Source organism: Pyrgilauda ruficollis, unplaced genomic scaffold, assembly GCF_017590135.1.
Source record: "Pyrgilauda ruficollis isolate IOZ18807 unplaced genomic scaffold, ASM1759013v1 scaffold3, whole genome shotgun sequence".
NCBI lineage: Eukaryota > Metazoa > Chordata > Aves > Passeriformes > Passeridae > Pyrgilauda > Pyrgilauda ruficollis.
In genome coordinates, this window is record NW_024524377.1 from 20,276,998 (window position 1) to 20,397,582 (window position 120,585).

The 120,585-nt window shown below is 39.4% G+C and overlaps 3 protein-coding genes across 17 annotated transcripts in view; 2 read left to right on the top strand and 1 right to left on the bottom strand.

The window, feature by feature from the left end:
• HNRNPA3 (heterogeneous nuclear ribonucleoprotein A3) overlaps positions 1–16,657 on the top strand; it is a 17,031-nt gene extending 374 nt beyond the window's left edge. For 2 of the 11 annotated variants that reach the window (XM_041473455.1, XM_041473462.1), the window contains exons 2-13: positions 3,385–3,496; positions 3,994–4,017; positions 7,769–7,891; positions 7,982–8,128; positions 8,211–8,421; positions 8,655–8,744; positions 8,805–8,912; positions 9,055–9,135; positions 9,823–9,969; positions 10,804–10,929; positions 11,013–11,084; positions 11,171–13,569. In XM_041473455.1, the coding sequence (XP_041329389.1) occupies positions 3,431–3,496; positions 3,994–4,017; positions 7,769–7,891; positions 7,982–8,128; positions 8,211–8,421; positions 8,655–8,744; positions 8,805–8,912; positions 9,055–9,135; positions 9,823–9,969; positions 10,804–10,929; positions 11,013–11,065 (1,176 nt within the window). In that variant the 5' untranslated portion in view covers positions 3,385–3,430 and the 3' untranslated portion in view covers positions 11,066–11,084; positions 11,171–13,569. Of the gene's footprint in view, positions 1–3,384; positions 3,497–3,993; positions 4,018–7,768; positions 7,892–7,981; positions 8,129–8,210; positions 8,422–8,654; positions 8,745–8,804; positions 8,913–9,054; positions 9,136–9,822; positions 9,970–10,803; positions 10,930–11,012; positions 11,085–11,170; positions 13,570–14,121 lie in introns of those variants that run through there. The other 9 variants (XM_041473457.1, XM_041473458.1, XR_005955617.1 and 6 more) reach the window with 8 other exon arrangements.
• Positions 16,658–17,756: 1,099 nt separating this feature from the next.
• On the bottom strand, positions 17,757–41,684 carry NFE2L2 (nuclear factor, erythroid 2 like 2). 5 transcript variants are annotated; one of them, XM_041473451.1, is made up of 6 exons: positions 40,756–40,985; positions 29,150–29,263; positions 22,835–23,104; positions 22,583–22,678; positions 22,050–22,229; positions 17,757–20,159 (listed from the first exon to the last, which is right to left on the bottom strand). In XM_041473451.1, the coding sequence occupies exons 2-6, from the start codon at positions 29,159–29,161 to the stop codon at positions 18,954–18,956; spliced, it is 1,764 nt and encodes a 587-aa protein (XP_041329385.1). In that variant the 5' UTR covers positions 29,162–29,263; positions 40,756–40,985; the 3' UTR covers positions 17,757–18,953. The 5 variants fall into 5 exon arrangements, with proteins under 5 accessions (XP_041329385.1, XP_041329383.1, XP_041329387.1 ...); XM_041473449.1 differs by lacking the exon at positions 29,150–29,263 and adding an exon at positions 30,743–30,937; XM_041473453.1 differs by lacking the exon at positions 29,150–29,263 and adding an exon at positions 39,886–40,037.
• Positions 41,685–68,196: 26,512 nt separating this feature from the next.
• AGPS (alkylglycerone phosphate synthase) lies at positions 68,197–118,389 on the top strand. Its single transcript, XM_041473454.1, has 20 exons — positions 68,197–68,426; positions 79,290–79,379; positions 83,090–83,180; positions 87,435–87,555; positions 87,638–87,712; positions 89,369–89,440; positions 90,983–91,062; positions 92,652–92,732; positions 93,810–93,935; positions 95,955–96,063; positions 96,397–96,524; positions 99,220–99,271; positions 100,517–100,593; positions 101,398–101,510; positions 103,042–103,111; positions 103,842–103,903; positions 105,668–105,757; positions 106,148–106,247; positions 107,940–107,997; positions 115,074–118,389. Exons 1-20 carry the CDS (start codon positions 68,233–68,235, stop codon positions 115,193–115,195), a joined length of 1,911 nt encoding a protein of 636 aa, XP_041329388.1. The 5' UTR covers positions 68,197–68,232; the 3' UTR covers positions 115,196–118,389.
• The last annotated feature ends 2,196 nt before the right edge of the window (positions 118,390–120,585 follow it).

Below are 120,585 nucleotides of genomic sequence, written 5' to 3' on the forward strand. Positions count from 1 at the left end.
AGCGAGGCGGCTCCTGCCGCGCGGAGCTGGAGCGGCTTGAATTCCGCCCGAGCCTGCGGGCGGGAAAGCGCGGCGGGAAGGGGGTGGTTGGCGGCAACATGTTATGGAGCCCCTTGCAGTTCCCGCGGCCGCCGCCTCGTTGTGGCGTTCCTGCCGCGCTCCAGACCCGCTTTCGCCTGCGACACGCCGCGTTTCTCCGCAATGGCGGCGCGGGCAGGAAGAGAAAGGGAGCGGGAGAGGCGGCGCTTCCGCCGCGCGGCCCCGCGGGCTGCGGCCGCCATTTCGCAGCGCTCCGGCGCGTGGGTGAGGGGGGCCCGGCCCTCGGCCCGGGGCAGGGCTGTGGGCGGCAGAGCCTTCACAGCAATCCTGGGGACACCGAAACACATGGGTGCGAGTTCGGGCAGCAGTAGGGCAAGGCGAGCCCTACACGTGCCTGCGTCATTGTTCTGCCCTCCCTGTGTTCCTTTTCCCCCTTCCCTCCCCGGCCCAAACCCCTCCAGCGTAAGCTACCCGGAGTAGTGCGGCAGGGATTATCTTTAACACACTTTCTACACACTCAGTTTTCTCGAAACAGGTTTTAGAAGCATTAAAATCGTTTACTGCAGTACGCTGCATCTCACAGGAATGCCGCAACACGTAGCACCTCCCTAGTATCTGTTACTACTGCCCAGAGGGAGTTAAAACGTGCCGGGAGCCTTTGCTGCCCGGGGAGGTGGGGGAAGGAAAACTATAGAATTCTGTTCCTTTTCTCCACTCCCACAATTACACATGCAGAAGACCCAGGACGTTCGGTGGCATTCTGCCATGATCCTGGTGAGCAGCATGAAGTAGTCTGCGCAAACCTAGAGAAATCATCCTTGCCCTTCCTGGAGGGAAATAGTCATCGTATTCTGCCCTTGCTGTTCTTTCCTCAAAACCTAAGGTCCTTTGCTCAAGTGTTTCAGAGTATGCAAACAAAAATAGTGGATTTTTTTGTTTGGTTGGGGTTTTTTGTTTCTTGTTTTTGGTGTGCGTGGTATTTTTTATCTTTGCTCCTTTCACTGAACGCTGAAACCTTAAAAATTAAGATTTGAGAAACAACACCTCACACTAATTTCTGTTCCTACGTTAAAAACAGAAGAAACTGGATCCCTTAACCAAAGCAGCTAAAACGAACTTTTTCATACAAGCAATTGTTTTAGCTGCTTCGGGTTTAATAACTGAGAGGGGTGATGTGTTCAAAGGATTGGAAAGTGCTTCAGTGAAGCTTGGGAATCTATCACATCAGGTATTAAGCCAATGCCTTGCGTTTTTCCTCAGGGACATGTTCCTATTGATGTTGGGAATGCACTACCAACGCACTTAAAACTGGGAATGAGTTTTTTCCTGCTTTAACTTTTAGGCTTGGTAAAACACCCTTTTGTATGCACTTTAAGTCCAACTTCAATTGCTTATAGAAGAGACCAGTGCATTTCCGTAGTATTCTCTGATTGGATGGGTGAACTTCCATCATCATAATGTCTGGTTTGTCTCTGTTAGCTTCTTTTCTCCTGTAAGAGATAGAGCAGCGTTGTGAGTAATGAGACATGTCCTAGTGGCTTCTTTATCATTATAATTTAAAGCTTTCCTTGGAGACTGCTTTAAATTCTCTAGTTAAGTTGCAGTGTATGATTGCTCAATGCTGGTTTAACTAGCGTTTAATAGTGAAGGTATTCTGAGTATTTTGTTGATGATAAGAGTTTAAAAATTTAGTGCTGTCAGCCTTAACAACGTTCAGTAAGGCAAAATAGGAATAGGACTGAGCAGGTCTGTGTTGCACACGATGGTGTGCATTAGCGAGAAGACAACTCCTTTTTAACCCTTAAGGCCTTCAGAGGCCATTGGGGCAGAGACCATGCCCAGGAGCTTTATGTTGGCCAGTGTGGAGCCTTGCTGGGAAAAGCAGCTTCAGAAAGGGATTAATACTTTCTACTACTTTGAAACGGTATTGGCATAAGCTTATTCCTTTACTCTCTAACAATTCCTAAAGCTTTATTTTGCCATACAGTTAGTTTGTAGAAAGCCGTTGAAGTGTTAATGTTGTTTCATACCTCCCCTACATGACTTAAAAAAACTAAGAGGTCCGTTGAAGTACTTAATATCCTTATACCTCTTAGGTCAAACTGATGTTCATTAAAAGTATTTCAAGACCAGGTTTAACGTTGTGTGGTGAGGAACTGAAGATAATACAAACACTCAGATGTTACTTAATAAAACCTTGAAAATTGTTTCTGCATTAAATCGCGATACTCACGATTTCACAGTTGAGTTTAATTTGAAGCTGAATTTTAACATGAAGTTATGCTTAAGAATTTCCACTCAGAATAACAGCATAAAATGGTCATTAGTAGAGACCTGCCTGCCTTTCCATATGCAGGAACAAAATTTGCAGGAAGAAAACTTCAAAAAAACCCACAACCCAAACAAACAAACCCATCACAGAAGTACACCTAATCTTGTAAATATCTCTGCTTTTAAATGCAGCACAAGTGTAGTGTTACTGAAGTATGTTATGTAGTTAACAGTATTGCATTTTGGCTACTGTAATAAAGCTTCAAGAAACATCCAAAGTAGTAATGAATATTGGCCAGAGATAAACTAATACATTAATACTAGCACTAAGTGAATGATACTAGAAAAAAGGCCGAAGAGAACATGAGTTTTTTGCTTGAATGTGTAGTTACAGGTTCATTCACTGAGTTATCTTTTAAAAGATTTCCTATTTGTAATGGGACATACATTACATAGTACAGGGCAGTAACCAAATACGTAATAGGGAAGCAAAAGTAATGCAGATGCCTAGTGCTATAGACTCCTGAGGATCAGCAGTTCTTGATGGTGCAAGTTAAAATCAGTAAGGGCTTCTTGCATTACTCCTAGTGAAAAGTATTTTTTTAATGCAGGAACTATATAAGACATCCTCTAGTGTTGCACACCGCTGAATAGCTGACTACAAGAGGTAGTCATCAGAAAGTTCTAATAAGCAGTGTTTGCAAAATGTTACATGTTTTGGGGGTTAAAAATCCAGAGAAGCAGAATTCACATAGTGAGGTTGGGTGTTGAAGTGCTGTGTATCAGTTGTACTCAAAATAGTTTTGCAAAGTTATAGATAAACGTTTCCTACACATTTTAACGTTAGTTTGTATAGTGAGCTTGACTGGGGTAGTAGATGCTTCTTCTGTATCTCTTTCAGTTGCTAGCTGAGTAGCCTGAGGCTTTTTAACATACCCTTTTAAATGCTTCTGAGATTTTTTTCCTACTTTAACCTGTTTTTTCCTGCAAAGTTACACCTGTGCATTGCAGCCAGAGAAGGCCCTGTGTCACAGGAGCTGGGGTAAATACTGACTTATCCAACCTGTTTTCTAGGTTTCCTAGATCTAAAAGAAAGGCCGAGTTAGAGTACCCTTCCAAAATGGCTGCTATTAAGGAAGAGAGAGAGGTGGAAGACTACAAGAGGAAAGGAAGACGATCCTCACAGGTGAGAGGATGGGTTTTTTTATTAAAAATAAAGTAGTTTTAAGGGGAAAAGATGAAAAAAAAACCCCAAGTTAACCATTTCTGTCTGATATATTAATATCTTTTTTTTTTTCTACCTTCTTCATCCCCGTATTAGTAGAGTAACTTTAAATTGCAGTTTATTACTTACAGTTTTAAGGGGTGGGGTGTTAAGCATAATGGGGAAATTTTGCTTGTCTAGCTTTCTGTTGTAACAGAATTGATTAAATATATGTTTCTGATTAAGGCAAGGTGGAAATATTAAATTCATGTATCTTCAGAGTATCAGCAGGAACTTGATTACTTCTACCTTCAAAAGTCCTGTTTTTAGTGGGAATGAAGACAGGTTCCTATTTTCTTTTTTTTTTTTTCTTTTTTTTTCTTTTTTTTTTTTTTTTTAAGTAAAAATGGTTGCCTGATAGTCACTGCAAATGAAAGCGAGCTGTCTAAGTAAAAATAACTGTTTTCTTTTGCTTCTAGCAGAAATACCGTAGACTGAATAAGGTGCGTAGTATAGAGAAGATGTTGGGGCTGTTTTTGGGAGGATGGGAGCTAGTTACTTTTGGGGCAGGGTGTGGAAGTGGGAGGGGGGGAAGTTCTTAATACCCTTCAGAAAATAATTTTAAGGTCAGCAAAAAGGGTATTAAACATGCTTATATAGCTTATAATGGAGGCATTTTATCGTCGTTTATTTGAATTTGTTTGCTTTCTAACATTACTTTTTCAGGTTGCCTGAATATTTTAGCTAGTTCAAACCAACTTTTTTCTGGAATGATACACTACTGCAATGTGGGAGGGCCTATACATTTGAATTATGAACAAACCTTGTCCCAGTTGCATGCGTCTGGTAGCGTATGGTTATGTTGTATTGAAGTACAATGTGTAAAGTCCTTTCGGAAGGAATGTTGAAACTCTCTCACTCATTTGGACTTTGAATTGAGTGTAACGGGGTCGATCCGCTGCATACTAAATAAGCTCTTGTTCACAAAAGTAGCTGGCCCTGCAATGATCTTAAAAACTGTTGAGTTTCTAGAGAATAAATTTCTCAGGGATCATTGCTGAGGCCCCAGTGGCCTGTAAGCTTTCCTGTTTCAGAAGAGAGTCTAGGATTGTACTGCCTGGGGACAGGGTGGTCTGAGGTTCAGCCACAGCTGAGTGTAGCTTTGGTGACAGGCATTTTGTGGCCACTTGCTGCTGCTCAGAGGTAGAATGCATGGGAGAGCTCCACCCGAAAACTGCCTTTAGAGAGAAATACTGCAACTCCAAAAGGCTGATCATTCAAAGCCCCTGCCTAAGGAAATTTCACTTGGTGGCAACCTCAGGATAGAAGCAGTACGTATCTGCAGCAGCATTGTCTCAAAAGGTGACAGGATTTCTGCAAAGAGGAGGATTTTTGCAGGAATCCCAGGGGGGTTCTAGCTGCCCTCTCCCCCCCGCGCCTTAGGCGAGAGGTACAGTTACACTGCGCCGAGTGTTGGGGGTTTCGGTAGGGCCTGGGAGGCCGCGGTGCGGTTCTGCTGGCGGCGGGGGCGAGCAGAGGGGCCCGCGGCTCCCGCGCAGGGGCCTCGCCCTGGGCTCCTGCGGGCCGGGCCCCGCCCATGGCGCCACTGCGGCGCCGGCCGCGCGCCCCGCCCTCGGCTCCATATTGGCGGCGCGGCCGCCGCGGCTGAGCACAAAATGGAGGCGGCCGGGCCCGCGCAGCCCTTGGGCTTCAGAGGGGGAAGGCCAAAGTCAGGGCAGAAGGAAAGTTTTCCGCCTCCGCAGAGCCGTGTAATGTGTCTGGAAGCCACTCTGACAGCTTAGGGGGAGAAACTGTGTGTTGCCGACTAAAGGCAGGCTGGACGGTCTTGTAGCTGCTCTCCACACTCCTGCCAGAGGAGTGCTGCAAAATGGCGTGCGCTCCTGCCATGTCAGCTGAGCAGGAGGCAGCCTGGTTCTCATAGAGCAGGGTGCAAGTTACTCTGAGGGAGAGATGTGTTCTGCAGGATTTTCTGTGCAGGAAAGACTGCTGATAGAAATAACTTGCAGCAGAACAACTGAGAAACAGTCTTGTGTGCTAGAGGACAGCACTCTGAAAACCCCAGTGAGAAGAAACTGCCTAAAAAACTGATTACCTAACTCTCTCAAGAAAATACTGCCTTTCATTTTTTGCATATAATTCCTATAACATGTATGTCTCTTAAGGATAATTCTTATCCAGTAGAACAGAGAAGCTGTATCAGCAGGTGTTTTTCCTGAGAGAACAGCAGTTTTCATGCATATAATAACAATAAGCAGGAAAGAACTTCACTCTTCCTTACCTGAAAAATTCTGTGGTTATTCTTTTGAAGTAAAAGCACTTTGAGTTGTTAGCTGGAAACTCTCATAGCCTTGAATAATATCAGAGAACTGTAAATAGTCTGTACAGTTTTTCCTTACGTACGTGTGTGATTTTGAAGGAGTCTAATCTTCACAGCTTCTCATAATAAATGTCTTTCAATACATGTAGAAGAGTTTGAAAACACTTAGTGTTCCCAGATTTAACATAACCCAACTAAAACTTGTCAGTAGATTTTAAAAATTAGAATTAGCAGCAGATAACACTTGACCTAAAGCAGTTTCTATATGCAGTAGGTGTGTAATTCTATAAATTTTAAAGTTTCAATGTAGTGAAAAGGGAGTTGTTTTTTTAACGCTTTTGTAGTCTGGACTACTTGGAAGACACTAGAAGCTTTACTTTGTAGTCATGGGACCATTGACTGTTACTGATTTATATGATCGTCCTGAGGTAACAAAGCCTTAAATAGTAGGCTGTTATCAAAAATGCTGGGGTTCTTTCTAACAAAATTTAGCAGATGTAAAGGCAGGGATTTAATTCCCAGACAACTTTTCATAATCTTAGTTACTGTTTGCTGTAGTACAACCTAAGTATTATAAGCCAATGGTTTGCTAAAGCACTATATAATATTAAAACTCTCATTCAAAGGGACTTAAACCTTCCTGGCCAGCCCTAGCAGTGTGGCAGAGGTTATAGCACTCCAGATTTGAAGCAGAATGTTTGCAGGTGGAATTCTGTGGCTGTTTTTATGTAGTTCATATCAGGATAATGCTGCATCTAGTCTGGTTTAATGGACTGGAGCAGAAACAGTGAAGCCTGTTGAACATCGGTGCTGCAGAACTGAAGTCATACACAGCATAGCTGGCCAGCACCTTGTGGAGTGTTTTACATCCACAGAAGTACCCACTTGCTAAATGAGATTCTAATCTGGTTGCTTTTAAACAGAGAAGTCCGGTAAGACTTCTCTGACGGTGGCCGTTGTGAAACAATTTTTTGTGAACTCCTCATCACATGTACGGGGAAATTCCGTGTCTAGTACAAAAGTGCAGCACTGAAACAGAGCGGAAGCATAGTGGTACTCTTAAGCCCATTTCAGTCATTTGACAGAAAACTGGAATCTGCAAAATTGCACCTTTTAAAATGTGGCTGGTCATACATAGGCAGTGTTACCAAGAGCTGTTAAACTTGCTTGTTCTGTGATGTTAAGTTACCAATCTTACTCCAGTAGTGGTACCCACTACTGGTCATTGATAAGTTGTTATGGCATTTTTTTGTCTATAAGACATAGGTCCATGTTGTCTCACATTTGAGAGGTATTTCCCATAAGACTAAAATCCACATATATATTTACACTATCTTGCTTGCATGTATTCCAGTAGTAGAATTATCGAAGTACACAACTTATATTTGAAGGAATTTAGTATTGATATGTTTCATAAAAATGAATAAAGGTAACCTTTCAAAATGGACATCCCCAAAGAGTAGACACTCAGCCTGAGCAGAAACCTTTTTTCCTTGTATACTGCATCTTTAAATTTTTTGTAGTTCTGCATATTTATGCTTCATAAAGTATTAGAACTTCCCTTTATCTAGCAGCGCTTCATCCCCAGTCCCTACAGTGCGTACTGTGACTCAGAGATAGGCACAGAATGAATGCACTTTTGGGTGGTGGGGAGCAACTAAGTTACCTCGTATATTGAAATCCCTTTACTGTTTGCATTTTAGCAGTCTTTAAGTTGTTAGTGTTTTAATTAAAATCACACCTCATTAAGTGTTTACTATTTTGCTGTCTAAACCCATTAGAAGTCATTCTTTTTATGTAAATGTATTTTACCTATTTGTAGTTATAATGTGCACAGATAATTTCTAGTAATTCACTGAAATTTTAATTCGGTAATTAGTATTCAAAATATGTTTCTTACTTTTTTCATTTTGTAGGGCCATGAGCCAAAGGAGCCAGAGCAGTTGAGAAAGCTGTTCATTGGAGGTCTGAGCTTTGAAACAACAGATGATAGCTTGAGAGAGCATTTTGAGAAATGGGGCACACTCACGGATTGTGTGGTAAAGTCTCTGTTACTAGTTTGTGCTTTTGAAAGGGTTAGATACTTAAAGTAGCACAGAAATACAGAGCGCCTGCTTGTGTGTTTGCAGGTGATGAGAGACCCACAAACAAAACGTTCCAGAGGCTTTGGCTTTGTGACTTACTCCTGTGTCGAGGAGGTGGATGCTGCCATGAGCGCTCGACCACATAAGGTTGATGGACGCGTGGTTGAACCAAAGAGAGCAGTTTCCAGGGAGGTGAGTTAGTGTTCCAGTTAACCACATATTCTGATCTTTACCTACTACTTTAAGCACTGAATGTAATTTTTGGCAATTGCAGGATTCTGTAAAGCCTGGGGCACACCTCACAGTGAAGAAAATATTTGTTGGTGGAATTAAAGAAGATACAGAAGAATATAATTTAAGGGAGTACTTCGAAAAATATGGGAAAATTGAAACCATAGAGGTCATGGAAGACAGGCAGAGTGGAAAGAAGAGAGGCTTCGCTTTTGTTACTTTTGATGATCATGATACAGTTGATAAAATTGTTGGTATGTAAGCTCTTCAGTGAGAAATGACTCGGGATAAAATGTTAAGGTTTCAGAAAAGCAGTGTGTGGAATGAGATGATTGCATAATCAGCTACTTTGCTATTGTAAAGGATGGGGTTCATTTCGTGTTACTTTTCAGCGTGTGCATATGCCTTATAGTAACTTTCTGTGAGAGTTTTACAGCATATTGCAGTGATGTGATTTCTGACTTCCCTTTTTCACTATTTTCTGTAGTTCAGAAATACCATACTATAAATGGACACAACTGTGAAGTGAAAAAAGCGCTCTCAAAACAAGAGATGCAGACTGCTAGCTCTCAGAGAGGTGAGTTGTAGTTGTGCATAGCTATTTTGTGTAACAGGTTTTCAATTAATGTAATTCAAGTGAAATATTTTGTAGGTCGTGGGGGTGGCTCAGGCAACTTCATGGGCCGTGGAAACTTTGGAGGCGGTGGAGGGAATTTTGGCCGAGGAGGAAACTTTGGTGGGAGAGGTAAATGCCTGGAATATTATTATACAATGTGATTTACATTTTGGTTTTGGATTTGGTTTTTTTTTATTATTTCCTGTGTCAATTGGCTTAAACACTTAACATGTTTGTTCAGGAAAACATTCTCATTTGTTTTGTGTTCTAGGAGGCTATGGGGGTGGTGGTGGCGGTGGTGGGAGCAGAGGAAGCTTTGGGGGTGGTGACGGATACAATGGATTTGGTGATGGTAAGTGTATTGTTCACTTCCTTTTCCCCCATTGTTAGAACCAGCTGTAAGTCTTGCCTTCACCTTAGAAGCAAAGACTATTTTGGTGATAATGTGATCATAGCAATAATGAAAATGAAATGTGTATATTGTAGAACTGTGAAGAGTTAGCTTTTTCTTTGTTCTCTTCACACAATGATGGGTGGAAAAAATACTTGTCTGTATTTACGCTTTAAAAAAAATATCGTAAGGGCGTGAGGGAGCTGCTTGTTACTGAGAGCTAAGTGAAGATTCTTATGTCAGTTGAGATGACTAAAACTGAATAAAGCAGTGAACAATGATTTTCAGTAAACTCTTAAGACTTTGTGGTTCAATGGTATCCTTTTCGTGATGCAGTATCCAAAATGCATCTGAACAGAAATACAGCAATTACCAAAGGGCTAAAAAATTTAATTACCAGAATGTAAAAAGGGATGAGGGAAATACCATGTAATTAATTACTTAGGTCCTGATTTTATCAGCATGGGTTTTTTTCTCAATCAAATAGTTCAGATAAATCATGCAACCACAATGAATATAAAAAAGGAAAAGTGCTGTGGGACATTTTTATAGTGCAAGTGTGTTGGTTTGGGTTTTTTTGTTAAATGGATTTTTCCTTACTAGTATTTAGCTTTGGTGTGTTAAGTTTGACTTTTCTTTGATTCAAAGGTGGCAACTATGGAGGTGGTCCTGGCTATGGCAGCAGAGGAGGATATGGTGGTGGTGGAGGACCAGGATATGGAAACCCAGGTGGTGGATATGGAGGTGGTGGAGGAGGATATGATGGCTACAATGAAGGAGGAAATTTTGGTGGTGGTAAGATTCCAGCTTTAATTCGACATCCATGGTTCTTGGGTTTCATTTCACAATGCCTGAAATACGGTAATTCATAAAAGGAGTTGTATGTCTAGGTTTTGACATAGAAGGCCATGTTGGGTAAGGGAAGTTCTTTTTCATGGGAATCAGCTTTGATAAATTCAAACTTTGTTTTGCCAGGGACGTATTTTTCAAAAAGCTTTGGCTGTAAATGTGTGTGTGAAGGCAGAGTACAGGAATTTCAGTGGTTTTGAGCATTTCAAGTATGTTGTTCTTGGATACCAGTTCACAACACGTAGATCACATCCTCCTTTGTGAGAACTACAAACACAAATTTTTTTTAAGCTTTTTATTGTTAGCCCCAAATTTGAGGAGTTAAGCTGCAAAAACTACTGTATATCTTACTATAGTTTCTTATCTATGTATGCAGCATGTCCATTACAGTTCTGTCACTTTTTTTGGTGCAAATAAATTGTAACTTACGTTAGGGTCATCCATGCAGAGTTGTGCAGTAGAAGAATATTGGTGAAACTCATGGTTTTCCGATTTTGGGGGCCTTAATTTGGCCTATTGGGTTAACATCAAATTGCCTACTCAAATGTGCTTATAATGTGGTGTGTTTCACCTTCAATAAAATACCAGTTTCTAATTGTAAAAATACCAAGGGTCTTCTGTTACTTGTGCATTTGCATAGAGGTAGCATCAAAATACATGAATTTAATTTTAAATTGTTCTCAACTATTACAGTTTATTGTTACGTTGGATATTGGAATTTGGCGTGTTTTGTGTCCTAAATGTTAAACAAACAATGGTTTTATAAATTACTTGTTTTAGGTAATTATGGTGGAAGTGGAAACTACAATGATTTTGGCAATTACAGTGGACAACAGCAGTCTAACTATGGTCCCATGAAAGGTGGTGGCAGCTTTGGTGGCAGAAGTTCAGGCAGTCCCTATGGTGGTAAGTATGATTTTGTACAGATGATATTTTTGAGATAAAATCCGTTGTTGTTCATGTACTTCAGTATATACACTGTTTTTTAGGTGGTTATGGATCTGGAAGTGGAAGTGGGGGCTATGGTGGTAGAAGATTCTAAAAATGCTACCAGAAAAAGGGTAGGTGTAATGCATATTTATAATGATGATTAATAATGTGCAACTGTTCACTGAGAGTAATAATTTTCTTATCCTGTATTCAACAGGCTACAGTTCTTAGCAGGAGAGAGAGCGAGGAGTTGTCAGGAAAGCTGCAGGTTACTTTGAGACAGTCGTCCCAAATGAATTAGAGGAACTGTAAAATCTGCCACAGAAGGAACGATGATCCATAGTCAGAAAAGTTACTGCAGCTTAAACAGGAAACCCTTCTTGATCAGGACTGTCATAGCCACAGTTTGCAAAAAGTGCAGCTATTGATTCATGCAATGTAGTGTCGATTAGATGTACATTCCTGAGGTCTTTCTCTGTTGTAGCTTTGTCTTTCTTTTTTCTTTTTATTTTCCCATTACATCAGGTATATTGCCCTGTAAATTGTGGTAGTGGTACCAGGAATAAACAAATCAATGAATTTTTAACTTTTCAATATTTGTGTAGTTCAGTTTTTCCACATTTAGTACAGAGAACTCTATAACAGAACTGAAATGTAGTTTAGGGTGTTTCCTTGTTAGTTAATAGAGAAGATAAATTGCATTTCTCAATTACTATTTTGTATTAATTTAAAGTTAACAATAGAAACACCTATTGATTTGCAGTCTTAAGGGGTCTAGTCTCAGTGTATATACGTAACTGTCATTGACATGAGTTACATAGGCATACAGAGGGAAAACATCTGTATGTTGCATTATAGTTTGTTTAGATGTATAACTAGGATTTGAGTTACTCAAATTAGTGTTTGTGAATCATAGAACTAAGCTTTATCTTAATGAAAACTTCAAATTACTTTTTGGTTTGTGCATATTTTTTTAATTTGTAGTTCTGTATTAGTACTAGCGCTTCAAGAAAATAAGGCATGATAAATATTTTAACAAGACCAACTTTAGACACATGAAAGCTGTCTCCCGTCTCATTTGAGATGCATAAGGGATAACTGAAGTTGTTTAAGTCTTGGGTGGAGAGAAAAAGAAATTTGCTTTTTACCTTTATATTTATTGTAATTCCCGAGAAGTTAAGGTGGGGGGAATCAAGTGCCTGTTTCCTTGGGATATACAATGATTCTGTTTCAATAAAACTATACTTTGGGGAGGGTGGCTTGGAATTTTCATCCCCTTTCTCCCCATTTCCTTCTCCCTTGCACCAGACTGCACTGTTTCAATTAAATGAGGTGTCATAGTGAGAGTAATAGGTATGTTCCTCAATTTAATGGGTATATACTTTCTTGCATGCACCCTAGGCAATTTTCTGGACACATCTGACTGGGAGCCAAGGGTAGCACAGGTGTAATCACTGACAGTCCCAGGTAATGTTCTCCAGAAGCCCATTCCTCATGGGCTCTTTAAATGGCAGAGTCCTTGAGCTGTTTCCCTGTGCTCGGCTGAGAGCTCAAAGATAAAACACGATCTAGTTGTGTTCTGCCCACCAGAAGTATTCCCACAACGCAGAGGGGTACAGTCCCGAGTTCTCACAGGTAGAATGATAGTGTGCTACAACTGGATTTGGTGCAGTGGAGTAGAAAATCTGACCAGTACATGTGGCTAGAAATTGTACTTGACATTCTCACTTCTGACCTCCAAATTAAGGCACTGCAGTCTGTGCTGTCCTCATCTGATGTGAATTCTCTTGACTATTGCCAGGCCAGTGCTTGCTGTCAATTCAGACTCAGAAGAGTAGGGACCCAGTCAATAAAAGAAATACTCAGACACTTGGCAATATGTATTGGAATTACTCACACCTGTTTCACTTCTGGGTCAATGTGCAGTATAAGGTAAATGCAATTCCAGTGTAGGAATGAATCTGCAAAGATGTATGAAATGGCTTAAGGCATAATCAGTCATATTAATGAATTATAATTTTTAAGAAGTGGTAGAAAAATAAGTGTGTTGTTTGAAAAAAATTAAACATATGTTATTTAAACGCTGTTATTGGAGTGTATTTAGACTGCAGTACGCTAAAACAAGGAACCAGTGTCAAAATGGTAGCCTCCAAAATGGATTTCAAAGTCTGCTTATTCTTGTCTGTGGAGTTCTGAAAGATCTCAAAAGTTAAAGCAAGAATTGGTTTAGTGAACGCTTCTGTTGTTGTACGTGTTCATTTGGGCTTGGGGTGGGGGGGAGGCTGTACTTCAATAAAGGCATTTTTTAAACAACCCATTTGGAGTTTGAAAACATGGGAAACTAAACCACAACTCACTAGGGAGTGAGACACCCGACTTCTGACTTGCTTTGTACTTTACTATGCTAGAAGATGTGTAGACTTGCACCTGGGGCCTGCATCTGATTGCAGGGACAACGAGGATGGGGTTGATGTCCCTTCTGACAATTGATCTGGTATTTCTAAATTTTTTTAGAATGTATTGACAGTGTTCTTTTTAACAGGGCCTCTTGTAGCTGTACTGTGACTACAATGTTAACTTTGAAAAATAGTGTCATAATAAACTTTATGAACAAGATCTGTATGCAACCTTTTAAGAGATGGATGTAAGTGACCGCTTTGTAGGTGGGTGGGGTAGCGTAGCTGTTGTTTGTGACGTGGAAAAGTGTAAGCCATGAGGACAGTGATCCGCCAGCTTTACAGAACCTAGGATGTACTTCTTTGATCCATACATTGCTAAGGAGACTCGTAAGACAGGACTTCAGCAGCCTATTGAGTATGGAGAAGTCAGCCTAATTAAAGAATGACAAGGCAGCAGGAGCAACAGCTTCAACTTCCAGAAAAGTGAAGGAATAAGATACTGTGCTGATAGTGAGCAGCTTTCCCAAGGCTAGTTAAATCTGCTTATCACAGCTGAAATATCGAAGAAAGTCTAGCAAGAGTTCTTCACCTTTTGGAACCTCCTTGAGTGATAGCTACTTGAGTTGACTCAAAATCAATAGGTCTAGCATTTAGACCTGAAAGGAAGGGCAATGAGCATAGGTAAGGTTTGCCTTTAAAATTTTTCATGAATTATAAAGAGTGGTGGGAGGTTTTTAAACAAGGTAAGAGTAATTTCTTTAATTTTCAGGTTGAATGAGAAGCTGCTGCTTGACAAAATGGGGCATGTCTTGCACATCCTCTTCAAATGAAGGTTTCTGACTGGGTAAGATTTGTAGTGTATAGTAAAATGTGTTTAACCCCTATTTCCTTCTAGGCTTTCCTATGACAGTTTCTTAAAATCAAGGGAAGCCACAAGTACTAAGCAGCAAATATTCCAGCATTTGTCATTCAGTGTTTCCTGTTCTGGATGTGCGCTGCTTGCTGGCACATTTTCCTATTCAAGAATCTTCTGTTCCTGGCAGATGCAAAATTGCTTCGTGTCTGAGGTCAACAAGACAAGTTGATGTTTTGAAACAATGTGTTTTGGTTACTGGGGGGTGTGCTGGGGTGGGGGGAAATGGTTCTGTGCCTTGTCATGGAAAGAGGTGCTGCAGAGAAGCCCAGGAAGGCAGTGACACTGAAGTGGTTCTTACAGTTCTCAGCAGCTGTGACTTGCTGCTGCTGCTGCTGCTTGCACCTCTACTGGGAGGGAGCTTGGTATTGGTGCAATTTGGGATTTCCCTCCTAGGTAGTAGATCTTGGCTCACCAGGGGGTGTTGTATTTACCTGTACAAATCAAGGAGCTCCCTTTCAGATTCTGGGTGCTTTCAGGCAGGGTAATTGAGGGTAATACTGTCATGATACCCAGCTGAAATCACAATGGCATTTGTACAGGCAAATGGAATGGTAATAAAAACTTATCATGCAATCTTGATTTTACACAGACTGGAACACATATTAAGTCTTGGAACATGTATTACTTCCTTTTCTGCATCTTTGATTGTTACAGGTCCTTTTATGAAGTACTTCAGCATCTGTTTAAACTTCCCAATACATTTCTGAGCCTGTGCATTCTTACAAAGTCAATTTCTATTTTAGTGTTGGTTATACTTCGTTGCTCTGAAAGTAGTCAAATGGAACCTACCTTATCAGAGGCACATTCACAAACTGTTTCAAGTACTTAGACTTTCTACCTGCTGCCTGTAGACTCCCAGAAAGTAATTCCTAACTTCGTAACACACAGTTAACTAATTTGGAAGTAACATACAGAGACCTTCATAAAATCAGAAGCTACTGAATTGCAAATCTCATGGTAACTGCATGTACTTTTTAAAAAACATTGAGACGAGTTGGTGCTTAGCCAAGGTTGAGCCTAAAAATGAAACTGCAGTACAGTCACGTTGCCTTAGTGTCATGTGCCAGCTTGTTGCTGAGGTGATGAGCTTGCCTTTTTAAGCCTGAAGTGTGCTCTACTTGGCAGAGCTCCTGCAGGCATCTGTGCAGCAGCAGGTAATGGGGAACAGCATTGCCCCCTCAGGTACAGGCAAATGCTCTTGCACCTGCAGTGGTCTTTTTTTAACAGTAGAATTGTGAAAATGTTTTAACAAAGTTAAGTTTTTTACAAAAACTTTGTAGTTTGTCTTGGTACTACACCTGTGCATAGAGTAAAGCTTTTACCTTTCCTTAACATGAGAGGATTCCACGTTGCTGCAGACTTCTTGTGTGCTCTGGGTGGGTCTTTTTGCACCACATACAGAAATAAATAATCACTGTTAGAATTATTTTCACAGTTTGATTTATAACACTCGTTAAGATTAATGTGCTTAAATTCAGTTATTTATAGCTAAATCTGTTCAGAAATAACTTTGACCAAAATAAACACTTTATTAAGGGAGTGCTAGGTCAATTTTATCTCTGTCCAAGAGGCACTTTTAAGAGTTAAGAACTTTATTTCATGGCTATGTTTTTGTTTACTGGCTTCTGTTGAAAATAGCAACTTTAAATGGAGATGGGGATATAAAGATGCAAAACTAACAAAGCATTGGTCCCTAAGCTACAGTTGTACAGAAATGTACTTGATAACAAAAATGATACTTCCAGGTAGAGAGGGAGTTTCCCCAAAAGCAGCCCAGATTGATGGAGGTAACTGCTATTACTGAAAACCAAAATTAAACACAGCATCTAAACTTTTATATCTTTTCAATACTTAAGGTTCCTAATCTTTTCAAGCATGGATTGTGTGATGTACTGACGTGCTGTCTTTGGTTTCTTGTTTAAGACATTAACGTGGTTTTCATGTACTGTCTACACTGAGGTGGAATATTCATAAATCAGTCTGTGGTCTCTGACAAGTGTGTGTATCTTAAAATTGTGTGGAGCATGTAAGATCTTGAGTATCACTGAAATTCACATATCTGATGGATGATTCTTTTTCTGCTGTGGGTGCTACAGGTTGACATCTCTCTCTATTAGCTTTTCCTGAACTAAAGCAATCCAAGTATCTCCACAGAAGAAAAAATGGCCTTCATGTAGAAGATAATATCGCAAGATTGGAAACAGAATAAAATGGTATAACTCGCAAAGACTTCAAGAGCAATGGTGCTAATGTGCTGACATCTTGAAACTTGTGGTTAAACAAGTTACAATAGCGTGGAAATTTAAAATTTCAGTATAGTCCATAATGGATTAAAATTTGTTAAAATATTTGAATTTTGTATCAGAATAAAGTGTATATTGTCAAATGACTTACAATCTAAAATGTGTTGGCATCACCTTTTTTTAGTGCTGTGAAGAACACTTAAGTGGTCTAGAATTATTGCAACACATTTTCTTACAGGATCATCTTTCCAACTTGGGACTGCAAGCCAAAAACCCTTGGTTCAGGCTAGCTTTTCAGCTTTATTCATAATGGTTTTAAAATGGGCTGTTTTGATCAAGAAACAAATGGTCTCCACATAGCAGCTTGTCAGTGTATGAGGTCAGCGGTGTGAGGCTTCTGACTTGGCAGTGTCACTAGTCACTCAGATTTGGGAGCGTACTCTGTACCTCAGTAATAACAGTAACGGAAGGAAGGTTATAGTTTGCAATCTGATGTGTTTATATATAAATGAGTAACGTGGATTTTTTTTCCTCAGTCATATTGGGGGGTTCGATGCGAGAGCATCATGCAGTGTGCTGATGTGAAGAACACTGGTTTAAACTGGATGCAGTTTGTCACAACCCAAGTTACTTTAGACTGATTCTTCACCTGATGAAATGCAAACAAGGCTGCTGCTTTAACTACTGGTTTTTTGTTGTTGCACTTTTGTTTTGGTAATGGGAGAAGTATCTTTGTATTATGATTTAGACAAATGGATGGTACAAATACAGCAGTCCCTGCAAAGGCTGTAAGGATAGTGTTTGCCTTTGGCTTTCACGTTAGTGAAATTAAGGAACAAATTAAGGAACAAATGAAATTAAGGAAGTGCAGGGCAGGAGTTTACTGAGATATCTGTTTTATAGCCAATTTGTAATTAAAAGTACTTATAGTGCAACTGTAGAGAGAATTTTCTCTGACAGACATTTGATAGCATAGTTAATGGCAAGGGGAACTCAGGAGCATTTTAGGTGCTCTGTGCTTTGCCATCAGCCCCTGCCTGTGTTTAAGAGTTACTGTGTATCAGTGTTGACTGTTGGGGCCATGGCTGGGTGTGCTTCTCGATGCCTGTGCTCTAAAATTGCCATTTTCAAACATGGATTAGTCCTCTTGCTTGAAGTGGCAGCTGAGTCTTGCATTCCCCCACTGCCCACCCATGATATGGACCATCAGTGGCAAGAAAAAAATCACTTCAGATCAAGCATGCCTTTTAGAACTTGTACAGGGATGAAAACAGTTTTTAATTTTCAGATCAACATGTCTTACAAATTACGCATTTTCTGTATTGAAAAAATACAAAACAATCAAGTGTGATGAGTTCTTTTGAGTAGTAAACAAAACCATGCTATTTATTTGCCCATTTTTTACTCTTTTATAAATCATAATTTAAACTCCACAAAGCTTTTCAATTCACTGAGCAGAGATTCCAAACAGGGCAGGTGGATGGCTGCTAGTATGCAGTTTTCCATAAGCACCAAAGTAACAGCAGGGAGAGGTGATGCTCATTGACTGAAGTCAGAGGCACAGTAGTGTATTTCTAGGAGAATTGCTCAAAAGCCTATAGAAATTTTAGCTGGAAAAAGACATAATGCTGGCAACGCTTTAACAGATTTTGAGTGCCTTTGGAGAAAAGATCTCATGAATTTACATAGTGTTCACAGAGGAAAACAAAAATATGAGCTTAGCAGACTTGAAACTTTGTGTTACATGGCCTTTCCAAAGGTTATTAAAATGAAGCTGAATGAAGTATTGGTAATGCTGACACTGCTATTGTGATTGATAATTATGCTAGGAAGACTTAGCCTTGGAAAACTAGCAAGGATTTCTCTCCTTTAAGGAAATAAATGTGTATGAAGTAGAGTTTAAAAAGTTTAATGAGCTGATAAAGCAAAATCAAACACTGAGTGTCAACTTTTATACTAAATTAATATATTAAATATAAAGCAAATATAAATGTGTAAGAAAAATGGGGAACACTATTGCATATTTATAAAAAATATAAGAAGCCATCCTGGTTGTCTTGCAAGAAATTATATTCAGAAGGCTAAAATCATTTATATATATATATTTATATATCAAATCTATGAATATAACAATAGATAGGAACAGTATATAAATATGGCATATTTAAATATTTACATATATATGGAAACTAGTCAAAGTGGTGCTATAAGAAGGAAATGTCTGTTATAAAGTCAGATTAAAAAATTTGTATATGCCCAACTGCATTGTGATTAAATTTCAACTTGCATCTTCCATAAACTAATTAACGACTTTAAAATTATCATTGCATAGACTTACTTGACAAATATTACTTAATTCTGCATTCCACCTCACAGTAAAAACTATCATGATAATGATGCAAAACTAGTAACTCAGAGAACAGGAGCCAGCTGTACTGCCCTTCAAAGTTTAGTCCCTGACTGCCTGCTCTTAGGAACAAGAAAGACATTGCCATCTCTGGTTTGCTGCAGTGAATATTCACTAGGAGAGTAAGGCTTTCCGTCTTCATCACGTAGCATGCTGAAGACCTCGAGGTACAAGGTGGTGAATTGCTTTTTCATTTGATGAAGGCTCCTGTCATGCTCTCCTTTTTCCTTAAGCAATTTCTCTTTCTCATCTTTTAGGTTACTCAAATCATGCTCCAGTTCTACTATATTTTCCAGTTTTCTTTTGCGGCAATTTTGAGCAGCCACTTTGTTCTTGCCTCTCCTGCGTATATCTCGAATAAGTGTAAGCTGGGCTTCGTTGAACTGCTCCTTAGACATCATTTCACTAAAGTCCGCAACAGGGAGATTGATGATTTTTTCAACAGGAAAAGGGATCTGCAGAGCTCTCGCTCTTTGCTCATCTCTCGTGAGATGAGCATCGAGGCGGCCTGGAGGTTTGTCTTTTGTGAAGGGAGCTTTGGGCTGGCCAGGAGCAGGAGGGGGTTCTTTCTTTGGTGTGGCTGTACGTGGCAAACTTGGTGTTTGAGTGCTTGGCCCTAAGGAAGAAAACACTTGATCCTGGAGGTGCAAAGAGTACACACCAGCACTGCTCTGCATACTTCCAGGAGTACTATCCGTGTCTTCCATTTCAGAATCGCTGCAACCCAAAGTCTTATCTGCACAGGCAGATGATTCCACAGAGTGTTCCGGCGATGCTACGCTGGAACTTGCATTCAGTGAAATACCAGAGTCAGAATCATTACATTCTGCTCTGGTCCCTGAGTGGTTGCCATTAAAAGCTTTACACAGTGCAAAGTCAGAAAGATCAATAGGTTCACTTAGAATCTCTGCCAGGGATTGACTGATAGTGTTCGTTGCTGCTGCATCACCGTTCACCTTTGTATCAATAAATGTGGTGTAGAAATCCTCACAGAAATCAGGGTTTGAAGGGGATGTGTCATTTAAAGAGTTCACACTCAGCTGGCTGGTGTCTTCTGGTGGCAAAATGCCCGAGAAGGGGCCCTCCATACCATCCAGGAAATCTGGACTGCAGTTAACGTCTTTTTTCAGCATGGGTAACGAGCTGCAGTAACTGTAGCTATTGTCCATCTCTGCTGGCTTGGTTTCAGGGCTCGTGATTGTGCTCACCTCAGCCAGGTTATCATTTTCAATGTTCAGGCACTAGATGGGGAATGCAAGGGAGAAGTTGAGCAACACATCTCCAATTGATAAAATCCTTTTCTACAACCCAAAAGCATTAAATAGCAATCAACATGGACATAAAGGGGTTTTGTAACACTTGTAGTCTAGATAACTACAGCACCCTTGTGCTATGAAGAGGCAGTCAAGGAAGATGAGAGATACCAAAGCAAGAGCACAACACAACTTGCTGTGGACAAAGCATTTTCAAGTAAGAGAGCAGAGCCCCTCAGGCTCAGAGCAGGATGCTGAAGACACCCATTGCAGGGTGTTCTGGAAACTGCATGGCGCCCTCCTGTTCTGGTAATTGCGAGTGGGGATCCTGGAGCTGACAGGTCTCAACTTCTCACGAGCACAACTGCTAGGAATGGCATGAGTACAGAAATGTAAAATTCCTGAATGAGACTTAATGAGCTTGTACACCAAACAATGACTTCTAGCATTATTACTTTCATTTCACAGTTCCTCAAAACCAAGATTCTTCTAGGATTTACTGAATGAAGGAGCTTTCAGCACAGAGCAATGCAATTCTTGGTGAAGTAAGAAGAGTGCTAACATAGAGCTGGGCAAGCACACATTAGTTCAGCTGGCTAACACCACTGTGAGCGTCAGACTGCTCCACTGATGGACTTTCACTGGCTACAAGAACAACTTTCTAATGAGTTGGCAGTTGCCTAACTGCAGCTGAAATAAGTAGGCCTGCTGTCCCCCAGGAATTACTGAACTAGAGCTTGTTCATGGCTTAAGCTAAGATTTTCAATGTGAGAGCTCTATTTTTCCATTTCTCTAAACATAATTTGTAAAAGGCAGTGCCCTCATTTTAATTATCTTTTTTTTCAAGAAAATTATTCAATTACTATTCAGAATTACTGCAATATATTATTTTGATTTGGTTTCTTAATGTATTTTCACCATCACTGCTGCCTCTTCACAGCCAATTGCCCTTGTTACTTAGGTGGGGCCTTTAAGCCTAACACAGTAATCAGGTTAGAAAACTAGAAAAAGATAAAGGGAAGAGGGAGAGTGCCAGGAAAAATTCAGCAAATTTTCACTTTAGTTTTTTGAAATATGATTCAGATTTATGGACACTCCACCAAGCAATCATCTCTTGTATTAATAGCATAAAGTTGAGCAGCAGCATGCTGGAAAGCATGATGACATTCTACAGTAATATATTTGAAAATAAATTTATTCAATTTTATAATCAAATATAAGGAAAATAGAACCATAAATATAGGATAAAAATCCCTACATATTCTCTGTATTAGCAATGTGACTCTTTTGTTCCTTTGAAATATCCAGTTCATGTACATTTCACAAGTTGTTCTTACTGAATATATATGAACAGCATTCATACCCGACTCTTTTGTGTACCTAAATATATATTTTACTATCAGTTTTAAAAAACCTTTTCCTTAGGTAAAAGTTGAATGCAAAAGTAATCATATTCACACAACTGGACACTGTCAAAAAGCCCCCCAACATTTACAGTAACAGTTGTGAGAACAATTCCTGTTGTAGATCCCTGACTCAGAAGTGTCCATTTTTGAGCAGCTGAATTTTAGCCATGGTCACGCTGTATCAAGTTGCACACAGAGTCAAACAGTGACTTGCTAAACATGAGGAAGTTCAGAGTGAGAAGTGTTTCACCAAGGCTTATCCATAAACAACTCATTTCATGCTTTCTACATGTTTTTCAATATACTCTTTTTGAAAAAAATTAAAGCATATTATTGAGTTATAAACACTCTACAGGTGTAGAAACCAAGTTATAATCACCATCTGTTCAGATGCTACTGTACTGCCTTCCCCAAAGTACTACAGTCCTCCAAAAATATCATGCTTTGTTTTTCAGGTGCTTGTTATACTAACCTGTAACTCTGAAAGGGACAATAATTCTTCCCAAACTTGCTCTATGTTCTGCATATTCTCTGCATCAGTGGGTTGTACTAGATCAGGGGATTCAGGTGGCTGAGTTTGATCAGAGGAAACAAAGGCTGGGTTGCTATTGACCTGAGCAGGAACCAGTGACTGAAATGCAGCTGAAGAAGCCTGAAGGGTTTAAACAAAAAATTAAAAAGCCGAACAAAACAATGACAACTAAAAAAACCTCAAAAAAACCCTAATGTGCATTTTCCAAAGCAAAAACATAGTTTTTGGAGTTCTACCATTTCTGCAGAACAAACAGGTGTTTCTTAAGGAAAGCATTTTTTAAAAAAAATATAATGGAATAATATAAAAATAGGCTCAAGCCTACTCACTGCTTTATGCCAGCAGGAGCCAGCTTGAGGAGAAAACTCAGATCACAAATTAGTCTTATGCTGAAGACAAATCTTAGTCAGAGAAGACATGAGACTGACCCTGTGGAAAACCACCCATGAAACCACTGAACTGTGCATTTTTACCTCATGCTCATCTATAAACGGGAATGCTTCTGCCAAGAGCTGCATGCAGTCATCAAAGGACAAGGCCTCTGCGTCTGGTTTTGAAGGCTCTGTGGTCTAAATAGGAAAGTTATGAAAAAAGGTTACTGCACCTGAGTAACAGAAGATCTTCCATTACAGCAACACATGCAAATTCATTTTAGGCAGCTACTGGCATTATGCCTTCCTGTGAATGGAAAAAGGGTTAAACACACTCAAACCACTGGAGTTTACCTGTGAGAAAGCAGCAGGTGGCTCAGTATTTTCTGACTGAATGCACTGAGCTGGCTGCACAGGAATGAATTCACCTGTCTCTTCGTCTAACTCCAGCTGAGCCAGTAAGGCTTCCTCCTGCTCTTTTTGGAGCTGCTCTTGTCTTTCCTTTTCCAGTTTCTTCTGCTTCTCGAGTTCATACTCCTTCTGACGCTGCCTAGAATCAAAAACTTCACGTCTTGCCCCAAGGTCTATATCTTGCCTCCAAAGGATGTCAATCAAGTTCATGTCCTGCAACAGAAATGCTTTTTTTAAGCAAGTTCCTCCCAGGCAGAACTGGTTTAGAACAACAGCAAAGCTTTAAATCTCCGTGTCAAATGGGTAGACTCATGTAACTGAAGCTTATTCTCTTAATCCTACAAAATTACCAAAATAAAACATGGCTCTATGTGACCTTTCTGAAGTGTGTGATCTGGTGGTTTGGTTTCTGTGACCCACACAGAGGCTCACAGAAACCAAGAATTTATTACAACTGGTAAGGTAATACAGGAACTAGCCAGAGGATAAATATATTCTTTTTTAACTTGTCTCACAGAAAACATGAAGATACAGAATGAATTTGCCACAAAGAAAGTAATTTTAGGAGAAAAGAGAGAAATTGAGAAGTTTGACCATGTAAATTTTTTTTCACATGTTCTTGTAAAACTGCAAAAACTGACTGAAAACATGACGGAGGCTTCCTGAAGTAACTATAAGAGCCATACTGCAAAATGTATTTTGGAATAGTAATGTTCCATTTTGGTATTACTCTTAAAGATCAGCAGAACAGAGCTTCAGAGCTGCAAGAGAATATGGTTTCAAAGATGCCAAGTGCCGTAACATCACTAGCACTAAAGACAATTTTTAAGACTATTAGCAAGCAATTGTAATTTAAAGCTTAGTGTGTGTTATGTTCTAAATGTGGCTGGTTTGGAGCAGCTGAGTACAAACAGTGGTTGCACGGTCTCAAAAACTGTTAATGAGTTGGCCCCTGGCTCATCAGAGTCCAAATGGAATTCTGCTATTTAGGAAAGAGCAATTGCTTAATACTATTTGCTATGGCTACATTTACTTTTAATTTATTGCATCATTTTTACTGGGGGGGCTCTGGGGGGAAGGGCAAGGGGGTTAGTGGATTCTTTTGTTTTAGTTTCTTACTGTTCAAAGTGTCAATATCCTTAGGGCTGAAGTCTAGAGTTTTCTATGAAGAAAACACTCAAACTAACACTCAAAATGTATCAATTTGTATGCCTGCTGATACAGAATTTTAATACTTGCTCACTGCATTTCTCAGATGGGTAAATGCCAACCATTTAGCTGGTGCCTGGAAGTTTTGGATTTTACATCACATTTCATTATGCTTAAAATTACCCTTTAGGGCAGCATGTGAAAATAATGTTCAGTGCTGGGCATCCTCATCAGATTAACACTGTACAAGTAATACACCAAACACTGCATTTCATTTAAACAGAACCTTCCTGATTCACTCAGCAGCTCTGCACCCAAGATAGAATTTTTTGTCGTCAGATCAAATTAAAATATTCCCTTCTCTCTGAAGGTTATTTTCAAATAGAGAAGCAAAGTAACCTGAATGCCAGCTGATGCTGCCATTCAAAATGATCATGTCTGTACAACAGCTATGGCAAAAAGCTTTAGGCCAAGTCCACATCTGAACAAACCAATTCAGCGTTCTCATTCCACATGGCATGAACGACTTCTACTAATAACTAAAAAAATTTATTTTTACTGAAATTGGGTAATTACGTAAAATATCTTTGTGTAACACAATGCGGACACTTCCAAATCTAAAGCATATTTAATATACCTTGCTGGGAGAGACCAAACTCGGCTGTAATGGCCAGCAACGAAGAAAGTGAAATTATTACAATGGCTGCCCAAGACAATGTTTGGTCTTTCCAGATTGGCAGGGTAAAATGAACTAATTAAGTTCTGCAGTAATTGGAGATACTGCAATATGGTATAGCTTCATTAAGGGCCAGTAGTTTACCAGCTGCTCAGTGTCTCCTTCTGCAGCAGATCCAAAAGTGTTTCCTAGTCTCTGAGCATTTGCAATATGTTCTGGATAAAACTGCAGGATCTGGATTTTAGGGCTCACTTCTGAATTATTCATTTACAAAGCACCATTAAAAATGTGACTCAAAAGATTTTTTTTTTTGTGCATGTGTGTGTATAATGCACAAAAATACCAGAAATGGTGCTCTGTTTCAGGTTAAATAATGAAAAACACAAGTTTTTCTTTCTGTAGCTACAGAAGACAAAACACATTTTCCTTAAGAAGAAAATCCACGTAGCCTTAGTACAAAAACATAAGACCCAGCTATTACCTTTTCCAGCCATTTAAATGGCAACATTATCAAAGCAAGCAGCTTTGGGTGCTGCATCCTTTGTGGGATGAGATGTTTCCAAAGACACCAGCTGACCAAAGAAAATGCTGTGGCTGTACACCACTGCCTCTTTGTGTGTGCAGCAGTCAGTTCAGGATTCTTTTTTGAATGAATATGCTTGCATACTTATCAACATTGCCAGGATCTTGAGCTGTTGTTTGACAAATATGATAGCACTGATTGGCTCCTGTCACTATTTTTCAAGTGACCATATTTAGGTCAGTGTCTTATCTCTAGCAGAGAGCTGAGCTTTGCCAAACAGTGTCACGCTCTACCCTGGAGGGCACTGCTTGTCAGGAGCATTTTAAATTTTATTTAGTTGTGCTAGTGATGCTTAAAACCAAAAGAATGGGTTGTTTTGTTTTTGTTACCACCATGTAACTGGTAAAGAGCCCTCCTATTTTCAGTTTGAAAAGTTGTACATAAATACAGCAATATTAGTCTTAACTTTGAATAACAATTCAACTAATTACTCAACATAAATGGGCTATACAGAGGAAGTATTCTTCTGGTTAATATGCTGATATGTAGTATCTAACAGCACACTGATTTAAATATTAACCTGCCACTTAACATTTATCTATAATTTCAACCAATGCTTTTAGTAATACTTCCCTTTTCAAGAAAAAAAAAGTATTCTGGTCATTAGTCCAAAGCCTAAGGTTAAAGTTAAGGGAGTCAACACTGACAAGTGATTCACTAAGGAATGAATCACAACCACAAGCACGCGGTAATGGCAAAGAACTCTTAAAAAAACCCTTGCAGTCTAAAGCAAACATTTTGCAATTTTGTTCCTTTAGCCTCCCCACAGTCTTCCTCTTTATTTCCCTGCCCTGTTGAACATCAGCACACACATACACAGAGGTACCCACACAGGCAGGCGGTCTACCTTAGGTTCACCACTGAAGCAATTTTCGCCCTCTACTGTGAAAGTATCCCAGAAGTAACTGTGTACTCATTAAAACTAAGGCTATTAAAACCTGCTCTCCTCTCCTGCGCAAGAGCGACCTGCTGGTTTTTAGATGCCTCAACCTGACGTGCTGGTCTCAGAAAGACTCATTTGGAGGGACAAGTGAGCACAGACTGGCCTCTAACTGGAACACGTGCACCTAGAGTCCTGTGAAAGATTCATCTGACCCAGAGCTGGCTGCTGCCCTTCAGAGCCAGGCTGACCACTTCCCTGAATATCAGACACATTTACTGCAAAGGCACAGCCTCATGTGACAGCCTCCACAAGCGCCCACTTGTTCTTTCCTCTGTTGTGCAACTTCTTGGATTGCATCAGAGGAAACGAAGGGCTTGGCAGAGCCAAGGGCTGTGCAGGAAGAGCCAGCCTGTGCCCAGCAGGGATTGCAGCCGCGCTGCTTCCCCCTTGCCTGGAGCTCAGCTCTTCCCCTCTGAACACCAACACCTTGGCCAAGGGCAAATGCATTGTGAGACTCAACTTGTGGATTACCATCATCCAACGTCTCTGACTTTGGAGAAGATGGTATGGGTTTAAGACTTTTCCCAAGCAGACAAACAGTGATTTGATTTTGGTTGATTTTGGTTTGATTTTCTTCACAATTCTGAAGACAGAGAAACAACTTCTCTCAACAGAAGACATGTTTGCTTTCCCATGATCCATGTAAGCAGGAGGTGCCTTGTACTGATGGTTTGATTTTTCTGTTCATTTAGTGATATGCTCTTCCAACCACATTGATAGCTTAGTTTGGACATATAAAGGCACTTTTAATAAGACAAACATAAATGTTAAACAATTCACATTAAGCCACCATCTGGCCCTCAATGGAAATTTTCATGTTTTAGATTTACATATCAGCATTTGCCATCTGGGCAGAGTCTGTTATACATTTTATGAGAAAATCTCTGACTACATTGTAAAGTTTGACAATTAACTCTTATTGCTCCTAAGGAAATGTTTGTAGAAGGGTAAACAAAGGAAAGAGACCCGGTTTTCATGTTACTTTCATGGACTGACTTCCATGCTTTAAACAAAATGCTAATCTTTTGTTTCATCCCTGTCTGGTTTATCTGACTGGTTTTGGTGTTGTTTGGAATATGAGCCATTTACAGGTAGCCTTGCTAGAATGGAAACATCCAGCAGCCCAAGTGTAAGCAGAGAAAAAATCTCAGCACCTTCAACCCGTTGTAAGCTATCCCCTGGATACAGAGCACATTGTGAGGTTTGTGCATTTACTTCTCAAGTCATGCCTTTTGCACCATAAACTGAGATATCACGAGCAGAGTCTCCCACCAGACAAGGATTTGTTTTTCTTTGCCATGATCTGTTAGCACCTAACCCCACGAAGACAGATGATTTCCCACGCCAGCAGGAGTCAACAGAAGAGCAACAGAATCACTGGCTATTGCATCCAGCAGGGAGCTCAGCACCACACAAGGAGCAGGGAAGCATTCCTACAGCTTACCCACGGAAACAGACAGGGCAAAGTATCCCTCACTTCTTATCTTATCACTTAGGTTTTCCAGAAAGTGAAGGGAGTGCAGAAAAAAGCACCTTACATTACTGCTTTAACAAAAAAAAAAAAAAAAAACAAAAAAACGTGTTGGAAGTGATTAAATCTCAAGGACCTGAGACACTTGAAGGCAGGAATGGAGAGGAGGCCATCAAGTAATAAGGCAAGTACAAGAGGAGCTTGTACTGGCAGCATCTTATCACTGAAGAAAAGCTCAGTGGAAGCAACAGCTGAAGGTTTAAACCTCATTATTCTCTGGAGAAACTGATTTTGTTCAAGTCATTTTTAAGAATTATTTATAAAGAATTTAATGTTTTCAGAGAATCTCTGGCATCTCCATAACTACTGTTTTGTTTTCTAAATATTTTTCAAGGTAAGTTTTTTAAATACAGCTTACAATTACAGAAGAAAATTCTGGACACATAAGCCTTATGTTTAAGAGAGCACAGAAAGCAGACAAAGTTAGCCCAAACCCCTAACTTTTTAAAAACAATCGAGAAGAATGGGGGAAAGGGAATGACAGAAGCTACTCACACTGGTGGGCAGAGGGTTACAACAGCAAATTCAGATGTCTGAATTCAGGGTTTGGAAGTGTGTTAGAACAGACAGTTGTCAAACAAAGCCACATGACAGCAACCTGAGATTTCTGAATACACAGAGTTAAATCCCTGACTGCCCTGCAGAGCTGTCTGCTACCCCATATTTTTCACCAAGACCTTTTGAGAAATCTGGAAGGAAACAACGTGCTTGGATGGATGGAAGGGGATGCCTTTTTTTTGTCTTTCATACCTCTGCCACCTAAAACTGGTGTGACTGTACTGACACTAAACCAGTATGTTTTGACACTACACCAGCCTGCTTCTCTTCCTTTATGCCCATTTTCTCTTCCTGGTCCTAAAGTCTTTGGATGCCTGAGCCACAAAACACTCTTAAAGCCCTGGCAGACTAACCTACCTATGAAAGGACTCAAAAAGGGTTGAAAAGCCCTAGCTTTAAATAAGTGATATTGCAAGAGAATTTTCACTCCATGCATATTGGGACACTCTTCTGCCCCAACAGAGCCAGCTAAGATCAGTCCCTAAAATGTTAAGTCTTTGTATGCAAATTTCTATTCTCCTCTATTTTCCTCATATTCCAGACTGTACCTCCCATTGTATTACAGCAAGCTATCTTAATAAATGTCAAGTTGTCAGGATCTACACTTATAAATTAGATTAATTGAAAATTTCTTGGCTGGATTGTCCGGCATTCTTAAGAAAACTTCACTACAAGCCTCGTCTAAGGGCATTACTCTGACAAAGACTGGGAGAAGTTCTGCCTGGCTGGAAGTACAATTCTGGATATTACTCACCCATTCTCCCAACCCTCACTCCAGAAACAACTCCTCTGAGAGGTGGATTATTTATGTATTTTACCTGAAATGTCATCTTCCAGGAATGGTATCAACAAAGGCTAAGTCTGTAAGTTATGCACAGCTCTCAACATGATGGTTTTCTTCAAGGCGTTCCATGGCAAGTAAGCTTTCCAAACTGCCAGGGAAAAAATACACCTTGTATATACCTTGTAAAAAACAAGGTATATATGTATTTTCACCTTGTGTAGTGAAAAGACAAGTTTCTTTAAGCCTCAAGAATGTAAAATGAGCAAGAATATAACTGCAATAAAAAATAGTTGTTGAAGGCTGTTTATGGTCATTAATGTACTAACTTTATTTCAATTCCAAAACCTACAAAATCTTAATGCTAACAGTAAAGCAAGACCAAAGTAGGTAAAGGAAACCACGTACATCAGAAACACAGCAAAGAAGAGGAAAAGGAAGGACACACAGCAGCTTACTTCTTCACTCTGGCAAGCCTTCTGTTTTTCTGCAAAATCGTTCAATCCCCACCTCCCTGACACTCCTTAAAATACTGGACATGTGCAAGTGCCTCACAGCACTCCCAGCCTGGGGCACAGCAGCAGGAGCAACACTCTCCTCTCTGGCTCAGTCTCATCATCAATAGTCAGAAACAGGTATCTGTGTCCTTTTCCCACCACATCTGGTCTGCTTTGAGGTGACCATTTACAGCACAACAGATCAGGGGATTCTTGCTCAGTGCTGCAGATCTTTCTGCAGAAGACTGTTCCATGATTTATCTCAGAGAGTCCAGAAGCAGCTGTGCTTTTCTAAATTGTATAATCAATATTTGAGATGGTGGGTTTAAAATAGTCGTTTAGTAGGAGTTTAATATAAAGTGTTGGTTTCCAGAGGCTGAATGGGGTCTGGACTGATCCCACCTCAACGTACCTAAAAGATAAAAATTGAAATCCCAAATCCATGGTCTCATTTGCATGGCTTACAGCAAGCAAAATCTTTAGTTTGACATTGGTACATATTTTCTTTGTCCAGTAACTGATTTTTCCAAAGTTATCCTCTAGTACTGAGGACCAGATCTATCATGCATTGTTATCTGCTCAAAATTCACTTATTTCTGATTTAGTCATAAGGAAAAGACAGAGTAAGGTTTAACATGGTGAACTGATTACAATGAATTTTTCTTGAATAAACTGAATTACGCCCGTATTTACAAGTGGTTGCTCAGAACAAGCTAAAAATGGCCATGGTTGTCATCCCACTTCTTCAAACTTAGTCCTAAAACTCTTGACATCCCAGAGTGGTTTCTGAAGCATTTGTATCTGAAGCAGTGAGCCACACATGTTTTCAGAGCTTTGCTGTTTTAGTTAAATGGGTTCTGCTTTTCTCCTTTCAGTCTTAATTATATCATGTTAATCCAATTTTCACTTTTCCACAGTATATTTGGCTAGTAGTGTTGCAGTCCCTTACACTCCAATTCTGAATCCCTCTTTCTTTTAGCAAAGTTATTGACTTGCTATTTCTTTGTCTTGCATCAGCAGCATTACAAAATCAAGTCAATAAGCACAAAAAGTTAATATGTATTCAAGTTACAATCTATTACACAAGCTGCATAATGAACTTGGGAGGCTGGCAAAAATACGAGATTGTTTACCAAGAGTGGGTTAGTCTGTCTGTTTGATTTTGCTTGATACATCAACAAAATTCTGTTGTGCTGCCCCAACAAGTAAAGTGAGTGATTCTGCTGTGGCTGACTTTCCAGCTGCTGTCTAATCACCATGTACTGCACCGCATAACTCCATTTTGAAAGGTATTCACGCAGCAGCCATCTCAGATAGACCAGCTCTTCCTGAAACAAAATACGGCTTTAATGCCTTTATTTGTGTTTGGAGGGTTTGTTTCTTCCCAAGTTAAAACAGCATCATAATGAAACAGCCATTTCTTGAATTTTGTCATTTATACAACAACAACAACAACTTAAATGTAAACAAATAATATGAGAAAATTATTACTGATCTTTTAACCACAGGAATACAAAAGCCTTTGCATCCCACTTTAATTTAGCAAGTAACTGTTTTTCAAATACTGTAGTTCAATATAGAAAATATCATCTTTAAGCTATTCTGCTATACCCAGCCAAACATGTACTCTGCAGACACTGCCACAGGATACTCACTAGTTTATACATAGGAGGATTTGTTTATAATAATGGCTCAGTCATCTAGGAAACATGATCCAGTCAAATTATAGAACATACTTTCATCCAATCAAACAAATCAGGAAGCAAAATGAACATACGAACAGAGAAAAGAACCTAAAAACCTGCAAGTAAAATTATGTTGTATAAATCTTGGGTTATAACATATTAGCTACTATTTCCATTTCACCCCTTTTGGGAAAGCATGTTTCAAACCAAATATGACAACTGTGTGTTTGTTTGAGGGTCCATATATTCTCCAGGATTATATCTTTCTTGTACTACACATTTTAACTGCATTGTCATCTTAGTTTAAAATCCCCATTTCCAGCTGTCGTTTTGCTGATGGCTGGGCAAGTGACAGGGACAGCACCAGTTGGGTCATTACAGCTGCAGCACGGCCTGGCTGTGGACACTGCACACTCTAACACTACTGGAGGCATGTCTTGTCAGCTTCAGCCCACTCATCTCACCAGCAGCTTACTTTGTTACTGTTGTTTGTGAACCAAACTACAGTGGCAATCAATTGGAATGCCTGGGTGAGTTAGAAAGCAGTGAGGTTCACCCCAATGTCCTGCCAGCACATAGCCAGCAGCCCTCTTTCAGAAACACAGACAGCTACTGTGGCTGCATCAAGGAAATTCCACACAAACACCTCATCAGCCAGGAGTACTATCTTAAGACTAAAAGCTTAAGAATAGGGTTATATTGCAGGGAAGAGTGTTTGCTTCAGATGCCAGATGTGCCTACATCTGCCAGAGTACATAGGTACACAGTTCCCACTGAAGTCCATGGGGCACAGGTGTTAAATAATAAATTGCAGTCAGTCCTGCAATTAACATGCCCTTTTCACATACATAATCCATACTGACAGTGCTGGGAACTCAGTCAGTGCACAGCTCTCACTAAAAAAGCAGGGTGGGGGTTTTTTTTAGTGTACAACCTCTAATACACTTCTTATTTAGTTTCTGCAAGGGCAAAAGAAACCAAACCCAGAAAAGAGGCCGAAAATACATTGCTATTCAACAGCTCACCACTGGGCAGTACAGAATCATAACAGATTTGAGAAAGGGATACGCAGAGGAGCACATTTTAGCTGTGCTGGCAATATTTTTCCGAAAGAGTAATTCATGGTTAAATGGCACTGTGAACTTAATTTGACACTGCAAACAGCCTTCATTAGTGACATACCTCAGTCAAGAATAATACCATTCTACTGTGCACTATTGACCAAGAACACTCTGCCTAAATTTACACAAAGCATCATAGAAATCATTATTTAATTTGCATGAAAGGAGTTGGTACGGCTTTTCTCTAGCCACACCAAGATACTTCAGTTATCCTTCCCTAGAATGAAGCAATGGTAGATTTGACTCATTTTCTTAAGCACTTGTAATCCACTTATTTATCTGCAAAAAGCAAGCCTCTAGAACTCGTCAGCCCCCACAAAGGCTTCAGCAATCTCTTTCACATGAAGGTCCTGCAAACTTAAACAACTAAATCAGAAAGCTCAGTAAGAGCTAACAAGTCAGGTATCTACATGTCAATTTATCATTTCTCTCCACAATGACAGCTTCTGCTTAAAGAAGGCAAACCCACTGAGGAAGTGAACAATAACTGGGTAGAAAACAAAAGTTTTGTCTGCGTGGTGCATTCCAACCCTCACTTTTCAATTTATAAATCCTGAAAGCAAAAGGATCTAATTCATCTTCCAAGGCATAAACCAGAGCAGGTAAATGTTTTTATACCTCTTGCCAAAGTAATGCTCAATATCTTCAAAAAAGCAACAAAACTGCAAAACTCAACCATAAGTAATGTCCTCCTATGCAAATCAAGAGCCTCCACCGCCCACCACTTTCCTTGGGGCTTTTTCCAGGTCTGTCCCCTTGGAGTATACAGGAGAACTCATAGCCCATTTTATCAAAAACTCTCATCCCAAGCTTCATTTTGAATTTAGGATAATTCTGTGGAACTGACCTTAGTGACAGTTTCAGAAAAACCTGAAGCACTCCATTAACAGTTTTATTATTTAAGTGGCTTCCATTCTTCACTTTGCTGACAAAAATACACTTTGAGAGATGAAAGATGTCTAGAGATGTATGCACTAGCTGTCAGCTAGCAAAGATTCCCAAGAGCGGTCAGCACAGACTGGACTCCTGAAGTGGTCGATGATAAAGGATTACAAATCAAGCCAGTAAACATTCCATGGCACTACAACACTTCACTGAGTCACAACAATTAATGCTAGTTGAAGAACTAATCTGATAACATTCTAGTTCAAATACTAAAACCAAAATAGAAAGCACAGCATCACTGTGCTGTAATTCTCTGTTACAACCTGTCATAGCTGTTACACAGCTATAAGGCACATTAATACACTGTGCATTTCCACAGCAAATAATTAAATTTGAATATTTTGGAAGACTAGCTGTCAGAAATAATTTAGATTCAAATATAAATTCTTGTTTTCATATTATGCTATTTTACTAGCACCATTTTTGCTAGTACTTTTATTTTCATCCTTTGGCATCTTAAATCCTACTTGTTTCAAAGATTTACTCAGGTTTGTTTGATTTCTTTTATAAATATCAGTGGGACAATCGTCCAGAAATTCCTCAGATTACACAGATCTCAAGACCCATCTACAGTAGAAACAAAGCCAAGTGTGAATATAATTCTGTGTCATAAACCAGAAAACATGTTCATGCATCTCATGTCAAGTAATTCACAGCAGATTGCATCTTGATACAGTACACTTGTATCAAGAACATGATTATTATCTGCACTGGTGCAGACATGCCAGTGACTCCTCCTGTGATAGTGGTGAAGTCAAGCATTAGTGCCACAAAATGGGGTGGAATGCCCCCACTGACAGGTCTTGGGTGACCTCTGCTGCTACACTCTCCATGTTCTTCTGCCAGCCATGAAGCATCCAAAAATCTTGCCCTTCTGAGCTGAGCTGCACCAGCCTTCAGAGCCACCCACTCATCCCTGCCATCCTCTCTTGTCCATTGTTCTGCTACCCAGCTGATTGTGGAACATGTCATCTGGTCACATAACTGCAATCCAACTGGAAATACCCTGATTTAGAACAAAATTCAGTCTTCTTACCCAACAGCACGTAACTCAAGCAAACAGCTCCTGAAAGCAGAAAGAAGAAATGATGACGTGCCCCCACCCAGGTGGCTGGCTGCAGAGCAGACTTTAAAACTGGCCCTCTCACACCGGGGGGGGAGCAGGCAGCATTCCCAGCGGCAGACCTGCACCAACCACATGCTGCCTGGGAATTCTGAATGGGGATCTCCCTATGGGGAGCCCAAGCAGCAGAGGAAGTTTTCCACTCTAATTACAGAAATAAGTAGGAAGATACTCATTTTACCACAAGGTTTCAAACAAACAAAAGCCCCCATAATCTTTTTATCATAGCTCTTTACAGCAAAACAGTGGTGATGACCTGAGCAGGAAGCAAATCAAAGTTACAGCAACTTTTCACATAATTCAGCTGTTGAAAAGTCAGTGCTTTAACATTTTGTAGGTATTAATTTTCAAACACAGCAAATAGACACACCCTTAATCATAAAACAAACCTCCTCTTACAGGCACACTATCAACCAAGCTCCTTCTGAGTCAATTTTCCAAGTATGCAAACTTTGTTTCGCAAGCTGTCTCCAGGAGTGGAATTTTTGTTATACTTACAAGAGACAGCATGTAAAATCAATACAGCAAACAGCAATAAAACTTTGAAACTGCAAGACAGAAGTGGGGGCATGGAGGGAAAAGGTGATATCTTCACATTTCATAGCAATACAGAAGATACTTCCTTAAAAGGTTTAACGAGATGGTTTCAAACTGATCTTACATAACTTTGTTGCTGCAACTTCAATCTTAATGGAACTTTCTTTCCCTTTCTATTCTCTTTTTTAACTAGATTGCTAATAATAATACTGCAGAAGTTAGGCTAAAAGTCTAACTGCAAGACATGTACAAGGTTGAGTGGTTTCAACTCCCTCAGTACTGCAACAGCATCCACAGCTAAGACAGACCTTCTGAAATGGTTTAGTTTACATTTAAAGACAGAAAACATTAATAATCATTTACAGTACCTTCCAAACAACTTTGCTAAACAAACACTGTTTTATATTCCTTCTTCCCAGTATAAAAACTGCAGCTAATCAGGCCAAAATCACAAATGTGAACTGACATAATAAAAAACTTCAACTGTATCTGTAGCGCATAAATTTCGGCCACATAAATATTATTTCTAAGCTATACCCATTCTACTAGAGCTGTGCCAATTAGTACTTGTGCTAGGGTTTAGTAATACACTATTGAGCAGCAGTTACACTCTGCTGGTAGGAAAATGCTAACTTAACTTTGAGTTAACAACACTCTTATTATTTCCTAATAGCTTTCCAGGATCTCCAGAACAACATCTCAAAAATCTAACTATTTCAAAGTGAATATTAAAGTGAATATTAACATATAAGTTAAGAGGCAAATACAAAGCCAACGTATTGACATGTAACATTGAAAAATCAATGTGTCACTGAAAGAAAACAGAGAAAATATTTCACCAATAATCAAAACGGCAAAAGACAGAAAACAGAGGATCCTTCATAAGATTAAGACAAATGCTCCTCTCCAAAGCAGTCAAATAATTAAACAATTTTATCTGTACTTGATGTTGTTACAGATTGCTTGGTTACCCAAATGAATGTTTAATTTAAATGTATGGTGCCAAATTAATACTTAATTTAAATGTATGGTTCTGAGAGACTTTGCTTCCATTTGAAATGGCTACTGTTGGCATACACATGTCAAAGTAAAACTAAAGGAATATTAAAACAAGATAATATAATACATTTTTCAATTTCCTATTTTAAAGAATAGTAAAGAAAAATTATATGTATCTAGAAATCACAGATACAGAAAAATAGGTGTTGCTCTGATTGTTTCACCACTGTGCTTCACAGAGCAGTATCATAGCTCTTTTACTTTAGAAAAGCTTAAGTGCTATAAGATAATTAAATTCTTGCTACTGCCAATTAATACATGACTGTCACTAGCTCTGCTTTTCCCTTACAGAAAGCAGCTACTGGGTAGGAAAGCTAAAAGTACACAATGCCTATCTTGAATTGAATGCATTTTCCAGTATCTGTTCCAGATAAGCCTTCCACCGTTTTCAGCAGTTTTATGCACTACAGATAGCATTGCTGCCTTCAGTTCTCAGCGCTGGTTTAATTGTTTACCTTAATGAAACAAATATGCCATAAAAGAATTGCAGTTGAGCAACCCTGAGCGGCATTGTGGTTCACTGTATATCAGTCATCCTTGGATAACACAAATTCAAAGTCATGACTTCCAGCTCCTCCTCCATGACTTCTCATTGGCCATATTGAAAGACTTGCAGAGGTAGCAAATGAAGTGTTTTCAAAACCAATTAAATCAGTTTATTGCTGAGAAAGGACTAAGCCAACCAAGGTGTCATATTCTTTCCCCTTCACCTAAAGCGGCATTCTGTGGCACGAAGTCCAACTTTGGTATAATATACTGGATCAGAAAACTGAACAGACTTCAAACCCTTTCAAGTTTTCTAGGAATGTGCTACATTAAAATAATAGGTTACTTAGGGTTGGAATGAGATGGAGGCCAAAGCAAACTTTAACCAGGTGATTAACCCAGAGACTTTGCAGGACTTCTTGCTGGCTGCAACTCAATCAGCAGGGGATTAATATTTAATTCATGCCAATGGGTTATTGCCTGAACTTGTACTGCACTGGCTTCAGCCAAGACAATCATTGGAAATACATCACACTTGCACAAATTGGCCTAAATTTAGTGAATGGTTTAGTAATTTTAAAGCTTATCTTTATAATTGCATAGAGAAAAAAAGAAAGGAGGAGCGTTCAAGATACAAAAATCAAACTAATTTTTTCTTCACAATGAGTCACACACCCAGTGTTACAGATGTGGGTACATGTGGCATCATTTGCTAGCATCTTCATGTGGATTTTCCCTATTTTCTCTTTCTCCCTCAAGTTCACCCTTTTCTGAGGCTGCAATTGACTCTTATCATTCTCCTTATAAAGTCTGCTGCATTCCAAAAACTTCCAGTGACAAACTCCAACAGCTTTCACTGTTTTGAATTTTCTTAATTTTACAGAAGGAGCAAATACAACAAAATTTTACAACCATGTTTGAAAAACTCTGGAAAGGAATAGCATGAATTGATTTTACTCAGAACAAATACTTCATTGGGTCCTTCTGCTTCTAGTGTTCCTCAATATCACCTTACAAAGCCCAGCATACTGCACAAAGGCATCTGACATTTTTTTAACAAAATAAGTATGTTCAAGATGCTATTGCTACATTCATTTCAGTCAGGATCACAGAAGTAGCAGTACCAATCAAACAGGTATTTTTCTGCTTTGCAAATTTAAGAGGTAAAGAAAGCAAAAGAAATCAAACCAGTATTCAGGTGCACAATAGATACAATAATAATTTTCAACCATTTCCTTGTCTTTCAGGGTTATACATAACCTACAGCATTCCTATTCAGGATGAGTAACATCTCTATTTTTTCAATTAAAAAAGAAAATAATAAAGTAAGAGACAGAAAGCCAAAATTCATTCTTGCCCATGAACATTAGTGGGAAGTGAACACAAACCTTCCTAACCGCCCACACAGTCCTATAAAAACATCTCAACTTCTTTAAAGCACACAAGAACAGCCAGCTGCCTTCTGCTTACAATCGATGTTCTTTTTTATTCCAGTTTGGTCTCTTTCAAACATTTCCCAATAAACTTTTATAGCCAATCTCTTCTCCAACTTTGCGTGCTAAAAATTAATTTCTTCAAGTCAGATAGTCAAGTTTTCTGAGACAATGAACTTGCACTTCCCCCAGTTTCCAATACAACTCTAATTTCTTGGCACATTTTAAAGATGTGCTACAGAACAAGATTCATATGATGGATATTTACTACACTAATAACAATATCCAATTAGCTGTTTTCCTGAATGGATTGACAAGATCAACTCCTGCTAGGCTACATTCATTTCAGCCAAACATGCTACACTGCATTATATCTAACACTGGCTTAACTGAAAGATACTCTTTCGTGAGTTTTGAAGGACAGAAAGCTCTACCAATACAGCTCAATAGCAAGGTGAGCACAGAACTACTGGAAATGTCAAAATAAATGCATTTTTACTTAAGGAAGTGCTTGTGATACTCTCTCACATACTTCCTCCAAACTTGTCCTACATTTTAGTAGATAACAATATATTCAGAAATATGTACATTTCTGAATTTCATCCACTGAGATACATGAACAGATGTATCTACAGATACATTGATCAGATATTCCTATTCAATAACATCATTAAATCTCATTACCAAGAAACTAAAAAAAAACAAAAACAAACCCAACCCAACAACCCAAAAAGCAAAGACTTGCTGCCAGCCCTGAGTGGAGTACCTGTTCAACCTTCCCACAGAATCTACCCTCATGTGGAAATGAGAGGCTATTACAGAATAAAAATAAACCCACTCACTTGACGATTCAATGCAGCAGGTCAAGAAAAAGAAACGTACGTGTAACTCCTCATTATAGCCCTCTATACTGAAGAGATCACTCTAATTGAGCTGGAGACTCTTCAGGACAGCTCTCTAGGTAGAAAAACCCTAACAGACACACTTGCATGCACATCAATTATTTGTTCACTTGGCTTTGCCAGTTGTTGCAATTAGTCTTACTTCCAATCTAGTGCAACCCAAATTTCATGGTGCTGGAAAGGGAATCCTTTTTACCTTCTTGTTGTGAGACTCAAAATTTAATAACTAAGTGGCTTGTTTTTACAAGGTTACAGAAAACCATTTCAAAAACTTCACATTTACTGAAGAGAAAAGCTACTATGTCCTGCCTTCTCAAGTGTGATTTGAAATATCCAGACCACTTGTTCCATTGCAATCTTTTTTCTTGGATGGTTTGAGGTCCGTGTAGGCAACATTCCATTTCACCTCTGTGCACAGAAGGGCATCCTCTTTCCACGCAGAAGGGTACAACAAGGGAATACTTTTTACAGGAATATTGCAGGAAATAGTTCTGCTAACTCACCCAGAAGTACATAGCTGAAAGTGGAAGTTTTATATTCTGGTCAAGGAGTTTGATCAATCCCTACACACTCACCTTCACTGCTATGACTGCTGCTGCCAGGCACATAGACACTAAGAACAACCTCCCCATCTGCTGGCTTGCAAAATCTGAGGGGCTAAATGTAGACTGCATCCCCTCTTGTTCATTTTGAGTGAACATTTTATGGTACAGGGTATGTGAACTTTTCATTTAATGAATGTATGTCAAAGATGACGATAAGTTGCTATCTAAAAAACACACTGCCTTTTCAGGCTAGGTGTGCAAGAGAAGCAATCAGCAGCTGCCGAGCTCAGATAGGAAAAGTGCAACAGGTGGCTTAGTAAAGAGGGTTTGACAAAGCAGGCAAATAAGTAACAAAAGTGAGGTTTCTGGAAGAGAAGTCGCAGTGGATTGGGGAAGAAGGTACAGAATCATGTACGCAGGAATCAGTCTGTTAAGAGTACCTCAGGAATGAGGCTGAAAGTGCCTGGGTAATACAGGCAAAACCAAATTCACAGGATGCCTCCGTAGCACAGGCCAAGACAGTGATTTCTGTTGTAGTATTTGCCAACAATCTGAGGAGGCAAGGTGGAGGTCACGGCTGCGCTACCCAGGGCTAGAAAAACAGACGGGCCACGCAGTGTCACAAGCAGCCCAAGACTCAAAAGGAACTATTCAATGAACAGAAAAAGATACATCCAATACTGCTGAAGTCATAGCACCTGTAGGAAGTATCCATTTATATATCCTAAAGCATGGACAACAATAGAAGAAACTCTACTGCATAGCATATGCATACCAACACACACTAGAAGAGCATCAGAACACTTGAGTCTTAATTTTGCAGTAAGAATTAAAGCAGCTCCAGAACAATTTTTAAGTATTACTTCTTTAAACGTAGCATTTTGTTGATAAGGATATGCCTCTATTCAACTGCCCAAGAAAAGCACAATTATATAAATTTATAATGGAGTTCAATTATGTTTTCAGTTATTCACGCAGCTCTTGTGCAACTAGTTCACAACGCAACAGGACTGAACTCCCCCAGGCTTCGAGAGAAGAGGCTCCAGCGCACATGAGTACAAACCACAAACACCTCTGAGCCTCCAGGACACTGGCCCTGGCAGAGGCCACTCCGGCTCTGCCCGCTGCGTGCCCAAAGCCCTGCCGGGGTTTCCAGCAGGCGGAGGTGCCGGAGCAGCCCGGCTCGGGCTGCGAGTGCCAGGCTGATCCGGACCCCAAGGGGAGCCCGGAGCCGCGCCGGGACAGCGCGTAGCTGAGCAACAGCCCAGGAGCGGGCCCGGGCCGCAGCAGCGGGAAGCGGCGTAACTCACCCGAGTGCGAAGCGGCAGCGCTCGGGCCCGCCGGGGGCAGCGACTCGAGGCTGTACCCGGCCCGGGCAGCCCCTCCGCCGCCGGCACCTCCCGAGCCGCTCCCTCGGGGGCGGGGGCGGCTCCGGCCCCTGGCCCTGCCCAGCCCTGCCCAGCCTTGCCGAGGCTGCGGGCGGCCCTCGCTGACCCCGGCCCGGCCCGGCCCCCGCGGGCAGCGCGGCCCCGCCCCTACCGTGACTCAGCACGTTCCGGGGGGCGGGCCCGCGCCACGTGCTCCGCGGGCTCGTGACCGGCGCCCCGCCCCTCGCCCTCAGCGGCCGGGCCTGCCCGGGGCCGCGGCACCGCTCTCACCTGCGCGGCGGCCGCCGCCTCCATCTCCATGGCGCGGGGCCGGGTCAGCGACGGCCGGCACGGCGCGGCGGCTGCTGGCCCGGCACCGCCCGGCGCTTCCCTCAGCGCTGTTCTCTCAGCGCTGTTTGGGGACGGGGCCGCGCCGGGACGGCGGCCGCCCCCGCGCTCCGCCCCGGCCCGGCCGCGCAGCCACTCAGCGCCCGCGGGACCCGCGGAGGCGGCGGCTTTCCGGGCAGCGGCGGCGGCCGTGCCGGGCATCTCGTCCGTGCTCACCGCTCCCGCGGCCCAGTGCCCGAGCCCTGCGGCCCCGCGCCCCCTGCTCTGGGTGTCGTCGGTGAGTGGAGGAGCGGCCCTGCTCCGGGCGAGCCCGGTGAGCTCGGCGCTGGAGCAGGAGCACTGCCGGCAACCGGGCGGGCAGCGCGGAGGGACGGCAGAGCCCCGGGAACAGCCCTTGTGCGCCGGCTGCCGCTGCCGGGCAGGGGATCCCGAAGGAGCCATCGAACCAGCCGGTGGGGAGATTCGGGGCTGGCGCGCACCAAGTGTTTGGAATTGGTAGCTCCGGTGAGGTTGCCCTCGGAGCGGCAATGGTACTAGTCCTGATACCATTTTATCAACCTCTTCCGGCTATTTAATATGCAACACACACATCACAGCCCCCAACACATCTACTTCTTAGGAATCACAAAGCATGTGCCAGAGCGTGCCTAAAAGCAAGGGGGGATGCTTCAGAGCAGGCAGGCCACAGGCTGCCATCCTCACCAGATTATTTCAGTGTCTTATCTTAAAGCACCTGTCGTTCTATGGTAAATTACATTACTCAGACAGCAAACTGAACTCCCCTTGAAAGTCAAACAGTTCATCAATTCAGTGCACTGAACACCACTTTGAAAAGGGTCTGCTGTGTAGCCTGGCTGACAGTATATGACAGTATCTACCTTTCACATGATCCTTTGATCTCTCCTTGAGCCCATTTCTGAGGCTACCTGCAGTAACTAATTGAACCAAATAGTGTGGAATTAGAACACTTCATACTAAACCTGATAAATCTCCCTATTCCCTTGAGGGTGCTCAGTTTCTGTGCTTTGCAGCCGGAGCGCTGCATTGAGTTTCTCTCAGACCCTGCTTTGGGTATGCACAGCTGCTGGGTTGTTGGGGCCATTTAAACAGAGCTAGGGTGAAGATCTCATTTTCAGGTTTGCCCTTCAAGGTACAAGACTGTGACTTTACAACTTAAAAAATAGCACAAGTGTATAAATTCAATACATTTCTAGTAATTTAAAAGTTCTTTGCGCCTTCATGTTGCAGTTGGGTGTCTACCCAAAGATAGTCCTTGCTGTAATTATATGAAATTGATATATCCCTTAGAAGGAAGAAGAACCTGCAATTAAAGTAGATTTCTTATATGCATATTTGATAACTGTACAAGATGTAGTGGAAGCACTTCCCTTACAATGGAAGTTTAGTTAAAGCACATCCATGGAGCCACTAAACACATTGTGGAAGTCTAAGCAGGAGATGTGCTGAATAAATTAGGTATATTGAAGCAGCTCTAACAATGCTATGGTTTTGATTCCATGGAGGTAGAATGCAAGGTGATAATGAATCACTTGTAATGGAAAACAAACAGCAAAATTTAAAGTATATTCCTGCATTTTATTTTTGTAGTGCCACTTTATTCTGAAGTCTGAAAGTGAACTCAAGTGAATCTAACAAGAAGGGCCCTTGTTGAAGGTTCTGGAGAAACTGAAGCAGGCTGTTGCAAGTTAAAAAACCTTTTGAATGCAGCTGCTGCCAGATCCTTGCAAATTATGGTTTTTTTTTAAGTACCAGCTTTTGACTTTTTCAGTATTATAAAAGAAACAGTAAGCAGACCATGCTAGCACAAAAGGAGTAATACACAATGTCAGTTCATGAAAAAAAATGCTGTGAAGCTATAAAAGTGTCTTTTCTATATGCTTTATTTAATAGAAAACAAAATAAAGTGTGAATCTTAGGCATTGGCATAGGCTGAATCATAGTGCAGAAATAGTGTTCAGAGCCAAGCAGCTTGCTTGGAGCCTGGGGTGAAAAAAAATGGCAAGGACACTTTCTGGTCAGGCAGATAAAAGAGCATTGACCATATATTTCATTTCTGTTCCTCACTTAATTTCTTTTCTCCTTTCCTTATCTTCACACCTTGTGCTCAGGCAGACCAGCACTTCATTTCTAATGAGAAGGCAGTCATCCAAAAACCATCTTAATGAAAATGCTGCATTGCACTGGATTATTCCTGCTGTACACTGCTGAGGAATGAGGTGTATGGCTTTGGGAGCTTCTGAAACAGAGTACCTGCAGTGCTTTTGTGATATTGCCATTTTGTGTCATCAGACAATCTGGAATACCTGGAAACACAGATTTATTTGTGAGTTGCCCTTTACAGATTTTTATATAGTGAAGTTTTGAAGAAAATGTTTTCAATTAACATTACAGCTTTTTAATCCTGAAGTTTATTTGGGATATAGTAATATCCCCTTATAGTATACATGGAGGAATCTGGCCCTACCTGTAGTGCTCTAGTCTCTGCTTGCTAAGTATAAACTCTTCACCACAGAAGAAAAATCCAAATGCTTTTTCCATTTGCTATATTCATGTTTGTATACATTAATTTACCTTATAAAAAGTGCATAACTTATTCTAGATGTATTGGCACTCACTATTGCAGTATTACATTTTATATGCAAATGAGATTAATATAATTTCTGGCAAATTTAAAGTAGCTGAAGTAGTATATTCAAGATAATTCAAGGTGGTACTTTACAAAGAGGATAGAGAACTTTCTATGGCACATACTTTAAATGTTATGTGTTGCCTATGTTGATATTAGATATTTTCATTAGACTTTTAATTCTTGCATTATTTTTCTAAATAATGCAATAATTATTTTGCATAATATTTTTCTAAATATTACAATTTTTCTCAATTGTAATATTTAGAAAAATATTTATTTTATTATCAGAATTTATTATTATATATTTTCATGTTCTTTTAAAATACTTTATGTGCATATAATTTTATATTATTTTATATACAATATTTGGGAAACTTGATAGTGCCACCTACTGCTGAAAAACAAACTTTTTTAAAACTTGCTAGTTTGGGTACCTTCAGATTAAAGGGCAATGTAAGAAAATACCTGTTGAAATAACAACTTTCAAACTTCTGAAAAATGTTGGGAACAAGCCCCAACTTGCCAAGTCAGCTTCAGTCACTGAATTTCTGACCTTTCAACCAGTGACTATTTTGACCGAAACTGTAATGAGAAGTGATTCTGAGGATCTGGGATTTTGAGGTTTTTTTGATGTTACATTTTTAATAAAGAATTTTAGTTTAAAATCAGTCCCTGTGATATCCCTAGAAAAGCACTGATGAAAGGAAACAGTGAAGCAACATGTATTTTTCACTCAGTGGTAGGAAGACATCCTCTGTTTTACAGAGGTCTCTGCATGGAATGTAAACCAAACAGCCAGAATTACCATGACATGTGACACAAGTTCTGTTCCCTTCTTACATCACAGAGTCATGAGATGGACCAGAGATCCCTGCTTGCTAATTGGCTTAAGATGGCACGTTTTCCATGGCTGGAATTCATCCTCCCTAACCCCTACCATCTGAAAGCTAGATGAGGTTAATGTACAGTGTGAAGTACAGTACTGGTTCTTTCGTGTCTTCATGGAGAAGACCCTGTCTCTAGGACTAGTGAAATAGTTACCATGTGCCCACAACCTTTGCCCACATCCCAGACATTAAGTATTGGTTATGATTTCGTTCCCAGGAACTGTGGAAATACAGGAAGTGGTAAGACTTTGTACATGAATATGACTAAGTAAAATATACACCCTTAATCATCCTGAGGAAAGTTCAGCTTTAAATTTGACTCAGGAGGGTCAGGAGCAGTTGATCTTCCGCTGGTACTTGTCTCATCCTGTAGAGTAAGCTGGCATTGATATGATCTGAATGTGTGATTGTCAGAGTTGCTGTCTTGTTACAGCTTGATGACTTAACCTTAGAAATCCACTTTCTTTCAATTTGAAAAATTCTTGAGAACAATGGATTAAAAGAGATAAAAGATAACACAGGGATGTTATAGATATTGCTGAGCAGTGCTTGCACAGTGCCAGGGCCTTCTCTGTTTCTGGGCTGTCCCAACAGGGAGCTGACTGGGGGTTCACAAGGAGCTGGGAGGGGACACAGCTGAGACAGCTGACCCCCACTGGCCACAGGGATATTCCAGACCATATGATGTTGTGCTCAGCATAAAGCTGGGAGAAGAAGGAAGGAAAGGGTGATGTTTGGACTGGGGGTGTTTCTCTTCCCAAGTCACCAATACCTGCAGTGAAGCCCTGCTTTCCTGGAGGTGGCTGAATGCCTGCCTGTTGATAGAAAGTGAATAAATTCCTTCTTCTGCTTTGTTTGTGTGCATGGCTTTTGCTTTCCCTATTAAACTGTCTTTATCTCAGCCCACAGATTTTCCCACTTTTTTCTAATTATCTCCCCCATCCCATTGGGATAAGTGAGCATGTGGCTATGTGGGGCTGAGCTGCCCACTGGGGTTAAACCTTGACAGTCCTGTTTTGGTGACCAACTTGGGGCTCAAATGCTTTGAGTTAATGACAGGTTTGGTCAGAGTTTGCTAGACTGAATTTATAGCTTTTAGTGCAATTTACCTATTCATTGGCAGGTGCTGTGCTTGCCATAGGTCTTGCTTGCCCTGCTGCACATTAGTCTAGAGCTTGTTAGTGGCTTCTTTTCACTCTGGCTGTTTGCTGTAGGGCTTATCATCCTACCCAGCTGTGCCTGGTAGCATTTTGATAACAGCCCTGGCGATGTGCCTAGGCTGGCCCATGGCCTGGGTGTTGCTGCTGGCCCAGACAGGCTGCAGCTCCAGTGTCAGCTTGAATTGAAGAGACCTGACCTGTGGATAAGTCCCTGCAGGAGCAGGACAACCTGAAATGTCTGTGGTTGTGGATAAGACCATGTTGGAGCAGAAGTGTCTGTGGGCATGGATAGGTCCATAGCACAGCAGGTACACCCCTGGAGAGACCATGGCCCTTGGACAGGGCTGTGCTGGAGGAGGTGCACCTCAGAGTGACTGTGGCTGTGGCTGTGTGTAAGGCCAGGCCACATCACCTGTACCCTGCAGAGACTGTGGCCCATGAGTACACACAGCGGAGCAGGTCCACCCCTAAGGGACTGGAGTCTCTGGATAAGTCCACACCCAAAGAGAGAAACTATAATGGATGCACTTTTAAATTGTTGTAAACTATGATGTGAGTTGCATGTTATAGGATTACTGTCGCAGGAACCACTGCCAGTGGAGAACACGCCATGCAAAAAGTGGGGCACGTGCAGCAGTGACCCGACCTGAGCTGGCTTTGGTGCCCAGTAACCACACAACACAGCAGCTCTCTGGTCCTGAGTGACCACCAGAACAGAGAGAGCCTAATGTCCTGGATGAATGAATTCAATGGACATTTCACAGGCATTTTATGGACATTTTACAGGGATTGATACCTGTCAAGATGTTAAAGGATGGGAAAGAGGAAGGTGGCTAATGAGGATCTGTTGGATAGTATGGGACCTGAGCATGATGTAAATAGTGGGAATAAGGTGTGGAGATTGTACTGGCTGTAGCTGGGATAGAGTTAATTTTCTTCATAGTGGCTTGTATGGTGCTATGCTTTGGATTTGTGATGAAAACAGTGCTGATAAAACACTAATGTTTGTGCTTCTCATGTGACACAGGGAACACCTGCACTGTGACCAAGGAGGAAGGATGAGCACTCACCCTTGGACAGGTATTTTCCTCATATGCAAAGTGCAGAAGTTACAAGTTAATGAATTGCATGTTCTGAATTAGAGAACTTGTGAGTTACAAACCTCATGACTGTCGTGATGAATTAGTGAATTCATGAGCTAGACTCCTTTGTACAAAGGGGATGGAGCCCTTCTTCATCGTGTTTGCTTTCTTTCCTAATGAGCTTATAAAATAAAGTTTAATTTGCAAAGTACATTATCCTGTGAATTTGAGAGATCCAAACAGACTATCACAGATTGAGTGGTCTGTGGCCCTTCTCCCTGTTGCCTGTCCAAATATTTTAAAACAGAGGCAAACAGGCAATGACTAGGGATCCTCCTCTGAAAGGAGTAGGGGAAATCCTTCATAACACATAAGTTCTGTGTGCCTTGTCTACCCCACATTTTGTTTTCCTTTAAGGGCTTTGCCAAAGACTTCTGGTGGCTGCTTTTATTTTTCAGGGAAGTTACAGTCCACCCAGTCCTTCTGTCTTGTTTCACTCACTGTGGACTATGGACTTTTAGTGTTAATGTGTGCCAGCCAAAATAATTAAAAGCAATGCACACTGTATCCCAGAAAACTAAAAGGTTGCAAACGTGCTTCTTCCATCACAGAGAAATATGCAGACTCAAATCACAGTCAGCAGCAAAATGAATAAGCTATTTGATAATGCCATGTGCAACAAAACAGCATCATAAAAATGAAATTATTTACAGTAGCATTCAAATCACACAGTCATCATTGATTTAGTTTCCAATTATACAGAGGTAATTGTATTAACAAACTGCCTTATTCACTTTGGTGGGAAAACAATTGAAAGTTTTAGTGTCCTGGCATCTGCAAATAATAAATGATATGATATGTGCACCCAATCCAACTAGAATCCTAATGCTTTTTTTTACCCACGGCATACTACAGTATCAATATGTCTGAGATGAAGGATACTACTATGACTTTCTGGAGCCAAGACAGTTCTGGATTAAATCTAGAATAGAATAACCATTCTAGAAATAAAAATTGAAATATGCTAAAATAGAACTTACTCTGGAATTAATGACCCTGTATTGCTATTTACAATACAGGTTCAATTGTTTGAATAGAAATGTTTGCAGCCTGCATTGCATTGAATACAGTGGGAAGAGTTTTAAAAGACTTAGTTTTGTGACTTCAACTGCTGAAGCCAGACTGACTATAAATAAACATTTTACAAAGACTCTAAAAGCATCATGGGCTTTAGAGTCAGAACCCCATGTTTGATATAATGTTCAACCCCCCAGGATCCTCCAAGTGTTGGAATACAGTTATGCCATAGGTGAGCTGATCCAGCTTCTGCATGCCTTTAAATTCTCAAGCATTCCCAGGAGCCTAGATTTTTCTGAACTGCACACTCTAATTGTTCATGGATTTTTTGTTGCCCCTTCCACACCCCAAAAAATCCAGAAAGTGGGAAAGTGAGAATAATGCAAGGTCTCCTTGACTTTCATTTTCTGATGCAAGAGGTAATACAGGCATTGGAAGAATATCTGTTCTATCAAAGTATTTTAGTATACTAAGTCTATACAAATAGCACTCTTAACAGAAACTGTCTTTAATTTTATGGTTTGTTCATAATCTCTTCTAGGGCATACCCTCCTTATCTTCTACCTCTTCATTCTGTGTGTCTTCTGTAAAAAAAGTGTTTGCTAAACAGGGGAGACCCTAAGTTATTTACTGTTCTGATTTTCAGAGACAATGGGACAAGCTGGCTGCTTTACCGCCTTTTTTTTTCTTGCCTTTTTTTTTTTTTTTAGATTTTCCTCCTGATTGTCACATGACATAGGAATAGAAAACATTGTTTACTCCCTCTGCCTCTTGTCATGCCCCACGCATTCTGCTAATGCAGCAGGCAGTTTGTCATTACCAAGTTTAAAATGTAAACAATCTGCTGTCACTATTCACACTGTTCTGCAGGAGCTGTATTTGAATAGGAAGCAATATCAAAGAATCAGTGTGGTCCTTAGCACTGGACTGGACCATGTGCCTCATTTTTATCTAAATACCTGTTAGAAACATGGGAGGTTTGTCTCTGGGAGTGAGTTTCTGAGAAGACAAAATGTAAGCTTGAATCTCAGAATATGTAAATGCAAGCCTCATTTTTATGTGCTCTGGGGATCTGCTACCAGAGTAATTTTGTGGCTGCTAACAAAGCAGTGTCGGTATCTCTGGCAGCCCATGACTGCTAACCCCTTTTTTCTGCTTTCTATTTCTAAGTAGCTTGTTCCAGAAGAAGATATCCACTATGAGTTCCCCTTAATCACCCTTAAAGCTTTGGAGAAGTTAAACATATGCACATGTTTCCAAATAAGCTTGGCCTCCAGCCAATGATTGTTTTTCTGGCTTTTTTCCGAGTTCTTTCTTATTTATCTTTTTCTTTTTGACAATGTTGGGAATACAACAGAATATTTTAGGCCTAAATGAAAAAGGAAATTACTTAACTTGATGAGGTTACAGCTCTTCATGTGGAGTCTAAAATGACATTGCTCTTTTGCCTTGCCATATCCTGTGCAAATCTAGCTGCCAAGGAAGAAGGACAGTTTCCAATAATTTTCTTTTCCAATTCATACTTTTCAAGCTATTTATTCCACTGAAGATTATTTGTATTATTTGTACACTATTTATCAATTTGCCTTATTCTAGGTCAAAACAACTTTTGAGTGCATCATTTCTTTACACCTCATCCCTAATTCTTCATTTGCAGATTTTTGAGATGTACAATTGTAAATGTCAGCAGAGTTCTGAAGTTCACTTCATTATACTTTTGAAAATACTAAAAAAAACCCCATATCTCTCACAGCCCAAACATCTCCTCGCAGTTTAATGTATCCTATGTCTTTGAAGCTCTGTATTGAGGTTTCCAGCATAAGGTAAGCCATGTTTAAGAGGGAGAAGCTGATGTGGGAGCTCGAGCAGTAGTTTGGTAGCTGGCAGAGCGAGGCAGTGGGGCTGTAAGCAGCCTGAGAGCATCCCAGGGAAATGGCTTGCTGCTGGCAGGGTGTCAGCAGCAGCAGCAGGACAGAGGGAGGCAAGAGACACGACAGAACTGCAGATGTGACTGGCAGAAGACTGCTGTCAGATGGTGCCAACACGACCCACCCCAAATTATTGTATTCCTTATTTTTGATTCAGCTGCAGGGCTGATAAGGCTGCCACGGTTAAGAGCTAATTGTGCTCACAGGAGTTGACCTGTTTGTTCCTGGAAAGCCGTGGAGCAGTGGTACTGCTTCTGCAGCCCCTGTGCTACACGAGGGCAGCTGGTAAGGAGCCTGCAGTGCACCTGCACTGCAGCACCAGCACTGAGCTGGGCAGTCAGCGCCTGTGCTCAGGGCACGGCTGTCCTCAGCAACTCACAGCTGGCACACCAAAGCCAGCTGGGATTCATCTTTCAACTTAGATCTTAACAAAATACAATTTGAAACCTTTTTTAAAAATCTGCTACATTGCATATGCTGCCTTCTCTTCAGTCATTCCTTTTATAAATCTGTCTGAACAGAGTTTACACAGAGTTTATACTCAAGTTTGCACAGGACAAATTTTTTAATAAGACTGCAGTATTTTTAGACTGTGGCCCTAGAACGTTCCAGATGTTGCGCAATCACACTGAAATTTTTCTAGTAATACTCATTAGGAACAGAAATTATGTTTAGCAGAGACTGATGCCAAGTACCACTCCTTTTCCTTGTTAAAAGTGATGAGATGTTTTGTTAATAGATGTTTCTCAGCTTTCCACATCTATTGTGGTGATAATTTATGTTGTAATTGCAATTAGTGTATCACGTGCTCCAAAAACTATAGCAGAATGCAGCTACTATCCAATGCAGCAAACATAAAGGATTGCCTGTATTCATTTGCAGTTTCTTAATCAATTGATTAAGAACCTAATTTTTCATCAAGCTTTCTGTTTGCAAGGTCACAAAAGCTGCTTTTCTTAGCGTACAATGTGTGTTACATCAGCTCACAGAATGTTTTCAAGTGCAACAAGAGCTGGAGGTGTGTTGCTTGATGGAAACAAGTCCACTGACTGTGTGTGTTTTTCTTAGGTGAGCTGATGATACCAAGCAAAAAAAGTAGGCCTGGAGTAGTCCTCATGCTATAATTCAAGATATTCAGGACCTTTGTAAGTCTTTTTAGGTTACTATGCAAACAATGAAAATGACAACTTTTTGGAATGAGATTTTGCTGCAGTTCACACATGTAACTTTTTCTCTGCTAATGTAGACACTAAGTTGGCTGTATTGGTTGGCTAGCTTTGATAAACTAAATTGTTGGGACTCTGCCTGATTTCCTTGCAAAATGTGAAGCTGTTTTTAAAGAGATTTGGTAAGAAAACACAGCACAGTGAATTTCACTAACTCCGGCTGGCGTGTAATGGAAAGGCCTGCAGTTACCCTTAGGCATGAACTTGATTACATGAAGAATAAAAAATACAAAATAAATCACATGCTTTAATTCTAAATTACATTATTTGATGTAATAAGAACTTCCATACCAGATAAAATCTAAATTAGTTGTCTGCCAATAGTAATTCCCAGATGTCTCTGAGGAAATTGGCCTATTCTTCAACCTCCTTTCCCTCCTCTGCAAGTATAATTGATAATTATGTAACAGCCTGACTCTAGGGGAAGTTATTTTCTAACCTCAGGCTGGTGGCTGATTTATGCCCTGAACTGTGAACATTTATATCCATTATGAATTTTTATCAGGTCCAATCTAATTCCCCGCACAAATGTATGAATATGTATGTATAACCTTTTACTGAATCCTGCTAAGCACTTGGCCTCAATGATATCATTTGCCAGCATGTTTCACAGACATATTACTTTTGACTTTAAATATAATGCCTTTTACTTTCATTATGACCATCAGTACTTGCCTGGGGAATGTATCAGTGGTAGTGATAACCCCCAATATCCTTTTCCCCAGTAACTGCCTGCTCTGAACAGCTTTCAAGCTTCAGCTGGATCCTGTGCACCTGTGCTGGACCAGAAGGTAACAATCTCCAGCTTGCCAACATTTCCTGCTCCATCCCTCTTAGTCCAGACCTCCTTCACCTTTTACATTATGGGTTGACGACAGGCAGAAGGATGATGCTTGCAGTAAATGAAAAGGTTAAAGTGTCTTTAGGACTACAATCACTCTGCTGCACCATGACTTCCTGAATTTGCAGGGGTCATTTCCTTTTAATGTCAAGAGAACAGTTTATTTTGGGGAAAAGAAGTTGTTTTGGATTATGGGAAAGACATTTGTTTTGATTTGTGTTGGGTCAGGTCAAAGAGGTGCTTTTGTAAAATACTGGGGAAGGAGGACTTAATCTTGGGGTAGGCTATTACAACTACATTTTATCACAGGAAAAGGGTAGATTATGTTTGATTTGGAGGAAATTGATTATACCTGGTAAAAGAAGGTTTGATTAGGAATGATTCTGTTTTACCTAAAGACAGAATTTCACTGAATACCTACACGGGCTGACTACTGCCATGATAAGAATAGTTGGGTTTTGACTAGAGGCAAAAGAAGGTGAGACAGACTGTAAGGAAGATCATGCAGAAGCAGCAAGAAAAAACAGTGTTTTCCTTTCTCCTCTCAGTCCTGAGACATTACTGGTGACACGTGCAATGATAAGAGGACAATGAGACCAAGTTCAATGGTCCATGCATGAAAAAAGATGAGTTTGTGAATCCTCATAACACACTCGCAGTGAGGAACTATTATCGGGCTGGAAAAGTTCATTTATGAAGAACAGGGATATATGCAAAGCCAAAAGGGACATGTGGGGTGGTTACAACAGACAATTGGCAGTAACTCCATACAGTGATCACAATCAGTATTAAGCATCTGTGGACTTAACCACAAAACTTCAATTTTGGTGTAAATTCTTTAGCTTGGGAGTGAGTGCTGAGATATGGTCTCTTGTTGGTTCACTTAATTATATAATGAGCAGCTCTGAAGTTTTTATTTGGATTAAAATTTCCCTGGAACTCAAGTAATTTAAATCTGAGGTTTTGGCTCTAGTCCCTTCCCAGCTTGTACTCAATATAAATTACTCTCCTAGAACCATGACATGTTCAATTTATCCTCCATTTTAGATGGCTGAAAAGTGCATGCATCATTCTGTGCATGCCACACTTTCTGTAATCTACTGTGACAAATTGACCAAATGACTGAAACTGCTAGGTAATACACTTTATTTTAGTCATGAATCCACACCCAGCTGTAGTTAAAATACCAGGCGTTTGAATTATTTGATTTGAATCAATGCCAAATTCAATCTTATGCAAACACAGAAAGAGAGAGGGAGAAGAAGTCCCGGTATTAACCCAGTGATTTATGCGTGGGAACACGAGGCCATAACAAGCAGCAATCGGCCAATTGTAACAACAGGAGTGGACCACCATGAAAAATCTGTCAACTTTTCATTGGAGCTTCTGTGATTGAGGCGTTGGGAACGTGGTGATACTTTTACAGCTAGATAATGACCACAAGAAAAGTAGACTTAAGGACCAGGATTCCCCAGATTCCACCTTCTGTCAAAAACACCGGTCAAGCTCAGTACACCCATCTCCACTTACACTGGGAGTATTTCCATGGTGCAGTACAACAGAGGAGAGAAAACCAGAAAATAGTTATATCACACCTGTCTGAGAGAAGAATATATTTTTTCATTATCTAATTCCTAATAACTCTATCAAATTAAGAGCTGTATCCAGAAATAATGAACCTTGGTGTTGAGTTTGCATCTCCTGGGTCAATCTGACTTGCCCATTAGGGCCACAATCTTAGGTAGAGGGAGGCAAAGTCACCTGAACATTCCCCAGGAGAAAGGAGGAGTGCCTAGAATTTTGTCAGCATTAGAAATCCCAGAGGGATAATGACTTTGAGGATTATTTTGTACTCTGAAATATTACTGGTTTTTTAAGAGTTTTTTTACTATGTAGCAAGGCCATGTTTGCATAACCAAATGATAGGAAAGGCAGCCAAAACAACTTTTTAGCTACACCTACTAATTCCAGCATTCAACTCAACCCAACCAAAGAGGTTTCTGGGTAGTGGCCTTGAACACTCATTACTGCAGTTCTCTTTACTCACTGGTGCCCAGAGAGGCTTTGAATGAACTTCCTTTGAAGTCACACATGGAAAGGTCCAACTCCTTTTAGCCCTTTAAGCAATTTTCTCCTCAGCCAGAGACCTATCCCCTAATTTGATGCCCCTCAGTGAAAATTTTTTTACTCTCAATTGTCATGCCAAAGAGTTGTCCGCTTTGTTAGTTTTTTCATAGAAAGGCACCTGTTCAATTTTAGATACTGTTCAGCCTGTTCCACTTGAGTGGTCTGCACTACTCCTCCGAGGGCCCTGAGCTCTCCACATATTTCAGGCTGCCAGCTCTCTTATGTGCTTTTCCCCAGCAGCCAATTTTGCTCGGAAGCTCTTATGACTAAGCCAGCTTCCATTCCTTCATAAAGGGACACCCTCTTGTTATTGCAATTGAGGAGTTTCATAAGAGGCTTTTAATGTCTCCAGAGTGTTGTTGTGCACAATAAAATCCTGAATTAAGCTTTACTTAACACTTGTTCATGCAATACTGATTTATTGGCAAATTGCATTTGTTTCTGCTGTTGACAGATACTTTTAGGTTTATTTCTAATACCACAATTCCATGATCAGATTAATATAGGCTTAAATAAAATGTTATATGCTTAGTTTGACTAACAGGAGCATTTCCAAGCCTGAATCACTAATATGTACACTGCCATCTTGTGTCCTGAAATTCTAGATAATATAAAAATGCACAATATACATAGAGCATTTCACAAAATAGGAGCTAGCTATATGAGTGGAATCTGCAAGGTTATCAAAGGATCTTTACTGTAATTTCCTTCTCTTTCTTGTAAAATGTAAAATAGTCATTAAAATAGCAAGTCTGATTGATAACTCTAAATCCATCTGTTCTAAGGATCTATTCCTTTTAATTAGTGATTTGTGGGTAACCCAGTGGAAGAAAAAAAAAAAGGCTACAGAGAAAATTCTGCTACAGCCAAGCCACTCTCTTTTCCAGCAATAAGGTCCAATACAGACTCCAAGGTGTGGCTCTGTTGCAAGGCAACCTCTGAGCTGGTGAGGGGTTCCCAGAACAGTTCTATGCCAAGTGCTTCTCTTCTGCCAAAAGGGGGTATGATAGAAAAGAGTGAAGACTTGTATTTTTAGCTGGAATCTCTCCCTTTGGAGCAACCATGGTCCGAGCATAACTAGTTCATCACTGAGTCTGCTCCAGTGCTCACCAGAGGCCTGGGTACCTGGCTGCAAGAGGACCTAAAGTGACATGTACTTACAAAATGAAGAAAGTGAATCTAACATTTCTGCCCCACTGTGTTTATTCAAAACTGGATTCAAAACACAAAACCAATGACATGTTGGTGGATGAAATAAGTACTGTATGCTCTTTCTCTAAAAATGATCATTCCTTCACAACATGCTAATCAAAGAAGCCTTTTCATACATTCATACTGCCAATTGCTTTCACTGTATATAACATTTAGCTCTGCCTTTTTGTTATGTTTTTATTAATTTCAGCTTCTTCTGTTATTATTGCAAAGGTAGGAGCAGTCTCAGTTTTCAACAATGGCTCTATAAAACCCCAAAGATTTACTCCATGCAGTTGTTGATGCCTGAAACAAGCATAGGGAGCAAGATAGGGAAAAGGGTGGAAAATCAAATACTAGGCTTAGAGACACCTGGGGCAGGGCAGAAAATAGTAAAAGCCTATCAAGGTAATAGATGCCAAGGTGAAATGGCAGAGAATATTAGCAGGGGACAGAAGTGCTCTCAGCCTTACCTACTCGGACATTTGCCTCAGTTAGTGGCTTTCCATGCCAAAAAACTTTTCTTTCCACCTGTATGGAATTTCTTAGCCAAGTGTGTACACACACTTGTGTACGTGAACTTAGAGTATTATTTGCCACCTCTGAAAGGCAAACACTTGAGGCACCCATGATTTTTTGAGGCAGGCAGGGCTTCTGTCTCCCAAGGTCATTTTTTATGCCTTAATATACAATGACACAGAGTTTAAAGAACCTCCCTTTCTTGTGACATGAGCAGTTACAATGACTTGAAAGAGCTTTTGCTTCTGTAACAATACTTTTATAATACCTTACTGCTTTATGAACTTGTCTTCAAAAAGCAACGTGTGTATTGCGGCCTGGTTGCACAATCTCCTGCTCAGTAACAGGAGAACATTAAAACTGTTTGCACAACACAGTGTTTAAGTAACGCAAAAAGCTTATTGTAAAGGGCTTTGTAATTTCAAAATCTGGAATGCTTTGCTAAGATTGTTAATGCTATTTTATTTACTTTATCTGCCCATAAGATTCCTGCCAGTTTTCTTCGTTTTTCCAATGGAGTCATACTTCCTTACTTTATTTCATTCGCTGGGTTATTATCCAAGAGATTTTCAGATAAAAAAAGCTAATTGGCTACATATGAGGAATGATAAAACAATATCCAACTCCAATACTCCAGAAGAACTCCAGTAACTCCAATACTGCTAGAAGTTACATAAAATTAAGCAGGAAAATGTTTTCTGTAATCTCTGTTCTACTGTAGCCTTTGATGTGGTGTGCATTTACCTGCCTGGTGACTGAATAGCACGGCTGTAATAGTTACAGGAAAAGCAGAAGAGGGAAAACTACTGCAAACAGAGCAGGTTTGGGAGGAGAACTGATGTCTTTTGTGTCCTCACTTCCTGGAGATGCTGGCTGACACAGCCTGTGACTGGTCAGTCCAAGCCTCTCAAGCATGCCATGCCCCAGCTTTTGAGTGTCTGCCAACAGTTGCCACACTGTGTTAGACTGCACAGTGTCCTAGCAATGGATGAAAGTTTGTTGTTTCCATTTCCAGTTTGCTTTGCATTAGCTGGTTCATTTTCTCACTGTGAGACTTTCACTGATGCTAAAAGATGCCTGTCCATCAGCTGGCCCATCTTGGTAACTACCTACCAGCAGAAGTGGATAGCAGGAGACAAAATATTAGGGATACTTCTAAGTATGTGAATTGAACCTATCCCCTCTGGATGAGTTACTACATGCTGCAGAACCATGTCTGAGCTGCTGGCGGAATCCTAAATGTGAACTTCAGAGAAAATACTAGCTCAAGTTTAAACTTTCACATTCACATCTAAGAGTGCCCTCTGACCACCCAAAGTCACAAGCATTAGGCAAAATTGCAACCACTGTGTGCAGCTGGGTACAGCTAAACCAACAGTGTCCTTTAAAGATCAAAGAACACTCAGAGAAAGAACAGCATCAGGGAAGGGCAGATAGAGCTGCACTGAACAAAACTTCAAAGCATTTATTTATATTTTATCCTGTAATTAAGCTTAATATATCTAAGCTTTTCCAGGGGCACAAAGCCTACCATGTCTGTTATTGCAGTCTTGGCTCTCCTGGTAGAAGTAAACTACCCCACATCCCTAAAGCACACGCTGCAGTTCCCAGAGGCCATGCGTGTACTTTATTACTCAAGCATACTTGTCTGAAGAAAAAGGAGCTCTGCCACCAAGCACAAAATAACAGGTCTTGAATTTAAATTTTCACAGGTTTTTGTTTTATGTTTTAACAAAGCTGCCTCTCCTTTAAAGTGTCCATCTGCAGGGCTATAAACATTAGTGAGGAAGCTTCTGCTTAGGTTTATTTTCTGTTAGCAAAAGCAGTTGGCCATCTGCCAGGTGAAAGGAAGGCTGGGCTTTGGTGGATTTGAAAGCAAAGGTCACAAACAGCACATCCCAGTCCTTTGCCAACGACACATTTAGGCTGTGACAGATCAGAAAATATTTTGTTAATCCACCCTGCTCAACTTTCCAGATCTCCTTAGATCAGAATTCAGTATCATGGAATCTCAAATGGCCTTCACACAGAGATGCTGTCTGTGTAAGATAATTGCTGTCCCCAGATGTGGTAGGTCAAATGAAAAGATGCCATCAGGTCGCAGGTCCAGCTTCAGCCTCTGTGTTTCAGGATGTGAGATGGGGATGTCTGTGGTAGCTGGGGACTCCAGGACCTACTGCTGGCCCTGTGCTGGGACCTTCTGCAGGGGTTTGCAGAAACCTACCACAAAGGCACTAATTTAAATCAGCTCATTACAGGTCAGCACTCCAGAAGTCTGAGGGATGCTTGTGCAGCTGGCTCTGGAGTTTCGTTCCAACACTTGGTACATTCTGAAGAGTCCTGGAAGCAACGTACAAGGTAACATAGAGTGAGAAATCAAAGGTTGACAGGGGAAAAAAACCCCAACTTGGAAATATTTTCTTTTGAACCCAGTCAAACCATAACTGACTCAAATCTCAAGTAAGATTGACAAGGCATAAGGATCAAGTCTGCCTGTTTTAACACAGCCAACAATGCCATACAAGTCAAGTAAGAGCTACAGAAGGCAGGAACACTTGGCAATTCTGGGATACACAGTATCACCTGGAAAATAAATCCGACGCAAATAATTTTTCCTTTTTAATTTTTAATGGCTTTTAGAAACTCTTTAGAAGCTGCAGTAAAATGTATTTGGATACTATAACAAAAGTGTTTAGAAGATACTTTGCTGATATATAAATACACAATTCAGCTGATTACAAAATAATTGCTAAAAAGCATCCCGTAAAAGGCCCTGAAGATTCAAAAGCAGTGCTTTCTGCTCTAAGGGTTGGAGTATTTGAATGATGTACTGAGCACTAAATGAGGAATTTAAACATCTTACTGGAAGCATAAGACAGAAAATATTTCTAGCCATTTAAGGAAAAATTCAAAAAGAGAAGAAAAACTCAAATTAGGAGCTCAAGAACACTCATTTTAGCTGTCTTGCTGTCCTGTGTATCAGGAGTGATGCTCTCCGTTCCAGCTGAAACTTGCTATTTTAACTGGAGTAAGGCAGTTTTAATGCTCTTGGCCCAAGAGCACTTGCGTTGTACCAAAATGTCCAAGCAAGTGCTACCATTGTCACAGCAAGATAATTGTCCTGATAAATGTCTCAATATTCTAACTCTCCCTCTGCTGAATTTATTATCATGGCTTTATTGTTCCTTCAGTCACAAGATTGTACTATTTTCCTTAATTGTCCTCTTAAAACTAGTGCATCCATAGGCCAGGAGGGAGTGCTCTAGCATGGGAGCCAGCACTATTATTCTAGAGACCTGATGTTCCAGCAAGCTTGGGAATGATTGCCCTGAGGTTTCTCACCAAGCTGCTTTCAGCTAACAAGGGCATGAGGAATCACTTAGTACCTCTTTTTATGCCTAGTCATTAGGTATATTTACAGTAGTACTTTCTCCCTCAAAGTCTGGCACTGCCTTCTTTGCCCCCACTTTCTGTTTTACAACTGTTCCTTTGCCCCTAAACTTCCAGTCCTGCAGCGCTGAGGAGCCATGAACACAAGGACAGCTTGTTTTTTCACTTCTCAACACACAAAGAATGTTGTGTTAAAGAGAAAATAAATTCTGTTTTTCTCTCATTTGAAAATGCCTACCTTCTTCAGCGACATCACTGCATGTAATGGAGCAGTAAGCTGGTCCCCTACCAAACAAAGCAAGCAGCAGAGATTAATTATCTCACAAATATTTTGGAGAATCAAGCAGTTCACCCATTTGTGCTGCTCCATTTCCCGTGTTTTCAGCTGAAAGAGCAGGCTGCTGTCTAAATTGATGGCATCCTTTTCAGCTGAGACCAGCTTAATCTATTTTGTGTTCTTCAAAAAAGGAGCTGCCTTTGTTGTCCCTTGTATGTGCCACATTTCTCTATTGAAACAAAGCACTGGAGAACAGCATTGGCTTGACAGTGCCTGAGACTGGAGTCCTCAGGTCTGGCAAGGCAGCAGCAGCAGGAGCATTTAAGGTGTCCTGCTCCTGCAAATTCCACAGGATAAGCCGATGCCAGTCATTAATTTTATATACTTAACCAAACTTCTACAAGGTGCAAATCAAATATGCAGGCGAGTTCAAATCACATCATCATCAGGGAAGAAACAACATTTAAAAAATGAAAATCAACAAATAACCAATATTTCCAAAAGAAAAGGGAGACAGACGGCTAGGCTGCCTGCTAGTGACTCTTACTGTTCTGTCTGCTTTAGCAGTGCTTGCTTACTTATCAGTAATGATGCTTTTTAGTGGTTCCTACCCATGAGTGTCCACTTTTCTCTATGAGAGTCTCTCTCTCATCACAAAGACAGCTGAGCTGCCTGTGGAGCAGCTGCTGAACTGCTCCAGTTTATGGCCTTGCATATTCAGATAAATTGCCACTCATTTCTCTTAATATACTGTGCTGTAATTTGAAAAATCCTGAAAATGAACCCTTTTCATCAGCATTCTGATGTTAAAACTGTATTTTAAAAACAGCAATAGATTTGCATCTGAGCAGAAATGCTGCTTTTACTCATTCAAATATTCTGTTCAGCTGTCTTGGACTGCCCCAGTCTAAACTAGAGTTGAATCAACATTTGTTTTGTTTCACATACAGAGAAAATTAGCTACATTTGTTCAAACTTCCTTGATTTACTACCTGATCTCATTATTCAGAATTCAGTCTGTCTCCTCCTTTTGTTTTTTTGAGCGCAGAAGGGGCAGAACTGAACAACTTAGATCCAGTTCCAAGGAAGAGGAGAGTAAGTTATGGAAGCTGCGTGCTTCTGCACCAAACAAAATGCAAATGGTCTAGTACTAGCATAATGATAATTTAGCTGCCTGTAAACCATTAAATCGCTACTTTTCTGCTGTGGTTCACCACCAGTGCAACACCACATGGTGGATGGTGCTCACTAGCTTCTAAGTTCCCTGTTCAAGCTCTGTGACTCTGGTTCCTCTTTCGCTGACTGCAATTCCTCCTTCCCATTTCTCCATTCCTTGAGCGACAGGAGAGGTACAAAAGAAACATGGTACAAGGAAAGAGAATATCCCATGTTCATGGCATTGGCAGTCTCCTGCCAAAGCTTTCTGTGGCAAGCTCAAAAAAAGCCATTTCTAAATGTTCAGTTTGCCTCCATTATCTTGCCATGTAATTGCTTATGGTGCTCAATTCCTTCTTGGCACAGCATATGCAGGGACCATTAAATAAATGCCTAATACCACCATGTGTGCTTGTCCACACTCTGCCTGACTCTCATCTAATCTGTTCTCATTATCTTTGCATGAATTCCTGAATGTCTTCATTCTGAGGCATGTCTCTCAAAATGAATTGTATTAGTCCCCTATATTTCTTCAGTACATACAGGGAGAGCACCTCTGTTTAGGCAGTCCAGAGGGAATTTGAGCCAAATTAGAAGGAATCACAGAAAACTTTGGGGGAACAGACTAAGAAGGAACTGAATAGCACTCAAGGCTGAAAAAAGATACAAGTTCAGGGGATGGGAGAAAGTGGCTATTTGGATAACATATCTTAAAGTAGTTTGGTGCATAAACTGCAAATCTGCAGAACATCAGGAGTCAGCCTAACCTATTTCCCCATCAGACCTTAAATGACAGTGATAGTCTCCACTCTTAGCTGTGTGTTAAAAGACTGTGCATCTGATTTATGAAAAGGATATGGGTGCCTGCATATATCAGAACAAATACAGATGCCTCGAGTAGTTGTAAACTGCCTTCCATTTTCACAAAGCATCTGGAAATTCAGATGTTTAATAAAATTCCCTCTTTTTAGTTATACAATCTTGACTTTCCATTAGTAGCTACCTTTACAGGACAGTTTTACTATTGTGTGGGAGATAACTATCAAGTAATATGATATGATATAAGAATTATTGAGACAGGCTTAATCTAAGGTGTAGATACTTTATTCTGTTCTGACATCTAGTTCCCTCAAGATCATGAAAACCGCATGTTTTAAGCAAGGGAAAAGACACTATTTCACATGAAAAGTGATGAAACCAATGGCACAATGTGAAGGGAACCCTCGAAGTAGAATCAAACACCTAAGGTGTATTTTGTCCTTTAAAGAGTCACTTAATTATTTGTCAGCTTTCTTTTGGGAACAGTTTTTGCGCAGTCTATTCAAACACTCTGCCTGTCCCAAACATGGTGTTTACACAATTACGTTGCTCAATTGTGTGTCTGATGTTGCACATCTTGGTATTCCCCAGAGCACACTTAGGGAATTGTCTTAAAATGTAATAATCACTAGAAGAAAATGTTCCTTCTCTTTAAACTCCAAGAATTTGCAATAGCTGATTTGTTTCTTAAGTTGCCTGGCTATCTGATCCAGGAAAGGGCTTTTGTGAGTCAGCTACAACAGTTAAGTGTTAGAATTTTAACTGAAATATGTCAAACATTTCTGCCAAGTCATCTGATAAATGTCCCTGTTCAGCTGTAAAGAACTCTGTAAAAGATTCAGTCAAGAACAGTACAAATACACTAGGCTTTTTTATTAACACCTTTTTCTTATTTTAATTAAGCAAGTAAAAACTCAACTGACTTAAACTGCATTCAAGCACAATCAGCCCTGTTCATACCCTTGTATTTAGCCTGCTCCTGAGATGCTGTTCTCACCCAGAAATTGTAGAGCTTTTGTCATAATTATAATCTTCTCAAAAGTATATAAAAGGATTGAGCTTCTAATTAAAACACAAGCAACAGTCTCTTTCACAATACAGTTTATATGTTATACACCCTTAAGAGTAACAATAGTTATTAGAACCAATATGTCTAGGGACATGAACAAGGAAAATACAGAATTAAGCAAATGTCATTATTATGTAATTTCTTCTCTCTCTAAATTCTGAGAAATTGCAGGGGTTTGGGAGAATTTTAATGTAACACATATAGTGCATCAGACTACATTATTAGACTGGATATTTCAGCAAAGTGCTGTAATATAATCTATTTTCCAGTATGGAGAACTGAGAATAGTCATGAGATAATGTCACCAAGACAAAATGCAGGTGTACAGGACTTGCAACAGGCAGGAAAGTGTAGAGGCAAATAGTTTCTACAGAAGCTCTCTTGTCATGCTGGGCAGTTACATTTCACTTTAACTGGCAGCTCTCTTAAAAAAGGGGAAGTGGAGAAAGTCTTGGGGCAGTAAAAAAGAATGTGCACTTGAGCTCCTTTGGGATATGCACCTTGAAAGCTAACTGTCTGTAAATGTCAAATTATGCTTAATTTCACTGACTAAGCCATGAGAGGACATATGTGGTAACTATGTTTGGTTTTACAGAATTGTCTCAAAAAGTAAATATGGAAGGTTTTTCTCTTGACAAGCTTTTGATGTACACTGTGGAAGAGCTGAAACTAGCAGGGCTATACATCTCTATGCAGTTTTCTCTGAAGCTTGTCTTTCTTGCCTTAGTTTTCTGGAGGCAGCAGGATTGTCATTCCAGTAGAATGAAGAAGGTGAAATGAGTTCACTGTGAACCTGCAAAGTATGTGCATTGGTAAACACACCTGCCACTATTGCTACCAGGGACAAAGCACAACTGGTTTGACTACCAGAAGTAATCAGAAAAAACAGAGATTTTTCAGAGTTTGCAGAGACAAACAGCTTTGTCAGCTTTGAACAGAAGGATGGACAAACTTATCTGTGCATATAGCTAACAATTTAGAAAGTATTTTTCTTCCATGCAAAACTGGTATACAGAATTAACTATACCATGGACAAGAACTTAGTACTTTATTCTCAGTGAACATCTCTTGTTCGGATAAATATTTAAGTTCTAGCATTTCTAAGATTTCAGATCACCTTGTTAACTGAAAGCTGAAATAGTTGAGCTCCTTTTACACTTCCTGTCTTTAATAAGAGAAAGTTGACCACTATGCATTTCCTGTATGTTTAAAGAGAGAACATACTGCCCACTAACATTTTCTATATTAAAAAAAGGTCAGCTTCTGGTCAGAGATCCCTAAATTAGAGGTCATTCATGGCCCATGCTCTCTGTTATAATTTTTTTTTCCTTATTATCACTTCTATCCTTGTGTAACCTTTCAATTCCAGGCTGATCCTTGCCAATGGCTAGAGGTCCTGCAGGCTGCTTCATAGCTCTGAGACCTGGGCCCTTCTTCTTCTGTGGCACCGAGGCTGACAAGCTGAGCTCATAGTGCTGTAAGCTGGTAGTGCATGGACGGACTGAGGGATGAATGCAGTGCCTTTTCCCAGGGACTCTGCTGACGTTGTAAAAGTGACACAATGCCTAAGTAGATCTTAGAGAAATTGGCTACTTTAGGGAAACTTCTTGGCCCATTCCATATCAACAAACTCCTCCCAGAGCATGAATTACTCGGTGTTGAATGACATGTTCATGAATATGTGTAGGCTTGTTTTGTTTTTTTTTCCCCCACTGGTGAAAAAATGACTAATCCAAAGGTTATCTCAAGGGCTTATGCTTTTTTCCCCCTTTTATTACCTCAGCAGCTTCTTCTGAGTCCATGATTCAGCTGTGGATGTCCCACACCCATCCTAAACCTAGGGCAGCCAAAACCCCACCTCTTCTGTAGGTGGTGTCTTTTTGTACAGGGGTACAGAACAAAAAGGTGTTCTAATACATTCATGTCAATCACGTCTTAATAGTGGTTGAACTGGAGAAAGCAAGAACACCTGGAACACACCTTATTCAATAGGTGTTTCCTTCTATTTAAACCTTTCAAGCAGCACCATGAAATGAAGAGTAAAAAATTAGTTTCTACTTTTTCATTTATCTAGAAAGAAAAAGCTTCTTTATGTCTATTTTCTCAAAGCCTAGTATTATGATAATGTTCTTCTGTTGCCTTCAGAAGCAGTGAGGTGAATTAAGAATTGTAGCTTAAAGCTGTGTCACTTTAAAATGAAAAATAAACAAAAAGAATCCCACAACTTTTTCTGCTGTTTAGCCAGTAAAGGAATAGCACAGACATGTACTATAGCACTGCACTTCCTGCCAGGACTGGGAACTTTCTCTTATTTCAATAAAACTTCTTTGAAATGTTTCAAAATTCTTACTACATTTTCGGTTGAACACTGTACCTTCTCTCCCAGATGTATGTATAGTTGCTACTTCCCATCAATTAATTTTCTGCATCTAATACCTACATCTCAGGGGCTCTCATGCTATATTAGGTGATTCTCTATAACCTGTTGCAGGACTCCACTCAAGGCAAGAAGATTTATCAGAAGAGTCTTTTCTTTGCACAGCCTGTGTGCAGGTTGCCTAGGAGTGTAGTGTTTGTCCTGAGTATGCTCCCTCCGTGGTATCCCATGGGACCACTGTGTAATGGAACTCTGAGACACCTTGTTATGAAGACCTCTGGAGGTTTACAGTACTTTTGCAACTTTATTTTGTATTACACTGTAAACTGGCTTTAAAACTATGTTTCCTCAAAATGCCAATGTGTAGAATTCTGGAAATGCAGGCCTTTGTTGGCATGAGGTATCACACTGAGCTGGCATCTCACTTTTGCTTACAGATGCACTTGGTTTTGCATGCAGGACAGCTCATGGAATGGCAAAGGCTGCTGCTTTGGCTCAACAACAATTAGAGCGAACTTCCAACTACTTCCAACTACTGCACTGTAGATCTGCTGGTATTTTTACTGATATAAGCTTTCTTTGGTGTCACAACATATTACTTTCAAAATCCTGTTCCCTAAGTTTTCTTCTCAGCACTACTACTTATCAGAATTAATTATATGGTTAAATTAGATATAGTTTTTGAAAACATGCCAGTGGTTCACTTGAGCAAATCAGAAACAGTGACCTCACAATCTGATAGCACATTATGTTACTGCTGCTTTTTATGAAGATTGTCATCCTTCAAGGGAAGCAGAGATTGCATGCAGAGCTCTGGTAGGAGCTTAGCATTCTAATTATAAGAAAAAAATCCCTGTTGCACAAAAACAAGGTGTGACTTAGCTATTCCTCTGCTTTGCAAAAGACAAGCCTCTCAATAGTTTCCAAATCATACCACTATGTCTCTAGCATCCCCAGTTCAATTTTCATTCACACACATACTTTAAAACTAATTTGGAACTTTTTTGAGAAATAAGTTGTGAGGTGATGATAAATATTACTTATCAGATTCTAGTTGAGGTCAGTTTTTTACTGTGAAACTGTACAATTAGGATCAAATAAATGACCTCATGTTCCTTACAAGTGACTGGGATACAAGGAAACATTCTAGGAAACTCTGAAGCCTACTACAGGGGATTTAGTATCCATTTGGCAGCATTCAGCAGTGTGGAAAGTTTTAGGTAACTGTGACTGAAAGTCCCCCCAGCTATATCCAAAACTTCAGTAAACAATGTGAATGGAAATTCCGTCGAGACCCGTGTTTGTTCCCTACAGACTGCCTCTGCAGCAGCACACAGCTAAATGTGGATATGCATGAGTTAATCCAGAAACTTGTATACAAATTATTCACAGGGGGGAAATTTAGCTCCATAACCAAACTATCGAAGTGCCACAACAGCTGTTTATGTTGCACTAATACCAGACACCTAACTTAAGGCTGAGATCCCATTGCAACTAGTGCAATCACTGCCCCAGGAACACTGCAGGCTATTTTCTAGACAAAGTACACAAAGGGCACAAAATCAATTAACAGTGGTGAGAATAAAAGCAAAACAAACAGTAATAACACCTGGGTGGCTTTTATGAACTGCTTCTCATCAGTAGGCATTACTGGGGTTGGTCCTATGTTGTCACACAGTCCATAGTGTGTGTATCTTCAGACCAGTCTCTCTAGGGAGATAGTGTTATCCCTGGTTTATATATGGGGAGCTATTACTCAAAGAAGCACCAATATTGCATGTGAGGTAAGGAACTGAGCCCAAGTCTCACTGCTTGTGCAGTACAGGCTGCTTCCTGGAGAACTTCCTGCAAATTGCTTAGTTAATGGAAAGGTGCCACGTTGAAGTATCATGGGAGAAACAGGTCCCCAAAAGAGGCTTGAAAGAGGGTAAGAGCTTTATCAATTTTCATGGGATTTTATTTCACATAGGTAACAAACATCTGAGGAAGAAATTAACAAATAAATCAACATTGATAGACAAAATGTCATTACGAAAGTATCAGTCATCACGTAGATCCCAGCAATTCGCTGCAGGACTTCCAAAGCGCTGGTCAGTGCCAGTCAGTGGCAAAAGCCGATCATGAAAGTAGATCCTGTGTGACAACTGAGTAGGCTTCAACAGTGTGAGATACTTCATGTCACAGAGGAAAAGCTGGAATTAATCTGAGCAGGTCACCTAGCCCATCACCTTGCCCTGAGCAGAACTGCTTATAATGGTATGTCTGACAGATGTATGTTGTCTGCCCTTAACGCTGTCTAATGAAGGTGACTTAGGCAGAGTACAACAGTTTTTCATTTTCACTGCCATTAGAAAGTAGTCTAATGCTAATACTGAACTTATATCTTACAGTTTGAGCTCATTACGTCTCACCAACCTAGTTGGGAATGAAGGGCAGATTGATTGCTTCCTTTCACTCCATAGCAGTCTTACATATTTCAAGACTGATAACCTATCTTCCTTAGTCTTTTGTAAGGGACTCGGTTTGTTAAGCTTTTTTTCATTTCCTGATGGAAAAATTCCTCTTCTCATCTGTTCTACTTTAAAATGTTTCCAGTTTTCACATCCTTTCCTGAGTGGAAATCCAAAGCATTCTGTGTCAAGGTAAATCCATAGCAGAAAGCACCTGGAGTTGGCATCAAATCTGTATCTCCCCTTAAATCCCAGTTCCTCTCTGTCTTCAAAGTGATGCTACAAAGTGAATCCCAGATGTTCCCACAGGTCCCAAATACGGTGAGGATTATCAGTTTTTGCAAGAATTGGCCAAATGATGGGTATCCCAGATACAGAAGGGATGCATTCCCAGCAGTCGGCCAGCATTCATTTCGTGGTGCGGGTTGAGTGGGGGAGCAGATCAGCGGATGGATCCTCCCTTCCAGGACAGCCGGGTTGCACGGGCAGAGAGAGGCACCTGGCTCAGCAGCCCGGCACTCACCAGGGCCTTGTGGCCCTATCAACAGCGATGATAAAATCTGCAACACCTGTAGGATTATCTGCCACATCACCGACCTATTTCTTAAGTAACCCGCCTATGCTATTGTCATTAATTAGCATTTCATCATTAACTTAGGCAATCCTCATCTCTAAAGGACACCTTTGTGTTCTCTTAAGTTTGTTCAGCGACCCAGAGGGGCTATAATTACAGCACCGGAGGCGGGAAATCTTTAATAAACGCTTTCTCTCTCTCTCTCTCTCTCTGCGGCGCCTTCCGCCCGCGCGCCCTCTCACCCGGCGGCGGTCGCGGCACAACACGGAAGCGATGGCGGCCGCGGCCGGGGAGGCAGCGGGAGGCGGCGGCGGCTCCCCGTCCTCCGCCCGGCGGCGGCTGCGCATCATCTCCGGGCACCTGCGTGGCACGCCGCGGGCCCCGGGCCGGGGAGCGCTCTCCCCGAGCCCCTGCAAGGCGCAGGGCGGCTCCGCCGGGCCGGCCTCCGGCTCCATCCCGAAGAAGCGGTGGGTGCGGGCGGGGGTCCCCGCGGGCCGCGCCGGCGGGGCCGGGCCGGGCGGTCTCCCGGAGCGCGGGGCCGTGGTGCGGGCCGGGGCCGGGCTCTGGCAGCCCTCTCCTCCCGGCCGGGCACGGGCGCGGGCCGGCGGGGCCCGGGGAGGCCCCGCGTGGGCTCTGCGGGACGAGCGGGGTCCGGCGGGGCGGGAAGGAGCGGCCGGAGGAGGGTGAGGCAGGTGCCAGTCGCGGGCGATGTAAATGGCTGAAGCCGTTCTCCGCTGCGGGGACTGAAGGAACCGAAAGAACGTGGTCTTCAGCCTCTTAGCTGTTTCTGTAGTAAGTGGGATGGTGTTAAAATGGGAAGTCGTTCGTGCTCATCTGATTCACATCTGTAGATGTGATGGAGAAGTTTTGTTCTTGTAAAATACTTCGAGGCTGCTCTAAAGAGGGATGCAGCAAGTGTGAAGAGCAAGGTCTGTGTCTGCTCTCTCGGTCCTTCCCTGTTCACAGAAACCTTCAGCTGATGTGAGTAGTGGGAGAGTGTGCTCATGCATTAGGTTCTAACAAAAGTTTCTTAGAAATGAATAATTTTAGAGCTATGAAATACTTTTTCTGGTTCTTGCTATGTGTAGCAGTGAGGAGTCAAGTCGCATGACACCAAGGGAAGACAGTCAAATACTCTAGTTCAAAGTTATTTCACTGCCTCTTGCGTTTGTTTTTCTGCTAGATTAAAAAAAAAAAAAAGCTATGATTATAACCGGAGGCGGGAAATCTTTAATAAACGCTTTCTCTCTCTCTCTCTCTCTCCGGTTTGCCCACCAAGCCCAGCGCTGCCGGGGCAGGAAGCTCCGGCAGGACGCGCGGACCCCGCCGTGCCGGGCCGGGGGAACGGCAGCGAGCGCCGCGGGGCGCGGGGGGGCGGTGCGGCGGGGCCCGAAAAAAGCTATGATTATAATACCATTATGTGGTTCCATGTAACTTATTATTATGAGGCCCCCTTTCTGCTGGGGTGGACGTGTATTAGTTTTGTGACTTTCTTTTACTGCTCCCCTTTCTCAGACGGGGATTTTTTATATGTATGTTGGCTTGCTATCTTATAAGAGCATTTTAAGGCTTAGGTTGTAGAAAACCTCCTGTTCTCTCTTGAGCTGTGGGCAGGAACTAGTGTGTTAGTGCATGGGGGTAGTCCAGAAGCAGACTGGGCAAGCAGTGAATAGAAGAGCTGTTCCTCGTTTGAGGAAAATCCATTCAGCCCATGCTTTGCTCTCAACCTTTTCAAAAAGAGCAAGGAACAACCTGGATTCTCCTAACAGGCAATTTGTGACCTGTGGTCACAAGCTGAGCTTGCCTGCTTTGGGAGGACTGGGCTGTCATGCATATGCAGTCAGATGTGAACAGCATATTTGAAAGCGTTTAGTTCTCATTGAAGGAGTTTGATGCTTGTGCTGCTCACTGGGACAAATGGGTTGTTCTGAAGTTGTTGCCTTCCATATTGAGTTTCTGTTTGGTTTGAATCCAGGAAGAAATCACTGTTTCCGGAAAAATACCAGCTTAGCTATTTTTCAGGAACTTATTTTAAATGGATTGCTGTATAATTTCTGCAGCCAGTTATTGCATCTGTGAAGAGCAGGAGAAACAAACTTTTGTGAAGATGCCTGTGACCTGGAAGATAGCTTCTTTCTCTGTGGAAACACAGGCTTGGAGAACTTAACATTTCTACTTTGACAAGTTAATGACATTGCTCTCCCGTATTAGGACCTGCTATAGGATCATAATGGATTTTTACTCTAGATAACTTGATCTGGACTCAGAATAAAAATTTGCTGTGGGGGTATAAGGGAAAGTTTAGCTTGTTCTGGAAATTTGCTGGAAAGCTTAGCTTGTTCTTCAGCAGAGGTGTAACTTTCTTGCTGTACTTAGAGCCCAGCCTATTTGTATGTGTAGAAACAAGAAAAACTTAAAGGGAGCTTTGTCGCTGTCTTAAGTTTCTGTCTGAACATGTGAGATATGGTTGAAACACACCTAAGATGCTGCATGTGAAAATTCTGAGACTACAGTATGGCTAGGATATGAGGATCTTGGTTGAGCTCATGTTTGAGGATAATACCCAGGTTTTGGAGTGACTGAGGAGAAGGTTCTGTTGCCTACACTGATTTGGAGGGGGCAGCTGATGAATGTCTTGAGTCTTGTTCTAGTGAATCCCAGCTAATCTGGAGCTGATTTTTATTTGTGAGGCCAAGAATGTTGCTGGAAAAATCTAGTAAAAATAACTGACCTAGAGACATTGCATGCCTCTTTTTGGTAATATTAGGGCAATACAAGGCTGGATGGTGTTTTCTTGTAGTCTGTTGAATGCTGATTCAGCTCTACTGCCTCTTTTGAACTGTTACTTCAATTTTTCCTGGCAAAGCTGTAGCCAAAAGTACCTTAAACAAAATTTTTGTTCTTTACACCTGTTGCATGTTTCCTGTAGTGTTTGAAATAGTAGCAAAGCTGTAGACACTACTTTCGCAGATTCAAGTGCACTTTCCTCATGTCACATTTATTCTGTAATTAAATGGCTTTCTTTGATGAAAAAAACTTTAGGTCTGTTATTCAATGCACTCTCCTCATGTCGCATTTCTTCTGTAATTAAATGGCTTTCTTTGATGGAAAAAACTTTAGATCTGTGATCACAGAATTTTTTTTTCTGGCTGTTTTTCTAACAGTCAGTAGACAGTGGCCTCTGGAAACATGGCTTTCTTGTTGATAGTTCAGCCACCAAACTGTTAAAAGATCTCATCCAGACATTATTTCTCACCAGCAAGGGGAGGATGGAGAGTACATGGTATTGGCCGAAAGTCTGTAGGTCTCATCTAATTCTTCCTGTTTCCAAATAAAAATACCTTGGAAGACTGAGCAATATGTTTGCATATTGATGTGTTTAAGGATTGTAATACACTTTCTACTTTTTTAAGTTTTAGTTATTGAGATGGGAAAATTCCTCAAAAGACAAGTGACTGTGTATTTGTCTGAGTATCCTCTTGAGGGAAATCTTAGGCACTGTAAGAGTAGAGAGATGATATTTCTCAGTGGCATTCCTGGCTTAAATGTAATATTTTAATTGAGTGTTGCAGTGAAAGCTGGAATCATAGTTACACAATGTGTGTTGAAGCCAGAAGAGGATTATAGGCATGCTGGAAACACTGGTAAAACAATTGAGCTGGAAAATAACTCTTCCTTGAAATTAGTTTTCCTGTCCTTTTTTGTTATGCTGTTGGTTTTTGTTGACTGGTAAACTCACTTTGCTGGTGAGACTTGAATTAAAAACTTACTTAATCTTCAGAATAACTATGTATACATGAAGTGTTCAACTTGTACTGTTTTGGAAGCAGCCAGGTGCTACAACTCGCTAGAACAGAGCTGTACCAGGGTAACTGCTGGGTATGCTCAAAAGTAATAGTCTCTTAGAGATGGAGTATGCACTGATGCTGATCTCATCAAAACTTGCATAGTGTAACTTACTCAAATCAAACTTTCAACGATTTGGTCTTTGTTAAAAGGGATAATTGATTAAGTTTAACTAAACGTTGACTCAGTAGCTTGTGGGGTTAACCTTTATTCTGTCCTGGAGCAGCAGAAAGCTGGACAGGATCTCCTGATTATCCTATCTCTGTGGAGAAGCTGCTTTCCAAGGGGATGAAGAGAGGCTTGTGAATACCTTTTAATTATTATGTGCATACGGTTACACGGGGTAAACTAAGGAATGAGTGCGTAGTGAGCTGACTGCTGTGTGTCGAGTTCACAGGCAGGTTGCTCAGGGCAGTGTGTTAATGTTGCTGTACCTTCTTCATATAGACACTTGCAATTCTTGCTGCTAATGATTATGATGATGTCATGCAGCAGCATGAATTAACTCTTAAAGAATTGGTGCTACGAGAGGCTTTGTATCTTACCCCTGATACTCAGAGGGATCTTTATAATAAAGACTTCATCCTTTAGAGAATGGTGTTTAAGTAACACGTGGTGCTGAGCTGTATCCTGGTATAGCTGATTTCTGAGTTTAAGGTGATGAAAAAGGATGAAGAAGGAAAGGGCTGGTGCCACTTGACAAGCCCTAATGCATTCAACATTAGGGCTGGTGAAGTCTTGGGAAATCAGAAGAGTAAGAACCTGTTGTATTGAGGAAGGTGTGGCAGTTCACAGGAGGTTCTTTGGTTGCATCAAAGCAATTAATTGTTAGTCAAAGTTAATACTTGAGGAACAGATAAAGAAGTTTTCTCTGGTGGAAACATTAACATGAAAAAAATGTCATAATCTGATGGTAAAAGTGACTTCATGTGTTACAGCAATTCCTGTCTAACACATAGCTCCAAGTAGTTGCATGTCAGGAAGATGAAATGTAGGAAATCTATAAGAATTTAAGTAACACAATATTTATTGTTAGATCATTTGATACCAAGTAAGCCAAACTGGATATATTAATTAGCTAAATTTTATTAGAAAAAGAACCTAGATGAAAGTGTGAAGTGTTTAATATGAGAAGTTCAATATAGATTATTATATGAAAGCAAGTAGCAATTTACAGCAAAAACTGAAAGACTTTTGTAGATCAGCTGTTTGATATCTACTGAGATCTGAACTGCTGTGTACAAGAAAATGAATATGTATATAGCTGTTTATTTAAATTTGATGTGTTTATTTAAACTAAATAGAATTAGAATAATCTGATAATGCAATAGATTAAAGTAATTAGTTGGACTAGAAGGTACTTTGACCTGAAGCAAAGTAAGGAGATCAGTAGTGCAGTAGACTGCTGTCAACTGTTTCCTAAAATGTTACTGTGCCTCTTTGTAGAAAATAAATAATGTGGAGTATAAAAAATCAGTTGCAGGTTGAACGTGATGGACACGCCTAATGACTCTGTAGTGTTGTTATATCCAAACTGGGTTATTTTGTGCAACACCATTGGGGTTGATGGTGTAGGCCAGAAAGTTTTCCTGAGCCGTGATGTATTTGCTGCAAAGCATGCTAAAAGGTTCTCTATGGGATGGGTAAAAAGGTGTCCAGGAACTGAATTTACTTGTGCGGAAAAATGGCAGACAGTTGATTCCTTCATTAAGTTATTTCTTTTAAGACGGCAAAGCAGAATTCCTGGTTTTGCAAACTTTCAGGTAATACTTCTCAAATGACTGATCTCTTTGTGCTGTTTCATTTACTGCCTGGAAGTAGCCATGTTTGTGCATTTTGTAGTAGAGCAGTCTCTTCAAGGATAAAAGTGGAACTGGTGTCAGCTGAAGTAGTAAGTGGAATAGAGAGAGCTTCTAGTAAAGTATTCTGCTGAATAAGAAACATCATTTGGCCAAGTGTTCACTGAGAAGAATGATTATAATGTCTTGGCTTTGCTTGATCTTTAATTCACCCTAATTGGCTGTATTTATTATGGAAGAACACTAGAGAAACACTAATTTCCTTATTCCTTGGGGCTTTGTTTATTACGCTGTGGTGAAATGAAGAGTAATGAAATAGTCAAGACTAAGAACGTGTGTAAGGAAAGTGAACACTTGTTTTATCAGAATAGTTTAGAGAAAAGCACTTTGCTTTTGGGTACCTAAACCCTTGATGTCTTATGCCTAAAATCTGGTTGTCTGCATTTGCTGCTTACTGTAGGTTTAAACTGTAATTATGAGCACAGGTTTGTGTTGTATGAGGTATTCAGCAAACAGAATAGCAACTGAATCAGTGTATGTGCAGCTGCAGGGGGTTAGTTGAAAGTGAGGACTACAGACCCTGTAGCCCAAAATTAAGAATATTCAGCATCTCAGTGCTGAGGATTACAAGAAATACTTTGACTTATATTTATAGATATATTTCATTGAATCAGTTTGAAAGGCAGCAGTAAAATACACAAACTTAGAATGTGTCCAAGGTTATAAAATAGGTGTTACTTGACTTCAGACTTGAGAACAATTATATTGGGTTTGCTGCGGGAAAGGTCTTCCAAGAGGGAAAAAGCATAAGAATGACAAACACAGCAGATACTCTCTGCCTGAAGCATGGCATTTCTCTCCAGATAAATGATGCTTTCACAAACCAGTTCTTGAAACAATTCCTTGGGCTGCATGTTTTCTTTATTTCGGGCACCTGATGCTGATTTACTACTGGCTTCAGAAGCACTCTGTAGTGTTGCATGGTTGAGAAGTGTGTGTACAATCTGAACAGAGACACTGCTCCAGGGGAGAGGGATCTTCTGGTACTACCCGTGGAAAGGGTTCTGAATTTCCAGCTGGAGGGCTGGATTGGTAACCCAAAGTCCAGCTGGGGTGTGCTCTGAGGAATTGTTCCTTGGGTAATGTCTTCTTGTAACACCTTACCACCATAATACTGCTTCAGTATTCCTGCACCCACACACTAGGTTATGCAAGAACTCTACAACTTGCAAGATTGTGTTACATTAGGCAAATACTGGTGCTTAAGCCCATGTAGCCCTTAAAATTGCCGCTTTAAACTGATTTCCAGGAATCTGCTGACTCTTCCATTGTGCAGCAGAAGTGCCTGTGAATATTTTATGTGTGTGGGATTTTAATGGTGTGTCCAGTGGTGATTGAATTGACAAAGTCAGTGGTTATTGTGAGAAAACTGATGAGAACATCTAGGCTTTGCTCCAACTGAGTCACGTTTCTCCAGCTGGTTTGAACTGCACATTTATCTTGCTTCTCCAAAGAAGCTTTGGTTATCTGTGGGAGAATCTGTGCTTATCCTTCCGCTTTCTGTGGGAGAGATGAGAACTTTTTCATCCAGTCACTGTGCCAATCTCTAAAACCTAAGAATTGAACAGTGCTGGCAGGTGCAGTTTGTTGAAATAGTGTCGTGCCAAGGCCTCTGCCTGCCCAGCTGAGTGACTGCATTCTTCAGGAGCACTAGTTCAGCTGGTGGACTGGGTGCCACTCTCCTGCCCCCAGCTGTAAAAATCCTTATCCAGTGAGTCAAACTAGTATTTGAGTGTTGGGCATTGTAATGAAAGTGGAATATTTAAATTCATTTAAACCAGTCACACTCTGTTAATCTATTGTCACTGCTTCCATGGTGAGTTGTTTTCTTTCAGGCAATATAATTTCATGTATATATACAAACATACACGTTAAAAATCTTAGGCAAGGTTTGATTTGTACTACTTCGTATATTTCAATAGTGAATTTCTATCATTTAAGTTAGAAGGCAAGAAAGTACTGGTCCATTTCTACTATTTCTGACTAAAGCATTTCACATTTCTGTCAAAAATTAGATAGTTCATGAGCTTGATGTTTTGTTGAAGCTAATGTACTGAATAGGAGAGGTGTTGTCTTTATATATGACAGTTTGGGTATGATACTACAATAACATTTAGTTTAAAGTGAGAATAATGACAGATTTTGGTGAGAGTCTTGGCTATATATATATATATATATATTCTTGGAAAGGAGTCTGAGAAGAAAACCAGAAGGGTGGGTAAATTATATATTGCTATGCATACAACCTGCATGTGTAGCATACTCATTCCAAAAACAACCCTCCTGTCTCCAAATAGAAACCTCAGACTTGTTCAGTATAGTTTTGAATATAAAAATTGGATGCTTAAGTTTCTTGTTCTGGTGTTTACCTGCCACAAGGTATAGTACTGCCCATTGTGTGGGGTGGTGTGAAATCCCCTGCCTTTGTGTTACAAGGTAGCCAAGATGTTTGGGTCAACTATTCTTCTACAAACATGCAAACTGTTATTTTAGATTTTAATTTTTATTAACCTTAACACCAGTTGATGGGAGCTACGTTGTCTGACAGAGTAAAGCTTTGTGTACTTAATTTTACTCAGGAATAGTTCAACCATAAAATAAACTCTTAGAAGTTAAAACTCTTAAACTCTGTTCTGTATTTTAGAGCCTGATACAAGTGCCAGGTGGTTTAACACCAACCTAGGAAATTAGTCCTTTAGAATAGGCAAGCAGATGGGAATGTGGTTAGTGTAGCAGAAAAACCTCATATCTGAGTCTTTGTGTCCTTAATTAATAATACCTCCCCATGATTTTGTGGGAAGTATCTGTCTGTACTGATATCAGGACTAATGATAGTTTCAAACCTGGCCGTTATCAGTTTATCTCATGTCACCAGTTTCTTTAGGGCCTGGCCTTTTGTGTCTTTCTCTGATTGTCTCCTGATTTGCAGGTAGTTTCTCTAGCCTGTTTAATGCATCATTGTTGGCATATTTATTTTGGCATTGCCTTGCAAGAGGACTTCCCTCTCTAAATCAGAGGGGAAGTTTGAGCCTTCCTCAGTTTTGCTTAGTAATATCAAGCCTGTTCTGACTTAACAGGATTCAACAAACTACAGAGGTTGGGTATATAGAAATACTGCATTTAGTCAGCAGAGGGAGAGGAGGACTGTACTGACTGGGATTTGAATGGAACATTTAGTTTAAAAAAAATCTCTTGAGCTGGCCAATTCTGTGTCACCTTCTTCTCAGCTGGGAGCAGCTCCACTGTGTATGACTTAGATTCTTTGTGGACCTTCATATAAATATATGCAGCATTTAAAATATACACACATGGAAATAAGGGTAAAAATGGGCAAGTCTGCATAACATGCTTTGAGAACCCTTTTTGATAATCTGTCACAACAGCACAAGGCATTCCCATCCTATGGAACATGAGTGGATCCATGTCCTTTCTTGTGTGAACCCTGCATGTGTAAAGATCAGAAGGAGCAGGCAGTGGAAGAGGCTTCTCTATTCTGAGCTCTGTTCAGTTTAATTTTGGCTGAAATTTTAGAATTGATTCTTCAGTATGGAAGAACAGTATAGACTGGCTATTTCACAAAACTGTATTGAGTCATTTCAGTACTCAGTAACTGCTAAAGTTTGCTTTAAGTGCCAGATTTGTCAAAGGCTGGTTGAAATGTCTGAATCAAACAATTGTAATGAAATACATGACCATGGCTTTTTTTCCATTTGATTAATTAAAATCTTGCATACAGGCAGTTTGAAGAAAATAGATTTTGTTTGAGCCAAGTCTATTGAATTGCACTGATAGTATGTCAGCAGCCTTTGTTAATAATACATTTATAATGAAAACCTTTGGTAATCAATCATCACATGGTTATCTTGCATGTAATGGTAGAGCTGAAAGTGATTGAGGCAGTTTTTTCTCTGAATTACAAAGTCTTTTTGAAATGGTCACTCCTGATCATCTTACTCTTAGGCAGTCACAGTGAGAGCTACATTTACTGTATATAGGGCAGGGAGGTAAATGATCTTTTGACAGAATTCTTTGAGATACATTTCTTTTAACTAAAATTCGGTTTCTAGGTTAGTAATTTCATTTGTAATGTAAATAAATGACAAGCTTTTAAAGCAAAGCTTGATTATTGTGTAATTACTAGTAGTATTTCTTAAGTCTTAAATACACTTACACTGATATAGTTCTGATGACTATCATAGTTAAGAGATTCTCTGATATGGTTGTGCTTAAAATTTTTTGGTTTTCTGCTTGTAGTTTGTCAGTTGATAGTTTGTTTTTTATATATTTATAGTTTTATGCTATCACATTCTGGTTGTATTTGTTATTCTTTCACTTCTTGAGGTTTTGTTCTTTATGACTTTCAGTCCAAATGTGTCTCAAACTTCCTCATCAACTGAATGTTAAGAATGCTATGGGATTGCAGTAGTGATGACAAGCAACTGAAATAATTATTCTCTGTCAGGAAAATAAATTTAAATATTAAATGTCTTTTTTATTCTGAAAATATTTAGATGTTACCTATTTGTATGTTGATGTTTATGTGTAGAGTGAAAACCAACCATCTTTCACACCTTACCCTTCCCAACTGGAAAATATCACTGTGTCACCAGTGTTCTACTCCTCTCTCTCTACACAGAAGAAAAACAGACAAATCCCTTCAGTCCAAACAACCCCATGTACTGCTGGGGGCAGAGTGGCTGGTATGTGGCCCAGCAGAAAAGGACCTTCAGGTGCTGGTCAACAGCCAGCTGGAGTGAGCCAGTGCGTGCCCAGGTGGTCAAGACGGCCAAAGGCATCCTGGCCTGGATCAGCACTGGTGTGGCCAGCAGAGCTAGGGCTGCGATCATCCCCCTGTTCCCAGCACTGGTGAGGTCACACCTCGAATCCTGCACCCCTCAGAACAAGAAAGACATTGAGGGGCTGGAGTGTGTCTAGAGAAGGGCAGTGGAGCAGGTGAAGGCTCTGGAGCACAGATCTGATAAGGAGTGGCTGAGGGAGCTGGGGGTGTTTGGCTTGGAGAGGAGGAGGCTCAGGGGTGACCTTGTCACTCTTTACAATGCCCTGTTGGGAGGCTGTAGCCAGGTGGAGTTGATCTCTTCTCCCAGGTAACAGGAGACACAGGATGGGAGGAAATGGCCTCAAGGTGTGCCTGGAGAGGTTCAGGTTGGACATCAGGGAGAATTTCTTCACTGAAAGGGCTGTCAGACATTGAAACAGGCTGCCCAGGGAGGTGGTGGAGTCACCATCCCTGCAAGTGTTCAGGAAATGACTGGATGAGGCAGTTAGTGCTGTGGTTTAGTTGGCATGGTGGTTGGTGAAAAGTTGGACATAATGATCTTAAAGGTCTTTCCCAACCTTAATGATTCTATGATTCAATACAGTGTGCAATGACTTAAGCTGGTGGTTCTTTTTATAGAGCATCTGGTCTTTCAAGTCATGGGATGCAATCTGAAGGAGTAATGGTTTGGTTTCAGAATTTCTTTTGGCTCTAAGCTATATACTTTCGATAGGTACTTGATTTCTTGAATTGCTGTCTGGTAAGACTTATTTCCAAAACCATATAACAGAAAAGCATTTTGGATCTGCGGGATGCTAATATTACCACTCATATTTTTTCCCTTTAAGGCAAGAACTTTTGAAGTGGAATGGATGGGGATATAATGACTCCAAATTCATCTTCAATAAGAAGGGTCAAGCAGAATTCACGGGAAAAAGGTAAGCTGAAAATTTATGTAAATGAAGTATCTTATTTAGTGGTTTATTTGAAAGGAGTTTAAAAGCTACACAGTGCAGTTAATTCAAAGAAGGCAAAGAAGTTGCTTCATTTCATAAATAGGTTATTCTGCATTTAACAGGTTTATGGAAGTCTATACTCAGGAGTCTGACACAGTAAAACAGACTGTGGGACTTATTGAAATGTTTATTTTAAATGCTATAAAGACAAATTAATGTGAGTCTTCTCTGTAACTTGATATAATCAGTGGGTTAATGAAATCACACTGAGAATCTGCACCATGTTCTAAAGCTTTAGATAACATGCAGCATGACAGTGCAGTTTTGAGAATCTCTTGAGCATCAACTAGTTGCTTTATTAAATTTCTACTTTGTTTTGGGAACAAAAGTTTTTTTCTTAACCACTGTGCATGGAGCTACTTCATACTCTGAACTTAAAAATAAAAACTGCTCTTTGGTTGTATGTTGTGTAGTGGCACCCCTTCTGATTTATTACACTCTAACCCTTCATGCAGCAAGCTTGTTTTTCTGAGAAATATATTTCTTGAGGAACAGCATTAAAATTAAGTTTACTTGGGGATCTCTCAATTTTGTTCCAGTGGAATTTAAACCTGTTGCCATCTTTGTGGTTTGGGGTTGTTTTGCTTCCTGAGTGGAAAGTAACCTTGCAGTCTCTTCCTTGGTTTAAAAAATACACTTTCCATAAGAGTTAAAAGAATGCAGAAGAGAGATAAAATTCTGTCATTCCTAAAAATTCCTTCCTAATCTTTGAGTCTGTAAACTTGCATGAATTAGTTGCATCAAAGCTGCAAAAACCTAACTGGGATCTTGAGCACTTCAGTTGTTAATTTTTTTATTTTCAGCCACCAATTAAAATTCCAAACCTTGTATAGGCCAGTTCATTGTACAATATTAGGGAGATGCTGTACAGAAAATCAAAGCACACTAAACAAAAAACAAACAAACAAAAAAAAACCCACAAACAAACAAAAAAACCCCCCCAAAAATAACAACAACAACAAAAAAACCCCACAAAACTACAAAGGTCAGTACTTCTGGTTTTTTCAGAAAAAGAATATGTACAAATCAGTCACACTGCTGATATGTACATATTCAAGAATGTCACACTGTCTCTGAGACATAACATTAGAAATACTTTGGGCCACACCGGTTTAATTTCTATCGAATGGTTTGCCACAGTGGCAAAAGGAGAGTGTTTGAAGTGAAAACAGGGGAATGAGCATCTACACGGGTGGTGTAGATGCCTCATCCTTTCAGTACCCACTAACAGGTCTGTTGTCCATAAGTTTGTCTAATAACCTCAGTCTGCTCATGCTGCCTGTGTATGCAGCATCCAGTGGCAGCAAGTTTGAGGTTCTGGTTGTGTAAAGTACCTGTGTTTTGCAACAAGTATCCCTTACTGTTTTGCCCGACTAGATGGATGATAGTTCTTTAGCCTATCTACTGTGTTATTGATTTATAAGACTCAGTTATATCCTCTCTTGCATTTTCTCTCCATGCTTCTGGTGTCTTCAGTCTCTGCTTGTAAGGCTCTTTGGTCTGTACAGTTGTTCTCTGCACTCTCTCCAGCTCCACTAGATCTTTCTGGACACAGGGACAGAAACTGTGTGAAGCACTGAAGGTGTGGATACAGCAGTGCTCTACAGAGCAGCAGAAAGAGATGAACTCTCTTCTTTCTTCCCCCTGCCCAGATGATGCATAGCACTGTGGGCTGCTGTTGTATGTGGTCAGTGAAGATGCCATGATACTGACTACCAGTGGGATTCTGCCAAATATGCAGTAATGCTTTTCTTTCAGCTGTGGCAATTACCTTAACTTCCATGGTTTTTTGTCTGCTTAGTTTTTGGTTTTTTTAAGGTCATGAGTTCCTATCAGTGTGATAAATAAATAAATCCTGCCCTTTGCTTCTTGACTTAAACTTAGCTTATCCTTCAGCCTGTAGAAGACCCTTTTCTTCAGTACTGTAGCGACGTATTTTCTTAAATAACTTTTGGGATCAACACCTGTGGACATATAAAGGAGTGTGGGATTTCTTGTTCATTGTATCCCTTTTATTCATTTTCTGTTTTTACACCCTGATAAAACTCTAAGGATTAGTGAAACAGGATTCCCCTTTATGAACGTTGTGTTGACTTACCCTATAGACCACATGTCAAATGAACTCTTTTGTTATAGACTCTGCCATCTCCACAGGGTACATGGTACTTGCTTGTCTGAGCAACTGAAGCTGTTTTTTGGAGTGTGTCTATGGCAGGTGGTTTTTGGGGGGCTTCTTGCACCATCAGTGTGTGCATACAAAGCTTGCTTCCTGAGCAGTCATGCATTGCAGTAAACTAACTTCTATGCTGTGACTTCTGTCTGTGTTTTGACTTAAAAGTTTTGGGGTTTCTGATAACTTTAGTTGTCCTTTGAGTAAGTGATTAAGGTTACCCCTGCAATCCAGCTATAATGGTGGTTTGGCAATGCTAAGAAGTAGGTGTGGAGTAGAAAACAGACCAAGCTGACCTGGGTCTCTGCCTTCATTGCAAACTCTTGATGCAAATGCACTAAACTTCAATTGCTTATTGCACTTTCCTCTTCAAAGAATTCACTTAATTTTTGTATGGGTTTGGTGAAACAATAACACCTGTTGTAGGAGGAATGATTGAATACTCTCTTCCATGCTGAAGAGTCTGGCTTGAGTTAAGGTTGTAGCCTTTTAGTTCTAGGATTAGAGCAGGGGGCTTGTCAATAGAAGAGCTGGGAGGGGCGGGGTAATTGAGATGAGGAAACAAAAAGAATTGATCTTTTTGTGTAACAGGTGACTCAGTTGTAGAGTTGGTTGCACCAGCTGTGAAGGACAGGGTCATAACTGGATTTACAGTGACTGAATGATCTTAGAGGGAGGACCCAGTTAGGTCTAATGCAATGACCCAGGTGAAGACTACGGTAAGGATTCTCAGCTGCTAAAAGCTCTTAATACCAAAGGAAGATCTTATTTCTTCTCTCTTCTGGGAATACTTTTGAACACATAGACATGCTGAAGGTGTGTATATGTATACAATTAGTAGCAGTAGTTTCCAGCTGTTTTCAGTGTCCCCAGCCTTCTATGTTTTCACATGTCATGCACATGGTCTAAACCAGGTCCTCTGTCCCTTGTCTGTAAGTGTGCATTTGTCACGTAGCTAAACTGCCAGTTTGTGCTGGAAATAATTTTACAGTGCTTGATGGATTCTGATGCATTTTGATGATGAAGGGGCAACCTCTAATACTGTTTCTGTTTTCTTGAACATGTAAGGTGTACTGAAATGGATTTGTGTGTCTCAGACTGCTGTTTCCATTGCAGTGCATCCTCTATCTGTAACCAGCATGTAAGCTCGGGTGCTGCTTTCTACACTACTGCAAGGGAGAGACCTTTCTCAAGAGTGTGGGGTGGGATAACTGAAAAGTCTTATGCCCAAAGCAAAGTGATACCATGCTGACAAATGATTTGATTCTGTGTGAAGTAAAGAACAGCTAAATACAATGAAATACACAGTTGCATGAAAAGTGAATGTGCAGAAGCCTTGCAGGCTTGTAGGTAAAGAGTTTGATTTGAAACTTCTGTTTGTTCATACATAGAATTGAAAGAAGTGTATCTGACATACATTCTTTTTAATTTAAAATGACCCTATGTAATATTGACTTTTCAGGTACAGATTAGGTGGTATGGTATTACCAACTTTTAAGGAATGGATAGAAAAAACCTTTGGAGCAAGTCTGGAGCACAAAACTACCTCTAGAGTAAGTAAATAGCTGAACCAGTTCCTTTGAACATTAGTCTTGGTGATAATCAAGACCACACTTGATTAAAGATGATTCAGCTGTCACACATAATTGATTTAAATATAGTGTATTAATAGTTAAAAGTTTTTGGAAAAAAAAATTGGTGTAGAACTACTATGTGAAACCTTATATGTCTTAGCATGACTTGTGGTTTCAGGATAACTGGTAGTACATTTATTGAAGTGAAAGTTTCCAACACAGGGAGTTTTTTGTCCTGCCTGTAGCTTGCATTTCAAGACTGTAGAAAGTGTTAGCCCAGAGGAAATTATTTATACCACATTGATGTTATTCATGATAACAGAGATAGAAAATACAGGGAAGTTAAACTGTGATGTGTTTTTGGTGTATTGAAAGATGTCAAAGTTCTTATTTGACGGTAATTTTTATTTACATGTCTGGGTGTTGAGAACTGACTACCAGAATACTGAAGAATGAACTGAATGTTTTCAGAAAAGTAACACATTGGGAATGTTCTAGGTTTTGGAAGTCATACATACTTTGCTTTTTAGAAAGAGTAACTTAAGTCAGAGTCAGGAGATCTGGCTCCCTAATTAGAATCCCTCTGAAGCTTCAGGTTCCTGACTAGATAGCTGCTAAAGCAGTATTGGAAGCAGGCTGTGCTTGTACTGTGACTGTAACAACACAGCTTGGGTAATGGTTGTACCCATCTCTTGAGTGAGTTCAAGTTTGAAGCAGGTAATCTCATAGAGCCTGAAAACTTAAATGTTTCTTCAGTCTTCTATTCATCAAGACTTTCTTTCATCTGCTGTGGTTTACAGGATCTCCACCTGCCAATATATTTGAAAAATTCATATGGATGTGTTTTTGTTGACCAGGGTTGATCTTAATTTGCAGCCGCTTTAACTTGCTGTGAGCAGAGGTCTTGAGAACTGTTGTTCCCTTTTTACATGCAGAGAAAGGATAGAGCAAAGCAGAACTGAAGGACAAGTACATATTTTTTAGTAATACCCTGATTCCATAGTACATCTTATAGACCAGCTCCCCAGGATATCTGCCAGCGATGTTGAGTGCTTTTCTATTATGTTGTGCCCCTCTGGTTTTAATAGTCTTATAATGTGAAGCAGGGTGACTACCTTGATATGGGATAGGACTCTTTGGAGTCTCCAATATATACCTGGACTTCTCATAGCTAGTATCACATACTGCTGCAGGTCCCTCATTTTCGTGGCTGTCGTAATTCCAAGGTGTATTTCAGGTTGTCATGCTATGCTGGATTTTCAACTTGTGCTATCACCTAAGCATGAAGAAGCACAGATATAGGAACAGCAGTAGGGAAGCGATCTCTTGGTTCATTTGTCTTTCTGTGCCATCTCCTCCTGCCTCTGTCATGTAAGATTGGAGGGTTCCCTGTTGCATGTGACTTTTGTGTTTTAATTAACAACAGTAAATGTATCTGCTTCTGTGATCTTCAAGATCTGTTGATGTCTTTATTTTTTCAGACCAAACTTAACGTAGTTAAGTAGTTAACTTAAGTTGAAGTTAACAGTTTAGACCTAGTTCGCATAGGTTTCCTGACTAGCTTTTCAGGGTGCAAATTTTAAGATATTTCAGTCCTATGAAAATAAATTAGGGTATATTTTTGTTTGTCACTGTGCATAACATTTTTATAGATAAATATTAACTTTTTAATCTTGAAGATTAAAAGTGAAATATTAAAAAACTTGTGGAAGAGTTATAAAAATCAAGATGCTTAAAACCGTCTGCAGAGAATTGTTATAGGTGTTAAGTAGCTCATGCTCTCGACAACAACGATCTTCAGGCACTTAGTGTTCAACTTCATGTCAAATAATTCTGTCTGTGGAAATCCATGAAGAAACAAAATTTGAAGTCTAAAATGTAAACACAGCTAGCAAGGGATTTTCTTGAAACAAATTATTTGAAGATCTTAATTTGGTACCTACTTGTTTCTTATGTTCCCTGTGTTGCTATCAGAGGTCTTTGGGCTAGCAAACAGCACTGTGTGAATGTGCATTAATAGCAGAATAGTAAGAGCAGCAGTTCAGGACCAGATTTACATCATGTTTACTGTCACTGGCTCCTAAAATCAAGGTGTCTCAGTAGTGGAGTACCTCTCACCTATCAACTCTTAATTTCAGCTTCTGTGTTTGTAGATGACAAGGTGAATATATTGGAGGGAAAAGGTGTTTTTTTAGCTGTCTGACACCTTATTTCAGTAATTACAGCATTATTCTTAAAGCAAGTCAGGATGGCACATAAGCTCTTCCAGAAGTCAAATCACTGTTAAAACTGCATTTTCATTATGTTATATGTTCCACATGAAAATTCTAACCCAAACTTTTGGCTATCCACTTGAAGCTGTGAATGATGTCAGTTATTGTTAATGAAAATCTCGTGCAGCTATTTCTTTCTGAATTATTCCTGTCAATACTCTTAATTTCTCCATAACCTTATATAGTTTTTGTAAGGTGGACATTCCATCACAATGATACAACTTTCCTGATAAGTTTAAATCCTTCCTTCATCATATCTCACAACTTTTATACTCAACCCATTCAGAATAGATTGCTGCTGTTTTTGCCATATATTGGCAAAAAGTATCAGCTGCTCTGAAGGTTATGTAGAGCAAAGAATAGGCAAAACTCTGTTCTAGGAAAGAAAACTTTGTTGTGAGTATACTTTTTGTAGAAGGCTAACTTCAGAAGATGAAACCACAGTGATTTCCATTTTGTTACTCTATGTTTGCATATGTCAAGAAGCATAAGTAGGGCTTGTCAAAGAGATGTCTTAAATTTCTTTGACTAGGTGGGACATTACTGCACAATAATTTTTGAGGTAGGGTTGTAAATAAGTTCTTTCTGACATCTTTCCTGAGAGCTTTGTGGCAGAAGTGCAAGTGCATTCTTCTCTTTGGGTTGATGTCAGTTCATTTTCCAACAAGGCTTACATGGAAGAAGTGTGAAAGCATTCCACTCTTTTAACTAATTTTTGTTCAATCCATGACTTTTAAAAGTGTACTTAAAATAAAAGATATAGTGGTAAAAAAACTTTGAGTTCTGCTCTCAGACTTGAGGGACTTTATTAACAGGAAATAAGACTCTTGACCAATATTTTCTTTTGCAGTAAGACTTGAAGTCAAGAAGTTACATTTTAGTCATCAGACAAGTTTTTTATCTAATTAAAGAACTCTTTAATTAGAGGCCATTTGTAATAGAAGACACATTCCTTTAGGGAGATTACCCATATTTGCTCCATTTTTAAGGAGGAAAAGAGGCATGGTATTTTTGGAATCTTCAAAGCACATAAGAGTCTTGCACTTCATGTCTGGAAAATATTTTTTTAATCTGGATCTTGTAAAGAATTCTTGTTCTCTGAGTGGGTTTAAAAAGTTGACATATTAACTACTTTTAAACTATTTTTATGTGCCTAATAATTGGAAGTGGAGTTCAGAAAAGAGAGTTAAGTGGTTGGGTCTACACTTTGAAAAGCTGTAAGAGTACTAGACAAGATATATGTTGGAAGAATGGGCTGTTAGAAAATCTTAAGCAGAAGTTTTCCCTCTGGTTTCTTGATCTTGATTTAAGGTCTGTTGGTAAGTCACAATGTCCTGTGTAGCTTCTTGGAAAGTAGAACACCTTTCTCAGGTGTTCTTCAGGATTTTAGATGGGGACACCTGTATGTATGTGGCTCAAACATGGGTTTTATGGAATCTTTCTTATAGGTGAGGTCTTTCTTATACATGAAGTGTGCTTAATGTGTGCCAGTTATGTTACATTAGTCATGATGTAGTTTTGCCGAGCACTGGACTTCTGATTAGGCTTTAGGTCCATTTTGGATTTAACTCTAAGGACATGACAGGAGAAGGGGAAGTGGGTTAGTGAAAACAGAACCCTAAGTAGAAGAATTTGCAGCGGCTTTAGTATGTATTCTGGTAGCTTGGGAAGGCTTAAAAAGAGAATTTGTTCAGTATGCATTCATAAGCTCATGTATTTCTTCATATTTATCAGGAGAAAGAAAGGTAAGAATGTGCTACTGAAATAAAGCTTCTTGTGTGCAGAGTAGAATAAGCTGGATTGGTGGTTTGAAGATGTGAAGGAGAACTGTGAAGGAGTCTTTCTGATCTGGAATAGATGTGTTTGGGTATCAGTCAGTGTTAGCCTGTTTTTCTTATTTGTGTTGTATAGAAATACTGTAAGTATGAACCTATCTTTAATGTATTTTCTTGTATTGTAGGCATCCTTAAATGTTAATGATGTACCTCCATCCATTGTAAATGAAGAATTTCTTCAGGATCTTAGAGCCACTAAAATCTCATATTCCCAGGATGCGGAAGATAGGGTATTCAGAGCTCATGGTAAGAGAACTTCATTTGTATAACTTGTGCTGCTTTCGACACTTTCTTGTTTGGCCTTGGTAACTTATTGTTTGTGTTCCAGGTCACTGCCTACACGAGATATTTGTACTCAGGGAAGGAATGTTTAAGCGAATTCCTGATATAGTTGTATGGCCTGGTAAGTGTTTATTGTCTTCTTCTGCCTTCTGGGCTGGGAGGCCATTGTTTACTAAACTCTTGTGCTTTCTGGTTGGGGGAAAACTGTCTCTTGGTTCACTGACTTCACTCATCTTTACAGAAACTGAAGGAATTTTCTCATGAATGGTAGTCATGTTTGTTTAGCCTCTGGACTGCAGGTTGTGTCTGTGAAATCCTATCATTTTGTGGGAAAGTCAATTTATTATTAGATAAGCTGATAGATATATAGATATATATATTATATAGATATAGAGATAGATAATAGCTGAAGTTTATGTTGACTGATGAATTCAACACTTAAGTAACCACTGTGTAATGTGAATGTGTATGTTCAGCAAGAGTAGTTGTCAAAAATGGCAGTCTCAATTTTGGGTTCTAAAGGCGTACATGATGCTAGAAGGGTAGTGATATGTTTGTATATTGAAGAATTTCTGGTTTTTTATATGCTATACTTTAGTGAAAAAAAAAAAAAAAGTAACTCCTGTCAGAACACTTTACAAAAAGATCAGTGACTGGAAGAAAGAGCAGTGCAATCTGAGTATAGGCTAGGCCTGCTTATTTCTGTCTAGTAAAAGGATACAAATGCTTTTTTGCTTTTTTTTCACTTGAGTCATGTGCCCTCTGGTCACTAGGAACTACTCCATGTGCCATTCTTCAGTAGTAAATAAAAAGGTCATTTGATCTAAGTAAATGTCAATTTTTGTTCAGTTGTATGATTCCAACTCTTTTGTTACCTTTTATAACTTTGATAGCTGCACTTCATTAAAGCCCCAAAATTTCTTATAAAAACTTAGTCCTACTCAGTTTTGCCTCCTTTATTTAGATGAAAAAATCACATATGGGAAGCATGAAAAGAGGCACTATAAGATGAAATTCGTTACTTGAGACCAGGTGCTTGACAGCACTGGTGACTGTGAACAGTAGTTGCCACAGCTTCTATTTTGTGTAGCTCCAAAAGCTGAAGCAAAATGATTGACTACCTTCATTTACAACATCTCTGTATGACAAGAGCAAAGTAGCCAAAGCTTGGAAACTGTTTGTTTAGTCCTGCTCATTCTTTGCTGTTTGTACAAACTCATGTATGCAATGTATTTGATCTCTTTTTTGATCCTTTTACTTGGCTGTGCACAAGCATTTCCACCTCCCTCTTTGGTCAGGTACAGAAAGTATTCTGAAAAACTAGACTTCATCAGCAACTCCTCTTCTGAAATTGAATGTCAGTCAGGAAGAAAGAAGTGTGCTGTTCATCTCTCAGAAGAGACTTATTTCTCACTTAAAGTAAATTGGACAGCCTGTTTTCAATAAAAGCTTTACATGTGATTTGTTCTCCAAGATACCTAGATGAATTGTTAACTGTTTGGTGGCCCATCTTGCCCTGAGAATTTACAGGAGGTCTCAATCCATGAGTAGAGCAAGAGATTAAAACTGCAGTTAGTTCTTCAAATGTAGAATTGTTTGAGGTCTAAAATATATAACTGATACTTCCGACCTCTTATTTATTGCCTAACTTTGAAATGTCTTCCTTGCTGGTGTTGGAAAAGGGGCTGCTGCTTAATGAGACTGCAGTATTTAGTAATAAGCACAAATAACAGTACCAAGCACAAAGCCTATTTTTTAACTGTTTGTTCTTTTTTAGTTTGCCATGAAGACGTAGTTAAAATTGTGGAATTAGCCTGCAAACACAATCTCTGCATAATACCGTTTGGTGGTAAGCGAAATTATGAAGTATCGTTAACTGTTTAAGGTTATTCATGAAAATGTCTTCTACTTCAGTTTAAATATATGTTCTTCATTACTTGTGGTCTGTTCCCACAATGTGCATAAATTAGGGGTTTTTGTTCCACTGTTGAAATTCAAAGTTTCAGAGGGGCTTGTGGTCAAACGCTACTGCAAAATTAGAATAATTTCCTTGTAGATGTTGTTCAGTAGAAACTCCTGTGGCAAGGGGTTTTCAGGAAGTTTTCCAGATACAGAGTACAGCTAAAGGCCTGTACAATCTGTGTCCTCCTCAGCCTAAAGAATGCATAAAGGACTTCCAGTTTTCACTGTGGGTGTCTTCTCTAAGCCTGCTGAAGTAGAGCTGTGAGCTACCTTGTTTTAACACAGAGCTTAGGAAACATGGGGTTTTGGCTTTCATGAGCTCTTTCTGTGATAAGGTTTTTGTCAAGAACTCTTAATTATGTGGTATAAGTCTGTGTGTTTTACTTGGTACTTGCTTATGCTGTATACAGCCCTTGCAAAAGGGCATTAACTATTTAAGAAAATGAACATTTCCCTTGAAGACGATAGCAAACTTGGTGAGCTGATTCCTCACTAAACACTGTTACCCTTGCCAGATGCGTCTGAAGGACTGCAAAACTGCTAAAAGTCACATTTTAACTGATAGTAGTAAACCAGTAGACCTGAAAGCAGCAATATTGACTATTTCTTGTTCACTGTCCAGGATACAAAAAGATCTTCAGGTTGTTTTCCAAGTTGGTTTCTAGTAAATTGCAATCAACTTGTGAAGTTATTACAGTAGCGCTTGGTATTTAAGGGAAGTGCCACCTTTTCCATCACTGGAAACAAAAGGTGATGGACCTCACTGCTCTTGCAGAGTGTTTTATTAGCTGGCACTTTCTCTGTACTTGCCATTGTCTTTTCTTCTCATGGCCTGCTGTGGATCTTGAGTATCCTACCCCCTCTTTTCCTATGGCTCTGGCAGTCTTGGGAAATGGTTTCTTGGGGGCTGTTCTGCGACATCCTGTAAAGATACATGAGAAACCATTTCTATGTCTGATGCTTGATTTTACCTTTTTTTAATAGTTAAAGCCTTCAGTTTATTTTTTCTTTCAGATGAGTATTACGTTCCTGTACTAGGCAGACTTCTTATTCCAAGTTTGTAGGTTGTTCCATAGTGGTAGCTGAAGAATATACAGAAACTATAGCTCTCTGTTTCTTGAATAGCTTTGTAATTTCTTACCCTTCTTTGTTTTCAAGCTCTGTGCTGGGCTTAACAGAAGCCGCTGAGATGGTCACAGAATGTCATGTTTGTTATGGAGTGCTGCTAAAGCATTGTTCAGCTCCACAGCTTGATTTTGTGAAACCTGGTCTGGAGAAGGGGGCAGCCTTAAGAGACTAATCACTCAGTTAACTTCAGTGATCTTTCTTTATTCAGTTCTCTATCAGAAAGGAGGGAGAGAGGCATTCTATTGGAAGAAAAGCTACCTGAGAATTTTATGATCACAAAATATCATTCCTATATTTGCAGGAGGGACAAGTGTCTCTAGTGCCCTTGAATGTCCTGAAGAAGAAAAAAGAACAATTGTCTCCCTGGATACATCACAAATGGTATGATCTCTTAAAGTTTAATTTATTTTTCAATCATCCTACAGTTACTTGGGTCATCACTACAGAATGGCATTTCTTTCTTTTCCAGAATAAAGTAGGGATGGAAGTACTAATCAGCACTATGATATTAAACTGTACTCGTTCAGTTTGTTTTTCTGATATTAGTCCTGTACTACTTCATAGGACCTGTATATATTCAATTAAAAAAAAAATCACTGTTAAGCCTTATAGCAGCTTCAAGTGATCAAACTCAGAGAACGCTCCTCTTCTTCTATATTGGAATTTGTACTGAGGATAAATGAAAGGCTAGGAGGAAGTTGTTATTGCAAATTTCACTAGTTTTTGCACTAGTCTTCAAATGACTTAAAGCAAAGATTAATAAGGTGACCTAATATACATAAATCAACTTGAAGGATAAACTTCCAAGAAATAACTGGGGATTTTGTGTAGATAGCATCTTGAGAATGTGAAGTTCATAGTTTTATGGCAGTCTAGAAATGAAGTTCTGTAAAATTTATTGCTAGTTTTCATCTTTTCATTATAAAGAGCTTTGTACTTTTAAAATGATAGATTTATGGCTACTTGGTAATGAGATGCTTCAGAAAAAGCTCTGTATCTTTGATGTAAGGCTCTACTGCCTTCATCTACTTGCTGAGCTTATTAAACTCCTTTAGCCTTGAAGGTAAGAGCTGGGGTTTGGCTCAGTTTTCTGCACTCAGTGGTTCTTTAGTTAAACAAAGTGATTTTTTTCTGCAGTGGTGGTACTTGTATGTTGAAGGAAGCTCTTCAGGTGTCTATCAGAATGAAATCCAACAAGTACACTAGTGACTCAGGACTTCATTTGAACTCCTTGATTTATAGCCCACAGCTTTGACTTCTGTCAGGTGTAGGTGTGGCAAGGAAATGTGCTTAATTCTTAGTATCTTTCTTTTTTGTCAGCTAGATGTGGAAATAAGGATTGAGTCAGAAAATGAACCAGTTTCATGTGTCTTGAATGACTGCCAGCCAGTTCTTGTAATCATTAATGAAGAGAGAAAATAAGAAAATTCAGGTGAAAGGAAGCATTGTCAAAGTTAAAACATAGGTGTCTCAGAGCAGTTAAGATGATTGCTGAAGCTTTACTATTTTAATAAACGCTTAATAGTTATCTTTATCTTATATATAGGGTCGATATTGCATAAAAACTGATTTATATAGGTATCTGAGATGAGTTAAGCAGTTTATGTTGAAACTGAAGCAGCTGAAGTAGTTCACTTTGAATAATTAGTTAGCCCATACTTAGTGAGTGGGAGACTCCTACAAGAGTTTTGTTTTAATTCTTTCTGGCTTTTTTGCTTTCTATTCTATAAACATCCCTGGTATAAATTGACAGTTATATGTGTTAGTCTCTTGTAATGGTGACTTTATAAATTGAAACCTATTGTGTAGCAGCTTTAGGGAGTGAAGAGCCTCAGCTTCCACTGGTGTAATAACTGGAGTGGTATCAATAGTAAATTGTATGACTAAGCATGTTGATCCTATAGCATTAGGGAAGGAAGTAAACAGAAATCTTAAACACTCATTCTTAGTTTTGATTGGCTTCTCAACAGAATCGGATTCTCTGGATAGATGAAAAAAACTTAACAGCTTGTGTAGAAGCTGGCATTGTTGGACAAGATCTGGAAAAACAGGTATTTTTATCTGGTTAAGTTTCTAGTATTTTTTAATATTTTTCTTAGGTTTTGTTTATATCTTGTCCAAATCATTGAATTAATTCTTAATTCTTGTGTGTTTTCATACAGCTGGTAAGAATTACATGCAATGGTTATGAACCCACCCTTCCTAATATATGACCAGTAAACATACAAAGCCACAGGTTCCTGTGGTATAGAGAAAACCATGAGCTAAATTAATCGCTGTAGACAGGATGTAGAAGTGGCTTTCAGCCTTTAAGTTAGATCCACTGTGTACAACAGAACATAGTTAATGATCCATGTTACATGGTATACTTAAATACAGCTGTTCAACATGATTGTTATCAGTTGGTCAGTGCAAACTGATTATCTCAAATGCACTAATGCAGTTATCACTTAATGTGAGACTGCTTGGCCTTTAATTCTTGCTGTTTGACAGCTTTGGTGTTGTAATTCTGAGGGCATCCTGTCAACCTCAGGTGCTGTGCAGATGGCAAGGCCAAGTTAATACAGAAAAATGAGAAACAAGTGACTACTTAATGTACAGGAATGCATGATCTGCATCACAAGTAGTTGACAATGTTGCATACAGGAAGCCCAACCAGGTGGCTGTATATTAAAACACATCTCTCTTTGAGAGAATTAACTACAGGCAATTTGCTCAATTTTTCTGCAGACCTGCTGCATATCACATTAGGATAGAAGGATCAAGAGATTAAGTGCCTTATTTATTGGCAGCATTTGTGCAAAGTTGGCAGTTACCTAAGTTATAATTTCTTTTTGCAGATGTATGTGAATTTGCACCTTGTTTTGAACAATAGAGTTCTCAGTTTTAAAATGCTGGGGAGGAGTATTATAGGGTGATATGTAGCACAGGTGTGCACAGTAGAAGCAGAATCAATTTGCGTGTCACGTACATATCCAAGATAAAAGTTTCATAAATGGGTGTATGATCAGGATACTTTTTTAAAAAAAAACCAACCCAAACAAACCAAATAGGAATAGAATATTGAATTTAGACTACTAAGTTAATGCAGGACCTGTAGGATGTATTTTTTCTTTTCTTTTCTTTAGCTTGCTGAAAGTGGCTTCTGTACAGGCCATGAACCAGACTCCATGGAATTCAGTTCACTAGGAGGATGGGTAGCAACACGAGCATCAGGCATGAAAAAAAACATCTATGGAAACATTGAAGATCTGGTAAGCAGTTTTAATACTTATTATAATTTCAGATATTTAACTTATTATAAGGACTCACAGTGGGAGAGTAAATAGTGCTTCTTTGCGTAATACAGGTTTGGCATCAAATCTTGACTGACATGCTTGTTTCCTTGTTTTTGGTATTAGTACCAGTAATCCTTATCACTGACATAAAATTAATTCTCATTTCAGCACTCTCTAACTAGCTTAAGGAATTGTTACTCTGTCTTGACTCTGGTGCTGTCTTCTACCATTTTGGACTCTATACTCATCCTGTGTAATCATCCTGACAAACTTCCAGAAGTCCCATGTTCTCTCCTACCTGTTGTGTGTACCTGAAGATGTGTAGCTGAACTGTCTGACAGCAAGCGGCTCCTCACCTTCCTACATGCCCATGGCTAGCAGTATTTGTTAAATCAGTAGGCTGATCTAATTGAGCATGTGGGTGCGCAGCGGTGAGATCTAGTGCCACCACATGGTTTGTAGGAATCCAGAGGAAAGAAGCAGTGGACTGGGAATGGCAGTGTTCTACTCTTGAATTTGTTTTAGTCATTAAAATGGTTCAACTTTATATTAACTCAAATAATACTTTTAAGCATACTTTTTGATTTTAAAGTCTATGTTTTCTGTAACAACAAATACATTGAATATATTGAAGATAAATTATCGCTGCTCAGACTTCGCCTGCCTTTTTGCTTCAAACTTCCAGCTTTCTCTCATAATTTGTTTAACCCTTCCATGTGTGAATTTTTTCCTTCTTTCCTGCAGCACACTCTAGGTAATGTATCCATGTTACCTCAGGCTTTTTCATCAGCTCATAGTTTAGACATATTTGTTCTGTGCACAGGTATGACACTTCACTGTCAGTGACTGAGGCTAGCAGGAACTACTCAGTTTTTATTTGTAGACCTGGCTGAAGTAAAACTCGTAGCACTTACAAAGTGTCATCACTCCCCTGCTGCCTGAATGGTACAGTTTTGCTTGTTCTGGGAGTTGTGAGGCTGAAGGCTTCTCTATTATGGAAGCATAACTTCAGGCTAAAACAGCTTCTGAAATTTTCATTAGAAGGAAATAGGATTGAAAATTGATTCAGAGCAGTTCATGAGTTTCAAAATAGCACGGTGAGAATGTTTCAAGGAAGTGTTTGCCTTTTGAGGAACTTTATATCTTGAAACAGTGTGTTATATAAGCTGCCTAAAATCCACTTACTGCAGAATCAATGCTTCATAAATTGCATAGAGTGAAAATTACTTAACTACCTGTGCTTGAAAGTTTTAAAGCCATTAGCTGAAATTCAGTAATTTTGCTTCATTTAAAGGCATCACTAAAGCAAAGCTGAAACTCTGCCCTTCCTTGGTATAAGGTATAAAATAGAGGATTGAATTGAATAGAGGATTAAAAAAACCCAAATGTGAGCTCTATTGCATGGGCCTGAATGAAGCTGGAAACAATAACATTGAAAAATATTTTTTAAAAAAACAACCTTCTAGTCCTACACGTGTCAGTCTTATGGCAGCTTTTATATTGATAATCTATTTCACAAAGTATTTCACTACTTCTGTCTTTCCTCCTAATTGAAATATTTCTGTAGCAATCAATGACTGAATTATAGTAGCTTCATCAAGCAGCAGTTCTAAAGCAAAACTTAGGCAAAGCTTAAACCCTCACTTTTTCCCTCTGTAGTACAATGTATATTCTGGATTAAAATCCTGGTGTATATAAAGTTCTATCTGTGAAGTTCTACACTGAGAAGCAAAACAGTTTTAACTGGTATTGCCTGGATGTAGCCACCAGTTGATATGATTTGTCATAGAATGGAAACTATCTGTTGTGTGGGGAAACCATGCTGTGTCAAAATAATGGTTGGTAATAGTTCTCAGGTTCTTGGGGCTGCCTACACAATGTCCAAAACCTATAAAGCCAAACTGTATCAAACTTAATATGTTTTGTGGAAAATAAATATAATAAAAATCTGTGCTTAATGCTAATATTGATAGTCGTTGCACTTTGTTTAAACAGGTGATTCATATAAAAATGGTAACTCCTAGAGGAATAGTAGAAAAAAACTGTCAAGTACCTCGCATGTCAACGGGACCTGATATCCATCACTTCATTATGGGATCTGAAGGTATAAACAGAGTAATTTCACACACTGCATCTTAATTCAGCTTGCATAATGCTCGATTATTTGAGTGTCTTTAATGCTGTGGCTTCCAGTGTGTTGATGGGTGGCATTGGACCTGTGGAGTCAGCCTACTAGTCTAGTAACAAAGAGCACGATTTAGAGAATATATTGTGAGAATTCACCATGTAAGAAATAATAAATCACCTGCTATTGCCAACTGAATTTCTGGGATTTCTGATTTATGTTAACTTACAATATTCTGGTACATGTTAAGTTGGGTAGCTTGCAAGCAGTTCATCTTGGAACATTTTGCTCAGTTTTTCTCCTCTCCTGAAGGAACCCTTGGAGTGGTTACTGAAGTTACGATAAAGATTCGCCCAGTCCCTGAATACCAGAAGTACGGCTCTGTGGTCTTCCCCAACTTTGAGCGAGGGGTGGCCTGCTTGAGGGAAGTGGCAAAGCAGGTAAAGAAAAGCTGGAGTTGACTTCACTCGAGGACTCATGGATTCTAGCAGTAGGGGTATATTGATGCTTCAGTATTTCTGGCAGTTGTTAACCAGGATTTTAAGGTCGGAATCTTGTAAGCATCCATGAAATGCAGGATATGGTCCATGAGGATTTTGGCAATCACTCAGTTGAGGACTGAGTATGTTAGAACTTTGCTTGGTATTCTGAGCCAAAACATGGACAAGCCTTTTAATGGCTTGTTTCAGTGGGAGTTATTTTCATATTGCAGCCTGAAAAATTCAGCTTTGTATCTCCTTCAGCTGAGAACTTTACCCTTAGATTAATTAGGACTATGTAAATGGGACCAGTGTTTAAAGGAATTGAGTTGCAGCATACAGGTAAAAGGCAGTTGAATTCATGGCTTTGAAGTGGTAAAGGAGCAAAAGGAATGCAATGGAAGGTTATAGCCTGTATTTAGAAATCACTGCCTGGAGCACAGTGACATGGACAGGTGTGATGGATATTTCCAAGTGGAATTGTGCTTACACTGTAGTATTTAAATAGAGAATAGTGCAGGCAGATGCTTTCAGGTAGTGAAGTACTTTGATTTCAAAGTTCTGTAGTACTTTTCCTCAAGGCTGTGCATCCAAACAAATTTTAGTCTGGCTAGCCTCTTTCTCTACTGACTAACTTTCCTCTGTTCTGTGCAAAACATACCAAATTATATATATGAATGGTAGAGTGTACCCTGAATTGGGGAAATAATTTCAGAAATGTTTTAATTAATGCCAAACTAAACACAGCTTTACATTTTTTCCAGTGATTGGTCTAAATTAATGGCTTAATGTTCCAAGCCAGATGTTCAAACTGGTATGTGAATGACATGTATATGCTAGTCAGCAGCACTTGCCAGTTTTTCTGTCGTGCTTCTACTGCTAGTGCTTGTCCTTCCTTTTAAAGGTACCTAAGCAGACTTTTTGGGAATGCTTAATCATATGGCTGATCAACATTTAAAATCAGTTAAGGAACTCATGTGTTTTCCCTGTCTATGGGCTTAGTTAGAGCGGAAAAAAGGAGGCACTATTTGCCACTTAATGTTGCTCCATTTCTAAGCTTCTGTTGCTGCTGCTGCTGTTTCTCTGCTTACTTGAGCCTGAACTACTTATTCTCTTCTGTTGCCCCTCACATCAGAGTAGTAATTACAATGATTGCTGTCTGAAAAGCTCTTTTATGTATCAGTCCACTTTAATGTAAGAATAATCAGCCTGTAGGTTGTGGGTGGGTTGGTCTCATTTAAAACCACTCCCACAGCCTTCTGTCTACCTGCCTGGTGAGCTCCCTTAGTTCTTCATGTTTTCTTCCTCTTGTGTGACCTAATACATATTAATGATACTGTGAGGAGTGAACATGTCAAATGAAGTGAAAGAGCAGTACTTCCATATCCATGTGATGAGATGATGACTAGCCTAAAATTCAGACTTTTGTCATATTCCTCTGGCCATACATTTCAGTATGACTGGACATGGCCATCAGTTAGTATATGATGTAGGCATATACATGACCAGAAACTTACCTAAGTGAAGGCAGCTGTTCTTACTCTTTTTTCAGATTCCTATACAGTGCAGAATCTAGATTAGACCCAAGTTCAGATTTTGATTGCAGTCTGACAGCAGAGCATGAGTGTACCGGGTCTAGCCAGGATGAAGTCAACTCTTTTCATAGCAGCATGTGTGGTGTTAGCTTTTGTACTTGCAACCAAAAGAGTGTTAACACCCCAGTGTTTTAGTTATTACTAAATAACGTTCACAAAGTGTCAAAGCTTTTTCTGTTTCTCTCTTCCTACCGCCAAGTGTGTTGGAGCAGATAAGAGGCTGGGAGGGTACACACTTGGGACAACTGACCCAAACTGACTAAAGGCAGATACCATATAACATCATGATCATAAATAAAATAGAGGGGGGTGTTTCATAGAGGTTGCCATTGCTTGAAAACTGGCTGTATATTGGTCAGCTGATGGTAATTGATTGCTTTTTGCATTGTGCTTTTGTGGGGTTTTTTTCTCCATTTTGCTTACCAAGCTGTCTTCATCTCAACCCATGGGTTTTTCAGCTTTTGCCCTTCTAATTTTTCTTCCCTGTCCCACTGGGGAGGGGGCTCAGTGAGCAGCTGTGTAGTGCTCAGCTGCATGCCAAGATGACCTTCAACAATTAAACGTTTCAATGGATTTTTATTATGTGTGTATCTCTGATTACACAGAAACATAAACTTGATGTACTAAACAAGTGTGCTATCTTTAGTGCATATGCCATTTTAGAAGAACACTCAAAATGTGAAAATCAATGTTTTTGGACTATTGCTGTGTTGGCTTGAGATTAAACTGAAAATTCTCAATGCATTATATCTAGACATACCTAGTAGGTGTTGTTATTCCAGTGAAAACAAGCTTATAGTCACCCTGTTTCAATGATGGTGATGGCCAGAGGTTTCTGGTATCAAAGTGTGCTTTCTTATAAGCTATTTTGAAATGAAAATTTGATTGTAATGAATTTTAAAACCAGCTATGTACACAATTTTTTTCTTCTTCCTTCCTCTTACTCCCCTAACTTTGCCTCCAAGAGATGTGCTCCTGCATCAATTCGCCTTCTTTAAAACCAACTATGTACACAATGTTTTTCTTCTTCCTTCCTCTTACTCCCTAACTTTGCCTCCAAGAGATGTGCTCCTGCATCAATTCGCCTTGTTGACAATGCACAGTTTCAGTTTGGTAAGTATGTAGATCATTGTGGAGCATCATGTTTCCAAGGGCTTTTTAGTAGCTTAGGTCTGTTTTGGGTAGTAATTCTTTTGCTCAAATCTAGACAGAGGGCAGTGAACCCAGAGCTCAATCTCCAGACAGTGCCGAACGTGAGTTTCGGAAACAGAAGCCTGTCTTTGAGGGAATACTGTCAGCTACTTGAGTCAGTAAAGAGCCATGCTCTGCCTATAAATGAAGTGGGTTTTCTGCTGTTTCATTTCTTGACATTTAGTCTATTGGTGAGATTGAAATTCTGGAATAACTTCTTCTATTTTGCTGTAAAGGAGTAGAGATTCTAGTTACGTAATTTTTTTAGATTGTGGTTTAATAAATTAATGTCTTTTCATGATTTCTCTGCGCTTACTGAAGTGTGCTTGTAGGTGTCCTCCTTGGGGTTTGTATCTGCAGAGAGACTCCCTCTTTGCTTAAGAGGAAAAAAGAGCAGTCAGTTGTTGAAGCTGATGTGTTATTCAGGAGGAAATGCTTTGTGAAGTATTTTAGAAGGAAGTATCATGTAAATGGTGCATAACTTTTTATGAATTGGGCTCACAGCATGTAGGCCAGATGCCAGGCTGCTAAAGTGAAGCAGTAATGAGAGTTCAGAAGTTGTTTGTGACTGAAAACAATGGAACAAACAGTAAAAGACTTTCATCTCAATTAAACCCAGTCCTGAGGCAGAAATGTTAATTTAACAGGCTCCAAGACACCATTTATATATCCTGGTAATTTTAGTTCCCCGTTTGTCATTAAGGAAGCAATAACTAGCTTTATGTAGAAAACTTCACACAAGTTAGGGAAAAAATGCTTAACTCCTAACTTTCACCATTCTTGGCTGTTTGTTTCAGTGGTTTTGGTGTAACTTAAAAAAAAAAAAAAGTCCCTGATTTTTCTTAGTTTTGTGGTGTAAAAACTAATGAAGCGCTCTCTTAAAAATTTTCCACATGCCATAGGCTTGTGAAATCTAAACTTAGGCAGCCTTAATTAAAGTGTTAAATATTTGTGCACAGTTGTACATATGTCTTAAAAAAATTAATGAAATCTTTTCCTAAATCATGTTCGAAATGAGTAGAGAGAATTCTCTTTAATTTTGATAATCAAAGTGCTGTGAGAAATTCTAGTCATTTTGACTACCAAGCTATTTTTTATTTGCCCCCTAAAGTACGAATCTTAAGAGCTGTTTGCCTTAATATGCCTTTTTCTGCTTTTTTGCCAAAGGTCATGCTCTTAAACCACAAGTTGCTTCCATTTTTACATCGTTTTTGGATGGGCTGAAAAAGTTCTACATCACAAAGGTAATTTTGGGGTTTTTAATATTGGTTTGAATTTTGCATGCTATTCATAAAATTCAAGATTTTTTGGTAAACTGCTTCTAATGCAGCTGAGTTTGAGTGTACCTAATACTACAGTGCAAGAACTTGAGGTTCTAAATGTGGTTTAATTCAAATGAAATTGTGTTTGAGGAGTTATTCCAGGAGAGCTGTTGTCACTGGCCATACCTGTATAAGAGATTTATGCCTGTTACTGCAAATATGGGTATTCAAATGTAGAAAATTGTCTTCCAGGAGTGAGCGTACTTCTGGAAAACAGGGACCAATGTTGATTCTGCTGCTTTTTCTTGGACTATTGAAGTGGGAAATAACATGTGTCTTGGGATTTCTTTTGTTAAGGAGTACATATTCTGGTTGAGATAGCCCAGAAGTATTTCCTTCCCTCCACATTCCTGATGGTCATAGTTTTCTTCCTGCTTTTATAGCTGATAGGAGTAGTTGATTCAATATTAATGTCTCTGTTGCTTAAAGCATTTAAGACCTTTTTTTTTCTACAGTATAGGTAGACAGCTGTTGTGCCTATCCTGCCTTTTTAACAGGAGGAAAGAGGTGACAGATAATTTGTTATTTCCGTTGACCTGTCCTGTCAAGGAAAAACTTAAGTATTTTAGGAGTAAATTTTTGAAAGACTTTTATCCTAATTATTCCTCTTAATTGCAGCAACGCTTACTGACTAGGGCATATGCGATGTATTTGAAAAGTAAAAACCTGTTCCTTGTATTCTGCCACACAGACTGTGACTAATGGCAAGTTTGTCTCTCTTTGCAGTTCAAAGGATTTGATCCCAACATACTGTGTGTAGCTACCTTGCTCTTTGAGGGTGACAGAGAGAAGGTTCTTCAGCATGAGAAGCAGGTCTATGATATTGCCACCAAGTTTGGGTATGCTTTTCAAAGAACATTTTCAATGTGAAACTGGGAATGAACTGTCCAGGAAAAAATTGGGCTACCATATTTTTGTAGTGGTTCCTGTATGGATATGTTCTCATTTACTAGTTTGAAGTGGCAGCAGTCAATTAGCTACTGAATGCTCCCTTTGATACATATGGCTTGCACTAATTCATAGGTAACTTAACTGAAAAACTTCAGCTGTCCGTGTATTGCAGAAAAATATTTACTAAATATAGAATGAATGATATTAAAGTGGAAACCAGCCCTTTTAATTGTTTACAGGCATAGAAGCAGCTTGTTTTGCAATTCTAAATTCTATATTTTGAATACAGAAAGGGAGACAATCATAAGGGTGATATTAAGTTTTTGCAGAATTCATGTGAGTATATTAATACAAGAAACTTTAGTTGAACGAGTGCAGTGATTTTCTGTGCCACAAAGGGAGAGAAAGCACCCATTGAAGTGGCAGGCTGAGTAATGATCAAGCATTTTCTTTCCTTCTGGCTTGATTAAGTGTGATTGATTAAAACCATCATTAAAACTGTGATTTGTCATGAAAGTACTGTTCCTGCTAATACTAGTCTCAGCTATTCAAATATACGTATAAGTGCTGGTTTATCCATTTCTAGGCTATAATTTTTGAATTCTGTGCTTTTATTGTGCTTTTATTCTGTTACTTCAATTGTGAATCCTTTTGTATTTTGGTATTTCAAGATGGTAGTGTATTGGTAAGGGGTTGAAACTTGTCTGTGTTAGAGCCATTACAAGATGGTGCTGTCTATGCTGCTTTATTAAGGCTATTAGTGAAGTCTTCAGTAGGTTAACCTGGCTTAAAATGCTAAACCATTTAATGGCTTTATAGTATAAAATACTTCAGTTCTGTGCTTTTTCAGGTGTCTGTCTACACCCATACCCACCTCTCTCTCAGATTTAGGGGAGCTTATAGGAATACTGATTCCAGATGCATAGCACTCTGTTGTTCTTAGAAACCAACAGTTAAAAACAAGTGCTTTCATAATAACCCTTGCTAGACTAGTGAAAGCGAGGCTTCCTTTTTCTTTAGTATTATGATCTTTGTGTCTTTTTAAAATTCATTCAGCTCTCTTATGCTTTGGGGATCTTAAGTCTTGGGGTCTCATGACTTGTGCACATAAAAGTACACAAATCCAACCTGCTTAGAAATGTAATTACCCATGTTCCTGTAAATTAATATCCAGAATATATTGTGTCTGCTTGTGTTTTTCCACTCTTTTGTGGGTTTTGAAAACTGTTTTCTAAGATCACGTCAAATATTTTGTTAAGTTCGTCTCCAGGTTATGGAATGAAAAGAGAAATGAATAAAGATCTGGTCTGAAGTAACTTCTGATTTCTACTGGAGAAACTTTACTATTAACAACTTCTTTAACACAGCTTAGGCAGCTAAACTTGGACATATGTTTAATAATCAAAGTTATTTTATAAATATTTTTGTAAACTGGTAACTAATTTGGTGGGAAATTAATGAATTTCTTCTAAATTGCAGTGGCTTGGCAGCAGGAGAAGATAATGGACAGAGAGGATACATGCTGACATTTGTCATCGCTTACCTTAGGGTAGGTCAGCTTTTGTCTGTCTGCTGCAACTTCTTCTAATTAATGTAATGAAACATAGAGATGTTTCTTTGAAGATGCTTTTTCTGAAATCTGAGTGCAGGCTGCTTTGGATGATATCTCAGAGGTTATATCAACCCAGGATCTGCTTATGACTGGTTTAAATCAGAATTCCAACATAAAGAACTTTTAGTCTAAACTGCTGCAGCTGTTCTTACGCATTTTAGTCTTACTGTTTGAGATTTTTTTTTTCAGAACAATATGCACATCCTGAGTGTTTGATTTGTTGGGGACAAATCACTGAATCTCCCTTTATTTCAGCAGGCTGTGTTTAAGATGAGAAGACGTTTGTCTTTTTTCTATCTAGACAGTGACTACATTGCACAAAAATATTTTTGCTAGGTATTATACTGATGAGCACAGTGAAACTCGTGGCTTGGTACTATAGTGATAAAAATACTTGATTAGTGTAGATGTACTTACAGTCTGATAAGTTATCTCACTGTAGCCATGGCATCAAAATGTTTGTCATCTGTGTCTTTAAGAGCTTCCCTATTTCCCTGTTAGTAATAAACTTACGTCACTGGGACATACGGGTGTTTTTGCTACATTAGAATTTCTGTTCTTCTCCTGCATACTAAAAAGTTGTTCTCCTGATAACTGTGTAGCATACACTGGAATCCCAGACACTGATGCTGAATGTTACTGATAATCTCCTTACTCTTTTTATTAGGACCTAGGCCTGGATTATTACGTAATAGGAGAATCATTTGAGACATCTGTTCCTTGGGATAGGTAAACTCTTATTACTCTTCAGAATTTCTTAAAACTTGATTTCATTCAAATTACTCCTAACTCATGTTTGCTCATGAGGATGCTTCTTTTAGGCCTTACGTGTATTGGATGCAGCCTGACATACCTTGAGTCTTGCAGCTGTGTGTTCTTGCTGAAGTTGCTGATAAATTACATACCAGAGTTTTGCAAATGCAGTGTATCAAGCCTTCAGTAATATTTATCTTAGGTTACCTTACTGTAACAAATTTAGGATTTGAAATTGCCCTGTTTAGAAGGCAGGACATTGGTGACACAATTGCAATGGGGCATGAGCAGCCACATGTGTGGGATCATCAGTGTATTTCAAAGGGATTAGTCTGTAGTGAAGATGAAAATAATCAAGTATATTTAAGTAAGTTTTTTTCTTTGTCCAGTAATGTAGGGAAATACTGAAAGGGTAAATTTTTCCCAAGATTGAGGTCTTTTACCTAAGGGTATTTTATCTATTAGCTATGGTTGAGAAACATTTGACCACAACAGAGTTTAATATACAAAATCATTTTGGTTGCTCCGGTCCATTTGGTAAGCTTGAAATCTCTTTAGTAGGATCTAAAGTGATTTGAATCAAAGCTTTACAGCATTCAATGCAAAGTCTGGTGACTTAAGCTAGGAACCCTATACCCTTGCTATTGAATTTAGTGGCAATTGTAAATTCCAGCCTGTTTGAAAATTGCAAAGTATCCTAAGAGCGTAGAAGAAATTTGAGAACAATTTTAAAGAGAAAGTGCTCTTCCTTTTACTTTAGCTTTATAGATTTTTGAAGCATGCTAACTTCTTAGTCACCAATTTTTTTGCCATTCCCTCGTTTCAGAAGATATGAATTTGTACTTAAGAAAGTATTTAAAATTGTCCTCACCAAAGCAAATGCTTTGAAAACCTTTTTCTGCTTTGATTTTTGAGGATCCTGTAACTTTCCATAAACTGATTAACTTCTTCTTGACAGGTAGCAGATACTTGAACAAAATATTTAGCTGACTTTCTTATTCACTAAATGGTTAAATTCTCCTGTGTTCTGTGAATCTTTAATGTAGCTCTAAATCTGTATAAAACACCAAAATCTGAATTGTAACTCTGCAGACCTTTGTGGGAGAATGTGTAACTGAAGAAATGATCATTTGAAAAACAGTGATTTCTTTTGGTTGCTCTAGCACTTTGTTTGCACCTGAGTCTGTCCTAGAAGAACAAAAAAAAGAAAAGCGGAACAAGTATGGCTTCTAACAAGATCTCATTGCTCATTGCTGTATTAGAATTGTAGTGTTTCAAGTTGGCAGAGTAGTGCCCAGCTGAAGGATCTGCAGTTTTGGCCTTGCAGCAGCACAAAGATACGGTGTTAGTATAGTTTGCCAGACCTTTGAGTTCTCAGGATTTCTTCTGTATTTGTTAATATTTTGCCAAAACTTTGAGGCTGTTTTGCTAAGAAAGTAAAGACATACAGAAGTAGGTACCTCCTTATTTTTTTTAACACTTTTGACATCTCTTCCTTATGAAGAAGAGTTTTTAGGTTCTCTTTTTCAACTTGCTATTCAGGAGAAGTGCAGAAAAAGCAGTGGAGTCTTGATGAGAACTATCCTTAGAACAAAGACTAAGCTAGTTAACAGTGATTTTAGAAGGTACTCTTACATTGTATTAGATTATGCTTTTTAAAAAGGTTGCGAAGTTCTTTTTTTAGAAGCTATATAAAATCAAATACTGAAATTTTATATATTAATGTGTTTCCTGTTACAGGGTTTTGGACCTTTGTAGAAATGTGAAGGAAAGGATAGTACGAGAATGCAAAGAAAAGGGTGTTCAGTTTGCTCCTCTTTCCACCTGTAGGTAAGCCATGCAATAATATAAATAATTTTTCTTGAATCTTTGTTCAGTAAGAGATCTAGTGAAGATATTACAAGTACTAGTAGCCTTAACCTTCCTCTTGAACCTGCAAGTGGATTACATGGAGGAGTGGGGGGTTCAAGGGATTAGTAGCACTTGCTTAGGCTTTAGATTCTTGCTTATATGGACAAGAATCAATTGTAACGACTTCAACTTTCAAAGTCATAGCATTGAGTCACTCCTGGATTAGGAGCAAAAAATATAAAGAAATTTTTAAAAAAAGATGCTGTCCCTTTGAATAAGATAGGAAGTAATCTTAGGAATTTTATGATGTCACATAGTGGTTGACTTAATATCATAAAGCTTTGTTTGTAATGCAGTTCTCTTCAACAGGGTGACGCAGACTTATGATGCAGGTGCATGCGTCTACTTCTACTTTGCCTTTAACTACAGAGGAATTAGTGATCCTATTCATGTCTATGAACAAATTGAGGTAATGTATAAAGAAACGATAGGTAAGGGGGAAAAGCTGATGACCTGTGTTTTGTTATGAACCTATTGACCAAGCTTACTGAATTTTGCAGGAAAGATCTCAAAAGTCTGTGTGTAAAGCTTTGATCATTATTAGCAATAATACATGTTAATAGTTCATCAAGTAGAGAAAAGGCTACCAGGTGACAGTTTTAGATATCAGTACATCAGTACTCTGACTGAAGTATAGAAGAAGAGCTTGACCTGGAGTTTCTTGGATGGCAGAAGCTTCAAACCTTAAACCCCAAATCTATGGGAAACTAGTCTTCCTTAGTTCCCTTATTTACAAGACTACTTCTGCTTAACACTCAGTCTGTAAAATGCATGGTAAAACTGCCAAGATCATACCTTATTAATAGTTCTGCATGTAGAGAATAAGGAATGGTACTGTCTCATGCCTTTTCTGTTAGGCTGAGATTAAGCATAGGTCTAAGTTCAGTCTGTTAGACCAGTTGTAAGCTGCTTCAGCATTGGCCAAGCATCTCTGCAGTAATTCTGCTGTAACACTTCAGCTGATGAAACACTGTACTTAGGTGAAACGAATATCCTTGTTACCTTCAAGATGCAATTCTTAGAAGAACTATGGCCAGATTGCTTTTTGTCCTACCTTCTGGTTCCTAGCTCAAAGTTCAGCACCAGAAAATTGCTAATAGGACTGTAGATAAATAGTATTTATGACTGGGATATCATTCTTCTCATGCTTATTCTTTAGAAATTTCTCTTGAATTTGGCAAATGGATGCAAAGTTTTATCTACAAGTTCAGAGGCTTCCGTGCTGTTGCATATAGGGCACTGAAGAATGTAACACTTGAGTATTTACTTAATGAAACTTACTTATACCTAGATATTTCTTTCATTGGAATTTGTTTGTGTGATGATCTGAATGCACGTTTTCCATTGTAGTGACAAAATTTAATATTGACAAAGTGAGTTTGCTGACCAAGTATATGTGTTCTATGGCAGACTGAAAAAAAATCTCAACTGCACAACTACAGTTACATATGTTATTCCTAAAGTCGTACACTCTTTAGAAAAGAAAACATGTAGTGCTTGGGCTTAGAAAAGTTTTTGTTGTTTACACCTTCTAAGCTCTCTAATTACTCAGAAGTGACTGGTAAAGAAGATTCTACAACTTGAGCATTCTTAACATAAAAAACTAAATTCTGTTTTCTGCCACAAACTACACCTGCGAAAGCGTTGTCTGTTGTAAAGTATCTCCCTGCCTCAACCAGCATCTTGGAGATCTGGGTTGAACTCTGATCTGAATAAGGATCTTGACACTCTCTGACAAGCCTGTTTTCAGACTTCTTTTTTGAGACTTAATCATCTCCCAAATGAGCATCCCAGCTGCTGGATATTTAAGTTTTGGCAAGGGGAAAGAGATCCAGAATATTCTATTCTTGTGTAATACATTTGTTACAAGAGATGCCATTTGAAATGTCATGGCTGTGATGTTTATTTAGATGATTCTTACTTACCTTTATCTGCAGGCTTGAACTAAAATGTTTACCTATATAATGTACCCTAATTACTTCTGAAACTTTTCATACACCTGTGTGTATGACTGCAGTAGAAAGCATTCCATGAAATCCAACAGTGTTGTACAATTGCTGTACAACATGTATTGAATAAATACCATCTCTTTCAAATTTAGAGGGCTGCCAGAGAAGAAATACTTGCCAATGGAGGAAGTCTTTCACATCACCATGGAGGTAATGTTCTCAGTCTAATGTTAGTCTCTTTGATACTGCTAAATTTTCATGAGTACATAAAATAGTTTGTAGTAGAATTCAGAAAAATACTTCATGGCATTAACTGAAATTACTGGGGGAGGGTCAAGGAGATCTCCTGGCATTTTATCTAGGAACTTCTCACTCTTTTTTCCAGTTTGATCAGTTTGTCTTAAACAACTTTTACTGATCCTTGTGTAGATATATATTCAGTTACAAAGACTTCAAATGTGATTTTCACAATTGTACGACAGTTTTGTGTCCCTTGTGGCTTTGTGAATGTTGTTTGCACAAATTCCAGAGCACTTAGGCCAAGTGTCTGAATAAAAAAACCAGTGACTTTGAACTGGACTATGTTGCAATCTACCATTTATTGCATAATTGATGTTATGTAAGTGTTGACTTTACTGGCCTGCTGTCTGGTAAGTTCTAGTTACCCAGTTTCCTCTCTTGGAGTTTGGGGATTACTTGTCCTGTGTTACTAGCATCTCCACAAGGTATTTTGTGCTTTAATATTAAGAACCAATGTCATGTGTAAGCAATACTTCCTATACCTGAGGCTTTACATACGCTTTTCCCACATATATAGATAGTTTAATTTGATTGCATGCATCCTATACAATGTTATAACCTTGGATGTCAGGAAGACTTGTTGTGATGTCAGTGTGATTTGTGCAGCTACCTTCTTGAAAGTGATTATTTTCATATATTTGTTCTCTCTGCTCTCTTGGGGCATTGCTTGGTCACAGATACAAGAGCAAAGAAGACGTAATGGTTTAAAACTAGAGAAAAAGTTTGTAATTCTAAAATCACTTTGTGGGGGGAAAAAATCCTAAAGGGCAGAAGCTGTGCTCTAAAACATGTCAGTTACTTCCTAAACTTGAAGGAAACTTAAACTTTTAGCTAGGGCTGTTTTCAGGCATCTTGATTTGTGATGAAAACTGAAATGGACTCTGCTTTAGCAGGATCAGGATATTGAAGGATGTGTAGGTAATAACATGAGTGAAAAGGTTTCAGTAGTTTTTGGTCGATATGCTCTGATTAAATCTTTAACATGGTGGTGTAGTGGAACTGTCAAGTCTCACACATTGGATGTGGGGTTACCCCCTTGATGTACTCTCATGCTTTCCCTGCTGTGGCACTCTGTTTTACTGTGACTGCATTTCATCCAACTCACATGCAGCTGGAGCTTGTCACACATTCGGATGTATTTGCCCTCACCATATAAAACTTTGCTTACCACATGTGTTGAACAAGAAAAAAAAATTATGTAGCATTTTCAAACCCTTGCATGCTTGAACCTTGTGACTCCACAGCTATGAAAACTGGGTTTCTGTTTGACTTCGTATACTCCTGTTGTATGCATGACTGCCTCTGATACTGATATATATTTTCCACTTTGAATGGTTTTGTGTGGCGGTTCATTATGTTTAATATTCAAGATTAATTTTTTTCTAGTGCTTAGTAGATGTGGTGCTGAAAATTAGCCTAATATTGTCAGTTTTATTTACTGACCTTCGAGCCTGTAACTCTTAGCACTGACTGGTCTATTGTGTAGGGTAAAAGAAAATACTGGTGCAATTTCCTTTGGTGTTTGTCTTGTAATTGTGATTAATAACAGTTGTTTTCACTATCTGGAAACAGACAGGCTGATTTGTCTGCCTACAATCACACTGTGATAAATGGAGCTGTTTTAACTCTGGGTTTGTGTATCAAAGAAAACAGATGTAGTCTGGGACTTGAGGCTATAGGAAATACAAATCCTGCTTAAGTCAATGTTCATATACTCCTTGAGTGAAGAAATGGTCATATATGACAGTTTGAGTTGTGTAAATGTATAAATTGTTTTGCATCTGGGGAAGTACCAACTGCAGGTCGGTGCACAGTGAGAACTAAAATCATGGTACTTTTAACTTTATGAAGAGTAGCTTCAGAAGGACTTTACTGTGGATAAATCATCCTTCCCCCAACCCCTGTTATAGCTGTCACCCTGGCTTGACTGTGTCCTTCGCTCAGAAAAGGACATTGCACATCTTCAAGCAGAGCTTTGATCCTTCTTTCTGGGCACTGGGTATCTTTAGATTTGAGAGCCATGTAAGGTTGCTAGAGAGCCATAGACAGTGTTTAGAAACTTAGCATTTAGAAAGCAGCATTAGGAATGACAATTTCTTGTAGATACAAGTTTAAGTTCAGATAATTATTCTAATAATTTTTGGCAAGTCCTTAAAACACACATATTATGTGTCACACTTGATTTTTTTTTTTTTTTTTTTATCAAACATGCCTTTTTTTGTATGCATGAAATAATGTGCTGAGGAGGTACCAGTAGGTATGACTGGTGTATAAATACAACTGTAACTCCTTTGGGGTACACCATCAGAGAGGGAGAAGGTTGGATTTGTGCCTGATCCCTTTCATGTTACCAAGCTCAGGGTCCATGTAAAACTAAGCAGTGTAAAAACTAATGATACATTGCTTCCCTTTGAGGCACTGTTTTAACTACAACTGGCTGCTTAAGGAAACAATTATCAGATTGTGGGGTTGAGGAAAATAGCCCCATTTAGCCACTTAACATAATAGAACTAATTTTCTTCTGCTTCCTAGACAGCTGATTAGAATAAAGGTTAACCAGGTAGCCTGTGCTGCATAGGTTTAGCTATCAATGGCAGTTTATGTAGGAAAACAAAAAATAAGAAAAAAAATCCCACAACACTAAAAACAAAAGCAAAACCCCTAAAACAAAACCAAGGAAAAAGCAAACCTTGCACCTTGTTTGCATTCAGTGACATATTTGACATTGCAATTCTTTGGCATTAAGGGGCTGTGGCTTAATCTATACACTGCAGTAATTAACTCAAACAACTACAAAATCTGAAATGACAAAGTTCTTTGATGAGGGGGAGTTAAACACATTCTTTTGTCTTCTACACAGGGGAAAAAAATCTTCTTCCCTTAGGTTAAGCATACTAGAGCTAGTTCTGCTCATTGGAATGAGTTGAAACTGATACATTGGTTAAAAATGGAGTAACCTCATGTGAAGTAATACAATAACACAGTTGTATTTTCTTCCCTGGTCTGTTGAAAGTCTTAATAGAATAGTAGTTTTCAGTGCCTTTTCAAAGAACAATGAAAAAAGGAAAGGACCTCCTGATTCGTCACCACTGAACTTGAAAGTATTATTTGAGCTGCTAAGATACCAAGTGAAAATATGCAAAGTGTTATGGTGGTGGTGTTAATTATGCAGTAGACTTGGTGTACACTGGTCCAATATACTCCAGTGCTGCCATGTTTTACATTAATGCACTGACCTTTCTCAGTATTGCAGAGTTCTCCCTGGAAGACTAATAGCATGTTAAGCAGTCTATAAGGGCAGAGGGCTGCTTTCTGGAGGGACAGCTAGCTTCAGGAAGAGCAACAGCTGGATGAGCCTCATCCTTCTTAGGACCTGTCACTGCTGCTCCTTTTGCAAAGCTGTTGTTGTGCAGTAACTGCCTCTTCAAGTTGAAAGGGCTGGAGCAAAGGAAGTCCAGAGCCATGTGCAGTGCCATCAGAACCTATTTCCACTGGGACCACACAGTGCTATAAATCTGTTCTGCATGGGTGTAGAGTAATTCCTGAAATCAATCAGCTACATGAAAACTTTTCTTACGGAACTATTCATGAGTGTCCTGGTACTTCATATTCCAAAAGTGAGAATACCAATTGCTGCCTGCTGTTTGCTCATTCCATTTTTACAGCCAGACTTTTTGTAGCCATCCAGATGCATTTTCAAAGATGCACAAGTGAAAAAGGGCAGTAGAAAGATGAACTTTTCCAATCAAACCAACATGGAGCAGCATGTATCAGAGCTAGGGAAGTTACTTACCCAGTTCACATATTTCTCTTTCATATGTGGACTAGAATGATAGATAAAAATCTAAAATTAAGTTGGTGTTGGACTGTCTCTGGAGTTGCTACTGAACAAGCTCCTTGGCTTTCTGATCTGTAGTACCTTGTGAGAAGTAGGCTCCATGCCATGCTGTGGGGTTTGTGCTCAGTGTAATAGGCTGGGGTTCAGATTGGAGGTTTCTGCTTCCTAGCAGTGAATGTTTTAAGGCACTATTAGACTGCTCAGCACACCTCAGGAACTGGCCACTTGCCTCCTGTCAAACTGGAAAACTGATTCTCTTGTACCTCATCTTGGATACGTAAGATCACTGAATCACAGAATGGGTAAGGTTGCAAGGGGCCACAGTGGGTCATTTCATCCCACTTCCCTGCTCAAACAGGGCCATCATAGAGCTCCACTGCACAGGGTGGCATCCAGAAGGTTCTTGAATACCTTCAGAGAGAGACTGCACACCCTCTCTGGGCAATCCCTTCCAGTGCTTGGGCACCTGCACAGTAAAGCAATTATTCCTCATGTTTAGATGGAATTTCCTGTGCCTGTTGCCTCTTGGACTTTAGCTTGGCACCAACAGGCAGACCCTAGCTCCATCCTCTTGACACCCTCCCTTCAGATGCAAGATTAAGTGTCTTCAGAGGAAGAAGATGCAAGAAGGAGGGGCTGTGTTTGTTTCCAGTTGGGGCACAAGGATTATGCACATGATGGTGTGTATAGCTAAGTGGACAAGTAGTAACAAGCTGTGCTAAGCTGCTACAAACACATTGTTAATAATGTTATTACGTAGCATATAGGATCAGATGACTTTGATCTCATTTTTTAATTGTGAAAAGTATACTGTGCTGAAAGCCTGTAAGTGGTAGATGCTTGTATCCATTCTGGTTTTGTGCACTGTCTCCTGTCAGTTCTAGATAAGTGCCATCACGTACGGCTAAAACTGAAAAGTCTACTTTCTTTAGACTAGAAATGGGAAGTTCGTTTTCTGTAATCTGTGATAAGATCAGGCCTAACTAATCTCTAGCTAAATTCTTTAGCTAGGCTTAGAGTGGAGGTAGGCAACTTTGTCACTTAGAATTATTTTTATGTTCACACTAACATCTTTAACTATTATGGCATTTTCTTCCTCTTTTTCTCTTCTGATCATTGAAGCCATTTGGGTTGTCCTGTGGAGAAGTACCAGAAAATGTATAGCACAGCACTAACCTGAAGTGAAACAATATATAAATGACCTTTCTAAGTGCTGCTCTCATTTTCACAGAGCCTTTCCTTCACTTGGTCTGTTTTCCATTTTATCTGATGGACCAGCTTAGAATTAGGAGAGATTGCTTCAAAGCTTTTTAACTCTAATGTGAAAACTTGAGTAGTTGAAAATTCCACATACGTTTTATTGACATGAACAGTAGGAGCAGGGAATCAATGTCGCTGTTACCAAGGGGTTAAAATCTTTTTGTTGAGCATGTTTGTGAAGGACTGCTGGTAACTGTAGTACAGCTTTTTTTCTTTCCAGTTCACTAATCAGATGTATGTTAGATTTATTATTGCAAAAGTATAAACCATAGAAAATTTGACAAGATAGATGTGTAAATTATCACTTTGACAGAACTAATGATGCACTCCAAGCACCTTCTGTTTTCCAGCACTTGGTGAGCGACTTCATTAAATATGCAACGACTGTTTGGTGCTGCTCAGACAGTAGTTCAGTTCCTTGTGGAATTGCATTATTACTGGAGGTGTAAAGGAGGCAGGCATGCTAGCTGTTGGGCATCCTGCTGTGATTCTAATGTGCTCCATCTTGTTGGAGCAGTTGTTTGCAGTCTTTTCAGGACAATTACATCCATAACCACAGAACACATTCACTGAAACTATATTACAGATAACGCTTGAGAATAGTAATGACTGTTCTTTAGCTACTTGTGTAAGAGCCAGTGTGAGTGACTTGAGGGGATGGTCAAGCCACATTCACAATTCAGGTATTTTGTAGTAGTGTTAAAGTTTTAACAGATAGAATTTGATGTCAGTGTGCTCAGACAGTCACATTGTAGTGACGGTATATTCACAGATGGAGATTCTTTCTTGAGCTGGGGCTGCAAAATACAGCCAGGGTTCCTACCACATGACAAATTCTTTTTGTCCTTCAGCTGAGATCTTTGATCTTGACACACATGCTGCTAATAGTAATTTTCTAGCAAACTGCAAATTTCATTCTGTCTCACATTATTTGCTTTTTCTGTTGGCATTGTGACTGGCTCGTATTCCTTAAGGTATAAACAAATATACTCTGTTCTCCAGAGGTGTCCCTGTAATTTATTATTCTAATGACAGTTTGATGGTTACCCTGAAACAGGGCACAAAAGATAGCTTGAATTTAGCTTCAGACACTCTTAAACCTTCTGTCTCTCAAACCTTTACTATGTCTCTTCATACTGACAAATGGATTGTGTTTCAGGCTGGTAAGTTTAATGCTAAATGTGTTTAATGAAAAAAATGACCTCAGTTTTGAATGATCTGTTAATCAGAGTTGATGATTTGGTTAATTAGCATGTGAACACTTGGCCATTTAACAGGACTATTGCGAGAATTTAGTGAAATGAGTTCTCAGAAGATTGTTTCAGCTTTGGTTGTATTTGGTATATGTTGTGAATAGCCATTTTTATATGTCAAACAAAGCTCATGTGTAATGGCATTGAGCAATTACCAGCCAGCATAGAAGTTAAGTGAAATATTAAACCTTCTTCATAGAAATATTTTTTTGCTTTTTAAACCAGTTCTGGTTTAAGCTTGATTTCGAGTTATGTTTTCACTTTAATCAAGAAATGTGGGGTTCTCCTTTTTAGTAATCTCCTCTACAGTTTACAACTTAAAATTAGTTTGTGGCTTTTTAAAACTTACTGCTGATTCCTTGTCTTAATAGAACATGTGATTTCAGCCTAAGCTTCATCTAAATTTCATAGTTTCTAAAGAAAGTAGACAGGGTGGAACACGGTCTTCCTCTGGGAGTATGCTGAGCTTAATGAGCTTGATAGTCTGGTGGGCTCAATAAATCAAATAAAGCAAAACATTTCTCATTTTTGAATAAAAGCATTTATCACACAGTGTTTGTTCATTCATGGTCACAAGATTGATTGGCTCCTAGAATCCTGCCATATATTGAAACACTTTGTTTTTGTTTTTCTAGTAGGCAAATTGCGGAAGCGCTGGATGAAGGAGAGCATCTCTGATGTTGGCTTGGGAATGCTGAGATCTGTTAAAGAATATGTGGACCCCAATAACATCTTTGGAAACAAAAATCTTTTATAAAGCCCTGCACAAATGATGTACTAAAAATTAAAAATTACTGTTGAAATTCCTCCACTTTCATTGTATTGATATCCCAGTAATCAAATATAACATAGACTAAACTTTCAAAACTAGTAACTTACAATGATTTTTGCTACTCCCTTCCCCCTTCCCCCAATAAAGTGTAAACATCACTGTTAATGTTTATGGACTTTTACTTAACAATGTTCCAACCTACTGGGCACAAAGTACTAACCAGGAAATGCAAATTTGGGTTTCCAAGTTGGGCCAGGCAGCACAGCTGACAGTATTTTCATTGCTGGATACTGCCAGATGTTTCTTACTTAAAGCATCCCCCGCAAGGAGGACAAAGACTGACAGCAGTGTTTTCCACAGAAGCAGCTGCACAGCCCAGCCTCTTGCTGAAGGAAAGCTGCTAAGAGACAGATGAGAGAGCACCAAGGAGTACCTCCCTGCTCTGCATTAAGTATGTAACAGACTTGTAACCAGCAAATACTTAGAGTATAAATATAGGCTTTCATCAAAAGAGACAGTGTAAGTCAAACTACTAAAAATTCAGTAGTCTCTCACTGTAGTACTACTGGAAAATCTTACACAATTGAGCTGTTCTGAGTTGTATTTGCATTGCTGGGATAATCTTAAATTAATTGTAGGTCAGTCACTAAGTTTTGTACAATGGACATTTCTCACTGTATGTTGAAAACAGGTTTGTAACAAAATTTTGTGTTCATCTGTACTTCGGTCCTAGTGTGTATGGGTTTTGTTCCCGTTGTTTGTTTTGCACAGATGCAAAATATCTTTTTCAGTTATTCAGATGAAACTGCCCAGCACTGTCTTTTGAAACAGTCACAAGAGTTTAATAAAACACTTAATGGACAACCTGCTGTCATCCTGGAAGTGAGATTTCCCATTTAAGTTTTGTACAGTTTCCTATGGCCTTTATGAATCATTTATTTACTTCACAAGTAGCCACAATTTTAATTGTCCATTGAACTTTATGAAAATGAAATATTTTCTTGATCAGTATCATGCAAGAGTAAGCATTTTTACATTGAAACTTGAATCGTAATCAGTAAAATAAACAAAATATTTGTCAATACTCATGATCCATTTTTAAGGTGGGTTCTTTCTTAAAGCAAATTATCCAACTTTTTTGATAATTAATGTATATGCATAAGGTAGAAAAAATACAGACTATCCTTTGAGGACACTGTCTCTAGTCAACTGCTTCACAGCTCTGTAGTGTCAGTTTGGATACCTTTTGTATTGGTAGTGCCCTTAATGAGGAGAAAATTATAAATTGCATTTTGTTTTTAAACTATTTTAGAGTACTCTCTAATTAGCTTTCAGTTTTGGTAATATACCAAAAAGAATATAAAATGCTTGAAAAGATCCTGCATATCAGACAACTCTGAACTTGTTCCAAGATTAATTTCAATGCTGCAATTCAAATGATTGAAAAACATGGACACTCAAACCATGACATTAAACTGCATGCTGTCAAGCTAATTAAAGAAAACTTTTTTATGATCTGCAGGTCATAAGACAGAATGTTATGTGATATTTTAATGCAGCTGGATTTATTTTGAATGCTCTATTTCACAACATTTCAGTATAAAAATCTATTATTTTTTCTTGCCCCAGAGTTGGCATTTCAGCAGTAGCCAGAACAGTAGGTGTAGTCTGTTGTGGGAAACTGAGCCTTTGCACTGTGGTTAAGTGTTCCTTAAGTGCGCAGAGGTGTCTCTGGGAGTGGATCTGCACGTGGCCATGCAGGGACTGCCTCACCTCGGCTGCTCGCTGGTGACTCCGTGGCCACGGCTGGCCTCTTGCTGATGACTTGTGTCGCTCCCCAGTGGAGACTTTGCTAGGAGCTGGTAAACATGAAGGATGTTTATGTGCCTCAATGACAGTTTGTGTAACTATGAAGAATTAATTTTGAAGTAAAGCATGTGAAGCTTTTTTGCAGAATGACAGCACAGAGTAGAACAAGTAGTCATAGCTTAGTAATGCTGATCTCTTAAGATTTTGACTACAGTACAACACAGCTCTGCAACATCCTTCCCATTTTTTAATTTTCTGATTATGGTTTCCTTATCCTTTTTTGTATTGTAAGTACACAGGTAAAAACTCCTTACACTCTTTAACCTTTAAATAGCCACTGACTTATGAAGTGATTTAAAATGCAGTAAAGATTTTTATTGTATGTCAGTTGTCCTATGGGGAGGTGAAATAACAGGCTACAAGGGTCCCAAATCACTGTCACTGGCTGTCTCTGAGGAAAAAATTAACTCCAAATGTAATGGATATTGCTGTCTTCCTAAATATTATCTACTGAACTGGTCAGAGCTTAGTTGAAACTGCAGTTGAAACATATGTATTACTGTCTTTAATTTCACATTGCTAATGAAAATAGAAAAAATGTAATGCAAGTTCAGAAGACCTAGACAGATCATTCACCATTTAAATGAAATCTTACTGTCTCTAATACTGTAGTCTTCCACCACTCTTCCTTCTGTATGCTCTACTTTCTTTCTACAGACTTCACTTCTTGTAGCTACAGCCTGTTCAGAGATGGAGTTTGATCCATACAGATTAGAAGTGCTGGTGCATAACATAACTTTTGTATTTGCTTGAGTATTCTGGCCATACATAACTTACAAGCAGTTTTAATTAACCTTGTAATGACTTCCAATTACACAGTTTCTGCTCCCTTTGAAGGAGGAAAGGTACAGAGAGTGACTGTGGCTTGACTGTAAAATATGTTTACATTAGAGAGACCTTTATAAAAGTTTGGAGGGAAAAGAAGCAAGTCTGTTAAAAGCTGATCCAGGATCTAAATCTTACAGTCAAAGAACATGTCTTGATTTGACTTACATTATAATGGTTAAGTTAGAGATGTCATCTTTGCCTTACAGCTGTGAACAGAGGCCAGGCCAAATAGTTCTTCCGTAGCAATGTTAATTAACTGAAACCAATTTCAAAGGCAGGGATACATTAGCACTGAAATCCAGAAAACACAAATTGCTTCTCAGTCTTGGAAATGTATGTTTATCAAGGTTGTAATTTAATTTTCTGAAAATAAAGCCAAACAGTGTTCGTCATTTTAGTGTGAGATTAACTGTAAAGCTTCAGTTGTAATGTTAAGAGATTACAGAACCTTATATTATTAATAAAAAGAAAATCAACCTAAACTAGTATGTGTTTTTTGTGATAAAACTAAACAAATATATTCTACTAACTTGTCATATTGCTTCATTTTAATTTGGTGATGAACTCTTACCTAAGGAAAACTATTAGGAAAGCTTTGGCACGTGCTGGGAGAGAAGAGACTGAAATTTTAAATCTATGCTAATAGGAGCTCTGCTTTTGTGTCTCATGCAAAGCAAAACAGGAAGGACAGAATTTCAGGGAAGGAAGGGCAAAACAACACCAGGCTGTTTGGTTCAGAATTTCACCTCTTTGGTGAGGGCAGGATGGGGACCATGTTCAGCTGCTATTTGAAAGCTCTTTCACTGTAATACAGAAGCAGACCTTGTCTTATTTAGCTTCCCCGTGTTTGAAAGCCCTGTTGTATTAAGCTGTTGCAATAGGTAAATCATTTCCTGCTGCTGTGCTCATCTCTCATGTAACCTCCTTGTTGCAGGTCCTGGAATCTGTTAAAGTTCTGTGTGCAGCAATGCATCACATGTGAGCAGAAGCAATATTTCTCAGTTACCTGCATCATTGCTATAAAGACTTAGTGCCTTTTTAACAAAAGTGGCTGAAATCACATGTTGCTTTAAAGAAATGTTGCATTGTCTTGTGTTAGCACTGAAACTCAGTCTTAACACATTGCACAAAACCTGCAAAAGTCATAGTGTGCAGGGGACAGAAGAACTAATGATATGTTTCACCATGTAGAACTATGACAACTGCTCAATATGATCCAATTGTTCAATGTGCTCATATTTTTTTTGTGTGTGTGCTTGCTCATGGGAAGGAGACTACCTCATCATCAAGCATTTTATTTGTGTTTTCCTTCTATTAACAGCATTAAACTGCAGTATTTTTACTTGGATCCAGTGAGTCTCAATCTGAAGGAGATTTTAGATGATATACTTGTCTCAGGATGACAGCCAGACCCCATCAGTGTTCTCTTTGTTTGAAATACATAAATTTTATAAAAAGTTGGATCTGAACTCACAGCTGTGTAAATACTACAGGCTCACTGTTTATGGTTTTATAGTCCCAACACTGACTTTGAATTCCACATTACCTTTAACATAAATTGATGTCTTTCCTCAGTCTCTCTATGGAGACCAGAATTGGCAACTGGCTGCTTTTTTCAGTGTCAGCTTTAAGGTTTGCTCTGCTCAAAGGGCAGAGGTGGTCAAAAATACTGTTTGAAGATGTTTGCTGTGCTGTCTCTGAAAAATACTAGTGCTGTTAGTTTGAAATTAAGGATTCCATTTCAAAAATTGGGCTATGATATTTTAAATTGTACTGTTATTTGCACTATTTAACAATACAAATTGCAATAATATGTACCTTTACTGAAATGCTGTGAAATGTTTCATTTACAAATTTTTTTTTTGTACTTTGGAAAAACAAAGTATATTTTTATGGGAAACTTTATGAATATTTCATTTTGATTCAGAATAAATCTAAATTTCAATTAACTGTTCATAATTTCCAGTATAACATTGATATCTGGGTAGCACTCTGCCTGTTCCCACCTTCATGGTAGCAGTAATGTAGTAGTATTGCCTCCCCCCAGAATGGGGACCACAGAAGCTTTTACAGTAATGTATTTGTTGTAGTACTGTAAAGTATCATAGCAGCCTTCTAAAGGATAAAACAGAAGAGTTGACCACAGCAGTGGTCAACTGTGTGTGTGCTGAAAGATGATGGACAAAATTTGATGATGTGACTCTAATCATGTAAAGTTTAAGCTGATGCTTCTAAAACTTAATATCAAATTAGGAAATAAAAAAATGTTTTTGTTTAAAAATTATACTTTAAAACTCTATTTTTAAATTATGAAGATTGTAAAATGATTGTCCCAGCTCTGCTGTTCAATATCATCTGGCTTGTCTGAGCGTGGCTGACTTCCCATAATGCTTCTGTACAGCAAAATATAAAATGGATGGTCTCCAGACAGGGTCATGATACAACTGGTCCCATTTCAGGCTGCTGGAAGGGCTTGGCTCTGTTCCCATGAGTGACACCGAGTGTGTGGATGTCATCCGGCACTGCCATTGCATCAGTCAGTGCTGGCTCAGCAACACGATACCCAAAGTATTTTAAAGGCAAGAAATATCACTGATGCTACATACTTAAATTAAGTTGAAAGCACTTTATGCTTTCAGTTCAGCATAAAAGGGCAATTTGGTAAGTTCAGTTCTTGA

What these genes read in the sequence shown, in the direction of transcription:
- NFE2L2 (XM_041473448.1), bottom strand. Translation starts at nt 41,601, where the DNA reads ATGGCTCCTTCGGGATCCCCTGCCCGGCAGCGGCAGCCGGCGCACAAG. An exon ending in AGGCGGCGGCCGCCGCGCAG is followed by an intron (nt 23,105 to 41,103) that starts GTGAGAGCGGTG and finishes TTTCTGTTGCAG; the next exon opens with GACATGAACTTGATTGACAT. An exon ending in CACCTGCTGCTTTCTCACAG is followed by an intron (nt 22,679 to 22,834) that starts GTAAACTCCAGT and finishes TTTCCTATTTAG; the next exon opens with ACCACAGAGCCTTCAAAACC.
- AGPS (XM_041473454.1), top strand. Translation starts at nt 68,233, where the DNA reads ATGGCGGCCGCGGCCGGGGAGGCAGCGGGAGGCGGCGGCGGCTCCCCG. An exon ending in TAGGGTATTCAGAGCTCATG is followed by an intron (nt 87,556 to 87,637) that starts GTAAGAGAACTT and finishes TTTGTGTTCCAG; the next exon opens with GTCACTGCCTACACGAGATA. An exon ending in CTTCATTATGGGATCTGAAG is followed by an intron (nt 96,064 to 96,396) that starts GTATAAACAGAG and finishes CCTCTCCTGAAG; the next exon opens with GAACCCTTGGAGTGGTTACT.